Source organism: Schistocerca nitens, chromosome 3 (assembly GCF_023898315.1).
Source record: "Schistocerca nitens isolate TAMUIC-IGC-003100 chromosome 3, iqSchNite1.1, whole genome shotgun sequence".
NCBI classification, from domain to species: Eukaryota; Metazoa; Arthropoda; class Insecta; order Orthoptera; family Acrididae; genus Schistocerca; species Schistocerca nitens.
The window spans coordinates 570,894,579-571,016,474 of NC_064616.1; the positions used below are offsets into that span (position 1 = coordinate 570,894,579).

Genomic DNA, 121,896 nt, shown 5'->3' on the forward strand with positions numbered 1-121,896 from the left:
ATAGAGATAGTGGTTTCAACCTTGATAAATCATGGAATCCGGCACTTGCTGTAATAAACTCACAAAGACGCCGTCACAGTGCAGCTCACAATGATATATCGACATGCCAACACAGATCGACTGCGGAGTCATAGATGTAGTCACCCATTGTGCACGTCTCTGCCGCCGACCAACGTCTCTGGCGCATTTGCATCTGTGGCCGCATGCGCAGCTGCGCGGTACACGAGTATAAAGGGACGCAGCGAGCACTGGGGCGGCAATCTTGCGGCTCACTCTGCAGATGGGTAAACGTTATACGGCCGAAATATTAGAAGAAGAAGGAGAATTCTTGCGGCTGCACACCCGAAACTTAATAGAACGTTATTAACATTCTACATCATTATTCTTCATGTCTACGTATTGATTTCGCGACGTAGTCACACTGTCAACAAACATTTCTCCCAACGAGAGACCAGTTTGTCGGTACCGTCACTGTAGAATATTTGACATTGTTTGCGGAGCCACAACTTCACTTTTGGTTGCACCACTTCATCACTATCAAAGTGAAGTCCTCGAAGATATTCTTTAAGTTTTGGAAACGGATGAAAATCGGATGGGGCCAAGTTGGGACTGTATAGGGGATGATCGATGACAGTGAACACGAGGCGTTGGATTGTTCCACATGACGTAGCGCTCGTGTGTAATCTTGCATACTCACGCTGAAGAAGAGGGTGGTGCTCCATGCGTTTAAAAGCTCTTCGGTTAGAAACTCGATTACACCGTGTTGTTTCTCATGCACCCACATACGGGGTGGCAATTATTGGACTACATGAAATAAAATCGTCATAACTTGTGAACGGTTTGCGTTATGACGTTCAAACTGCACGGTAGGCCGCGGGGCATGAAGGGAATTAGTATGCGCATGCGCACGCGGCTTATTGTTGTCGGACACTTGCACGTGAAAATGTCACGGTACTTGAGCGCACAGCGTTTGTGAAGACGTACTATGCTAGCAATAACAGCCCACCTGCGGCTCAAAGGAAGTTTGCGACCGAGTTCAAGCTGAAGACAACTGGTCCAAGTGTGCTAACAATCAATGATTTGATTCGCAAGTTTGAGAGAACGGGTAGAGCTCGTGATGACAGTGTTGGCAAAGTTGGTCGTACAAAATGGTGAAAACGCCTGAAAACATCGAGAAGACACGCGCTGTGTTTTAAACCAGCCAAAGGAGATCGATCAGACGAGCTGCACAACAGGTGGGAATCAACCGGGAGACGCTGTGACAAATTGTTGTTGAAGACCTGCATCTCTTCCTATACATGTTCAAACCCATCAGCCGCTAAGCCCCAGGGTCATGGAACAGTGGTCGTGTTTCGCCACCTCTGTTGTACTCAGAATTGACGAACAGGACGTTGTGAATATGGTTTGGTTTAGCGACGAAGCCCAATTTCATTGTATGGGTTCGTCAATAAGTAGAATTGGCGAATTTTGGGGACCGAGAATCCACATTTCGCGATCGAGAAGTCCATTCACCCTCAACGGTTGACTGTGTGGCGTGCAATGTCCAGCAACTCCTTGTTGTGGGGCTATATTAAAGACGATGTGTGCAACAATAACTCCAAAACCATTGTTGATCTGAAAACAGCCATGCAGGAGGTCATCGACAGCATCGGTGTTCCAAAACTTAAGTGGGTCATGCAGAATTTCGCTATTCATCTGCGCCACATCATCGCCAATGATGACAGGCATATCGAACATGTCGTAACATAAACAATTACCATCCTAAACATGGGACCGAAGAGCCCCCTTCTCCTGAGTTTGAAATGGCAGGATATTCAATAAATCCACCTGTCCTAAGTTTAAAATAGTGCTAAAATAAAAAAACTGACTTGTCCTAAGTTTAAAATGATGAGAACCTCAAAACTCTACTTACCCTAACTTTATTTAACCTTTGACTGCTACAGATGTGCGCTCTGCATTTCGTGCCGAGCGCAGCTTTGTTGTTGCTATACTGCTTACGGAATGTTGCTGCCTGTGCTGAGAGAGAGTTTTCCAGCCACTATGGAATATTATCATCCGATTTTTTTTAACTTTTAGGTAAAAAAACTGACTTTTGCACATCTTACCATCTGATATCTTTACTTTATGAGGAACTGAATTTCTTTTTGTCATTTGTCATAGTTACTGTGTTGCATCAAATTAAGTAAAGTACTTCACGAAATTTTATCTTGAGAGGTAAAATCACATTGTGTAGCCTTTGCGTGTGGTTCATGTTACCTCACACACTGCTGTGTATGAAATGTCATTTCAGAATAGAAGGTAATCTTATTTTGTTCAGAAAAAAAGGCACATATTTTGCATGATAAATACTCGAAACCTTCTCATTCACCAAGATATAGAAGTAACTCATCCGCAGCAATGAGAGGGTCGTCAGAACGGGATGTGTAAACACGTCAATAGCACTTAAGGAACACCCAGAGGCAGGGTTTAAATACGTCCTAAGCACCCGAGGAGCAGTGGAGCATGATGCGTTAACTCATTCACAGCTGTCAAATGGTTAAAATGGTGGGAAGCCCACTGGTGCAGTCTACATGGTTGTCAGAACTAGACCACTTGTCATAAGTTTAAAACAGCGTGCTTTTTAAATGTTTACAGGGGACAAATGCGTCTTTATTTACACATTTTTATCGCCAGAGAAAACTTCTGCTGTCCCCATGACGTGACACTCTGTGGCGCCACTGTGCTGGAGAGAGTTGCGCCAACGAGCCCAAGTGCACCAGGCCAACAGCCACCGTGGATCATTGCCATTCACGCCAAGAAAGGACCCTGCGCTTCACCAGGCAGGTGACTGGATTCTCCAGGCACCACTTTCGCTGGTTCAGAGGCCCACCCTAGTGTGGCTCTTACGGCATGACAGCAAACAGTGCTCCACATGGCATCACATAGTCACACCAATAGATTGCTTTCACCAGTAAGAGGGGTGCTGAGACTTCCAGAAGAGGAATGCCACGCCATACAGTTTGGAATCCACCCATTTGACTCGTCTGTTGTAAGCTATGGGCAGCACACCTCCACCGTAGCCAACATTATTAGATCTGAGACATAGTTTTCAGACTCATTCCTAAGGTGGTATGATTTTACACTTGATCTGCCCTAGTTTTAGAATTAGACAGCGTCCTACTGTGCTGCATGAACTGACACAACGTCATGACCATTGCAGACAGCACTCTGATAAGCAGCTGGCCACTGCATGCATGCACCAGTGTGTGTCGCCGTCTATGATAATGTAAACATCCCCCTAAAATGTCCAGACAGCTACCACTGGTTTGATGACGTTACCAAGCACATGTGATAGCGTTTATCAAACGAATTTGAAGACTAGCTACAAGAATTATAACAGATCAATACACACATATGGAAGCATAAAAGAGATGTTACAACTCAGGATTGTACATATTAGGAAAGTGCGCCAGCTCAAACGTTTCCTCAGGATTTCTAAATCATTTCGGGCACATACTGACGTGATTCCAACAATGTCACTGTGGAGCTATGCACTCCTCAGCATGAAATGGAGTTTTGTAGCTCTAGATGTAGACAGCACGTTGAACACCATTCATCGTTCCTATAACCAGATACCAGTATGGTGTTCGGTTTAGAATTGCATTTTTAAGTGTTTTTTTTTAGAAATCCTCCACATAAATTGCATTGAATGACTCGATCATCAGATAGTTCTACTGCATTTCTATATCATTTCTGACGAATACTGGTATAATTCCTTCAACCAGGACACTATCAAGAGGTCTGTATTTCATGGAAACACCAGAGTGACCTGCAACATGTGATGTCAAAAGGCAAAGTCTCTTTCAGTGCAGGCGAAACTGGTTGATGGAGACGTCATCTGCCTCTGTAAGGACAAAGCCTGTCGTCAGCATCTAACTAAACTCATATGCTACCATTATAGACATGAGAACACATGTCATACAGGTCTGTAGAATGGAATGTTGAGTAGTTAAACATCACACATGGCTCATATAATGTGGCGTGAAACAACCAGATGCAATTGTCCTTTGGCATGCAGTGTACTGCTTAGCAAGATGTGTTTTTAGCAGGCATACTTAATTCCATAGGATTTCTACCCCATTTTTTACATATTCCATAAATTGCAGACATCCAATGGCTATTTTGATATGCCTCCTTCAAGGAGGTCACTACAGATTTATACTGTTGTCACTGTGAGATAGCATTGTGTCTCTAATAATATCGATGTAGACAATACGTTAAACCCCAGTCAACCCTCCTATAAATAGCGAGATCTAGTGTTCAGGCCAACATTGCATTTTTACGTGATTCATAATAGAAATACTAAGTGTTTCATGTTGTACATAGAACACATTTCAACAAATTTCTATATGGAGACAGTTGAGGTCTCTAAAAGTGTGAATGGTATATAAAATGTTTTCATTGTCATAATCAATTGGTGGGATAGTGGGATGTCTATTGGCTAGCAACTTATTGTTTTGATGAGCTTACACATTTCCACAGGATTTCTAAATAATTTCTAACAAATTCTGGTATGATTCTTTCAGCAAGGGCAATTGTGCGGTAAGTCTTTTGCCAGTCACATTTCTGAGTATCAGGAGATAAGTGGTGAAACAACCACACATGTGGACTTTGGGAAATTCTGCAAGTCTGCTAGTTTATGGAACACTGAAATATGTTCAAATGCAACTACACTTTGAAATATTTCTGACAATCACCAAACTTAAGAATTACTCAATGTTGTGGGGACTTTGATTTTGTGAAGTCTGGTCTCAAATATTTCAAACAAACGTCAGACTTTAAATATAATTCTGTGAAGTGGGAATATGGTGGCTTACTGAACAATTCGTGTGTTGCTCAGTAGTCATTTAAGTTACATAAAATTGGCTTTGTGTGATTGTGTTGAGGAACTAATAAATGCAATGCATTAATAATGCTAACTTATCTTGTTGCACCATGGAGACTACATGAAAATTTACCCCATACATATACGTTTTACATCAAAATTTTAACTAATTGACCCATGTTACAACAAAATTGTAGCAAATTACCCCATGTAACAGCGAAATCATACCAAAATGCCCACATTACTGTGAAACTGTAACATATTACCCCACAATACAGTTCAGTTGTAACAAAATGCTCCATACTACATTAAAAAAATCCCAACAAGATCCCCCTTGTTGCAGTAAAAAATTGCAACAAAATGCATCTGTTACCGTGAAATTATACCAAGCTGCCCCATGTTACGGCAAAAATCGTGATATAATGCCCTACGTTACAGCAAAGTTCTGACAAAATGCTCTTGTTGTAGCAAAAATTGTAACAAATTACCTATACACCACTATGTTACACAAAAATTCGCTGAATGCACACAAGCTGTAGAGTTACGTGAGAGCTGTAAGGTAAACCACAGACTTAACACAACTGGTACAAGTTCTGCATCACTCACATATTCATCATGCTGACATGGAGCTATTATTAACTGCAATGTCAAAGTTTTCCTGAGTGTTCAGTGCTGTAACCAAAGACCTCTTCGCTCCAGCATAGTCGTATCCTATTGGGCTCTTCCCTGTGTCATGCAATGTAACAGTTGTGAGATGTATTTATAGCTCACAAACATTCCACAGCTGGTGCGGTCTGCATGGTTGCCAAATTTCAGTTGCCCTACTGGGTTTTCTCAAGACACCGCAGTGAAAGTAAATCATGTGTGCTAACTATAGGACTCAAGTGCACCCTTGCAAAAATCCAAGTTGACCACTAAGTTTAAAATCAAAGATTTCAACCCAAGATGGTCGACCTTATGAATGCCATACATCATCACAAGCCAAAATGGTGATTCAAGACATCATCACTGATGTCAGAATCCATGATGGTGATCCATGGTGGCTCATCTGGGGATACAGGCATAGCCTTTTGCTTTACCAGTCCAAAATACACTCTATGACCAAAAAAGTGATGCTCCATGAAGGAATTATGCGAATGGAACAAAAATTGGTAGAAGTGATGTACAGTCTTAGACATAAAAACTGGCCGCCGGCCGGCCGTCACAGAGACTAAGTCCGAGTCCTTCACTTAAGGTGGCCAATAAAACTGACCGCCCCTGACAACTTTAAGTCCGGCTATCTGCACAATCTGGCAACACTGTAATATGCGGAAGTGTTAGGAAGAAGTGTTGTCTACTTCCGAGTTGTTCTCGGACGGGGTGAGTCCGTGGTCTAGTGGGCAGTCGGCTTTCAGCCGTGTTACCGTGCGGACGGGCTCGGCGCGCCGGGCAGTGCTCCGCAGGTGTTGTTGTTTACCCGCTAGCGCGCGGTCGCGTCGTTGTATTGCCGTATAGTACCTGTACCGACCCGACATGGCGTTCTCATATCGAAAAGCTACAATCAAACTAACGTTCAACGCATCGTACACGAGACCGAAGGCCCATGAAATTGAACGGTTTCTACGAGACATCATGCACATCGAACCACAAGAACTGATAGGAATTCATCTGTCTATTGTAACCAGCACAGTGTACCACAAACTGATTGACGAAGCGGCCTGCGACAGATTACTCCAACGATCTGCAAACGGCTTTCGCTTCTGTCACGCAGACGGTAACGTGAGCGTGGTAGGAGTTGACCATGCTGGTCTGGGGGTGCGTACCGTGCGCATCTTTGAACTACCGTTCGAAGTTCCTGCCAACCTAGTCGTTGATGCGCTGCGGCCATACGGCACAGTTCTGAGCCACACAGAGGAGAAATGGAACACATTCGAAACGTACCCTGTCCTTAACGGGGTACGACAAGTGCGCATAGAACTTAAGAAGCACGTTCCATCATATGTTTTCGTTGGTGGCTGCCGCGCAACTGTTATATATGATGGACAATCGAGGACCTGCTCGGGCTGCGGCCAGGAGGGCCACGTTAGAACTGAGTGTCTGCAGCGCCGCCTCGTTCAGGAGCCCCGCAATGAACTTCCCCAACGATCCACTATGACCTCTCTCCCACTAACATATGTGGAGGCGGCACGACATGATGTGATGGATGATCAAAACCTGCTACATCCTCAAGCCGCTGCCAGCTCCGTTGGAGAGTCAGCGCCGTCGACGACGCCGCAGCCCAACGGTGCAGAGGTTCCTACAGCCTCTGCCCACCGCAGCGTCGTGGGCACCCAGCCACCGTCACTGTCGGGATCAGACACAGGGGTTCCTAGCGACCGAGAATGCGTCGAGCCCCGCCCTCCAGTGGATGCCGAATCTCGGACCCGAAAGCAAAAATCACCCAAGCGACACAAGAAGAGGCGATTGTCAGCTGAAGAACAGGACAGGGATGTGAAGCCGGCGGAAGACATCGACTTCGTTGACTCGCCCACAATTGCAACGGACTCCAGTGGCATCATTCACCAGAAGGTGCCTGAAGACAAGGAACACTCTCCTAAATCTGGTGGCCCTGAAAACGAGGCGCACTGCGTCGACTCCCAAAATGTGGGCTCCTGTGAAAGCGACCAGCCCCCAATGACATCACAATCGTCTCTTGGTGACTGGGCAGACGATATGGAGGCAGATGATGCACAGCAAACATCGATATCTCCACCAGAGCCCATGGCTGACATTGAGCCCGGAGGGATCTGCCAGTCAGGGACTCCTACGGCACAGTAATGCACAGCATGCAGATGGATGGCTGTGTGGTGTGTGGTGTGTGAGATCACTGTGGGATTGCACCGGCACACTGCCTCCGCCACTTGATATGTCTCAGTCATACCGTGTGGGAACAGTCAATGTAAATGGTGTCCACTCCACTGTCAAGGCCCGCATGTTACACGGCATGATCAGAGCGGCAGACTTGGACATTGCCCTTCTCCAGGAGGTCCGTCCCGAGCTGTGTTTAGACCTATATGGCTACACCACGTACAGTCTACCCGTAGATGATGGCGCAGGAGGAACGGCCATCCTTCTCCGAGATGGCATAGACGCGACGGACGCGACGTACTTGCCAAACGGGCGACGCATCGCACTCACACTTGGCGCAGTCCGCCTCATTAACGTCTACGCTCCCTCCGGTAATTCGCACCGTAATGACAGGCATGTCTTCTATTCGGAGGAGGTAGCCCCACTTTTGCAAGGAAATATGGACCATTACATAGTGGGCGGCGATTTTAACAGTGTTCTGCGGCCCGAGGACCAGATACCGCATTACGTCCCATGCCCGGCTCTACAAGCATTGATACGTGACCTCGCGCTCCACGACACATAGCTCTTACATCATAGGACCCAGAGTGGATATACGCATTTTACCAGCCATTCTGCCAGTCGTCTGGACCGGATATACGTCTCGCGTGCCCTCCGCACAGCAACCCGTGATGCAGAACTCTGGCCGACGGCCTTCACGGACCATCTCGCGTACATCTGCACTGTCACCTTGCCCCGACAACTCACAAGACGCAGCAGGGGCCCGTGGACGCTGAACGTCTCCCTCCTTCGCGAGGAAGCGTGTCGGTGAGCAGTCACTGACACGTGGAGTCGATGTATCAGGCGCCTGCCTATGTATGCTTCCACGTTGCTGTGGTGGCTGGGATGTGTCAAACCTGCACTCCGAAAGACCTTGATGGCCTACGGGCGTGACAGATCGAACTGGCAAAGGGCAACATCGGAATTTTACTATACAGCGTTACGTGAGCTGGCGACGCAACCGCCGTCTCCCGAACGTCAGATGTCCGTACAACGCATCAAAGCTCGTCTACTTCGCATCAGGACAGAGCAGCTAGACGGTGTCCGCATCCGTGCGCGAGTGCAAGACTGTATCCCCAACGAAGCAGCGTCAGTGTATCACATTGTGCGCGAGAGGCGCCACCGTAAACGTCAGCTCATTACGGCGGTAAACACGGAGGACGGCGGGCGCGAAGTGACACAAAAGGAAATCGCGCACACGTTCGCCAGACACTATGGGACCTTGTACATGGAAGATCCGCGAAATGTACGTGATTATGACGAGCTATTGCACGATTCTCCCGCCCCTCGGGACGTGGCACCCGATGATAGTCTGCTGTTGCCCATTACACCCGACGGGCTGACATCGGCCTTGGCACGTGGAGCACCGAACAAGTCGCCTGGACCGGACGGTTTACCCCTGGAATTCTACCGCACTTTTTACCGCCTTATGGGTGACAAGTGGCTCCAAATGTTTCAAGACCTGATCCGTCCTGATTTCACTGTCCCCACAGAATTCACAGAAGGCATCTCGATCCCAGTTCCGAAATCGAATGGTGGTTGTAGGTGGCAGGATTTTCGCCCACTCACACTCCTCAACAACAACTACAAGATCTTCGCCCGTATCCTCCGCGCGCGTCTCCACACCGCTATCGGGAAAGCCATCCACACCGATCAGACATGTTTAGGTGGTGTCAGCAACATTCATACGGCGTTGGGAGAATACCGCGACGTAATTGCTTTGACGGCGGCCTGCAAAATACGAGGCGCCCTTGTAGCCGTAGATTTTGACCACGCATTCGACCGCGTCGACCACGGCTTCTTACGCGCACTTTTGCAACACATGGGCCTCTCTCCGGAGTCTGCACAGGTGGTCCTTCGACTGGTCCACGGAGCGCGCTCCCGCATGATGGTCAACGGTTATCAGTCTGGTCACATTGTTGTTGGATGGTCAGTGCGACAAGGGTGCACCCTGTCGGGCATATTATTTGCTGCAGCGCTTGAACCAGCTTTGCATGGCCTACGGCAGCGATTAATTGGTATCTCCTTGCGGGACGTGACCTTTTGTTGTGGTGCATTCGCCGATGACGTGGTGTTCCTGGCCAGATCAGAGGATGAAATGCATATGGCGCTACAGTGGCTACGCCAGTACGGGGCAGTCGCTGGGAGCGTCATCAACGTGAAGAATACAACAAAATACATGGATGTCGGAGGGGGGCTTTCCCACACAACGGCGGTGCCCTTTGACAAGGTGCCCGTACTCAAGTGTTTAGGAGTGCAATTCTACAGCAATGTCCGCCGCACGGCGGCGGCTACGTACCGCCGGCTCCTACACCAGACACGTGCTCTGCTGCAGGACAACAAACTGCGTCGCTTGGATATGCTCCTCAGAACACATTATGTCAACACATATCTTGTCTCAAAACTGAACTATTTTGCGCATATCCTTCCCTTGACAGCTACGATGGCCGACAGATTTCAAGCAGCATATGGACATTTCGTAAGCACCGGTCTGGTTTTTAAAGTCCGATACGCCACCCTGACACTGCCGCAGCGGGCGGGCGGTATCGGTTTAATTCACGTATATAACCGTGCGCGATCGCTTTATCTCAACACTATGCGTCGCACGTGGACCTCTGCTCACGCCACTCTGACGGGCACCCTGATAGCGGAAGTGGCACCACACTCTCTGCATCCCCCGGTTTCTGTAGGACACATTTCACCGGCACTCACCCACATCAGAGAGTTCTTTATTGACTTCAGCTACTTACGGTCAGAACTTCCGACGACACGGAAGCCCAGTACAAAAGACTATTATCGCCTCTATCAACAGCGGCAACCTGTAAATACGGTCACCCACAGACATCCTGAAGTTGCCTGGAACACGGTGTGGCGAGCGGTACACACGCCTTTTCTACCTACGACGGTGCGTTCATTGTGGTACGTGGTTGTGAATGGGAAGTTCGCTATTCGTCAGAGGTTACATTCCATACATCTGACGGACGACCCCTTGTGTCCGACATGCTCAGTCGCTGACTCGGATGCACACCGTCTGACGTGTGCCGCGACCAGCGAGTGCTGGCTACTGTCGCAGCGCATGCTGGCATTACTCTTGCGGCGATTGCCGGAGTCCATCTCCCCCGATGACGTATTGCGCCCCGACGACGTATACTTTCCATCAACCAGAACGAACGCCGTTAACTGGCTAAAAGGCATGGCCGTTTACTACATATTTTGCGATGCTCCCAAAGGCACACTCGACTTTTGGTCCCTATTGATGACGACACATGCAGCTTTCAGCCGCCACCCGAAGTACAGAACTCGTTTCGCAAATTATTTAGGTTCATTATTTGCGGATCCTCCCGCTCACTGGGGCGTTCCGGGTATGAGACGCTGAAAATGAAGAAGAATCCTGGAGCATATTGATCCTCTACGGACGGAATAGGGGGGAACCCCTCCCAGCAGACGAGAAGACGACTCGGACGCTCGGCTACGGCAGTTGTAGGATCTTTCTTTGTAATGAAACAAAAATAAATCTATAATACAAAAAAATGTTATAAAAATTAAAGAAATAAATAAATAAAACAACATGTACAAACCCACTACATCCTCTTCCTGATCCTTCGATCCTCGAACTCGAACACGTTGCTTGGACGTGGCGGCGGGATGGCCAGGCTTCGGGTGTCGACCCCTGCCCTACCCGTCGTCCTTCTCCTGCAGCGGTTCATTAGATTTAAAAAAAAAAGTGGTAATCGTCGTGCATTCTAACCTTGTAGTCGCATGTTCGCGTCCAGTGGTTTTTTTTTTTTTTCCACATGTCGGTCTAAAGTTAGGAGCCTGATTGAACATGGAAGATAATTCGCTTCACATTCTACCAACCAGCAATAACAAGTATTGCAGAAACAATTCCGCAGGACAGCTCGTGGCTGCGTCGCGATCATAACAGCTTACGCTCGAGCGTTTCCTCGCGCTGCAGCGGCTACCGGCCACCGGCCAGACGCCACCCGCCGCCTGAAATCCGGCGCCACCTGGGTGAATGCGGCGCGACGCTGTCAATGTATGTATCAACTGTCATTTTCGAATTTGAAGTTCTAATTATCATCTTGCAGTTAAGCATTGGATTTTGCATATTTCAAAATCATGAACTACAGTTAACCATTGTAAAATTGAGTCGCAAGTGGAAAAAGGTGTAACATCTGCAACACAACGTTTACTTTTGGTATAACAGAGAGGTGAACGCAGAGGAGGCAGCTAGAAAGATTTGAACTGTGTTTGGAGCGAGTGCTTTTGGGAAAAATACGCCAAAGACCGTTCTGGCATGAATGATTTTCCCCATTAAGGAAGTCTCGACTACTGACATAAGTGATAGATTACCATTTTACCATCATGCGACATTTGCATTCAACAGGCAAAGTTCAGAAGTCTGATGTAGGAGTACTGCATGCTCTAATTCGAAACAACAAAAATCAACGGAGTGAGTATTATTGAACGTCATCAGATCGCTCATTGAGCATTCCTATGCAGTACTGTTACTGGTGGCGTGTTATGATGCCTTTATCGTTAATTTCCTAAGAAGAAATGAAAGGCTGAGCCCCACCAAAAGACGTAAACTCGAGCAAAGAGTAGTGTGAACATAATATTTTACATCTGATAGCTCCAAACGTGTGTTTTGGGGTACGAATTCTGCCCCAAGGGGTGTGTGCAACACAGCTGGAATTTGTTGCCAACAACATCCAGGGTATTGATAGGAAAGTCGTCTCTCAGGCACTTGAGTAAATAGGGAAGTCCTCTCTCAAGCACTTGTCCCTCTCGTCATATATTTGTAAAATTTTACCTTTACCGCTCTTGATCGATCAACCGTCGAGGCCATTCATTTCTAGACGAAAATACTCTTAAAACTAGACTGGTTTAATAACATTGTTAGAACCAGTGGATTTCTACAGGCGTAGAATTTGTAAACAACTTTAGCATTGTCGGATTGGTTTAGATATCGTGAAAGAAAATTCTGCTACCGACTTATTTCTCTTTGATGATTACTGTTGCGTTTAGTAAACTAATGTAAAATGCAATTAAAATATTCACTGTACTAATACAAATTAAAATCAGCTTACTACAGAAACATCACGACAGCAGTCTATCTTGATAAAACGTTAAGTGTCTGTAAGATGGTTGAGCCTATTTTAACAGGAATTAGTAGGATATCACCGACTTCTGACTTCGTAAAGATTTGTATTTACTTAATTTCCTGTATCATTCACAAGTATTATGAAAATGTGGCGTTTCATAGATAAATTACGTATTCACAACAACAAAAAATATGTCGGCAGAAAACAAAAGTGACATTATGAGCAGGCCGAAGTGGCCGAGCGGTTCTAGGCGCTACAGTCTGGAACCGCGTGACCACTACGGTCGCAGGCTCGAATCCTGCCTCGGGCTTGGATGCGTGTGATGTCCTTAGGTTAGTTAGCTTTAAGTAGTTCTAAGTTCCAGGGGACTGATGACCTCAGAAGTTAAGTCCCATAGTTCTCAGTGCCATTTGAACCATTTTTTTTGACATTATGAATTTGGCAGTAGCGTACGGTTTTCGCTCTGACACTAAGGATTACTGAAAGTAGCAAGACGAATTTTGCTCGAGCGTTTTCTTATAATTCCCTTGCTGAGTTTGTATCTGCCTGCTTGTAGCTCTGCTACAAAAGAATTAAAAATCTGGCCTTCAACGAGTCTCGAAAGGCGAACGAAAGCAGCTTGCACCTGGCAGCCAAGTATGTTAGCTGGGAACTGGTTTTTTCTAAAGTGGGAAGATATCCTTTTGTGGTTGAATTGTTGGCAGATGTCAGTCAGACGTGTGCCGTTGGTCTAAGCGTTTCGGCGTGTTGAATTTGTACCAATGATTTTACTATAGGCTTTTCCTGTCCCAAATAGAGAGTTGAAGTCTCCCATTAGTATTATCACGTCATCTTGGTGAATTTTGCTCATAGTATTTTCGAGTGTGTTCCAGAATTTTTCGACATTTTCGGTGTTTTTCTTATTTTCGATGTTGGTGGGGGCATGTGTATTGATGAGTGTATATTTTTTACTCTGGCTCTGAATGAGCATAATCATAAGTCGATTGTTAACGGGTGTGATTTCTTTGACAGAGTTGATGATAGATCTGTTTTCGAGAAATGCAATCCCGAAGATTGGTCCACTTTTCGCTAGCTTTTGTTGTATTTTGCTCTTGAAGATACAATGATTTCCGTAATGCAAGGTTTCATTGCCAGTTAGTCGTGGTTCTTGAAGAGCAAGGATGAGAATTTTTTGTCGGTCGATATCTTTTGTGAGATTATTTAGTTTTCGTGTTTGGGTCAATGTATCGATGTTTAGTTTTCAAATGCATGTTTTCTGCTTGTAGGGAAATTTACCAGAGATCTTCGATATTCTCTGCCGTGCTGCCCTGGACTCCCCAGAATCCGAAAATCCAACTGCCGCCTGTCGACAGCCGGGTTGTGTACCACCTAGGGTAAAGCTGACTTTGCTTGCATAGTTGATGTTTGCTTGTGTTTCATTGGTTTGGCTTAGGTGATACCAGGACCGCACAGGACCAGAGGGTGTTAAAGTCTTTGGAAGCAAATATTTTCAGCCGAGATTATTGAGCTAACAGACGGTGACCAGAGTACCGGTATTTTCACTCTGACGTGTCTGGATTTTGGGTTCAACGGATTGAGTAGCCGTTCAGGACTGTGTTAGTATTTGGTTCAGCCCAAGTATTTGATTTCAAAATGGTTCAAATGGCTCTGAGTAGTATGGGACTTTACTTCTGAGGTCATCAGTCCCCTAGAACTTAGAACTACTTAAACCTAACTAAACTAAGGGCATCACACACATCCATGCATGAGGCAGGATTCTAACCTGCGACCGAAATGGTTGCGCGGTTCCAGTCTGTAGCGCCTAGAACCGCTCGGCCACCTCGGCCGGCAGTACTTGATTTCCTCGGTACCACCCATGTGGAGTAGGGTTTCCCCTATCCACCACACGGGATTATTATTATTATTATTATTATTATTATTATTATTATTATTGTCATTATGTCATCAGCAAATTCGATATGGTGCATCTTCCCACCACTGAAATAATTGTGTATTGTTCGATTCAATATTTCCATCACATACATATGGGTTATAATTACGTTCATTGCCGCTAGTAGACATATTTCTCACTTTTTCTTAGACAGTTGCTACCTGTTACTCCATCATAGGAATTTATGTGCGCAGCATTGTTGCAATACAGCCGTTTAAATTATCCGATTTCTGTAATTTCATTTTGATACCAGATCGTTCTAATCGGATTCAGTCAGTCAGTCTTAATGTGGATATCCGGCTACGACTCTCATCATACCATAGGCTGGGTAATTCACATTGTTAATCGGACTGTTGAATCTAGATCACTTATCTGTGACAGGGCCTGAATTCTTAAACACTGTGGAAAATAATAATCGCCGGCCAGTGTGGCCGAGCGGTTCTGGGCGCGTCAGTCTGGAACCGCGCGACCGCTACGGTCGCAGGTTCGAATCCTGCCTCGGGCATGGATGTGTGTGATGTCCTTAGGTTAGTTAGGTTTAAGTAGTTCTAAGTTCTAGGGGACTGATGACCTGAGCTGTTAAGTCCCATAGTGCTCAGAGCCATTTGAACCATTTTTGAAAATAATAATCCAATATGCTTATTACAAAAACGTTATTTAAATATAAATATATGAACTAACGAGATAACAGTTTATTTACAGGAGCAGAGCCCCATCCATCATAGCAGAGCAGTGCGAGATTGGTTTCAGGGCCAAGAGAGGATAAAGCTGTTGCCGTTTGTTCCACGATCACCGAACATCAACCAGATAGAGATCATTTGGGCAGAGGTAACAAGGTCATTGCCATGTGGACCTACAAATGCAAGCGACCTTTCTTTGGACGAATATAGAAAATGTACTGTGGGAAGTAAACCATCACGCTACACTGTCGACGACTTAATGAAATCAATGGCCCTACGCCTTCGAGAAATCTTACGTAATGATCGTGGGTGGGTTGGTTACTAAAAGTATACTCGTCCACAAAATCCCTGTGGACGATTATCTGACAATCGGTCAAGCTTTGCTTTGTCGCTGCTCTTTAGCATACAAGTCCATTTCCTTTCAGTCTCCTCCTTACAATTCTTGCAATGCAAGATAATTGAAAAATCTCATCAACTCAACGCCAGCTGAGGAATTGACTGCTGCATGTGTTGTTCAACACACAGTAGTTATCACCCTCACTGGAATCAATGACTGTTGGCGCGTGTGTGTGTGTGTGTGTGTGTGTGTGTGTGTGTGTGTGTGTGTGTGTGTGTTTTCGTGTTCACGCACAGTCTGAATCAATACTATTAACATTAGAGTGACAACCAACAATAAATATTGCATCAAATATGACTGTAAAGTATTTTAATGCGATGGGAAGTTAAAAACTAAATTTTTACCCTACCCACGTCCTGCATATTACGTTAAGTAAGATGTATTAACACCACAGTATCGTTAGCAGAGACAGTGCGCTCTTGTTATTTAAGGACTTGTGGGCATCAAGTTCTTTAGCAGAATAAGCCTTGTGTTATTGTGCTAATTACGGTATGGAAAAAATGCAAAAAAGACGCGTTCCCCTAGAGCATCGAGGATATTTGCACATGTTTGTATTCAGCAATGACTGCCAGCTGCCACAACACTTCACAGAATCCATGCGGCAGGCAACACAACCGTGCGTGCACTTCAGACTTCATTCAGTAAGACGCCAGGTGATGGATGGAAACGTCAAATTAACGTCGATTCCCGAGTCGTATTCAATCCCGAATGAGGCGTTCTTAAGGTAGTTGAGCGTTCTAGCAATTACACTTTTATAATTCCCATATGAGTATTTCGATAGCCAAAAGAATCTGTTAGTGTGAAACCATCGGGAACTGCATTAATATCAAACTGCAAGAACTTGAGACAATACGTGGACTCTTCTCTTCGCTGGGTGACCTATTACTGTTATTTATGATTCTCTCCGTCCTAGTCGTAATGCAAATGGAACTTCAGAGGCGCTTCCCGCTATTCTTGACAAACGTCAGCAACTTGTAATCGCTGCGAGTCACAACTGCGTGATGATAATGGTTCAGGTTGTCAGTATTTGTGGTGGTGTTATGCTGTCAAACTGCGTTTCATACACTTTTTTTTTAACTTAAACCTTAGGACATCAGACACATTCATGCCAGAGACAGGATTCGAGCTTCCGACCGTAGCGGTCGCGCGGTTCCAGACCGTAGATCCTACAACCGCTCGGCCACTCTGGCCGGCATACTTGCATACTGACCATTCGTTATTTGACTAAATGTGAACTACAATCTGATTCGCATATATATGACACGGGCTAGCGTTGGCACAAAGCAATGACTAAGGGTTGGATGCCGTTGAAGTCCTGTTACATTGATGGCAAGACAAATGTTCGCAAATCACTTCTATTGCCTCAAAAAACAATTGCATCTTAAATATCGAAGGACCGACGTCCACACTGACACAGCGCATTGAAATACAGCAACGACGGCGGATGAAAATTTGTGACCGACTGGGCTTCGAACCTGGACCTCCTGCTTACTAGACACAAGTGCTGATCACTGCACTATTATTATTATTTCTTTTAATTTGAGAAGTCTTTCAGCACCAGGTAGGCGGAGGCAAAGAGGGGACGGGTCGAAGATCCGAGGCCTAGCCACAATGCCTCCCCCATACCTATCACTGAGCAGCTGCATTATTCCCATGCATTCCATGTTTGCACCCATATATTACTTTAAATTGTATAACAAAATTGCTGTAGTTATTAAGGTAAAATAAATTACAGATTGCGGCCTCCAATGGCGTGTGTTCCTTGTAGAACATAACTTATAACAGTGAAAAGGGTGACGGAAAAATACATAACAAACATTCATTCAGAAATATATTCACAGTTTAAGTTATTATGCACTGGATGCATATGCGGTCTGTAACGAAGCCGTTTATTTTTCAACAAATGAAAGAAATTTCGGAGCCGGAGGTGTTTTGCCAAATTAGAACAGTTCTGATTTTAGAATCAACGTAAAAGAATATTCCAGGGATAAAAAAATGGAAGAATAGTATTTTGCTTAAGAATATTACAGGAATAAAAAAAGTGAAAGAATAGTATTCTGCTTCTAATAAAAAAACTGTCCACCTCTTTGTAGCCCACATATAGATAAAAAGAATTTGAAACCATTCCATATATTTGTTATTATTCTTCAGCTTAAAATGTTCTTTTGTAATATAAAACATGTACTCTTCTAAGTTCTAAGTTTTGTTTGTTACGACGTAAAACAGAAACTGTCCCAGAAGCCACGAATAACTGTTATTCTTAGCGGACGGGTAACATTTACAGTCTGGTTGTAAAGCTTCAGTTATCGATATATGACTTTCTGCGGTTCTGTTGATAGTGCTAACTTCTTTCTAGTCCAGTTCCAAATTCTGATTCTATTTTCACATAAGAAGATGTGCGCTACAGTTTCTACAAGCCGACATTTGTCGCAGTATGGAGATGGTCTCAATTTGATGTTCCATAATCGTTCCGCTGTGGGTATGATTTCGTTGACAACGTCGCACCATACGGCACTGACTCTAGTTGGTAGAATTTTACTGTTGATATTTTTCCAGACGTTCCTCCAGTTTTTTTGTGGGTTAATTTACCAGATTTGGTTTGTGAAAACGATGTCTGGTAATACAATCATGGACGGTTACAGTGTTGGTTTGTGCTAGTGTAAGTCTTATACAGCTCCAATCGCCATAGTAATTTCGGACGTAATCTAGGCTGGCATGCTACATTAACTGGAGCGTTCCTATCCCCAGGATCTAACGAGAGGAACAGAAGTTTCGTGATGCCTGTCTTAGCGGCATGTATTAGTTTAAAAGCACGTCTTTAATTCCAAGTCCTCCGTTTTGCCTCTGCAAAGTCGCCTGTGGTATCGGTAAGACTGCTACGACATGATATATTTTGCTAATTATGTATGTATTTATAAACTGAACTTTCTGCAGTCGGTCTAACGATCGCATGCCATGCTCCTTCAACAATGTTCCGATGACATTAAGTTTCCGCTCCCAATTGTCCGAGGCAGTGCGCTTGGGATTCGCCCTTAACCACAATCCGTGTTGGAGTCTCTCATCAGTTACATCTGGTTCAGATGTCCAGGCTGTCATGGGAATTAAAATAGAACAACGGCGTCAGATGACAATTTGTGCCTGACCAAGTTCTAACCCGGATTCGTAATGTCTTTTCTTTCGGACATTTCCGAAAGAACAGACACACACACAAATTTTTATCTTAAGTGCCATTCGGAAAATGTTTGGCAACTCAGTGATAGTGCCGGACTGCAGCTGTATCAACCTACTCATTTCACTAGATATAGTTGTAATTTTCTAAACAATTCCTGCTTAATAAGTGACAGCGACAGTGTCTCTCACCGTTTACTTTGTCGGAAACCTGCTTCTTTCTGCCCTAGCCTATACTATAGCAATGAGTGATTGCTCACATTCTTGATACCTCACTGGACGTGCTACTGCAACTGTAGCCAAAGATTCAAATCCCGCTGGAAAAGTATGTTTCAAGTCAGATGGTTTTGGTCCTCCCCTACTGTCATTGAAAACGATCACAACGAAATTAAGTATAGGTATCCTATGAAACCCTTGAGTTCATACTGCGGTGCTGTGAAGATGAAAAAAGTAGTTTTTCACAATTATCAGATGACAGATGGAATTTGTCAGATTCCACTAATTATGAGCACTATTAACTGCTGGTTCACAGGCGCTTTTCTGCCGCTTATTGTAACTGTTATTTGAATGTTAGAGATGGAAAAATAGAAACATCAAATTTTCGCCAAATGGAATGTTCGAATTCACCTTAAGTCTTCACGTTTCGAGCAAAGGCAGAGTATCCGTCAGGAAAGCTGACAACAATAAGCCAGGCCAAGCCTGTCTTCTGGCGGATGTGCCAATGACAGTGATCTCAATAACAATATTGTACAGCAAAGATACATTGCCAACTCAACCACTGTAGAAGCTCTAAAATTGTGAATCGCGCCTGGTGAATACGCTTTCAAGGTTTCGGTCCGATTAAGACAGTAAAACACAAATAATTGTCGCGGTTATTAATTTATGACATTTAGTTTGCATTCAGTGCATCGATGTTTTACAAGTAATTGCACTCTAACCCCTGTTACAGAAATGCGAATAAGGTTCATTGACGTATAATGAGGATCTTGCGGCCCTTTCCACCCGCAACTTTGAGACGAAGCTATAGTCACTTCCGAGGTCACTCACAGAACACATCAGCTGGTATGCTTCCTGGTAGTATAACTGAAACTTGGCAACAGCGCAGAATGTTTGGAAACTCTGTGACCGACGAGTTACTTCCTTGATGGTACCGAACTACCCTGCTAAATTCACTTGATATTATCGTGTCATTTCAATTGAATACTGTGAGTGATTTTCTCTTGAGATGTGACATCAGAATATCAGTTAATGCTTTTGAGCCAATAAGTACGTCAAAGACCTGCACCTGTTCCCTAGCGCCTAGGTAAATGCCGGCACAGTAGCTCAGCGCGTTCGGTCATAGGGTTTAGCTATCTTCTGTAATAAAAAAACTGAGTGAACGGATCAACGAACAACCAGAACGAGTGTCATCGGACGTCCGCAACGAACAAAGTCAACGAACAAACTGAGATGAGATTTAAAAAAAAAAAAAGGTAACGTGCTTGCCTGTCAAATGCACGCTGCCTTTGTTCGCCTTTCGAGACTCGCTGAAATCCAGATTTTTAATTCTTTTGTAGCAGAACTACAAGCAGGCAGATACAAATTCAATGAGCGAATCGTAAGACAACGCTCTAGCAAAATTCGTCATGCTCCTTTTAGCAACCCTTAGTATCAAAGCGAAAACCTTACGGTACTGCCAAATTCATAATGCCACTTTTGTTTTCTGTCGACATATTTTTGTTGTTGTGAATGCGCAATTTTATCTATGAACTGCCACATTTTCATAATACTTGCGAAGCAAATCATGTGAAGTAACACTGTGGAAAAAGCAATACCCTTTCTGGACGCTCTCTGTATCTTTTTGGATGTCAAGGGGGTTCTAGTAATACGACCTTCGAGTAAATGGTTAGAGATGAAGAACCTAGTGGTGAATGAACTCATAGATGAGCTGAATGCGAGAGACTACTCTTGAAAAGAATAAGGAGACGATTTATTCACAGTAAGACTTAGAAAATTTGCTAGTACTGTTAAACCTATGCGCACTGAACATTGTGAAAAAGTATTTAAAGACGAGCCCCACGAAAATTGGTGTAGTATTACTTACGGGGAAGCATATCCAGCAAACATACTGAAAAATTATGTTTCTCGATGAAACTTTAGAGAGGGCTGTAGTGTATCTAGAGGTAGCCCTGAATGGAAAACTATTATGAACACCTCACATAAAGAATATGTTCCACTGCGAAAGATAATCTTATAAGCACTAGAAGCTGCTGTACGGTAAATTGGGGTCTAAACCCAGTACGTAATGGATATACACATCTGCAAAAAGGCCAATGATAATTTATTGGGCTATAATATGAACAAAGTCGAACAGAAGATGGCTGCTGGGGAGTCTGGCAAAGTGCGGAGACTGGCCTGCTTTCACAAACAGAGGGAATTAGCAGGACATCCACTCTCGGAATGGATATTATGCTAGACATGCCCGCCTTACACCTGTGGCTTAAAATGGAGGCAGCGGCAGGGACATAACGGCTAAAAATTGGAAATAACTGGATATAGTTAGAATATGCGGAATCCCACATCAGTAAGGCGATGGCTGGGGAAATGCCGACTAACTATACAATAACTTCTAGCTGTTTCAATAAACCTTGCCATGTAACAGTTGGAAGCAGGGAGCAGTGGAAGAATGAACCACTAAACCGTGCAGGAGACATAATATAATGGTTTACTGACAAGTCGAAAACAAATGAAAGTACTGGGTCTGGTGTACTGCCTAGAATCTCTTTAGGGAAGATGGCTACAGTATTACACGGTATCTTCTATCAGCATGTGCACGGAGGAGAATTAGAGTAGACCCTACAAAAATCGTAGCATCTACTTTTATTCAGACAGCCAAGCAGCTCTGAAATCTCTATCAGGCCCTGCAACTAGATCGAAGGTCGTTGCAGACTGCCATGAAGCATTTTCTTTCCGACATATCCGAAAAAACAGACACCACACATATATCCATATACAGGGTGTTTCAGGAGAAATAGTATATATTTTAGCAGTAGGTAGTACAGTCGAATTGCATAAAAAAAATTCCATATAAATGCGTCTACTTTTTATTGAGTACAGAGATACAGCTGTTAGTACGTAACCCTAACAAACTCAAAGAAAGGCAAATGAGGACATTCAAAGTTGATTTTCAAAAATTCCACCACCAACTTCAATGCACATTTGACTTCTCTTGATAACACCACGTGTAGCTCTTCTGAGGTCGTCTTTGCCATCTTTTATGAGGACTGCACTATTCATAATCCGAACGATCAAATAGGCTCTTGGGTTTACTTTTTCTTTGTAGACTTCGCTTTTAACCATCCCCGCAGGCAAAAATCCAAAGAGATAATGTCCGGGGACCTTGAAGGCCAAGAAAAGTGCCCACATCTAATGATCCATCTTCCGGGAAATGTTAGGTTTGGATAATGTGTCACCTGATGACTAGAATGCGAAGGAGCACTGTCATGCTGGAGGAACATACGCATTCTTGTAGCCAAATGAACCTGCATCTCGGTTCTTACAATAGTGCAATAGGTACGCACTGGTTAGATGTAACTGATGAGAGACTCCAACACGGATTGTGGTTAAGGGCGAATCCCAAGCGCATGGCCACGAACAATTGGGAGCGGAAACTTAATGTCATCGGAACCTTATTGAAGGACCATGACATGCGATCGACATACTTAGCAAAATATATTATGCCGCATCAGTCTTACCGATACCGCAGGCCACTCCACATAAAATATTAGCTGTAGCCTCTTGGTATGTGTGGAAACAAAATATCTTCAAATTATCCTCCCACACGGCGACTTTGCGGAGGCAAAACGGAGGACCTGGAATTAAAGACGTACTTTTAAACTAATACATGCCACTAAGACAGGCATTACGAAACTTCTGTTCCACTCGTTAAATCCTGGGGATAGGAACGCTCCTGTTAATGTAGCATGCCAGCCTAGATTACGTCCGTAATTACAATGGCGATTCGAGCTGTATAAGACTTCCACCAGCACAAACCAACACTAGAAACGACTATAATTATATTACCAGAAATCGTCTTCACAAACCAATTCCGGTAAATTAACCTAAAAAAAATGGAGGAACGTCTGGATAAATATCAACAATAAAATCCTACCAACTAGAGTCAGTGCCGTATGGTGCGACGTTGTAAACGAAATCATACCCACAGCGGAACGATTATGGAACATTAAATTGAGACCATCTCCATACTGCGACAAATGTCGGCTTGTAGAAACTGTAGCGCACATCTTCTTATGTGAAAATAGAATCAGAATTTGGAACTGGACTAGGAAGAAATTAGCACTATCAACAGAACCGCAGAAAGTCATATATCGATAACTGAAGCTTTACAACCAGACTGGAAATGTTACCCGTCCGCTAAGAATAACAGTTATTCGTGGTTTCCTGGATAGTTTCTGTTTTACGCCGTAACAAACAAAACTTAGAACTTAGAAGAGTATATGTTTTATATTACAGAAGAACATTTTAAGCTGAAGAATAATAACAAATATAAGGAATGGTTTCAAATTTTTTATCTATTGCCTTATGTGGGCTACAAAGAGGTGAAAAGTTTTATTAATTAAAAGCAGAGTACTATTCATTCACTTTGTTTTATTCCTGGAATATTCTTTTACGTTGGTTCTAAAATCAGAACTGTTCTAATTTGGCAAAACCCCTCCGGCTCCGAAATTTCTTTCATTTGTTGAAAAATAAACGGCTTCGTTACAGATCTCATATGCATCCAGTGCATAATAACTTAAACTGTGAATATATTTCTGAATGAATGTTTATTATGTATTTTTCCGTCACCCTTTTCACTGTTATAAGTTATGTTCTACAAGGAACGCACGCCATTGGAGGCCTCAATCTGTGATTTATTTTACCTTAATAACTACATCAATTTTGTTCTAAAATTTAAAGTAGTATATGGGTGCAAACATGGAATGCATGCGAATAATGCAGCTGCTCAGTGATAGGTATGGGGGAGGCATTGTGGCCAGGCCTCGATTTTCAACCCCTCCCCTCTTTGCCTACGCCTTACTGGTGCTGAAAGGGGGAAACCCTATCCCATATGGGTGGTACCGCGGAAATCAAATACTGCCGGCAAGGGTGGCCGAGCGGTTCTAGGCGCTACAGTCTGGAACCGCGCGACCGCTACGGTCGCAGGTTCGAATCCTGTCTTGGGCAAGGATGTGCCTGATGTCCTTAGGTTATTTATGTTGAAGTAGTTCTAAGTTCTAGCGGACTGATGACTTCAGAAGTTAAGTCCCGTAGTGCTCATAACCATTTAAACCATTTTTGAAGTATACATGTATTTACGAACAGTAGAAGCAGCATTGCAGCGAACTAATCACTTAACCAAATGCAACATAGAGTACCTGTGTAATGAATCATTTCAGCTGTATAGCTGAGGGTAATATTTGTTAAGCATTCATTGCAGAATTAATGTATTACCCGCCCGATAGTATCTGTCGTCATACTGTATCACTAGCAGCCCTCGAATGGAGTACTATGTTCGTTAAATCGGATTACTCAAGCTGAGGCCAAATAAAGAGAGGCGACGACGCCACAGCACTATCTTAAGTAGGCAGCCACTGCTATATTATGTGCGCCACCATTAACGTTACTGTAAGCAGTTTGACAGCATAACACAACTACTGACAACCTTAATATTAATGCAGTTCCCGATGGTTTCACACTAACAGGTTCTTTTGCCTATCGAAATACTCATATGGGAATTATAAAAGTGTAATTGCTAGAACGCTCAACTACCTTAATAACACCTCATTCTGGATTGAATACGACTCGGGAAACGACGTTAATTTGACGTTTCCATCCATCACCTGGCGTCTTACTGAATGAAGTCTGAAGTGCACGCACGGTTGTGTTGCCTGCCGCATGGATTCTGTGAAGTGTTGTGGCAGCTGGCAGTCATTGCTGAATACAGACATGTGCAAATATCCTCGATGCTCTAGGCGAACTAGTCTTTGTTGCATTTTTTCCATGCCGTAATTAGCACAATAACACAAGGCTTATTCTGCTGAAGAACTTGATGCCCACAAGTCCTTAAATAAGAATCTCGTAGCGGCAGAAATGCATGAAAGGAAACAGATTGTTGGACAAAAGAATTGACAGCTCCCTGCTTATGCGTTTCCGATAGCGCCTACAATAAGAACCTGGTGTCACATTACGCTTCACAACCCATTCATTTGTGAGAAGGTTCCTATTTTCTTGGAATTTATCCCTGTTAATATTCTGATGACTAATGTCATGATACCCGTTGCAATTGCTCCAAGCACCTGTGAGTAGAGTCTCACGTTGGTTACTATAAGAACACGCAGGCAGTGGTATCCGCTCACTGCAGTCCGAGCCAAGGTGATTTCTTTCTGTTTATGGCGAAGCGTCTACTGCGGTGTCCACGCTCAGCCAACATAAACAAATCGCGGTGGCATTGGGCACTGCTAATCGATACACTTGTCGCGAGCCTCGACAACAAGAGCGCACTGTCTCTGCTAACGATACTGTGGAGTTAATACATCTTACTTAACGTAATATGCAGGACGTGGGTTGGGTAAAAATTCAGTTTTTAACTTCCCATCGCATTAAAATACTTTACAGTCATATTTGATGCAATATTTATTGTTGGTTGTCACTCTAATGTTAATAGTATTGATTCAAACTGTGCGTGAACACGAAAACACACACATACACACACACACATACACACACACACACACACACACGCCAACAGTCATTGATTCCAGTGAGGGTGATAACTACTGTGTGTTGAACAACACATGCACCAGTCAATTCCTCAGCTGACGTTGAGTGGATGAGATTTTTCAATTATCTTGCATTGCAAGAATTGTAAGGAGGAGACTGAAAGGAAATGGACTTGTATGCTAAAGAGCTGCGACAAAGCAAAGCTTGACCGATTGTCAGATAATCGTCCACAGGGATTTTGTGGACGAGTATACTTTTAGTAACCAACCCACCCACGATCATTACGTAAGATTTCTCGAAGGCGTAGGGCCATTGATTTCATTAAGTCGTCGACAGTGTAGCGTGATGGTTTATTTCCCACAGTACATTTTCTATATTCGTCCAAAGAAAGGTCGCTTGCATTTGTAGGTCCACATGGCAATGACCTTGTTACCTCTGCCCAAATGATCTCTATCTGGTTGATGTTCGGTGATCGTGGAACAAACGGCAACAGCTTTATCCTCTCTTGGCCCTGAAACCAATCTCGCACTGCTCTGCTATGATGGATGGGGCTCTGCTCCTGTAAATAAACTGTTATCTCGTTAGTTCATATATTTATATTTAAATAACGTTTTTGTAATAAGCATATTGGATTATTATTTTCAAAAATGGTTCAAATGGCTCTGAGCACTATGGGACTTAACAGCTCAGATCATCAGTCCCCTAGAACTTAGAACTACTTAAACCTAACTAACCTAAGGACATCACACACATCCATGCCCGAGGCAGGATTCGAACCTGCGACCGTAGCGGTCGCGCGGTTCCAGACTGACGCGCCCAGAACCGCTCGGCCACACTGGCCGGCGATTATTATTTTCCACAGTGTTTAAGAATTCAGGCCCTGTCACAGATAAGTGATCTATATTCAACAGTCCGATTAAGAATGTGAATTACCCAGCCTATGATATGATGAGAGTCATAGCCGGACTGACTGACTGACTGACTGACTGAATCCGATTAGAACGCTCTGGTATCAAAATGAAATTACAGAAATCGGATAATTTAAACGGCTGTATTGCAACAATGCTGCGCACATAAATTCCTATGATGGAGTAACAGGTAGCAACTGTCTAAGAAAAAGTGAGAAATATGTCTACTAGCGGCAATGAACGTAATTATAACCCATATGTATGTGATGGAAATATTGAATCGAACAATACACAATTATTTCAGTGGTGGGAAGATACACCATATCGGATTTGCTGATGACATAATGACAACAACAATAATAATAATAATAATAATCCCGTGTGGCGGATAGGGGAAACCCTACTCCATATGGGTGGTACCGAGGAAATCAAGTACTGCCGGCCGAGGTGGCCGAGCGGTTCTAGGCGCTACAGTCTGGAATCGCGCAACCATTTCGGTCGCAGGTTAGAATCCTGCCTCATGCATGGATGTGTGTGATGTCCTTAGTTTAGTTAGGTTTAAGTAGTTCTAAGCTCTAGGGGACTGATGACCTCAGAAGTAAAGTCCCATACTACTCAGAGCCATTTGAACCATTTTGAAATCAAATACTTGGGGTGAACCAAATACCAGCACAGTCCTGAACGGCTACTCAATCCGTTGAACCCAAAATCGAGATACGTCAGAGTGAAAATACCGGTACTCTGGTCACCGTCTGTTAGCTCAATCATCTCGGCTGAAAATATTTGCTTCCAAAGGGTTTAACACCCTCTGGTCCTGTGCGGTCCTGGTATCACCTAAGCCAAACCAATGAAACACAAGCAAACATCAACTATGCAAGCATTACCCTAGGTGGTACACAACCCGGCTGTCGACAGGCGGCAGTTGGATTTTCGGATTCTGGGGAGTCCAGGTCAGCACGGCAGAGAATATCGAAGATCTCTGGTAAATTTCCCTACAAGCAGAAAACATGCATTTGGAAACTAAACATCGATACATTGACCCAAACACGAAAACTAAATAATCTTATAAAAGAAATCGACCGACAAAAAATTCTCATCCTTGCTCTTCAAGAACCACGACTAACTGACAATGAAACCTTGCATTACGGAAATCATTGTTCTTCAAGAGCAAAATACAACAAAAGCTAGCGAAAAGTGGACCCATCTTCGGGATTGCATTTCTCGAAAACAGATCTATCATCATCTCTGTCAAAGAAATCACACCCGTCAACAATCGACGTATGACTATACTCATTCAGAGCCAGAGTAAAAAATATACACTCATCAATACACATGCCCCCACCAACATCGAAAATAAGAAAAACACCGAAAATGTCGAAAAATTCTGGAACACACTCGAAAATACTATGAGCAACATTCACCAAGACTACGTGATAATACTAATGGGAGACTTCAACTCTCTGTTTGGGACAGGAAAAGCCTATAGTAAAATCATTGGTACAAATTCAACACGCCGAAACGCTTAGACCAACGGAACACGTCTGACTGACATCTGCCAACAATTCAAACACAAAAGGATATCTTCCCACTTTAGGAAAAAACCAGTTCCCAGCTAACATACTTGGCTGCCAGGTGCAAGCTGCTTTCGTTCGCCTTTCGAGACTCGTTGAAGGCCAGATTTTTAATTCTTTTGTAGCAGAGCTACAAGCAGGCAGATACAAACTCAGTAAGGGAATCATAAGAAAACGCTCGAGCAAAATTCGTCTTGCTACTTTCAGTAATCCTTAGTGTCAGAGCGAAAACCGTACGCTACTGCCAAATTCATAATGTCAAAAAAATGATTAAAATGGCACTGAGAACTATGGGACTGAACTTCTGAGGTCATCAGTCCCCTGGAACTTAGAACTACTTAAAGCTAACTAACCTAAGGACATCACACGCATCCAAGCCCGAGGCAGGATTCGAGCCTGCGACCGTAGTGGTCACGCGGTTCCAGACTGTAGCGCCTAGAACCGCTCGGCCACTTCGGCCGGCTCGTAATGTCACTTTTGTTTTCTGCCGACATATTTTTTGTTGTTGTGAATACGTAGAGCATGCAGTACTCCTACATCAGACTTCTGAACTTTGCCTGTTGAATGCAAATGTCGCATGATGGTAAAATGGTAATCTATCACATATGTCAGTAGTCGAGACTTCCTTAATGGGGAAAATCATTCATGCCAGAACGGTCTTTGGCGTATTTTTCCCAAAAGCACTCGCTCCAAACACAGTTCAAATCTTTCTAGCTGCCTCCTCTGCGTTCACCTCTCTGTTATACCAAAAGTAAACGTTGTGTTGCAGATGTTACACCTTTTTCCACTTGCGACTCAATTTTACAATGGTTAACTGTAGTTCATGATTTTGAAATATGCAAAATCCAATGCTTAACTGCAAGATGATAATTAGAACTTCAAATTCGAAAATGACAGTTGATACATACATTGACAGCGTCGCGCCGCATTCACCCAGGTGGCGCCGGATTTCAGGCGGCGGGTGGCGTCTGGCCGGTGGCCGGTAGCCGCTGCAGCGCGAGGAAACGCTCGAGCGTAAGCTGTTATGATCGCGACGCAGCCACGAGCTGTCCTGCGGAATTGTTTCTGCAATACTTGTTATTGCTGGTTGGTAGAATGTTAAGCGAATTATCTTCCATGTTCAATCAGACTCCTAACTTTAGACCGACATGTGGTTAAAACAAAAAAAAAAAAAAAAAAACACTGGACGCCAACATGCGACTACAAGTTTAGAATGCACGACGATTACCACTAAACCACGTGATTTGTGTCGTTACCGGCATCGAGAATTACCCTACGCCTTGTTTTTCAAAAATTATGTCTAACATGTTAGCAAACATCTTCCTGAAATTTGGGTAACGCTTCATCTTCCAGCGTGCCGTTCTCATGTAAGCCTCGAAACTAATGAGATTATCTTCACTATTGTGGATGATGATATATGTTACAAACTGTCCTAACATCCACATCACGATGTTGTTCTTGGTAGCGGGAAAATATTTCGCGTCCGGCCAGAGCAGGATGTCGGTGCAGTGGCTGGCTGGTCTGCTGCGGGTAATCAGGCCCAGCCTCTGCTGCATCCATTTCCAGTTAATGAGATGGCCGCCACAAGTGAAGCGATGGCGTAAGGTGTCGACCAGACCACAGCGGACGCATTTATCACTGTCACTTAAACCGATTCTATGCAACCTTTCATTAGTGGGTATAACATCGTTTACCACTTTATACCATGTGGACGCCACTTCAGCAGTGTGGACGGTTAAACTTATGTTGTCCCAATCTGCCTTCCAATGAACACTCGGGTATTTAAGTTCAATGGGATTCCGGACTATTGGAGATGTCCATCTTTTTAATAACAGGTGCGCCGTCGGTAAATCCTGCGTGAAATAATGTCCATCAATATAGCTTACTGCTTGACATGTCGTACTTTGTAATGTATTTTACCTACATCAATGGGTGGATGCGTATCGGTGGGTTGTAAGGTTCGGAAGAGCCAACTGACTACGCTGAGAGGTTCCTTGTCCAACAAATGGGTGATTCGTTTAATATATAACGCAGTACACTGTCGGTTAATGTCAGGCATGTTTAGTCCGCCGGCCTGTCTGGAAGACGTCAGCGTGGTGTATTTCACTTTGAACAGATGCCCTTGCCAGATAAATCTATTAGAGAGTTTCAACACGTGTTTGGCCTGCATCTTGGGGACCGGAAATAGTTAGGCCATATAGTACGCTTTACTGAATATATAACTGCTGAGGAGTCGTATGCGTTGGAGAATGTTAACGGACCGCCAATTGTTTTCATAGATGGCACCTTGCATTTTATTGGTGACCTGCTTCCAATTTTTTGCATTCATTTTTAGCGGGCATTTGTCGATAATCATCCCCAGAGTGGTGTGGGCTTCGACACGCTTCGCCCAAGGTATAATAGCTGCGTCTAATCCTCGAATGTTGACAAAGGTGCATTTACCAGCGTTGATTTTAGCACCGGAAGCACGACAGTACTCGTCTACCGCGGTCTTGAGGGTTGATACGTCTCCGTCGTTGCGCAATAACACTCCGACGTCGGCGTAAGCACGAACCACGAAGGACGTCCCGGCGATCGAAAGGTCTGCAAGTTTGTCATGAACAGAGCGTAAGAGCGGCTCGAGCGATAAAACAAATAACATCATGGAGAGAGGGCTCCCCTGCGGCACTCCTCTTTGGACTTCTATGGGTTGAGTAAGCTGTCCATTTACGCTGATTCTGGTTGTAATGCCCGTGACGAAATGTTTCACGACATTTATAACCCGTTGCTCAAAACCACAACGCTGCAGTAGCTGTAGGAGGTACTCGTGGCGGACGCGATCAAAAGCCTTGCAAAAGTCGATAAACAGCAATGCGAGATTCACGTTAGTGACTGACGCTAAGGCTGTTACATCTCTATATTCCGAAAGGGGCGTCATAATAGTGCGACCAGGGATGCATGATTGATGGTTGTGATCACTTGCTTGATTAACGGAGACAATCTGCTGTTGAGTGCTCTGGCGAAGGTTTTGTAATCAAAATTGAGTAAAGTAATAGGTCGGAAGTTATCCAAGGTTTTTCGGTGTTTGCTTTTTGGTATCAATACAATGCGGCCTTCCTTCATTTCGGCCGGCACGTCACTCCCTCGCATCACTTCATTGAGAACATCTGTAAATGCGTGTCCGATTATGGGCCAGAAGCGCACATAAAATTCCCGTGGCAAACCATCAGGGCCAGGGTATTTATTTGGTGGCGAGCCAGAAATCAGTTCAAGGACTTCGTCTGGAGCAAAATCGTGTACGACCGCCGAGTTGTCCGCAGACGTGACTACGGTGGGCAGAGCACTCACGATATCGCCGCCGTCATCACCATATGTATCGCATTGCGAGTACAGATCCGTGAAGTACCGGTAAACGGCAGTAAGAATATCACTCTGTCAGGTCAAACGGAGTCCATCATCTGTGTCCAGCTCACCGATAAAAGCTCGCTTGCGATGGGCACGATGTTTTATGAGGTGATACAGCGATGCAAGTTCGTCCTCTTGAAGCGATTTTGCTTTAGATTTGATCTTCAGTCCTTCAAGCTGCTTTCGCTTTATGCCTATAAGCTTCGCTTTTATTTGTTTGATGGTCGTCAGCTGTGTGTTGGTTGGTGTCGTAGTCGCATACAACTCTCGCAGAACTGTTTGGTAAAAATCAATCGTGCGTTTGACATCTTGCGCCCGTTGCCAACTGTAGTTTCTTAAAGATAATCGCATTTTCCGTTTGACCGCAGCATTCCACCAGGCTATCTTGCTCGGATATCTGCAGCATTGCTTGAGGCAATCCGCCCATGTCGTGGAGATGACATCTTGTAGCAAGGCATCGGCGAGAATAGAAACATCTAGGCTCCACGGAATCCTATGCCATTTAGTATGCTGTTTCGCCAGATTTATCGTGACACAGAGGGCGCAGTGGTCGGAGAAGCTAGCCGGAATGACATCGGCGTCCAGAACATGTTGGCAAATGTTCTCAGAGATGTACAAACGGTCTAGACGGCTACATGCGGTAGTGGTCAGGTACGTGTACTTTACCAGGGTAGGAAATTTTAGTTCCCACGCATCCTTCAGCTGCAGGTGACGCACCAGATCATGTAGTTCCCTACAGTAATTAAAGTTTGGCGATTGGTCTTTCCTGTGGATCACACAGTTGAAATCACCACTAATTATCAACTGAGTTGGGTTGCGGCGTAGCAAGTATATGATGTTTTGCTTAAAGAAGTTAGCTGTTTCTGATTTTAAGGTCGTTCCAGATGGAGCATAGATATTGACGACGGTGACGTCAAAAATTTGGCAAGCTATGCCTCTACCGTGAGTTATTACCTTGATATAAAAGCAGTGACAGCTCATAGCTAAAATTTGTGGAGGTACTGCTTCAGAAAATTTTTAGCATTATTTTAAAATCATGTAAAAGGAAACAAAAATTTAGAAAATGGAATTTTTTCTGGAATTTGACAACAATAAAGAACAAAATCAAATATTTTTAATTACTTTAACGTAAATTGTTACAGTTCAAGCTTGATCTACTCATTTAAAAATGAAATCCTATCTTCTTTTGTTAATTCACACAAAAAGTCAATAAATTTCTCTTTGAACTCTGGATGACAACTGAGGAAATTTGTCTCCACTGAAATAACTACAAGTGTATTTGATCTTTCCAAATCCTTAGTGCCTCTTAAATTTTTTTTTTAATTCTTTTCAATCTAAAAGCAGTGGTATGCATGTGATATGGTCATAGGAAATGTCATGAGGATTTTTATTAGTTTTGTAATTTTGCTGAGAGCATCATCTGGATTTCTATTTTTTTCAATACAAATTTCTGCAGCTAAATTAATTTGCAATATTCACGAACATCACTCCTGTGACAGAATGTTTTTAGTTCCGTTTCAAGCTTTTCTTTGTCAGTCATGGAATATGCTTCACTGGTCAGTGCTATCTCTTCTGGAGGATGTTCATCCTTATACCTAGTGAAGTATTTCTTGTTGAACAATTTAGCAAGTACAAAGTGTTTAGTAGAAGAATATCTGTCCATTACATCAACATCTATAAAGTCACATACTTCCTTAGCTTCCTTTAAAGGACTCTTAGAGTACTTTGAGCTTCTTAATTTTAAAATAGCAATTTGAAATTTGTTAAATGTTCATGAATTTTAAACATACTTTTTCCTGAAATTGCATTTAGTTGTAAACTACTTTTAACATGAAACATAATCTGAGGAAAAAGCTCTAACCAAAACTTAAAATAATCAGCGACCAGAAATTTTAAAGTTTCTGTTGCTTCTGCAATGGTTTGATTTGCATTTGATGTTGAATGAATTTCAGTAAGTTAGTTTTTTGAAAGGTTACAAATTTTCTTGAACTTTTTTATGGGTCATATGTCAAAGTACCACCTAGTACGGGATAGATGTGGAATGCTGGCATCAAAATGCTTCTTTAGAATGGACACATATTGTGATCTCAAGCAGGGTATTGGAATACAGTCAGATTATTATAGAAAAATATTCTTACATTCCATATAATACTTGTTGTATTTCTCATTACTAAATTAAGTAGAGGTGCATAACAATGAATAATACGTCCAGTAATATAAATGCTTTTAGTTTTGCTTGAACTTCTGTTTTTCTCCCTTTCATGATATTTGCACCACTAAATGTCTGAGGTGCCAGTTTAGTCCATTTACTTGATGGATTATGTCCTATTGTTCAAAATATGTTTTGACATGCCATCTTCAGCTTGATATTCTCGGTAAAACATCCCCAACACAGTCAGATATTTCTCCATTCAATACATAGCAAAAGAAAGAGGATCATTTCAATGTGTTCTGAAAGATCTGTTGTGTCATCAGCCATGACAGCTACAAAGGATGCTTTTTTAATTTCCATTATTACCTCCTCATGGTATATTTGTTGCAGGCGATCAAGTATCTCATTCCAAATGGTCTTAGAAACATCTTTGAAGACTTCTAAGTGAGTCTTCAAATCTGAACATAACTAGATGTAAAATTCATTAATCCCCTAAATGTCTCTTAGATTTACTGAATCGCCTTTTTCCATCACATCCACATAACAGAGTTTCAAAGTTTCCACTCAAGAAAATGCAATCTATTGTTTTGGACAGAATTTAATGGTTCTATTAACCTTCATATTACGCTCAATAACTGAAAATCTCAGTTTCTCCTTAATACTTACGCATTTTTAGAGGCAACTTTTTTGAGTTAATTGTGTTGCACTGCTTTAGGATATTGATGTCTGGGGACAGACTTTCAAATCCTACAAATATATATACATAAAATCAGACATGGCCCATTCATATCTAATGACTTTCATAATATTAATAATAATGACCATAATAGTATTATTATTAACATTACTGTTATAGGTACAAATAACATTAAAGCTCATATACAGGGTGTTTCTGTAAGTGTGCAAAAATTTAACAGGACACAGAATATTCCACTGAACAATTTGAGGTAAGGAAGCTGGGTTGGCAAAATCAGCTTACGAAGATAATAAGAATAAAATTAGATTAAGGTGTACTTTTTTATTTACATTATTTACAGTTAACTGCAAATACCATCACTGACACACTGAAGGTACCATTTCTACTGTATCTTACAAAATGTGCTGAAACTGATGGCCATCAACCTCAATGCAAGCATGACAGCAGCGAACAAGATTCTGAAGCACATTTACAAATATCCCTGGGTGTATTTCAAATCACACCATGGGCAGCTACAATTCTGGCAACTAATTCCATCCGTATCCACTGGTGTCTCATACACAAGTGACTTTAGAGATCCCCTTAAGAAATAATCAAGGGGACTCAGGTCAGGTGACCTCGCAGGCCCTGGAAAAGGATCTCCCCTTCCAATCCATTGACCAGGAAATACAGCATTGAGATGGTTGAGGGTACTCACACTGAAGTGCGGCCGTGCACTGTCACATTGTATCCACATCATCCCACAAACAACTAAGGGTATATTCTCCAACAACTCAGGTAGAACTCTTTGCACGAACCTGAAGTACAGGTGGCCATTCAGATGGCCAGGTAAAAGATATGGCCCACTGAGACTGTTGCCTACAATACCAGCCAAGATATTCACAGGAAAACATACTTGGTGATGTGACTACTACAGCATTAAGAGTTTTTCTCATCCCACACATGGCTATTCCTGCTGTTTGAAATATCATCACCATCGAGTGAGGCCTAGTCAGTAAACAGTACGATTTGGAGGAAATCTGGTCGATCAGTCCATTGTTGGAACAACTACTGACACAGTATGACCCTTGATGCAAAGTCAGTCATAAGCATTGCATGGACTTTGAAATATGCTCACTATTTTTTATTTACTTAAATTTGGCGTATTTCGTGACAGTACCTTTTCCGTTAGATGTTTACAGGGCGATATTGGTCTTGGCTTCAGTTGTCTAGTGGAAGTATGATTCCACAATGCATCTTTGTCGGCTGCAGAAATGACCTCATTCAATGTGTTTGCCTCATTTTTGGTGCTTCAAATACCATTTCTTCGAATGTAGTTTCTTCTTAAAGTTTATATAAAAAAATAGTAACATAATTCATTTTTTTTCTGTTCACTAGCAAATTATTTATGACGGCGACCCCCACATTGTTCTACCGTCAACACACACCAAGAGTTAACTGCCGACTGACTACAGTCAAAGACGACTCCAGCGTCAAAGACATTTTACACAACACACAAGCTTCCACTTGTAATCAGTCTCTTTGATATTCTTCATCACATTTACTAATAGTAATCAATATGCTGTCACTCTCAAAAATGTAAGTAAATTAACATAAGATAAGGCAAATTACAATAAAAAAATTCTGACAAAAATATAAGAAAACATTTACAATTTGGTATCGGCAAATCCGGTAGAAAATAACACATCTCCCAGATCCATTACAACTTCTTGTGCATGATATGGGCGTAGTTATTGTTCGTGGAGTACTCACCACACCCTAGTACGTGCAGTGCTCATTTAAAGTGCAATATCATGAGTATTTGTAAGGGGGCCTGTTACAATTCATTCCAGCATCACCTCCACAAAATCGGGTGTGCTAGTGGTCCTTGCGTTTTCAGGGACCTTTCCAAAGAACCAGTCTCTTGCATTCATTGATTGAGAGAAATAAACACTCACTATGATGGATGATGCCTGTTAGGGTATCGTTCCCTGTATAGCCTTTCAGCAGCGAGAGCATTGCAATGTACTTCCCCATACATAAGGTGCATGTCAGTGAGTCCTGCAAAACTGTACTGATACTGCTCCACTGTATTGTACTGTATATCTCTGAATAGCACTGAGTAATGAATGGGTCTGTCATTGATTCATAGTATGTTCTGTCATGGGGCAATGTAAATACAACAGAGCCACGTTATGCGTAAGTAAAGTAAACAAAGCCTGTATCATGACTTCCTAGTAATCAGGCTCATCCTCCTTGTTTCCTTGCAGGAAATAAAGAATGTACATGCGAATAAACAGTACAGTATGTGTAAACCTGTACGCATATTAATTGTACATAATCTGGAAAAGAGTAATGCTAGACAAGGTAGTAGACAAGTTTACTTCGGTTTCTCCATAAGCTGGCTTCTCTGACCCCAGATTCCCTACCTCAAATTGTTCACTGGAGCATTCTCTATGTTCTGTTACATTTTTTGCAGCTCTCGTAGAAACACCCTGTACATGCTCACAGGCATAAAAATCTATGGAACCTGCTGTCCGGCCCAAGTCCAAACATACAAGAGTGCATAACAAATACATTGCAGTCATTTTTACAAGTTTCGGAAAGAATGACTTAGTGTCAGTTACTTCATGGTCTGGCATCACAAGCTGCAGCCCCAGCAAGCTCAGGATTTAACATCAAGTCTTACTCTTGGCTGAGCTGTTAAGACTATTAAGTGTTGAATGACCTCTTTTCATAACCATAACTTTCTCATGGAGAGACAGCTGTGAAAACATATGCTGCTGACATCCACTTATAGTCACAGAACTTATTAAATGGAGATGCAAAACAATGGTGAAAACTTCCTGTAAAATAAAACAACAAAAAAAAAAACACCAAATAGAATAGTTGGAAGCAGAATAATAATCATATTCAAGAATATGGTACAAGGCTTTTAAAAAAACACTCTAAGAGTAAAACAAAAACTACATACCATATGCAGTCAGGACACTAGTGTTGTCACCACAGAATACCAAATTGTAGGAAGTGCAACATCCATGTTGCAATACAGAAATGGAGAATGAAAATAGCACTCCTAATAGCCTGGCAGTAAACTCAGAATTCGAAAAATATAGCACAAAAATGCAAAATATGACTATAAGATATCAACATTTTTCATTTATACTTTATGGGTGGGACTGGATCACAACCATGTGGAATTTTATAAATGACATCGTGGTCTCTTTTTGAGCCAAATTCTTCAAAGAGAAAAGGAGTGTAACGGCATGGGACTTGGCAAGAATGCCTGACACTGTAAAAAGGGTCACTTTTCGCATTATGCTGACATAGCATTGCATCACAGCACCCACCATGCCAGTCAGTGCCCAGATAGTTACCAAAACCTGGAACACTTTGGCATGCAGTGTACATGACATCTGCAGTACTGACATCACAAAAAACTAGCTTCGGCATGTGTAGATACAGGTCGCTGCCAGGCAGATCATCAAATCAGCGAGTCATGGAGTTGGTGTCCATCACAATATCAGTCTTCGATATGAGGTCACTCAGCCATAGGGTCCAGCTGTCACCAGACATGCTGAGGGTCAAGCTGAGATGCTCCTAGCCACTGAGCTATTGGGTCATCTACCAGTGTCCGTAACCACCAGCCAGTCCCTTGACCCGTTTACTCTCCAAATGTGTAGACACATCACCTGCCTCAGCTGGGCAGATCTCGGCCACCTAGCAACGTAACAACTCCAGACCACCTATCACAACATTGCTGAGAAACACCAACCACGCACGGTCATAGCACTGCTGGGTTACGCTGAGCATACCAATTATTCATGTCTTCAAGACAACACTTCCTGCTGAAGTCCACAAGATCAATGACTGACAATGATCATGGTACAATGAATGCTATATACTGATACTTGGCTGTGCCACATGACAATTGCGCACACCTGTAGCTACTGTAAGCTTGTTGGAGCAATAAAACATTTTCATGAATGTCGTGTATCTTGCTGAGCCACCTTACTCCTCCAATGGACTCCTACAGCCCTCACCAACCCTTTGAACCCTCACTGCCCAAGTGTGAGAGCTGAATGCCATCCTGCTACATCTCAAACAAGCTTGATAGGCTTGGGCAAAAAATTTGTCATCCTCAGGAGACATCATGCTAATACCATGTAAAACTCTTTAAGTCACTGAGAACGATGGAATAAACATACTGGTTCATAGTTGCAGTAACATGAATGAGTGGTCCTAAGTCATGGTACAAAACCACCACCAAATGATCACAGAATCACCTCCAGCCTGATCTGCACCCTCTCCACACTGTAGGTCAAATGCCCATTGGGTGGTCAGTGCCTTGAAAAATTGACTTCAAATGTCTATTGCATGTACAGCGCTCCCTCAAAAACCGGTAAGTTTGAAACCAGTTGTCATTGAGGAGGCACAACACTAGCCTCCACTTCTTTGAACCAAGTCACATGGCTACAAGTGTTCCTATTAAACATACTGAGCAGTGCATACTGAGATATTAATAAATCAGGCAACCCCATTCACAGCGTGATCATGGGCACATCGAAACACGATATCTTATTTCTACCATTCTGTCATGCCTCCATGTTAACCCACAGTATTGTACGACTCCAAACAACCGATAGGCACAAAGACAGTTCACTGCCATGAATTTTTGGCCAATGGTGCAAAATCACAGGTTAGCCTGATACCAGTTATTCACCATCTACAGCACTCCAAAGCAACAAAAATGCTCTTCTAAAGGAGGTGATTAATATCTTCCTTTAACCTTAATATATTATTTACTGGTTTTAAGTATGATAAAATAACGATTTATGGAAATTTGTGACAATAGGTTCACCTACCTGTTTCCTCTACACTTGCCACTGATTTTGTTAATTCTGTGTGTTAGCAGTTCTTTATTCGACAGGTAAAGTCTCAGTTTTCCGTGTAACATTCACCAATTTATGGATTGCTTTCTGAAAGGATGATTAGCTTTCCTTTATTATCTGCCACTTTATTTAACATGTTGATTGCTAGCAGAGACAGCAGAGGTTCACACCTAACAATGTACCCACTGATGGTCACAGACTCCACTTCATCTAGTACAGTATACATACATACATTAATCCTTGTTCCATAGATCATGGATACGGCATTTTGTAATGATGTGGAATGTGTCACTTTAACATAAGTTTTCTTTACACAAAATTAATTAATTAATTCTTTTTTTACAGTTACTACTTCATATCTAAGAATTCATCTATTGAGTAGAAGGAGTTGTCATTCAGAAATTCTTTGAATTTGCTTCTAAATGTTGGTTGGCTATCTGTCAGACTTAATACTATTTGGCAAATGACCAAAGATTTTTGTGGCAGCATAATTCACTCCTTTCTGTGCCAAAGTGAGATTTAATCCAGAATAGTGAATATCATCCTTTGTTCTAGTGTTGTAGCTATCCACTTTGCTGTTATTTTTGAACTGGGATGGGTTATTAATGACAAATTTCATAAGTGAATATATGTATTGCGAAGGTACTGTGAATATCCCGAGTTCCTTAAATAAATATCTTCAAGGTGAGCTTGGGTGGGCTCCAGCTATTATTCTGATTACACGCTTTTGTGCAATGAATACTTTCTCTCTTAATGACGAATTGCCCCAAAATATGATGCCATGTGAAAGCAGTGAATGAAAATAGGCATAGTAGGCTAATTTACTTGTATGTTTATCACAAAAAAATTGCAATAACCCTAGTAGAATAAGTAGCTGAACCTAACCATTTCAGCAGATCATTGATGTGTTTCTTCCAATTCAATTTCTCATCCATGCACACACCCAGGAATTTTGAGTATTCTACATTAGCAACAGACTTCCGTTCATAGTCTATATTTATCAATGGTGTTATGCCATTTACTGTACAGAATTGTATAAACTGTGTTTTCTCAAAATTTAGTGAGAGTCCATTTGCAGAGAACCACTTAATAATTTTCTGAAAGACATTATTTGCAATTTCCTCAGCTGATTCTTTCTTCTTGTGTGTAATTACTATACTTGTATCATCAGCAAAAAGAACTAACTTTGTATCTTCATGAATATAGAGTGGCAAGTCATTAATATACACTCCTGGAAATTGAAATAAGAACACCGTGAATTCATTGTCCCAGGAAGGGGAAACTTTATTGACACATTCCTGGGGTCAGATACATCACATGATCACACTGACAGAACCACAGGCACATAGACACAGGCAACAGAGCATGCACAATGTCGGCACTAGTACAGTGTATATCCACCTTTCGCAGCAATGCAGGCTGCTATTCTCCCATGGAGACGATCGTAGAGATGCTGGATGTAGTCCTGTGGAACGGCTTGCCATGCCATTTCCACCTGGCGCCTCAGTTGGACCAGCGTTCGTGCCGGACGTGCAGACCGCGTGAGACGACGCTTCATCCAGTCCCAAACATGCTCAATGGGGGACAGATCCGGAGATCTTGCTGGCCAGGGTAGTTGACTTACACCTTCTAGAGCACGTTGGGTGGCACGGGATACATGCGGACGTGCATTGTCCTGTTGGAACAGCAAGTTCCCTTGCCGGTCTAGGAATGGTAGAACGATGGGTTCGATGACGGTTTGGATGTACCGTGCACTATTCAGTGTCCCCTCGACATCACCAGTGGTGTACGGCCAGTGTAGGAGATCGCTCCCCACACCATGATGCCGGGTGTTGGCCCTGTGTGCCTCGGTCGTATGCAGTCCTGATTGTGGCGCTCACCTGCACGGCGCCAAACACGCGTACGACCATCATTGGCACCAAGGCAGAAGTGACTCTCATCGCTGAAGACGACACGTCTCCATTCGTCCCTCCATTCACGCCTGTCACGACACCACTGGAGGCGGGCTGCACGATGTTGGGGCGTGAGCGGAAGACGGCCTAACGGTGTGCGGGACCATAGCCCAGCTTCATGGAGACGGTTGTGAATGGTCCTCGCCGATACCCCAGGAGCAACAGTGTCCCTAATTTGCTGGGAAGTGGCGGTGCGGTCCCCTACGGCACTGCGTAGGATCCTACGGTCTTGGCGTGCATCCGTGCGTCGCTGCGGTCCGGTCCCAGGTCGACGGGCACGTGCACCTTCCGGCGATCACTGGCGACAACATCGATGTACTGTGGAGACCTCACGCCCCACGTGTTGAGCACTTCGGCGGTACGTCCACCCGGCCTCCCGCATGCCCACTATACGCCCTCGCTCAAAGTCCGTCAACTGCACATACGGTTCACGTCCACGCTGTCGCGGCATGCTACCAGTGTTAAAGACTGCGATGGGGCTCCGTATGCCACGGCAAACTGGCCGACACTGACGGCGGCGGTGCACAAATGCTGCGCAGCTAGCGCCATTCGACGGCCAACACCGCGGTTCCTGGTGTGTCCGCTGTGCTGTGCGTGTGATCATTGCTTGTACAGCCCTCTCGCAGTGTCCGGAGCAAGTATGGTGGGTCTGACACACCGGTGTCAATGTGTTCTTTTTTCCATTTCCAGGAGTGTATATTAAGAACAATAAGGGACCCAAGACTGAACCCTGTGGGACACCATTCTTGATACCTCTCAGTTAGAGGACTCTGCTATTTTTTGTAGGCTATCTGTACTGTTAGTTTCAACCTTCTGCATTCTTCCAGTTAAGTATGAATTAAACCATTTGTGCACTGCCCCGCTCATACCACAATACTTAAGCTTATCTGGAAGAATTTCATGATTCACACAATCGGAAGCCTTTGAGACATCACAAAATATCCCAATGGGTGATGTTCGGTTATTCATTGCATTTAATATTTGATCAGTGGAAGCATATATACTGCAGTACTCTGCATTCATCTGTATTTCTTGAGTTGATGCCAGTGTACAGGACATCAGGTACAGTATCTTGATCACCGTTTTGAACTTTGTTTTTTGCAACTTTATACAACAAACAAAGGTATACTGTACTAAACAGAGTGACGTGTGTGTCCACCAGTGGGCACACAGCATCCCCTGCTGTGTCCGCTGGGAGCCTCGCAGCAGTCAATGTGTTAAACTATACCTAGTGCCTTCATCATCTTCTTCTTCTTCTTCTCCTCCTCCTCAACATTTTCACATCATCACTTACCTCCTGTTCTGTTAAGTCTTAGTTGTGATCCTCAGTCTTTGCCATTGTCTCTTGCAAAAGTAGGAAATTCAGTAGTACAGAAAAAGTTTTGTTCACTGGACAAGAAAGTAAACAAATTTTAATTTTTGTATGTGGTGCAAAGGTTTTCATTGTGGCACCTTACGGAGCACCTAACAGCTTTCTTGTGACCTTACGTTTATTTCCACCTTCTAGTCACAAGGCTTTTGCAAGGCTATTACTTCCTCTTCTCTCTTCTAAGAATTCAAATGGTTAATCTGATACATTATCGGAGGTAACTCTTGCCTCCATTTTCAGTCTTCAAACCACAATACTTTAGACCATATTCTCCACTTCCTTTTTGACAAACTTCATCACATCATTTTCTTTTATTTGATCTTTTTTCTCTACCTGTCCTTTCTATCAATTCCATTACCACCAATGACTGACTTAGCTCCTAATTAGAATGTAAGTTTATCTTGTCACTGGATCATTGAACATGTGTGTGTAAATATTAGGCTTGTGAATTTTGTCTTAAGTTAATTCTTGAATTCAATTTAGGAATCAATAGAAAATGGCATGAGCTATATTCTGGTCTCCTGTATATTTTGATACCAATTTGAAACACTCATGCTATAAGTCAACCATAATATAATTACTCTGGTTCATACTTTTTCTGTCTGGGGGGAAGGGGGGCAATTCTTTACTTACTTATAATTTTAGAATATTATAAATACTTTATAAAATTCCATCAAGAAACATAAAAATTCATGAGCCTTCTTTGAGGCAATGTAATTTAAGACAAACATGAAAGACCACCACAGTGAGAGATAGAATTTTCATGTTAAATAAGTTAAGGTATCTGGCACATTTCTGGAAGACATGGTTGGAAAAAGTAGCAGTCATGCTTCCTTTGTCAAATCCCCTAAGCTGATGAGCCCCATTTAACTTTGACATCAGTTGTTCTTTTTTCATCATTGGGATAGTTAATAACAGTACCACAGGAGAAAGTGGTTCACCATTAGTGAAGGGTACATCCAATGGGAATACCTCTGATGGAGGCAGAAGATAGTGACATTATGACTGCATAATCAATTAGCTAACAGGTTAATCTGGTATCTACATCTACATACGTACTCTGAAAGCCACTGTATGGTGCATGGCAGGAGGTACCTTGTACCACTACTAGTCATTACCCTTTCTGTTCCACTCATATAAAGAGCGGGAGAAAAAATGACTATCTACATGCATCCATACGAGCCCTGATTTCTCTTACCTTATCCTCGTAATCTATATGCGAAATGAACGTTGGCGACAGTAGAATTTCTCTGCAGTCAACTTCAAATGCCAGTTCTCTAAATTTTCTCAATAGCGTATTGCAAAAAGAATGTCATTGTCTTCCCTCCGTGGATTCCCATTTGAATTCATGAAGCATCTCCACAATACTCGGGTGTTGATCGAAGTTACTGGAAACAAATCTGGCAGTCTATCTGTGAATTGCTTTGTTGGCTTCCTTTATTCCAAAGTGGTGGGAATACTAAACACTCTAGCAGTCCTCAATAATGTGTCCCACTTTTTTCAGATGAACCACACTTTCCTAAAATTCTCCCAATAAACTGAAGTCAATCATTTGTCTTCCTTGCTACAGTCCTTACATGCTCATTCCATTTCATATCACTTTGCACTATTATGGCTAGTTATTTAAAAATGTGATTGTGTCAAGCAGCACACTACTAATGCTACACTCAAACATTACGGGATTGGTTTTCCTACTCATTCTTGTGTCTGGCTCCACGGAAGGTGGATGCTTGCCACAGGTAATGAGCCTAGATGATCATTAGAGGGCACAGTCTCATCGCAGCACTGCACTTACAGCATGAACGTGCCCCACTCATCTCCCCACCTGATTACGCTGGCCCATACTGTTCCTCGTAGCTGATATAAACATGGCTGCCCAGCGAACAGTCAGTCAGTCAGTCCTATGGTCATGTCTGATATGCTAGTATCCACAGAAAAGAAGATATAGTAATTAACTGAATTACTGTTCTATCAATGGCTATTTATACATAAAATGTATTATTCAAACAGGAAAGAAACTTCAGCATTGGAATCCACTTCAAAATAACATGGCTAAATAATGGGATTTCCCTTTCATACTGGAGTATATAAACAGATTTAACAAGCGACTGCTTCATTTGAATCAGCAAACATAATATGCAAATCATATACATAAGTGACATGAAAGAACATGTAACTTTCATTGAAACATGAAAACGAGGAAACCAAACACAAGCATTACTTTTAGAATTTTTTTCTGTACACTTTCCATCGAAAAGATTCAAAAGGAGTAATGATTCTTTATCACTTTAGTCATGTAACAATATGTAATTGATTGCAGTATAAAAATGAAGACAAAGTACAGTTATACTGATGCTTCCCGTGTTACACAGTCTTCGAATGAACCAACATTAACAGTGTTTTACAGTATCAAGTAACTTATTTAGTGAAAAGTGTCCTCGAAACTTTATTTATGACAAATCTAATCCAGTTTCATGCAATACTTAGGACACCATATCAAAGTGAAAGCAGGAAGATCTGAACAGTTTCATCATACCAATAATTGGGAAGCAGTAAAATTTTCCTACCAGAATTATAACTGTGACACTAAATGAAATAATAAGAAGTATTTTGTGGCCTATATTGTACTGCCAGTTTTCAACTCACATAGTATTTCTTTTTTAAGTTGGCAAAAAAGATGTGACATTTAATTCCATGAGATCCTGACATTCACGACCAGTAGTAACATTAAATTTGAGCCATGGTGATGCAGCAGACCTCCTGCCATTTCCACTGCACCATCAGAAAGCACAATATACATTGCATATGATTCTCATCTCAATTAGCAGTGTATTTCAAGTAGAAATTTTAATTTATTTGTCAAAAATAGGAAAACAATTTCTAAGTGAAACTATCACAGCACTGTTGAATATGTTTTCCTCCATATCTATAGACTAAGACATTCTAATTCTGCAATAAGATCCATGTGTCTGAAGTCATCTGGTCTTGAATTAAATCTCTCCAATAGATTCAGCCGTTTCTCATTGTCCTGGCCGTAATACATTTGTAGCTGATTTGCCAGACATTGGGATTCCTTTCCATTCTGGAAACAAAATTATCATTATGGTCTTTATAAATTGCACAAAAAATTTTATTATTCTCACATTCAATACATTAAACACAGCACCCCAGTAAGAATGTACAAAAAAAAACAAATGTTCAAATCACAACCGAACAACAGGCATACATACAAAAAGAGCAAAACAATGGATTAAGTAAAGACAACACTCCAACATGTTGAGCAGTAAGACTCAATGACTAGCAAACACGCTGAACAGCAGCGTCCATAGGAAGGTGACTGCAGCTTGTTCAACACCACTTACGAAATTTATAAGAGGTAATGCACTTGGTGTAGGTGTAAAATTAAGACGAAATTTTTCACGGAGAAGATTTTAGGTGATGTGACACTGTCAGTTTTGGGCAAAGGTCTTAAGTTTGCACCTACACTAAGTGCAGTCAGGACCTCTTATAAGTTTTGTAAGTGGTGTTGAACAAGCTGTACATCGCCTTCCTATGGATGCTGATGAAGAAATAAGAAGGGAAACTGGTAGGGTTCTCCTGAAAGCTCCTCCCCAACGCAGTAATATAATCGCTGAAGAAAGGGCTTCACTACAGAACCTTCGAGAAGATCCAGAAATAGTGGTGCTGAAGGCAGATAAATGTAATTCTACCGTTTTGTTACCTTGTGGGTTGTATTTGGAGAAGATGTATAGTCTACTTAGTGATATTACATAGAGGAAGACTGATCAAGACCCAACAGCATGTGTGCAATGGAAGACGTGGGCACTTTTGAACTCTTCCTCGTTAGCTCCAGAGACCACACGGCAGCATATCACCGAGACTGTATGGTATTCCTAAAGTACATAAAGAAGGTCTTCCTTTACAGCCCATAGTGAGTAATATTGACGCATCCACACATGATTTAGCCAAACATCTAGCTTCTTTGCTGAGACCACTGGTTGGCAAATGTTCACACCATATATGGAACTCTGCTGATTTTATCAACAGACTGGGGGCTCTGCACTTAAGTAGTTCGCATCTTCTAGTGAGTTTTGATGTAGTTTCCCTTTTCACAAAAGTACCTCTTGCGGATTCCTTGATGCTAATTGGTCAACAGTTTGAATTGGACATCACTGCTTTGTTTCGACATGCTCTTTCCTGCCTAAGGAACCTATTTTATGTTTAACCAGGAATATTTTGAACAGTCTGACAGTGTCGCCACGGGCAGCCTCTGTCTCCTCTGGTGACTAACTTTTTTATGGAGGATTTTGAGGAAAGAGCACTTGAATCAGCAGTTTGTAAACCAACTGTTTTTTGGAGATACGTCAATGATACTTTCATAGTGTGGCCCACGGAGAAGAAAAGTTAATGGAGTTTTTTCATAATCTTAACTCCATCCATGAGAATATTCGATTTACTATGGAACTAGAGACAGATGGTTGACTTCTTTTCCTGGATGTTTTGGTTAAACAGAAGAGTGACGGCTCGGTGGGACATTCTGTTTATCCTAAGCCCACTCACAGTGATTTGTACTTGCATTCTTCAAGCTGCCATCACCCATCCCAAACCCTTGTGCACAGGGCACATACAGTGTCGGATGCAGAGAATTTGCCTAAGGAACTTGCACATTTAAGGACGGTGTTCAGAGACAATGGATACTCAATCTGGCAAATTAACAGGGCTTTCTCAACTAAAGCCAGGAACAGGGAAGTGGATAAAGAGGAGAAGCACCAACCAAGTCCCTAGCTTTTCTTCCCTTCATTGGAAATATCTCCTTCAAAATTGCGAGTATTCTTAATCATTTTCATGTGAAAGTGGTTTTTCGTCCACCTTCTAAGATTTTGGATCTGCTGGGATCGGTGAAGGATGATTTGTTACTGTGGAAGGCGGGAATTTATAAAATACCATGTCAATGTGGTATGGGCTATATAGGACAGACAACGCATACAGTGGAAGAGCATTGTACGGAACATCAACGTTGCACTCACCTACTTTAACCCATTAAGTCTGCAGTTGCGGAACATTGTATTTCCAATGGACATTCAATGGAGTATGACAAAACTTCAATTTTGGCCACATCAACAACATTTTGGTACTCCATTATCAAGGAATCCGTTGAAATACGCATTGCGGAAAATCTAATGAACCGTGACAGTGGTTACCAACTGAATAACGCGTGGATTCCCATTATCTCTGAAATTTGCTCAAGACGAAGATGTCAGAAGACTTCGATAGCTGCGGCCAGCGACAATACTGATGGCAGTTGAGTTTTGCAGTTCCAAGAGTGAGGGTGCTGCTGCCCAACAGTGTGGTCCTTCTGTCTCCGCGACTTCAACACATGTGCAGCAGTACCATCAGCGCACCATATAAGACGGAGCGGAGAACGTCTTTGTCAGTCCTCATTCGGCTCACCTGAAGATGGCTGGCAGTTGTCCAGCCGAAATATCGTGGAATTAAGTTTACGACAACTGGCTCCAATCCCAAAATCTCTTTGAACAGTTGATTTGCCGGGAAATTTTTAAATTTTACGTGTGACATATTAATCTTAATACAGATGGACAAAATGTTATTAAATACAGTGTATACTGCTCATCATTTACTTCTCATGTGGTTGTTTATAAGAATATGAACACAAATTACCAAATACAAGACACAAATGCACACACACATCTGGCTGGCACCTGTACATAACAGCAGAGGCAACCATATCCCCAAAGTCCTACATGAGATTCAATTGCTTCCTAAATTGCTGAGCTCATCCCAAAACACCTATGTTTCCTATCTCTCCCACTTTCCAATATTTGTAAGTGCAACCAACCAAGCCATTCCATCATGGCCGATTTCTATGCCCCCAATGAAAGGATCTCTTCCCATATGGGCCAACAGCAAGTCATTGCCTGCAGCCTATCCTCTTACATGATCATCATCTTCAACTGTTGTTACACAGTCACTGTGCCTTTATCACCATGTCTGAAGAGAGTTGGAAGCTTGTACTAGCTCACCTCATTGGCATCAAATGGCATAAATTAGCATGTCAATGAGTTCAAATGAGGTACTGGGTAATGAGTTTGACAGAGTGTGATATGGCAGTGATACATGTGCGGAACCATTGGATAGAAAAGGGTCACACAAACTGACAAGGGAATGACATGAAGGTTATGGGCTGTGTACCAAAGTGATTATTCCTTCCACTCCAAGCAAGTGTACACTCCAAAGCAAATGGATGAAGCATCTAACACAATCATTACTAAGCCACTCTAACATCTATCACCATTTTAGGAACACTGTCATCAATGACTAAATGTATTTTGTTTTGGTCAGTATCCCAGAAATCTGTGATAGTATTAATCTCCAAAGCTAAATTTTCTCCTGTGTGAGAACCTACAAAAGGCTTCATAGTAATGACTTAGTGCTCCAGCTGGAATTCAGTAGGCAACCAATGAGCTGTAAATCTCAGGACACTGGCACTATTTTGAAAACAGATGCATGCATCAGAAGTTACAGAAATCAAGATTGGTAAAGTTTATTCAAAGAGTGTCATAAATCCAGTCCTTTCTACAATAGATAATGACTCACTGTCTAGTGCAATAATTGCTGCTGTTAAACAATGATATTTTTGGCTTTTGTGTCATTTATATCCCAAAACAATTTTCTTTCAAACAATTCTGACAGTCTATTGCTTTTCTGGTGATACTGAAGATGAGTATGTACTGGAGGTGGCTAAAGATGGTGTAGGAGCAGCAGCACCTGTGCCTGTATTAATTGCTCAGAATTTATCTGGATGTTTCATTTTCAAATGATTTTTCATTGCTGATGTACCTGTAGACAACAAATATTCCACTGTGTCTCAGGTATGTTAGATATTTTCTATCAGTTTCAATGGTTTTTTATAACTAAGTTTCACAAAAACATTCATGTAACCCAAACAAGCATAATTAAAATGAGTATTCGATAAATAAGCACCTACTTGAGGAAGTAGGTGCTTGTCATCTTGTTGATCGATTTAATAAAACAATTTAAAATGAAAGACTTAAAGACAAGTCAAAACAGTTATTTTTCCTTCCGCACCATGAGACATTTGAACTCGGCACAACAAACAAACATCAAACTTATCACTGTCACACTTTACATACAAATATTCCCAGACAGGCGATATTATGTTTACTGTTGACAGTTTTCATAATTTGTCATACAACTAACAAATTATTTTCAGTAGTAACCTCAAATAACAAGTGAAAGTGATCACAATTTGCAACAAATTAAACAGTCAACTCAACCAATCAGTTAGTCAATCTACATGTCATTTGCTCATTTCACTCATAACAACAACGCCCGAACTTAAGTGAATCTGAAACATCCTGGCAGATTAAAACTGTGTGCCCGACCGAGACTCAAACTCGGGACCTTTGCCTTTCGCGGGCAAGTGCTCTACCATCTGCCTGCTCATCCACACCTGCCCTCAGTAAGTTTGTTCAGACCTACAAATTAAGACTGCTCGATGGCAATGTTCAGCTGAATACCTGGGTTATAGGATGGAGACATCCAATATGTGGCTAAACAACAATCAGTTTCATCTCCAGTATATTTATTGTTTAGGTTGAGGATAATATTTTCACATGTATAGCGTTTTGTGGCAGTTACGGACGCCAAAAATTGTAAATCTTAATCAATAATATTAATAAAAGAAGGGAGATGATATGAGTCTAGGGGCACCAGCCAAAAGAGAGGAGAATTCGATTGAGTTGATCCTCCTATGTTTATGAACGACTGACAACTTGAGAGTTTTTTTGTTGGAGTTATTTGACAACAACAAGACTATTTAAACAATTCTTTATGCAATAAATAAATGCGTAACGTGTTTGGTGCTGTTGGAATCAACACTCATATGCAAATTTTAATAGGTTTAGTTTCTCTATACACCTAAGTAGTTGTAGGAGTTGTGACACAGTGGGCAGCAAGCTGGCCCTGCATGGACTTAGAATTTTGTCAAGTCAGTCCATGAACTCACAAACAGAACACAGATAATTGTTGTTAAACTTTATTTCTTTGTGAGATAGTGCCTGGAACTTAAGCAAATGAGCTTTGACATTATTTCTTAAGCTCTATGCTTCCATGGGAATGAACTTAGTGAAATATAATTTGCTCCACTACTGAAGAACTATAGATGCACATATAGACTTAGGTGTTAAATAAACTGAGCATTGATTGAACTTCAATAAAGCAAATGTCACATACTGTTATTTAATGACAACTTATATACATTTATTTCAGCTTGAAAACTGATTAGTTACTAAAACATATTAATTCGGTGTTGTTGACTCTGTACCAACCACAAACAATACCCCAGGATGGAGTGTCATGCCCAACCCTCTTTTGATCATTCTTTATAGACCATCAATTTAAAGAACCCATAAAGAATTTAAATTTGGATGGCCACATAGAGAGGTGAACCTTGTTGCTCCTGAATGTGAACATCTTAACCACTGCACCAACTCAGTCTGTGACAAAGAATGGGGGATGGCAGCATACAGTTCCTGATTATCACAATTTCTCCATCGTTGCTGGACTAAATTCCAAATCCCATAACAGTTTCTTAAGGGTATAACATGAAGTTAGTATCACTCTGTCTGTCAGATGGGGATTTCAGGCTTGGAAGTCACTTTGGAATTATTTGAGAAGAGCAGGTTATGTGATAGCATCACAAGTCACTCTCTCCTTGTCAACTCAATCACAATACTTTATTTTCAGTCATCTAAACTTAAAATACATACTTCTTAAAGAAAAGGCACATTTGAACACAGAAAAATGTTTAAGTCTTTCCACTAGGTGGGTCAGGTAGCCTTCAATGTCTCCAAGCCTATAACTAACAATTACTCATTAATCATGTAAGTGGTCACATGCTAATGTTTAAACCTGAACATGGTCACTTCATGATACATACCAAAACATCTTTATTGTAATCTCCGCGCATTAGTATAATCCCCTTGGATTGCAGTTCTGCATAATGAACAAGTGTAAGACATTCTGGTGCATTTTCTTTATAGGCCTGCAAAGAAAGAGAATATGTATGAAGCACACAAATAGCAAAATGATCATGCTTGGCTGCTGAGAAAAAGAAAACAATAATATGAACTGACACCTAACACTGTAATACTTAGTTTCCAGGATTTTCGTACAATTTTATTATTGTTGTTATTTTGGTGGTTGTTTGAAAACTGATCTCAATGACATACTAGATGCAGCTATATTCTATATCTAATATTACAGATGCTGTTGTTCTAGTACAACACCACTAAGATGTGCATTCCAAACCCCATGCTTAAGTTGTTTATTATTATTATTATTATTATTATTCACATATATAATTAAAAGGATTTCATAAAACACAAAGAAGTTACAGACATTGGCTGCAAGTTGGCACTGATAAGCAGAAGATCTGGGTTCGAATCCTGGTGCAGCACAAATTTCCAACTTTTCCCCTTGATTTAAATCAATGCCAAAAGAACACACACCACATATATATTTATTAAGACTGAACATTTAATTTGCTTTGCGCAATAATTACAGGATAATATAATAATAGGTGATGCACCTTCACTCATGAAGTGTGCGATTTTAGAGATCACACATCCATACAGTTCACAGGCCTGCTTATAGAGGCCACCTGGATCGGCCAGAAGGCATGCTCTGGTGAGCCACCAAAGAACCAGTATTAGTTAAGCAATTGCAAACAAGTGCTCGTCCTATTCTGTAACCTGCATTATTGTTGTCCAGTCAATGTGTTCAGTGCTACGCACAACCTGTACTTCATTGTATCTTGCATATTGCTCTATAAAGTACTGTGTTCCAGAAATAGTGTTGGTTCTTGCTATAACAAACTTGGCGATGAGTGAGGGTTATAATTTCTCCACGTGTTAGTGGCAGTGCTAAGTCACCCAACAAACATCTAGATGGAAGAAATAGTCAAACCTATCATTATCCAGCAGTAAGATTTCGCAGAACAACAGCAGGCTCTCACCACTGCTCTCAGTCAAGTGGCATCTGCATGTTTGTGGTAGGTTACTCTTCCATCAGAGCAACTGTCACCCTTCCCAGCATATGATGAATTGGGTTAAGATTGGGACTCCTATGAGATGCGGTTACACAAACATTTCCAGATTTCTTGCATGGGTGATGCAACCCTGTGTAGGGCTTTCTTTCTTTCCTGGATTTCACCTTGCATGTATCAGTTGTGAGCCAACTTGCACTGATGCAAGAACCAGCCAGCTTATCATTTGATGAAATGTGCAAGCTTTTCTCAACCTATTACTGTGACAGAACATATGTCATTGTGATGTGCGTAGAATTTTACCATTGTCAGAAACAACCAAACCACTCTTACAATGCCTGGACTGAAGAATTACATGGGTTGAGCTGTTCTTGTAAGCCCATCACAATTCATACATTGATCACAAGATGCCTGATATTATTTGTCTGGCCACGGATAGGGAAGTCCACGAAAAAGCACTTCAATGTGAAAATCCAATGCTTACAGGTGTGCTCAATACAGCACAGTCCTTTGAAGCATCATGAGCCACAGACGATCAGATTGCTGCATGGAGGGAGGTATCTGAAGTTGCTCAGTCAACCTATGTTTGGTACGTTGCAAGTGTTCAGGATGACGGGGAAGCCATTGCAGCAGTACAACCTTCAACTCAGCATCGCATGAGGCAGCGCTGGTTATGGTCACAGACTGCCTCACAGCAACAGCCGTGTGCCCTAAGCATTGCGCTGTTTGCAACAAGCGCCAAAAGAAAGCCCACATTACACCAATTACCTTGACAATGTCATCGTTTTGGGGTCTTCAACCAAAGACCACCTTAGCAGTCTTTGATCATTGTTTTCTGTTTAACTGTCAGCAGGTCTAAAGTGCAATCTTTCCAGATCTCAATGTTTTTAGCCGTCAACTGAGTACCTAGATTTTGAGGTTTCTCACACAGGGGTCAAGTCGTTGCGTCACCACACTGACACAATCATGGCTTTGCTGCAGCGACCTCCATTAAGGAACTGCAGGCCATTTCTAGGTAAATTTATGCTCTACTGTAAGTTTTTACTGGATGCATCTACTTTTGCTCAGTCCCTGCACATGCTTCTGCATAAAAATGTGCCTTTTTTCTGGACCCTAGCTTGTGACCATTCAGCCAGGTCAGCATCTCATGTTGGCTACAGATGCTTTTCAGCATGGTCTTGGCATGGTGTTGGCCCACAAATATGCGGAGGGGTCTGAACAACCCACTGCTTACACTTCTAAGACTTTAACTCCCATACAGCAGTGGTATTCTCAGATTGAAAAGGAGACTTTAGCAATTCTGTTCACTCTCTAAGAAATTTCACGTCGTCTTTTATGGTTGTAAGTTCCATTTCATCACTAATCATAAGCCACTGGTTGCACTTTTTAACCCTTCAGCTTCCGTGCCACACAGAACAGCAGATCGTTTGCAGCAGTGAGCTCTCTTCATCTCCCGTTATCTTTACCAGATCCATTACCAGCTGATGGCATAACACGCCAATCCCGGTGCCTTATCTTCCGATCGGGCTGGACCTGACATTTGATCAGGACCAGTTGCTTTGTTTCTATTTAGATATTGAGAACCAGAATGCGGTCACTGGTTTTCCCATCACTAGTGCCACAATAGCATTGGTCTTCATCGCAGATCCTGTACTTAGTCAGGTTCTGTCTTTTGTGCAGTACAGGTGGCTGGAAAAATCCTCGGGCCGTGCCTTGGATCCCTTGTTATTACTTCTCCTTCCAGCACCACCTCTCTCTTTTTGATGTGGTTCTTTCGTTAGCTTCAGAGGACACTCACATCTGGGTTGTGATTCCCACTTCATTATGCCATAATGTATTGTAGCAGCTGCATGTTGTTATGTATATTAGCCAGGCATAGATGGGGGACATTACGTGGCTTATCGCCGCTTGCACTCACTGTATTTAACAACAGCCAGCCCCACGGGCGTCATTTTATCCCCTGGCCAACTTTGTAGTGCCCATGGGAGCATCTACATGTCGATGTTGCAGGGCCCTTACTAAATCAGTATTGGCTCATTGCAGTGGACACCTATTCCAAGATTGCCTATATGGCACACTGTCTGTGGTGGCTACTGTTTCAGCCTAGTCTAAGATTTTTGCAACTGAGTGACTTCCGTATACCATGGTTACCAATAATGGCCCTCAGTTTGTTTCTCAAGAATGTGCATCTTTTTGTCAGGCTATTGGCATTCACCATCCATAGCCCCCCCCCCCCCCCCTTTCATCTTCAATCTAATTGTGAGGCCAAACGCATGGTTTGGTCATTTAAAACTTGGATGCAGAATTATGTATGCTGCAGGTCCCCTGAAGCTGTTTCAGACAGGGGAGGGGGGGGGGGGGGGCAAGAGCTTGGCAGAGCTGTTACATGGATGCCAGACACCCTCCTTCACCTGCTGCATCCATCACTGCATCATCAGCTCTACGACGGTTCCGGCCGGGTGCACTTGTCTGGGCTTGTGATTTTGGCTGCAAGCCAAACTGAGTTCCTGCCATCATCGAGCACTGCCAGAACCAGTGCCTGCGCATCGTCTGCACTCCCAACAGGCCGATGTCTCGTCACTTCGACCAGCTGCGGCCACGCATAACAGGGTCTGTTCCGAAAGGCCCTCTGGCTTCCCCACCCCGCCGATGCCTGTTCCTGTGTCGCAGACAGCCCAGTTCACACCATCATGGGGATTGCTGTCTGGCAGATCACTGTCTGAGGTCCCTGCCTGCACTCCCACTCCCCGACTCCTGACAACAGTGCAGTCAGTGCTGCCCCTGCTGCTATAGCTGTCGCCGCCACCTCCACCTCTGTTCTTGGGTCCTGTGTGGCTGTCATCTCCGATGCATCAGCTGAAGCCCCTAGCACACCTGCTCACTTCAATGGGGACATCACTATTGAGACACTATCCCCTGTCCTGCCCTAAGGCCTCTCACAAGAGGGGGGGATGCCATGCCAAAATGCCCTTTCATTACTTCCACCCCTACTCACTGATTCCTTCCTGACACGTGCTGCAGCAGCCACTGTCGTCAGGCATTGAAATGGACTTCAGCGCCATCATTGGTGTTTTCCATGACCAGTAGTCTCAGTGCTGTTTTTTCCATACTAGTGCTTTTCTTCAACACCTAGTGTTTTTATGTATGTATGTATGCAGGTATGTATGTGGTTTTCACACCCCATAGAAGAGAGGAGTGATTTACCTTCACTCATTAAGCACGCGATTTCAGAGATCACGTCCACACAGTTCACAGGCCCACTTATAGAGGCCACCTGGGTTGGCCCCCTTGTATGCTCTGGTGAGCCACCAAATAAACAGTATTATTTAAGCGATTACAAATGAGTGCTCAGACTATTCTGTAAAATGCATTACTGTTGTCCAGTCAATGTGTTCAGTGCTACGCACAACCTGTACTTCATTGTATCTTACATATTGCTCTATAAAGTACTGTGTGCCATAAATCATGTTTGTTCTTTCTATAACAATAGGTATGAATAATAAAATATATTGTTATAGATGATTGTAACACACATTGTTCAGTATTGCCATTCAGGCACCTGTTACCACTAACTAATTACACATGGATGTGTTTCATGAATATAATCAAAGCTTTTTTCTTTGAGTAACTGTGCCTTTTATTCAACATGCACGGCGTAGAACAGGGCCGGCCACAGCGAGCCAAACTTTACGTGAGACTGGTGTGCGGCCATGTGTGGGCCACACTTCAGCCTGTCTCAGCTTTGTTCGTAACTTCCTGTATGTGCTCGTTACAATGCAACATTTCATTCAGTGTTGCACTGTGGCATATTTCAGTCGGCACAACTCTCTACAGTTCAGCAGACTCATCTCAGCGCTGCTTTCCCTTTGCTATTTGTTCGTGGAATGAAAACATGTATTATGCAGCCACAGAAGTGATGGGTACCATAAATTTGCTATAAAACAATATTACAATACCATGCAGAAAGAATTTAAAGATTTAGTTGGCAATGAAAGAGCAAAATATTACAATGTTTGACCGACAGGATTCACTGTTCAGTACATCAAGAAGCACTTTGTGCTAAATTTGCAGGTGTGCAGCACGATACGAAATTGGTGGTATGAATATTCATATCTATGAAATCGCATGCATTATTCTACTGTTGACTGCAATGGTTTTCGATGGAAATGAATGAGAATGGAGGCTTTATATATTACTGCAAAGTAATTTTATTGACCCATGGGGCATGCCAGGAATGATTTTTCGATTTAAAACTTAGTATTGTTGAACTTGTGAAAGAAAAAGTAGTGCAAAAACAAAATTTAGAACATCCGGAATGGATTGAGAACCTCACACTTGAAGTGGACTTGACTGCATACTGCCCACAGTAAGACAATGCGAGGTGAGAAACAAATTCTTTCCAGTTTGATGGGGAGGCATTAAAAAAGAAAATTGGGTTATGGAAGGGACACAGTCTGACAAAAGTGCCCAATTCCCTAACCACACTGCCTTTAAAGAAATACGAATTGTGGCCTTGAAAGAATTACAAGCATAGTTTCCTAAACGTTTTGAGGACACTGCCACTCTTACATCTGTTTTCAGGCCCATTTGCCATTTCAGCTGAAAGCGTCCCTGTGCATGTACATGTGCAGATGTAGCTGACTGACCTGCAAGGTAATTCCCGCTTTAATGACAAATCCTTTTACATTAAAACTACACAGGACATCTACATTGATATTCTCAGGTAGAGTATCCATGTCTCCATAATGAGATTGCAAAAGAGTAACAATATTTTGATTGACATATCTGTGTGAAAGATATTTTTTTGACTATGAAATTAAGTTAGTCCCAGTTGTGGCAACTTGAAGGCAAAAATCTGTGAAACTGTAGGTGTCTGTTTGCTGACAATTTGTACCAGATACAAATTATATTGTGTCTTCAGCATAGCAAAAGTAACTGAATAATACTGAAAATGTGTTTTGTTTGTGATATATGTTGTTGAGAAATGCGAAATACAAAACCAAGTCCTATTCAGTGTGACTGCATAACCATATAAATGCAATGCATTCACAGTTTTCCCATCTTCCCCCTCCTTACACTCACAGAGCATCACTTGGCAGTAGGGAAAATGTGCAGCAAGGCTGAGCACTATGGCACTGGTGCCCAGGCATGGCCCACAAGCCAAAATCTTGGCCACCACTGATGGTTTATGCATTTTGATTTGTTTCGTGAAATTAATCACTGACACACTGTCAAGGTGAAGTTCAAGAAGAGACCACTCTTTTGTAATATTTCAAATAATAATCAATATCCCACGTATTCTCAATGTACAGAGTGGTTACAACTAAATTTCCACTATTTGAGCCAGTGTATACAGAAAACTATTTACGGTACAGATACCCAACTTTATAGGAATGGTGCTCACACTATGCGCAGCAGAATTTGCATGTAGTGTCATGACTTGCCGTTAGGCACCTGTTCTGGTATGGCGACATATGGTTGAAACGTAACCATGAAGTGGGCATTACAGTAGCAGACGGTCAACGTGAGTCTGGAAAAGGTGAGGAGGGCTTCACTCAAAGTTGTTTTACCAAAACAACATCAATAGTACTGCTGCTCTTCTTAAGTATTGATACATTAAAGGGATATGGAGAGGTCCTCTTTCTGTACCGGAGTTGAAGAACATGATTAAGAAGTTTGAATTACTTGGTGATTTGGAAATTGTTCCTGGGAGAGGCTGATGGTCAACTGGACCACAAATTGTTGAAGAAATTACTCTTGCCATGGATGAGTATGCTTCGTGCAATATGTGATCTTCAAGCAACACTCGAGTTGTATCACAACAGCTGAACATTTCATGGCCCACCATTCGAAAAGTTTTGTGAACAATCGTGAAATGGTATCTCTAGTGCAGTTCCAAGTTGTCATGGTTGCAGATGGTTGTCACATTAAGCAACTTCGCAGTTGGAATGTAAGCATTCTATGAAATTAAAAACAGTTTCTTTCAATGGTTTATTCATTATTTATCTTCTTACAAATGGCTCCACAAAGTGTCATTGTCCTAAGAGCACTTGTTTCTCATACAGGCTCTCTTTAGTAGTGAAAGTTTAATTATAACTACCTTGTAACCCAATAAAATGACATGCATTTCATTTTTGTCCGTGCTGTACCGGATTGATTTCCTGTCTACACTTTTTGTGCAGTCAAGTCTACCTAGTCACCACATAATGCCCATGTATACGGAAGGATATGCATACCAATAAGAAAACAACAGAAAAGATGTCTCATATCAAGAATAGTGTCTCCATACTGCTAATAAGTGCAAAGAAAACAACAGATGCAATGTCTCACATCAAGACTAGTGTCTTTCTGTACCATTAATAAGTGCAGATTAACAAACATGCATTAAGCTCACTATCCACTGATAAGCCAAAAGATTACAACCACTGCCCACCGTAATGCTGGATGCTGCCTGGTGGCATTCCGACCACATGACACATTAACAAAAGTACGTAAGTGGAGCAGACGTGGACGGGGACTACCCTAGTGAGATATGGGCTCCAGATGGGGACATACATTAAAGTAAATGACTTTGAAAAAGGTTAGATTATTATAGTGCAGAGCCTATGAACAAGTATCTCGAAAACAGCGATGCTGTCTAATGTTCATGTGCTACTGTTGTGAGCATTAACAGAAAGAGGTAGAAGAGCAGTGAAATGGTTGGATGTACACAGCTCTTCAGAGAATGAGGCGTTAGGAGGCTTGTCTGCTCTGTAAAGTAGGACAGATGGTTATCTGTGACATCTCTGCTGAAAGAGCACAATGTTGGCACATGCAAAAGTGTTCTGGAGCACATTGTTCATCATACATTGTTGAACATGGAGCCAGCAGCAGACCACCCCTATGTGTTCATATGATCAATGGACACATGTCGGCTCTTTGGGTGAATCACATTTTTACTACACTAGGTCGATGGTTGCCTCCATAAACATCGTCATTGAGGTGAATGGAAGCTCGAAACTTGCAGGACACCACAGACACAGGCGGGTGGAAGTAGTATTATACTATGGGAGACATTCTCCCATGATTGCAGGGGACGTCTGGTAGTAATCGAAGACACACTGACACCTGTGAACCACATGCATTCCTTCATGCTTAATGCCTGCCCCGGTGCTGATGTCATCTTTCAGTAGTGGAACTGTCTGTGCCTGAAGAGGCAGAACCGTGCTACAGTTGTTTAAGGAGCATTATAGTGAACTCACATTGCTGTCTCAGTGACCAAATTTGGCTGATGTAAATCCTATGGGACCCATTTCGGTCACTACCGGATGCCATCACCACATACACAAATCTGCGGCCTGTTATTTATGCGAATTACATGACCTGTGCACAGACCTCTAATGCCACATCCCTCCACAAACCTACCAACATACTGTTGGATCCCTGATACACAGAATCAGTGATTTATTTCGTTCCAAAGATGGACAAACATGCTATTAAGCAGGTGGTCATACTGTTTTGGCCCATCTGGGTAAGTAAAATAGAACAGGTCACCACCAGACAGTGCCAAAGAAAACGGGGATAAGCGATACTGCATGACTGTTCTAGACATATTTTCTAGTGGAAATTGTTTGCTGTTACCTTACTCCCACCAGTTATGAAGTGGTAAGTATCTGTGTCATGTAGATGACTGATAAGTGCTCATAAAGTGTAGCATTGGGCATGTCTTGTCTACATCTACATCTACATTTATACTCCACAAGCCATCCAACGGTGTGTGGCGGAGGGCACTTTACGTGCCACTGTCATTACCTCCCTTTTCTGTTCCAGTCGCGTATGGTTCGTGGGAAGAACGATTGTCTGAAAGCCTCTGTGCGCACTCGAATCTCTCTAATTTTACATTCGTGATCTCCTCGGGAGGTATAAGTAGAGGGAAGCAATATATTCAATACCTCATCCAGAAACGCACCCTCTTGAAACCTGGCGAGCAAGCTACACCGCGATGCAGAGCGCCTCTCTTGCAGAGTCTGCAACTTGAGTTTGCTAAACATCTCCGTAACGCTATCACGGTTACCAAATAACCCCGTGACGAAACGCACCGCTCTTCTTTGGATCTTCTCTATCTCCTCCGTCAACCCGATCTGGTACTGATCCCACACTGATGAGCGATACTCAAGTATAGGTCGAACAAGTGTTTTGTAAGCCACCTCCTTTGTTGATGGGCTACATTTTCTAAGGACTCTCCCAATGAATTTCAACCTGGTACCCGCCTTACCAACAATTAATTTTATATGATCATTCCACTTCAAATCGTTCCGCACGCATAGTCCCAGATATTTTACAGAAGTAACTGCTACCAGTGTTTGCTCCGCTATCATATAATCATACAATAAAGGCTCCTTCTTTCTATGTATTCGCAAAACATTACATTTGCCTATGTTAAGGATCAGTTGCCACTCCCTGCACCAAGTGCCTATCCGCTGCAGATCTTCCTGCATTTCGCTACAATTTTCTAATGCTGCAACTTCTCTGTATACTACAGCATCATCCGCGAAAAGCTGCATGGAATTTCCGACACTATCTACTAGGTATTTTTTATATATTGTGAAAAGCAATGGTCCCATAACACTCCCCTGTGGCATGCCAGAGGTTACTTTAACGTCTGTAGACGTCTCTCCATTGATAACAACATGCTGTGTTCTGTTTGCTAAAAACTCTTCAATCCAGTCACACAGCTGGTCTGATATTCCGTAGGCTCCTACTTTGTTTATCAGGCGACAGTGCGGAACTGTATCGAACGCCTTCCCGAAGTCAAGGAAAATAGCATCTACCTGGGAGCCTGTATCTAATATTTTCTGGGTCTCATGGACAAATAAAGCGAGTTGGGTCTCACACGATCGCTGTTTCCGGAATCCATGTTGATTCCTACAGAGTAGATTCTGGGTTTCCAAAAACGACATGATACTTGAGCAAAAAACATGTTCTAAAATTCTACAACAGATCGACGTCAGACATATAGGTCTATAGTTTTGCGCAGCTGCTCGACGACCCTTCTTGAAGACTGGGGCTACCTGTGCTCTTTTCCAATCATTTCAAACCTTCTGTTCCTCTAGAGACTTGCGGTACACGGCTGTTAGAAGAGGGGAAAGTTCTTTCGCGTACTCTGTGTAGAATCGAATTGGTATCCAGTCAGGACCAGTGGACTTTCCTCTGTTGAGTGATTCCAGTTGCTTTTCTATTCCTTGGACACTTATTTCGATGTTAGCCATTTTTTCGTTTGTGCGAGGATTTAGAGAAGGAACTGCAGTGCGGTCTTCCTCTGTCAAACGGCTTTGGAAAAAGGTGTTTAGTATTTCAGCTTTATGCGTGTCATCCTCTGTTTCAATGTCATCATCATCCCAGAGTGTCTGGATATGCTGTTTCGAGCCACTTACTGATTTAACGTAAGACCAGAACTTCCTAGGATTTTCTGTCAAGTCGGTACATATAATTTTACTTTCGAATTCACTGAACCCTTCACGCATAGCCCTCCTTACGCTAACTTTGACATCGTTTAGGTTCTGTTTGTCTGAGAGGTTTTGGCTGCGTTTAAACTTGGAGTGAAGCTCTCTTTGCTTTCGCAGCAGTTTCCTAACTTTGTTGTTGTACCACGGTGGGTTCCTCCCGTCCCTCTCAGTTTTACTCGGCATGTACCTGTCTAAAACACATTTTACGATTGCCTTGAACTTTTTCCATAAACACTCAACATTGTCAGTGTCGGAACAGAAATTTTCGTTTTGATCTGTTAGGTAGTCTGAAATCTGCCTTCTATTACTCTCGCTAAACAGATAAACCTTCCTCCCTTTTTTTTATATTCCTATTAACTTCCATATTCAGAGATGCTGCAACGGCCTTATGATCACTGATTCCCTGTTCTGCGCTTACAGAGTCGAAAAGTTCGGGTCTGTTTGTTATCAGTAGGTCCAAGATGTTATCTCCACGAGTCGGTTCTCTGTTTAATTGCTCGAGGTAATTTTCAGATAGTGCTCTCAGTATAACGTCACTCGATGCTCTGTCCCTACCACCCGTCCTAAACATCTGAGTGTCCCAGTCTATATCTGGTAAATTGGAATCTCCACCTAAGACTATAACATGCTGAGAAAATTTATGTGAAATGTATTCCAAATTTTCTCTCAGTTGTTCTGCCACTAATGCTGCTGAGTCGGGAGGTCGGTAAAAGGAGCCAATTATTAACCTAGCTCGGTTGTTGAGTGTAACCTCCACCCATAATAATTCACAGGAACTATCCACTTCTACTTCACTACAGGATAAACTACTACTAACAGCGACAAACACGCCACCACCGGTTGCATGCAATCTATCCTTTCTAAACACCGTCTGTGCCTTTGTAAAAATTTGGGCAGAATTTATCTCTGGCTTCAGCCAGCTTTCTGTACCTTTAACGATTTCAGCTTCGGTGCTTTCTATCACTGCTTGAAGTTCCGATACTTTACCAATGCAGCTTCGACAGTTTACAATTACAATACTGATTGCTGCTTGGTCCCCGCATGTCCTGACTTTGCCCCGCACCCTTTGAGGCTGTTGCCCTTTCTGTACTTGCCTGAGGCCATCTAACCTAAAAAACCGCCCAGTCCACGCCACACAACCTCTGCTACCCGTGTAGCCGCTTGCTGCGTGTAGTGGACTCCTGATCTCTCCAGCGGAACCCGAAACCCCACCACCCTATGGTGCAAGTCGAGGAATCTGCAGCCCACACGGTCGCAGAACCGTCTCAACCTCTGATTCAGACCCTCCATTCGGCTCTGTACCAAAGGTCCGCAGTCAGTCCTTTCGACGATGCTGCAGATGGTGAGCTCTGCTTTCATCCCGCTAGCGAGACTGGCAGTCTTCACCAAATCAGATAGCCGATGGAAGCCAGAGAGGATTTCCTCCGATCCACAGCGACACACATCATTGGTGCCAACATGAGCGACCACCTGCAGATGGGTGCACCCTATACCCTTCATGGCATCCGGAAGGACCCTTTCCACATCTGGAATGACTCCCCCCGGTATGCACAAAGAGTGCACATTGGTTTTCTTCCCCTCTCTTGCTGCCATATCCCTAAGGGGCCCCATTACGCACCTGACAAGGACAAGCAGCCATGTCCGGCTGAAGATCAGTATCAGTCCGAGACAGAGCGGTTCGTCAGACAAACTGGAGAAGCCTTCCGTTCAGCCCTCCGGAATGTCTTTCGCCCCCTGCCACACCTCGAGACGACCTCCCACTCTACCACAGGTGAGCCTCAATGTGGGCAGTATCCCAGGCAGCCACAGTCGTAGTCCAATCAGGGGATGCGTGGGACGAGCTGGCCGTCCCCGACAAACCCCCATCCGGACCCCCACAGTGATGCCCATTGGCAACAGCCTCAAGCTGTGTGACCAAAGCCAACACTGCCTGAAGCTGGGAGCAAAGGGATGCCAACTCAGCCTGCATCCGAACACAGCAGTTGCAGTCCCTATCGATGCTAAAAACTGTTGTGCAAAGAACATCTGAACTAATCTACAGAGAGCACAAACAAATCAACACAAAATTTAAATGGTTATTAAAATACAAGATTGCCTAGTAAATGCAGTAATGCTGCTACTTGCGCACTGCTGACACACTGCTCGGCGGCGGAAGGAGACTATGCGATTTTACACTATTCAGGTACTAAAACGCGATGCTACAACTTTCAAATACTATAATACACCCAAAATTTATGAATTAAACAATGCAAGTACCAAAAACACGCAAAGAAATTAAGAATTAAACTATGTAACAAATAAGTGAGCTAGGAGTACATGACTTTCTGCTGGCAGCTGCTTATCCAACGGCGGCAGGGGTGATGGGAAGCGAGAGGATGAAATGCAGGGCTGGCACATAGACCACTCCTCTCGAATAACACCTAGAGAACTACCGAATTTCACATCCCCAACCAACAGACAGATCACCATAAACAGTGTCACATGACCTCACTTCATGAGAAACTGCAGGGACGTTTGGAAATTAATCTAGGATTGGCTCTAAGACCAGTGATCACCACCTCTCCTCCCCTTTCCAGCTAAGTACTGACAGTGAAAATGTTCCACCACCAGGATTCAAACTGGTTTATCTTTAAGACGAGTGCCACCCACCACACAGGTGTGTGTGAGCAACCTCAGCTACAGATTTGGTTGACACATAATATAAAAGTCAAAGTGATACAAAGGAAATATACCCACAGCAAATTAGGAAGAATTTTCAATTAAGTATATCAGCAAATGAAAAACTTGAATCACAAGGAGATAATACTGCAAGTCACAGTGTGTTAATGCAAAACTCACATACATGTATGTAAGTTCATTGCAAACATGGTTCTGGTTTACATACATAACAAAAATAAACCATATAAGGCCGTATAAAAAATAAAAGTTTTCACAATAAATTTCAGGATGTGGTACTACCCTCACCTAGAAACATTCTGAAGATTTACCAATATATACCAACAGTATATCACAGACATCAAGAAACTGCATGTTACATTGCTGACATGCTTTGAAATGTAAAAAGAGTTATATACTCTTTAAAAGTTATGCCCCACATTTGCTTTGCAAGCCCTTGATGGAATATAAATGGCACCAGGAAAAGCAATAATTCATGTGAGAGCTGACAAGCAATGCCAGTTCTATAGCTGAACTACAATAATCAACTATTTGCTTATGTACCTGTCTGCAGCTCAAGGTCTGTGCCATATTGCAGATGTCCATCATACTACGAGTTATAGTAAATAAATACATATTTAAGTAATTTCACATAATCACATCCCATAAAGAACAAATGTAAGTTATTTAAGGACTGACCTGATAGGAAATCAATGGAGTGAAATGTACTTCATGCTCAGAAATTTCTGATACAATGAACTCATACCCCTGCCCACGTGGCAATGGAAACAGAAACTGCAAAAAGAAAGTAATATAGTTCTCAGCATTAAATTAATTTCATACATAAAAATAACAAAAAATGACAATTTTATTTGGTATTACTAGATAAACATTCCCTATCGCTTATGCCATCTCTAAAATAAAAATACATGTACCAAAATTAATGAGCACTCTTGCTGTCACTCTGTATTTGGCCTGTACTTCTAGAAGCTTTCCATACACATTAATTCAGTTACACAGATAACATTAAACTGTTAAACTGGGGGGGGGGGGGGAGAGGGGGGGGCGGTGAAGAGGGGTGAGATGGGGGAAAGGGGCCAGAGGGGAGAGGGATGGAGAGGGGATAGGATAGGATGGGGGAAGGGGAGGGGAGCGGAGGGGAAATGGGATGGGGAAGAAAGAGAGGGATGGCGGGAGTGGGGGTGCTACACTAACACATGTAGTGTGGTATCACAGTTTGAAATTCAGAAAAGTGAATATTCCCCCTTCTACATGTCATCCCATGTGAACACCCTGGCTGGCGGTTTGAGCAGTCTAAAAGCAGATAATAAGAAGCTTTTAACAACACGCCTACTTACAACTGGGTACTGCTTGCCTCTGGAATATATTTTTGTATATAGCTCAACCGGAATAACAGCTGCAATCACTTCCTTTGTTTTGTGGTAATCCTCCCAAATCTGAAACAATTGAAAGTATGTTACTGACTGGATAAATCATTTCAAATGAAAGTATTAATTATCTCCAAAAATTTTGGTGTGTTGACAAAACATAGTAACTACACTGATGTGCCAAAGAAACTGGTATAGGCATGCATATTCAAATACAGATATATGTAAACAGGCAGAATATGGTGCTGCAGACTGCAATGCCTATATAAGACGACAAGTGTCTGGCGCAGTTGTTAGATTGGTTACTGCTGCTATAATGGCAGGTTATCAAGATTTAAGTAAGCTTGAACGTGGTGTCATAGTTGGTGCAAGAACAATGGGGCACAGCATCTCCGAGATAACGATGAAGCAGGCATTTTCCAGTACGGCCATTTCACAAGCGTATCGTGAATATCAGGAGTCTGATAGAACATCAAATCCCGCCATCGTTGCAACTGGAAAAAGCTCCTGCAAGAACGGGACCGACAGCAACCAAAGAGAATCGTTCAGTGTGACAGAAGAGCAACTCTTCTGTAAATTGCTGTGGATTTCAGTGTTGGGGCATCAACAAGTGTCAGCCTGCGAACCATTCAACGAAACGATATGGGCTTTTGGAGCTGCAGGCCCATTCATGTACCCTTGACGACTCCACAACACAAAGCCTTACACCTTGCCTGAGCCCGCAACATGTACATTAGACTGTTGATGACTGGAAACATGTTGCCTGGTCAGACGAGTCTCGTTTCAAATTGTATTGAGGGGATGGACAAGTATTGGTATGGAGACAACCTCTTGAATACATGGACCCTGCATGTCAGCAGTGCACTGTTTGAGCTGGTGGAGGTTCAGTAATGGTGTGGGGCATGTGCAGCTGGAGGGATATGGGACTCCTGATACATCTAGATATGACTCTGACAAGTGACACGTAAGTAAGCATCCTATCTGATCACCTGCACCCATTCTTGTCCTTTGTGCATTCCAATGGACTTGGGCAATTCCAGCAGGACAGTGCAACACCCCACACTTCCAGAATTGCTCCAGGAATACTCTTCTGCATTTAAACACTTCCACTGGCCACCAAACTCCCCAGACATGAACATTATTGAACATATCTGGGATGTCTTGCAATGTGCTTTTCAGAGGAGATCTTCAGTCCCTCTTAATCTTATGAATGTATGCACAGCCCTGCAGGATTTGTGGTGTTAGTTCCCTCCAGCACTACTTCAGGCATTAGTCGAGTCCATTATCATGTCATGTTGCGGCATTTCTGGGTGCTCGCGGGGGCCCTACATGATATTAAGTAGCTGTACCAGTTTCTTTGGAACTTCAGTGTATCACAATAATAAAATATAATTTTCTTAGCGTTCTGCAACACTATTATTTTAACATGAAACAGTTTGCAGCTTCCCATATCGCTGTCAGCATTGCAGAATGTCAAGGAAAGTGTGAGTGGTTTCAATGAGGTAATAACAGCAGTACCTGAGTCATCATGAAATCTATAGTGTCTAATTAGCTACATTAATTAACATTTTGCATCAGTTTCCTTTCACTCAAAATGGTTCAAATGGCTCTGAGCACAATGGGACTTAACATCTGAGGTCATCAGTCCCCCGCCTAGAACTTAGAACTACTTAAATCTAACTAACCTAAGGACATCACACACATCCATGCCCGAGGCAGGATTCGAACCTGCGACCGAAGCAGTCACGCGGTCCCGGACTGAAGCGCCTACAACCGCTCAGCCACAGCGGCCTGCTACCTTTCACTGACACATTATAAAGTTACTAGAAGTTTACTTTTAACAGTGTCACTCCATTTGCTGGAAATTTTGCCTCAACTGTGCAAGGAGGTCTAAGAAGTGGAGTCACTGAACCAACTGCTCAAATCAATTATAACATTATGTTAACACTTCTGTTATGAAACTGATTTTACTGGGCTTTGTTCTTCCATCCTTTACTTACAAACATCACTCTCATTCACACCTCCAAATTAAAATGCAGGTGATCAACAGAATATTTTATTGCAGTTAAGCTGAAATACAACAACAACCCAGTCACAAAGATACTAAGGGTGCTTTTTTGTTTGTTTATGTTTTAACGTGAAGCTGCCAGCACAATCATTAGAACTCAGACAGAAGCTCAATTTTTAAGCAATGGAAATACAAAACTGTAATGCTTCATATATAAAACAATCTCAAGCTACACTTCTTTGAAATGTTGTTTCAAGCATTTTATTTCTGTTACCCCCCCCCCCTTTTTTTTTTAAAGAAAGAAGATGTAATAACTCTTACAACAGATGGAATGATGTTGAAGATATATACTTATTAGCAGGCAAAACTTCTTCACACACACTACAAAGGAAGGTTCAAATGGCTCTGAGCACTATGGGACTTAACATCTGAGGTCATCAGTCCCCTAGACTTAGAACTACTTAAACCTAACTAACCTAAGGACACCACGCTCATCCATGCCCGAGGCAGGATTCGAACCTGCGACCGTAGTAGCAGCGCAGTTACGGACTGACGTGCCTAGAACCGCTCGGCCACCGTGGCCAGCCAAAGGAAGGAAAAGAAAGATTAGGGTTCAACATCCCACTAAAGAGGTCATTAGCGGCAGCATGCACACTCACTTGGAAGTTTTTGTAATATTGTGTTAAAGCATGGGATACCTAGATGGTTGGAACAGAGATGAATTCTCCTCCAACTGAAAGCAAGTATTAAACTTTAACCATTGCACCATTTCATTCTGCCTGATACACAGCCGTCTTGTAGCAGATACTATTATGAGACACAAGGAATGAGGTTGGGAATTTAAACTAAACTTAGCACCTTCATGCATTCCTTTACTTCTTGACTCTCCAATCCTATATCAGTAGAAATAGGAATATCATCATCATCATCATCATCATCATCATCATCATTATTATTATTATCATCAACAATAATGTGCTCACTTGACTTCAACATCATTTCATTATGACGTAAATGAACCCATAGGGTCATTGTTGACGGTTGTATTTCATTTGTTGTGCTGTGTTTAAATTACCATAATCACTGCACATAAAGGGTCAAGAAGCAATTCTTGGTCTTTACACAACTCCTCCATAGAGGAATTTCATTTGTTAAAGTATTTATCTGTGCACTGCCTCAGTATCTCACTTTTAATGCAGTTAAGTGGAAGCACAAAACAGTCAAACTTGGTTTGTTGCCAATATTACAAAGAGGTAGTGAAGTGCACACTCACCTCTTAGCACACACTTATTGACTTATTGTGCAAGTTGAAGATTACTTATTTTTTCTCCCTATTACACCCTTCTGAAAATGGCTCAGAAGCAGTGGGGCAAACAGTACTTGTTTGCCATCAGCATTTGGTTAATTCACTGGATATGAAGTCAAAGTGAAAAATTAATGCCCTGGTACAAAGGAAACATCAATATAATAGGCATTCCATCTTTTGTGTGTCTGTAATAATGTAAATAAAATGTCAACGTGATCTGGGGAATAGCTTTGTTTCCAAGGTTTTTAATGTAGCCGTGTGTGTGTGTCGGGGGGGGGGGGGGGGGGGGGGGGCGTACGTGCACACACATGTGATGGTGGTGGTGTTATTAAGGTTTAGCTTGCACAACACTGAGGTCATCAGCATATGTACAAAATTGTTTTTGGATGAATGAGTCCAGAACTTGTAAAAACTTTGAGTTAGTATCTCAAATCAGCATTAATACTCTGCACATGAAGTGTCTCGTAGATGTATGCAGCTCCCAAAAATAAATAAATAACCAAACAGGTAAGAGCCAGTCACTATATTACATAAAATGTCTGGGTGCAAACACACTCACTCACTCACTCACTCACTCACTCTCTCTCTCTCTCTCTCTCTCTCTCTCTCTCTCTCTCTCTCACTCACACACACACACACACACACACACACACACACACACACACACACCTAAAATCTTAGAGAATTTGTGTAAAATTAAACGTGCAGATGTATGTAGCTTGTTGGTTATGCAACACGTAAGATGAAACCTCAACGCAGTGGCACTTTCAATCTCCTAATGTTTTTAGAGTTCTGACAATTCACAACAGTTTAAAATACAAACTACATTCCTCCTGTCATTATCTCAAATTGCAGGCAAGACCTCAATTAAACTAAGGGTATCCATTCTGACAGTGTCTAAAATACTATCAGTAAAATGTGTTTCACTGAAGGGAGTATGTTTACAAGCATTGGTTCCATACATTAAAGCAGAACAACCAAAATGCAAGCACATAAAAAGAAATTTCAGCTGCTCTTCATGGCTGGATGGAGGTTGATTGTGGTCTTGTGGGCTTCATATGTTGCAGCTTTATCTCACTCACAGCCAGTCAAGCACTTACACATGAGTATCACTATAAAGACGATCAGCACAGCAGTAGTGTGCAGGGGGCACTGCCCTATTGTCAGTTCCGCATAGGGCTTCTTCGCTACTGTATTCACTATTTCATTTCCCTGGTTCCCCACACAGCAAGTTACCCAGCAGACTTCCACTACCTTTGCTAGCTGCTGTAACTGGTACATGGCGATCTGGATTCTACAGACAGTTTCGGTTGCTAAGTACAAGTACTGGTGGAACTATACACCATTTATGAAATCAGACTAAATAAAAAATTTCGTGTCTCTATTACATCTTAACTGCTCCAGTGTCTACAGGATTTTACAGTGTTTAGTGTTTAAGGCAGTAAATTCCTTCAGGAAATAAGTCCAGAACATATTATCACAGAAAGTGACTGGACAGTTTAGGTTATCACCTTTCTTCGGCCCATCTGTGTACATAATGTTAAAATCATTGTTCTCATTTAAATTTTCATTTTTTAAATATAAAGCACAGGACTTATCAAACTTCATTAAGTTTAAAAATATCCTGGGTCTTTTAAACAACCAGAAATGAAACCCACTCCAGTACTAAGCTAGAACCCTTGTGTCTGTGACATCTAAGTCTGTCAGAATCTGCAGTGTTCAAGTCATAAATGTGCACACATAATTTGGATGTCACACATACAAGTGCTGCATACACAGATGGGCAACAGACTGACCTTCAGGTGACCAGCAGCTCAATGAAATGGAATGGAATTTGTAGCCACTTCACATGAGGAAGAAGCTGCTGCAGCCTCAATGCAGAGGTTGCAAATGAAGTTTATTCTCTAAATCGAGAAGCTAACCTAATGCCCTCATGACAGACTGCATCTAACATCTCTAGATGTGACAATAGTGCAGATCAATATATGCTGTAACAGATGTGGGTATGAACAAAGTTTCTATAATTGGAACAGAGGTTTTCTGCCTGCCTCCCAGTTTTGGCATTCAGGCATTTTAATATGTCAGTTATTCTCACTGATCTAGCTGTAAAGCCTTTCAATTATGGTGGCCAAGCAAGTCTCACTAAAATGAAAAGTGCATTAAGGGGGGGGGGGGGGGGTAGGACGAAAAACGGGCCGACTTGGAGCAGGAGAGGCACCACAGGACATTACAATTTCCACTTTTACAAACAAATTTATAAAACTTTGCCAGCATGGCTAGGAAGGATTCAGAATTCACACTCTTAGCAGTGGAAGTTCGAAAACATAACGAAATAATTTTTTTTACATGCGAAATTTTATAATTTTTTTCACTTGCTAATGGCAGCATTTGTTGCTAAAGGTACACTTTTCTTCATAAGTAAGAGAGATTCTTCGATGAATTTTGCACAGCATAATAACCATACTTAAAGGTGTATGAAACTCTAGAATTTTCCAAATCTATTAAAAACTGTGGTAAAAATTGAGGTAATTAACAATAAAAATTGTGTTTTTTTCTAAACATGAAGTTTAAAATACAACAGCTCATTCATTTTTTTCATAAATTAAATAAATTCTAGAGTTTCATACACCTGTAAGTATGGTATGTATGCTGTGCAAAATTCATCGAAGAATCTCTCTAACTTATGAAGAAAATTGTACCTATAGCAACAAATACAGCCATTAGTAAGTGAAAAAAATGATGAAATTTTGCACGTAAAAAAATTTATTTTGTTATGTTTTCTAATTTCCACTGCAATGGGTGTGAATCCTGAATCCTTCCTGGTGATGCTGACAAAGTTTTATGAATTTATTTGTAAAAGTATAGACACTGGAAATTAAAATGTTCTGTGATGTTCTCCTGCTCCAAGTCGGCCTGTTTGACATCCTACCCCCCTTAACATTGCATTCTTAAAGGCAAGAGGGATACTAAAAACACAATGTGAGCAATTGAAATTGATGCATACATTTTTGTCTGCAGAAAACTTGAAATCAGTATTCTCTGCACATTTCTTTGGCCTCTTGAGTGTCGGCTGAAGTTAATGACAAGTAGTTGCAAGACAGAGTATGGGCAGAAAATAGAAAAACCTTCCCCATACAGAAATAACTAAACAAGACTTTTGTTATGGATGAAATACTATTGCATGAAACAGCAAAAAGGGTAACAAGTAAAATAATGCCTTGCAGACAACATTATTCTGCAAAAAAAATGCTCTCAGTAGGTACACCCTATTCTGTATGTAAAATACCTATCATTTAGGAAGGATCACATGAAAAATCGGAGGTGCCAGTGGAATCAACATTTGTGCAGCAACAATCCTGCCCTCACTTTAGGAGATGCTCAAGACAGCTTCACTCCTGGAACTGGGATATTGACCTAAGCAGGTTAAGAAGTTCTAGGAGGATTTCTCTTGAATTGGGGCTCAGCAGCAGCAGTGGTATTTCATACATAATCTGTCTGGGTCAGTCTCTCAGTTCTTTGCTACAAACAAGGCAGATTCTAACTCCCTCATGGAAAATGAGTGATTATAAATCTGTGTAGTGGACTTTCTAAATCTGCTCTCCCATTCTTCACAGCTACACAATGATATTTGCAGGTAGAATCTTATCTTGTGGTAGACATTACAGTATAAAAATAATCCATCACTATCTGCACAATAATGCTTGGCAATGCTGTAAGTACACAATTTTGCTGCACAACTGCTACTGTAATGCTACCATTCCTTCCATAAATCTTTATGACCGAAACTCATACTCAAGTATCCAGAATGAATGATTTATCAAATTCAGAAACTCTTGTCATGACTCCTTTCTACATTCTTTAATTTTTCACTGAGCCTTTGCCCTTTCTATGACAAAGACTGGCAGGCTATAACATAGCAAGCTGGAACTACACCACCTGCTATGATTGCACTCCTGCTATAGTTCAATTCTTTTATCTCGGCGGCTCGCGCATGCCTGCCTAGATGCGGGAGATAGCTGCGTTGCCAGTTGCAAACGACGCACGTGCTAAGAGAAGCAGCGCCATAGTATAGTATAGTTCGCAAACTTAGTTTAGGTGGCAGCGCGCAGTTTATGAAGTAAAGCTACCACGGCCGCATTAACCCTTTCGCTGCTAAAGAGACGTGCTCCCTGCATTCCGCACTGTGTGCGATTTTGTCATCATTGCACTGCTCGCCTGTGCAGACATATGGTGTTCCTACTGCTTTGACACAGTTTATTTTTCGATTTCACAAAAACTATTTGGCCCAAAAATTTGATTTTTACACATCTTGACTGATACCTTCCCCCCATAAATGACTTAATTTTGTTTCGATGTTCAACGGAGTTATTGTGCAGCATTAAATGTAGTAAACCATTGCACGAAATTTTGAAGAGTTTGCAGAGGTAAAAGTCCATTGCGTATACTTTACGTATGGTCGATTTTAGTTGCCACAATGTTGAAAATGAAATGTGGACAAGATACCTAAATTTCATATAAAATTTACTGTATAACAATATCTCATTTAATTTAAGTACCAGATAGGTGTTGTATGTAATATTGAGAAATATTCCGTCTTTCACGAGTGTAACAAAAGTTTTATTTACACCGGGCACGTTTGGCTTTATTTTAAAGCATTTCAATCAATCAAAAGGAAGTAGACAAAATACATTAAACAAAACTGTGGACTTACAAAAACATTAGGACTTGAATATACTGTGTATCAGTGGAGTGCTCTGAGCTATGTCAAATATAATTTTTGTGTATGGCACACACAAACAGCATTTATTTGCTAAAACACTGATCAGCCGACACAAACGTTGAATATTGTGTTACCGCAGCACAAAACTACGAAAGGTGACTTGGCAATGGAGAAGACAAAATACTGTCCACTGAAGATGCTTCAAAAGAGGAAAACGCGTCTTGTCTAAATAAGACGCTTATTACATTTGCAGAAGAGAAATATATTTCAATACCATTGGTAAAACTGCGACTGTGGAACAAAAACAAAAAAGAGAACATGAGTATTATTGTGTACCGTATGTGCCTCACCTTTCATTGTTGTCAATCGCTGCGATTGTCATCTGCATTGCTGTAGTAAGTGTTGCAGTCCGAATCATCAGGTCTTAGAGTGATGACGATGGGTTCAAGCCGATTGTCAATTACAATTTCCCTGTCCATGTCCTCCTCCTGTAGCCTTTGTGCATGCTGAACACATTCAGCCCATGCTGAAGGAGTAATTCTGTCAAGTGCTTCATGCAAAAGCCTTTCTGTATCAGCAATTTTAAATGTCACGTTTCGTTCTGCAACATACCGTTTCACTTGTGCCCAAATTCAAATTAACTCTATCGGATTGTATTGACAGTGATACGGTGGCAAACGCAAAATGATGTGTCCATGTTCCTGTGCAATACAATCGATTTCATAAACTTGTGCGAGGCTTATGGAGCGCTACAAGATTCAACATTTCAGCTTGAGTTTGGTTGGCAGTATGTGGTATATTTTTACTTGCAAGCCCCAACATGATATCAGCTTTTCTTGTACTTGTTGTGGGTGTCTTGTCAACAACAACAGAGTGAAAACTCGCATTGTCCATTACAATGACCGAGTTTGCAGGCAAGTAAGGGAGAAACTGATTCCTAAACTACAATTTAAATGTCTCTGAGTTCATTTTGGAATGATAATCCCCTGAATTGCTCTTTTTTGCTCGGAACACTAATTTGCTTTCTGGAATGAATCCAGAAGCAGAACCAGCATGAAGCGCAATTATTCGTCCACCTTTACCAACTGGTAGTTTAAACCCACCCGAACCATCACTCATTTTCCAACAAGCTTTCCTTGTGTGATTTTGGTTTATCCATGTTTCGTCCAAGAAAAAAATGTTCTTATTTCCGGATTTTCTTACTTCAATAATACGTCTTAAAAACTGTGTCCTTGAAGCAGCGATATCACTACGTTCCATTAAAAACTTTCTTCCGTCATTTGTATCTACATATTTGAATCCAATGTTTTTAAGTATTCTATTCACTGAAGTCATGCTACCTTTAAAATTTATGGTTTCACGCATTTTCACAGTGATTTTTTTTTACAGCAGGAAATTCGCCTGTGTTGTACATGTTGAGCACTTCTCATCTTAGAACATCTTTGTCGAAATTATCTAAATTGGTTACAGTCCTCGAACGGTTATCAAGCTAACGCCTGTCGCTTCTGCAGTGCGTTCCTGAGATCTGGCGACGTCTGTGATAGGTCCACCGTTTTCTGCTTCGCGCTTGAAAAAAGCGTGTATCCTGTAAATTATGTCCATCGCCTGTTTATGGAGAGTTTGTCGCTTACCACCATTATCAGCCATGACAACTTGCAACAAATGAGATAAAAATTCACCAAATAATAACTACAACCACATTTAACACTCACACTCGCCAAGATATTCACAGCAGACCGCTCAGAAAACTTCATTCGCTGTCAGTGGATGTGTGACGTCAGGTGCATAGAACGAGCCTTAAATCGACCGCAGTCGTTCATGGTTCCAACTATACAGAGTTTTCATTTTAAATGGAGACTTTGAAATATCCGAAAAACTACACATCGGATCGAACAAATTTATAACTAAAATTTGTTTGTCTCCGAGGTGGGTGCGGGGGGGGGGGGTCATCAAATGATACCAAATCTGCCGAATTTGTGGTCAAATTTGTTATAATTGGATGTCCCCTTCCCAGAGGAACTAATATTCATTAGGATTTCTTTTGGCTCTGTGCGTCATTTTCATGACATTTCAATGTCCCCAGTTAAAATGAACACCCTTTATAACATAAACAGTGTTTATAAATTGGGGAATATTCCATCTTTAACGACAGCAATAAAACTTTTATTTATACCAGTCATTTCGCTTTTTTCTAAAACATTCTGATTAAAACAAAGTTGGCGAAGTACACAAAACTGAATTGTGGATGTAATAAAACACAGAAACTAAAATATATTGTCAGTGAGGCGCAGTGCGCAAACAATGTGTGTTTGTCACAACGGACAGCAAATACTTGCCAAAACATTGATCAGTCGACGAAAACATTGAATATGATGTTGCCAAAGCAGCGAAGCAAAGAATTGCGTCAGACAATCAAGTAGCTCGGCAATGTACGAGCTGAAATTCTGCTCTAAATAATACTTTTAATACTGTCTCAAAAGAAATATCTCAAAATAAATAGTAAAACAGCGATTGCGGAAGAGAAGATATACAAACAAAACAGATAACATGAATATTGTATGTGTGCCTTTTTATTGTTTTTAATTGCTGTGAAAAGAAATACTGGAGGACAAAATTAGAAAAACCGAAAACTTATTATGAAGAGACAACGCACGAGAATTTCAAAAAATTACATTCAAACGAATAAAATTTATGAAGACACTTCGATATTGTTTTTAAATAAAGAAAATATTAAGCACCGAACACAGTCTGAACTCGGAACCTTTCGCTTAGCAGCCATTCACCTTAACCATTACACTAACGCAACTCGTCATTCAACAGAGCACCTGGAAGACTCAAATATCACACCAAATACCGACAAACACTGTTGGCATGACTATGGATTATTCACGTTTCGTCGAAGTACAATAGGAAATAAACAATTACCGCTGTTCTTTATTACGAAAAAGCGGTTCGTGAGAATGATACGAACACCTTTCCTTGCTATAGCCTGAATTAGGAGGCTTATTGCTTATTTGGTTTAATTAATTAATAGAATATGAAGCATTTGGTATAAAGAATGCTTTCTCCAAAATTTCTATAAAAGAAAGTCTGCTATCAAGACATTGCTTTTGTTCAATTACTTTATTTATCACTGAACGTTTCTAAAACTGAAGACACTCGCCCGTGCTCTGCACTGCAATCGGTCTCTGTTCATTGGCTGACTGTGTTTTGTGACGTTAGATGCGCAGAATGAACCTAAACTCGGCCGCCATCGTAAATGACGTGCACTTTAACAATTAATATTTTTCTTTACTCATTTTTCATTTATTTATGCAGTCAATACGAAATATGTACCTGAATCTACCAAAACATAAATCAGACTTTGGCTCATCTGGATTTATCATTCAGGCTATTATTTTCAATGCTTTGATCCCATTAGTGTATCTAGTTTCACTAGAAGCCAGGTTAATAAATGATATTATGCACTGAACTTGTGGGAAATGCCAATTTCAGACAGTGATTGAGAACACACACATTATTTTTTGGTCGATTGGCCATAGTTGCATCGTTATTTTTACTTTTAGTTCTAGTTCGACAGTTCTCTGCTTCTGATCAATCTACATCTACATCTACATCCATACTCCGCAGGCCACCTGACGGTGTGTGGCAGAGGGTACCTTGACTACCTCTATTGGTTCTCCCTTCTATTGCAGTCTTGTATTGTTTGTGGAAAGAAAGATTGTCGGTATGCCTCTGTGTGGGCTCGAATCTCTCTGATTTTCTCTTCATGGTCTCTTCACGAGATATACGTAGGAGGGAGCAATATACTGCTTGACTCCTCGGTGAAGGTATGTTCTCGAAACTTCAACAAAAGCTCGTACCAAGCTACTGAGCATCTCTCTTGCAGAGTCTTCCACTGGAGTTTATCTATCATCTCTGTTATGCTTTCGCGATTACTAAATGATCCTGTAACAAAGCGCGTTGCTCTCTGTTGGATCTTCTCTACCTCTTCTATCAACCCTATCTGGTACGCATCCCACCCTGGTGAGCAACATTCAAGTGGGCGAACAAGTGTACTGTAGCCTACTTCCTTTGTTTTCGGACTGCATTTTCTTATGATTCTTCCAATGAATCTCAGTCTGGCATCTGCTTTACCAACGATTAATTTTATATGGTCATTCCATTTTAAATCACTCCTAATGCCTACTTCCAGGTAATTTATGGAATTAACTGCTTCCAGTTGCTGACCTGCTATATTGTAGCTAAACGATAAAGGATCTTTCTTTCTATGTATTCGCAGCACATTACACTTGTCTACATTGAGATTCAATTGCCATTCCCTGCACCATGCGTCAATTCATTGCAGATCCTCTTGCATTTCAGTCCAATTTTCCATTGTTACAGCCTCTCGATATACTACAGCATCATCCGCAAAAAGCTTCAGTGAACTTCCGATGTTATCCACAAGGTCATTTATATATATTGTGAATAGCAACAGTCCTACAACACTCCCCTGCGGCACACCTGAAATCACTCTTACTTTGGAAGACTTCTCTCCACTGAGAATGACATGCTGCGTTCTGTTATCTAGGAACTCTTCAATCCAATCACACAATTGGTCTGATAGTCCATATGCTCTTACTTTGTTCATTAAACGACTGTTGGGAACTGTATCAAACGCCTTGTGGAAGTCAAGAAACACGGAATCTACCTGGGAACCCGTGTCTATGGCCTTCTGAGTCTTGTAGACATATAGCGCGAGCTGAGTTTCACACGATTGTCTTTTTCGAAACCCATGCTCATTCCTACAGAGTAGACTTCTAGTCTCCAGAAAAGTCATTATAGTCGAACATAATACATGTTCCAAAATTCTACAATCAAGTAATTAAATCTTTTTAACTCAAATTTGTGTGTGTTTCTCCATATTTATGACTGAAATGATGGACGCTGTCTATAAATTGGTGACCCCAAAATTACAAAAGACAGGAGACACCTGAAGCAACGTATAGAGTGAAACAGTGACTTCGCATTGTCATGTTGCGTGAAGTCAGATAGAAGGGCAGCCCTTATGCCTAGAAGAGGACCTGCAGAAACAGATTAGGGATCTGCAAAATCGAGATGAGATGAATTTATACGAACAGGTGTTGAGTATGACAGACAGTTTGCCCGCTGAGTCTAATGTGGTTTCCACTACGAAGATAAAAACACAAACACCAGCATTCCTGTCGGAGAAACTTGAGCTGTGGTTCACAATGCTGGATTTGGTTTTTATACAAAATAGCATTACTAGCAATTATTCCATGTTTCCTGTAGAGGTTAACAGCTTTGATGCCCAAGCTGTCAACATGGTGTTTGATATTATGTTGAAAACATCCTCACTTGAAGGAGACACTAGTCAGACGGATTTGTTGAACCAACAAATGCAACAAGTAATTCAGATCAAGTGTATCAGCAATAGAACACCATCTGAACTCTGGCAACATCTGAGGATCACTGTGGAAGAGGAAGCAATGTGCGATGAAACACTACAGCACATACGGCTAATACAACTATCACTTTCAGTGAAAATGGCAGTGGTGACGCGTGGGAAGTGTGATATCAATTCTGTTCTTGCAGTAGCAGACAAGGTGCACACTATAGTGGAGCAAACAAGTACCTCAGCAGCGAAACAGGTGGTAGCGACATCAACACTTGGGATACTGCAGCTATACGACATGAGCAACAGATGATCATGAATAACCAGTTCAGAAGTCTGAAATGAATAAGTGGACCCGCACAAGAAAAGGTAAAGAAGGGGGGTATCCATCCAGTCATCAGAATCAAACAGACGGCCATGGTGATCAGGCCACGAGATGCACATCTCGCTTTGAATTTCCAGGCCCCAGCAGCCTACAGTAGGCACAACAGGTCATAAAGTTCCACAAAGGTGCCAAAGCGTTAATGAGGGAGTTGTCACTACTCCCGCAAATACCAACAGCGATGTTATCAGAAATAGCCAAGACCCAGCACTCACAATCAGCCACGTTATTTGCATCAGATCAACCACATCCACCCATACAGCAAAGCAAGTGTGCTTGCTGACATTATCATGCCATTTGTATGTAAAAGACAGGAACACAGATCAGTGCTACCTTACTAATTCGGGCTCAGATACAAAGATGGACTGCAGTGGTGAGTGTACCCTCAACCTACAGCAGTTAACAACTCACCCATCACAACTTATGGTCAGTGTGAATCGACAGTGGACCTGGGCTTTGTTAAAAAGATCAAATAAAGGTTCGCACTGGCAGGTGGTAGTGAACTGATATTAGGTGCAGACTTCATACCCCACCAAGGACTGGAAAAGTTAAGTATGGTATGAATTAAGGTGTACAGTGAAGTGGTAATAGGTACTACAGGCAGAAGTGCTAAAAATTCCATGGCCTCACTGAGTAGTTTGGTTGGTACATAAGCTAGACAAGAGGTTGTCAGCCACTTCACAGAAAGTATTGTATACCATGGTGCATCACATTAAGACAACACCCAGCTAACCAGTTTCCAGACGGCCAGACTTCACGCAACGTGACAATGCGAAGTCACTGTTTCACTCTGTATTAGCACCCAACCATTTCTCAATAGCAAAAGCAGAATTTGAAGAGATCATATGAAGATCCCACAGCCCACAGGCATCACTGTTACACCTAGCTAAAAAGAAAGACGGCATCTGGAGGCCCTGTAGAGATTACCGCACTCTAAATCCACAAACAATCCCCATCTGCTATCCCATTTCTACCCTAAGGGGTTTCATGAAAGTTTTAGCCAGAGCTACAATATTCAGTGTGGTGGATTGTAAGGAGGCTTATAACCAGGCTCAAGTTGCAGAAGAAAATATTCCTTTCGTAATAATGCCTTTTAGTCTTTTCGGATACCTATCATGCCATTTGGTTTAAAGAATGCAGCTCAGTCACGGCAGAGGTTCGTAGAGAAATACTAAGGGGCTCAGATTTCTGCTTCAACTACCATGATATTTTGATATTTTCAAAGGCAGCTGAATAACACAACAAACAGCTTAAGGCAATGTTCGACAGTATATATAAATATGGCCTGGTGACAAATGAGGAAAAAAAGTGTTCTGCGTCAAAAACAAATTGACATTTCTCGGTCGTACTGTCTCAGCTGCCAGTATTTGTCCTCTCTAAGAAAATACAGAGGTCATTAAGACCATTCCTCTGCTGATGTATTACCAGAAATTAAAAAGATTCCTGGGGATTGTCAACTTTTACCAGTGTCATATATCCAGTGCACCAAAATGCTGCAACTTTATACAGCCCTTAAATCAGAAATTGGAGCATCTACTGCAAAGATGGTTTATGGAGAGATGTTGCACTTGTTCTCAGAGATTTTTTTTTTTTCCGGGAAAATCAATGCAGATTATGGTATGTGCTATTCATACCATGCTGTGCCAGTCCACATATAGAAGTTTGTGGTAGCCCGTGTGATTTCACTGCCAATCTGCGGCTGGCTCCATGACACACCCTCCTCATTCCATGTGGCCAGTGTTGCCACAGAGCAAACATAAAGGATGCTGCACACAAGTCTAGACTGGCAGTCAGTTCAGTTCTGCCTATGTAGGCCATGCATTGTCATTTAGTATATGTTGTTATTGTAGATATCGAACTGGCCTATCTCAAGGACTTACTTTGGGCTGTGCTCTGGACTTGCTGTTATTCAAGTTAAGTAAAAGAAGTTTCTTAAACACTACGTGTGCACCTTATTATTTTGTGTGCTGTCTCTGTACCCACTAACTCCTTAGGATCCACCATTGGGGCAAACAAACACAAATGGAACCAGGGCTATATGCTGCAACATGTCAAGCTCTAAATGGCTAAGCTGCATCTTTCAGCAGCAGAGAACAGTGTGTGTTCATTCACAAGGACCTTAAAACAAGCTCAAATGTGATGCTTCGAACAGACGTGGTATGCTCGCCAATGCAACCACCACACTCTGGACCTTTCCAGGAGCTAAAATGTGAGGTACATATAGTGCAAATAATGTGCAATGACATGTCAATGGCAGTGTCATGGGAACAGGTAAAACAGGCATATTTTCTAACGCCAGACGTATCCGCACAACATGAAGATACCTCTAATACTACATCAGCGACTTCGAGTCATCTGGATTGTGGTACTGGTCAGCCAACAGCAGCAGCATCCTTGACTCAGCAAACAAGCCTGCAGGAAGCAGCAAAGATGCCAGCAACCTATACAAGGGAGGGTTGACAGGTACAAAATAAATACTCGCACATCACTGGAGCTCTGCTATACTAAGGGGGGAATGCCAAATTCGAAAAGTGATTGAGAGTGCATATTCTTTGGCCAACTGGCTCAGTTTGCATTGTTATGTTTAGTCTTAGTTCTAGATTGACATTTCTCTGTTTACTTTGGTTGTCAAGCTCCATTCTGATTAAGCAAGTGAATAAATCTTGATAACTCAAGTTCGTGTGTCTCTCCGTATATTTATGAGTGAAATGATAGAAGCTGCCTATAAACTTATTACTACACTACGCAATATCAGCTTCTGAGTGAACTAATACATTGTTTTGGACATATTGACACCACTCATTAAAAGACTGGCATCCAGACTTGATTTTCCTGAAACTAATAAACGTACCAGATAATTAATGTAAAATTTCGGATACACTTAGATTTTCCACTTCAGATTTAGCCACTGTACATGTTAACATTCCAGCTTTTACCACTGCACTTTTGTCGCCTAATTTTTATGAATTAAATGACGCCCTTTGCTAAGTAATTAAGCCATTAATTAAGAAATTGTATAGTTCATCATAAATTTTAAGATGGGTTATTCCCAATGCAGACATATAAATGGGTTCCACAAACTTTTACATTTTGTTAAGTCACCACGTATTTTGTAAACCAAATTACTACCTTAACCTACATCTAAATTATCAAAAGCCTACCTAGCAGTTTTTCAAACTGTTAATTAGTTTGTGTAATCATGTTATGTTCATATGCCAATCTTTACATAGCACAGCCCACCCCAAAATCTTCGTCCCCAGGTAGCTATCACCACGCCCAGACCTCAGTGAGAGTCAGTGCCAGATTAGCATACAGACGTATGTGAAATTTCAGGACACCGCGATTATTCACTATAATATAAAAAATGGTTCCAAATCTATTCCCTACTGGTACAAGCATAATCCCATGCAGAAAAGTCTCTTTCCATCTCTCATACTCTCAGTCTATCTGTGTGACTCATTTAACATGTAAACTTTCACCAGTGACTTACATTGTCTTTCCTGAACTTCTGTTCTGAGTATTACTGCCACTTTGGGCATTTACTGTGTCTGCACATTGAACATCTGTTATCTTTGTTGGTACATCATGGACTATAATGTGTGCCATGCTTTTCATAAAGTAAAGCCACTGTTGTGACATCATAAGGTCAAAGTTGGCAGTGAGAATGTTCTGTAGTTTTGTTGTATATGCCATATTTGTGTTGGGATGATGGAAGAACCTACTTGTAAAGGATATTTCTTGAGAGAACTGGAACTGGTCATTGAGGGGGGTGGGGGTTGATAGAGACAATAAATGCAGAAAAAGTCAATGTTAACAAAAAAAAAGTATGTAGCACACAGTATTAGATCAACACCTGTAAATCAGTTTATAACAATTTGACAAACTTTCTTCATGGAGACACAGAGTAATATGAACATTGCACGTAGGTACCCTTCCAGGTTCTCTTCTCATGGTCAGAACTTTTACCTTTGCAATGCCACATACCTGTTGTAACGGAACATATTAAAGGCTTTACTTTCCCGAAGTATGCGATACCCTCCAAATTCAACCAGTTTAATGAGTAGTTATGATTATAGAAAAGTTATTGTGTATGTTAACAATGATTGCACAACATGTCTCCATAAACAGTCAACCCATTAAATTATACTGAATAACTGACCCACACAAAAGTTTATATCACTTGATCACTGATACAGCAAATGTCATCATGTAAAAACACTAAGTTCATCTTAAATAATTAATATGAAGTACGAAAAATAGTGGCCAACTTAGGTATTTTGGATCTCCTTAAATAAAAATCACCCAGTGAAACCTATTTGTTCACTAGGAGCGTTTTCACTCAGTATTCACGTAATCAATCCTATTTTAGACGAAAACCAATGTAATTCTTCATAATTCATGTTACTTACTTATTTATGCAAATTAGAGAAGTCAATTGACAAACTTCTAAAAAACAGCCTTTTTGTAACAAAGAATTATTCTGTCAAGTCAACAAATCTGTCTTTCATTTTAATAACATGTTAAATTATGTCACTCGATGCAAATTAATAACTTTTCTGCACAAATTATGATAACAGATGTACATGTGACTTATAAACTATATCTCTTTTTAGTAGTTCTTTGACAATGTTATAAATACAAGCAGCGAGAAGGGTCGAGAGGCAGTCGGAGGCAGTCGGGGCAGTCGGAATGTCACTTTGGTGAAGTGTGTTTCTGTGTTATTGTTTGGGATGGAAAAACAATGCAAAGAACTTGTAAAGGAAGTACTACTTTGTGTTGTGTTATGGTCTTTGGTGGACAGTGGAATTAATATGGCCACCAAAGTAATAAATGTTTGATGTTTACATACGTGTTGGTTTCGCTCGTCCTTTATCATCAAAAGCACATGAAAAACACGGGACCTCATGTGTTTACCCTAGACAACCAGATTTAGAGCCAGCATCAGCATCGAGACACAGCAGCGATCCAGCAAGCAGCAGCGATTACTACAATACAATACATTGTAATGGCGCCAACCTAACATCAAGTGCTAACAAGCTCCATAAATTGGAGTGAAACAGTGCGATTACAGCAACTAGAGATATCAACGACTTAGGCGGACCATTTACACTGTCTAGGTTGCAGAGCGACACTCTTTATTCCACTATGGTACAGTCTGCCTCTTTTACTATCCTGAAGAGTATGGGATGGATACTTCAGCAGAAAAGTGATCCACACTTGTGATGTTGTCCTGGTCACTGTCTCAGTGTTCAAATCTTACTATCTGAACAATAATCAGTTTGTTGCACTGAAGAACAATTTTGGTAGTTTCCTTTTTAGAACAAGCCTTTCTGAGAGGTAAACTGGAATGTGGTTGCTCAACTGGAGTTCTGAACAACTTCCCACTGAACCTCGTCTGCAAGGGTAGGTGAACAAAAGCACTTGCTGTCAAACAGAAGTGCATCACTTGGCTTCTATTCAAGATACATATCCCTCAGGAGATGGGTCAAATGGAGAACTTCCTGAATTAACCGTATGAGAGCTTCTTGGCGAAAGGAACTATTAATATAGTATTAGTTAACTGCAGGAGCATCTATGGAAAGGTTCTGGAACTAGTCTCAGTTATAAACGATAACAACACCCACAGAGTACAAGGGACAGAAAGCTGGTTGAAACCACTGTCAATAGTATAAAATTACAAACTCTGACTGCACTGTATATCGCAAAGATAGGCTTAACGCTGGTGGTGGTGATGTGTTTATAGCAACAAAAATTATGATAACATCTAGTGAGATTAGTACAGATTCAGAATATGAAATAATTTGAGTGAAGGTAAGTGTTAAAGGTGGATCAAAATGGGTCATCACATGCTTTTATAGACCTCCTGCCCCGATAGCGGTAGTGGCAGAACAATTTATGGGAAACCTGCAGAATATTTTGTGTGAAGTCCCTGGTCATGTTATGGTTTTAGGTGGAAATTTTAACTTATCAGCTATAGACTGAGACACTCATGTGATTAGGAAGGCTAGTAGGGACAGAGAAACATTTGAAATTGTTCCAAATGCTTTATCCAAAAATTATTTTGAGCAGTTAACCAGAAAACTGACTCATGAAAATAACAAGTTAGACCTGCTGGCGAGCAACAGACCCAAGCTTTCCAACTCAGGATAGAACAGGGAATCAGCGATCATCAGGCAATTACAGCAGTACTGAGTACACTGTAATTAGGAATACAAAGAAAGGCAGGAAGATCTTTCTGCTTAGCAAGAGCAACAAGAGACAAATATCAGATTATCTGAGCAGTCAGCACAAAAATTTCATCTTCAGCACAAAAATTTCATCTCCAACACTAACAATCTGAGTATCAATGGACAAAGTTCAAGAGCATTATACAATATGTTTAAACAGGTACATACTGAGCAAAATTGTAGGGATGGAAAAGACCTGCCGTGATTCGACACCCATGTCAGAAAACTGCTATGAAAGCAAAGAAAGCATCACTTCACAGATAAACAAAAATTAAACAAAGCCAAAATTACTGTAGGGAGAACCATGGGTGTAGTTTCAACGAATTTGAAAGTAAAATTCTGTCTAACAACTTGACAGAAAATCCTAAGAAGCTTTGGTCTTATGCTAAATCAATATATGGATTGAAGCCAGCCACCAGTGCAGACACTGTGACGAAATGGGATTGAAACAGAGGATGGCACAGAAGAGACTGAAATACTAAATGTCTTTTTCCAAAACTGTTTCACAGATTAAGATCACACTGTAGTTCCTTCTTTAAATCGTTGTATAAAGACAAATATCAAAATACATAACCAAGGGATACAAAAACGACTGAGATCGCTCAACAGAAGAAAGGCCACTGGACCTAACAGGATACCAGTTCGATTCTACACAGAATATATAAAAGAATTTCCTCCTCTTCAAGAAGCAGTGTACCATAGGCCTCTAGAGGAGAGGTGTTTCCCTAAAGATTGAAAAAAGCGAGACTCATTCCCACTTTCAAGAATGGTCATCCAACCGAAGCACCAAACTACAGGCCTATATGTCTGATGTCAGTAGAGCTTTGGAACATGTTTTATGTTTTCATATTATGACATTTCTGGAGACCAAAAATCTCCTCTTTAGGAATCAACATGGGTTCCAATAACAACAATCCTATGAAACCCCTCGCTCTGTTCATCCACAAACCCAAGAAAACAGTAGATACAGATGCCCAGATAGTTACTGTGTCCTTGACTTCCAGGAGGCATTTGATACAGTTCTGCACTGTCACCTAATGAACAATACATGAGCGTATAGGACATCAGACCAACTGTGTGACCATACTGAAGCATCTCTAGCAAACAGAGGGAAGTCTTCAGACTTGAAAGTAACTTTGGGCGTGTCCCAAGGGAGTGTTACAGGACCATTACTTTTCACAATAAATAAAAATGACCTAGTACATAATGTCAGAAGTTCCATGAGACTTTTCTTGGATGATGCTGTTGTATCCAGAGAAGTCACAATGCTAGAAAATTGTAGCAAAATGCAGCAAGACCTGCAGAGGATCGATGCTTGGTGCACGGAGTGGCAATTGACCCTCAACATATATGTAATATACTGTGAACATATAGAGAGAAAGATCCTACACTGTTTGATTGCACGACTGCACATAATCACTGTAAGCAGCTACTTCCATAAAATATCTAAAAGTATGCATACAGAGTGATTTAAAGGGGAACAACCACACAAAATTAGTCGCAGCTAAGGCAGATGCCAGACAGATTCATTGGAAGAATTCTCAGGAAATGTAGTCCATCACCAAAGGAAATAGCTAACAAAACACTCATTTGACCAATACTTGAACATTGCTAGTCAGTCTATTTTCTGTACCAGACAGCATTAATAAAGGAAATAGAGAAGCTCCAAAGAAAAGCAGCCTGTTTCATTACAGGTTCATTTCATAAGCATGAAAGCATCATGGACACACTCAGTCAACTCCAGTGGCAGATGCTGCAAGAGCGGTTTTCTGCATGACGGTTTGGTCTACTGTTAAACTTTTGAGAGCGTACACTGATAGAAGAGTCAACCAATATACTGCTTTCTCCTATGGATAAATTGGGAAAAGACCATGAAGATAAAATCAGCGAGATCTGAGCCCACATGCAGTATTACAAGCACTAGTCCATCCCGCAAACAATATGTGAATAGAACAGGAAAAGAGGCAAATGACACTGGTACACAAGGTCCTTCTGACAAACACAGTAAGGTGTTTTGCAGGGTATAGATGTAGGTACATACAGCATACTGTGATGATATGCATTATGTGCATAGCCACAGTACGAACTCTTTAAAGTGAGTGGTGAAGATAACGTGGCTGGAGTGGAACGTCTCACTGATGAACACAGCAACATTGTCTTTCATTCTCTCTCCTGTAGTGGGCAAAGCCTCTTAGCACAGGAGTGGTAGATTCTTTAAGGAGTAGGCACATGCCGATGGTCTTTCCACTGCTACGAGTTTTAGCTCCTCTGTGTAATTTCTGAATCCACTGATGTTCCTCTGTGGGATAGGATCCTTTTATTAATAAGGATTTTTTCCTTCTTTTCTCTCTGATTTGGTGAAGTGAATCTGCCACTATCGGGAACAGTGGGGGGATTTCATGGTTCATACATATACTGAGAACGGCTTTTCTTTTCCTTTCGTTTTTCCTGTAAGTTTCTCCAACTGTCTGTACAATTGTTAAAGAAAAACTTCCATAATTAACAGTTCAATGAAGTGACTTGATACAGCCTTAGGAATTTTTATGAACTGTAAATTTGCCATCACCTGTAAAATTTATTCTTTATTTCGTACAGGTTTCAGTTGTGGTGACCATCTTCTCAGATACGAAAAAAGCTGTACATTACATGCTTACACAATTCAGATTCCCATTTGACAAGTTGAAAACTATCAGAATCATAAAATGTTTCGAGAACCCCATGTAACAGGACACAATTTCACTGCCATCACAAAACTGACTTCACTATGATTCACAGTTTACAGCATCAAATGCCTATGTCTCATAATACCAGTAGACTGTAAGCTGCAACAAAATGTTGGAAAAAGTGGGAAAGTTTATCAATTCATCCCACCTCCCCTCCCACCCAATCCCCTATCAAATTTCAGATGTAATGTCTAGTCACTTTGCATTCTTGATTTTGTTTTCCTACTGAAAAATTGGAGTTCCATTAGTACACACTGCAAGATTTCTTAAAACAATTCCTCATAAAATGCCACATGAAATTTTCTAAGAGTCACGAAGTCTTTTCATGTCAGTGTGCTTTTTTTTTATACTGAGGCTAAAATAATACACAGAGATGGAAATTTAAAAAATTCTGTTTAATATAGATGAATCTGACCTATAAAAAGGGTGTAAAAACTGTGTGTACAAAATTTTTGAGTTTTTAGAGAAAATACAAAGAAACACTTTTTATATCCAAAAATATCATAGGCACGCCATTTCCTTGCTAGGGTTCACTGAAGGTTTTGACACTAGTGACATTTAGGGATGGTGTTTAAACTGCCATATGATGAATACTGTTTTTGAGATGCTGCTAAAAATGTAATTCGTTAACATTAATGCATAACTGGCATCTACATTCTAATGATTGTCGAACATGCTCAAAACAGCCAGGTGTTTCATGGATAATGGCTGTAGTTTCAGCCAAACATGCAACACGCTCTTCTGGAGTGTGTATTGATGTCTCATACACCAAACGCTTCATCTCTCCCCACAAAAAGAAATCCACTGGAGGTCAGCAACATCTCTAAAACAATATTTATCACACAGCAGTTTGAATATCGCTAATGTCAAAACCTTCATGGAACCCTAGAGGGTAAATAGGGAACCTATGGCATTTTTGTCACATAACAAACTGTTTCTTTTTATATCCTCTAAACACTAAGATATTGTGCACATAGTATTCTAACCTACCTGGATAGCCAAGTTCATTAAAGTGCTGGCTTCCAGGACACTGGGAGGCACACCATCGTTGTATTAACTCCGCCTTGTGGATTAATGATGGGGGCTGGTGTGTTGGCCAGCCTGAATGTGGTTTTTGGATGGTTTTCAACATCCGTCTAGGCAAATACCAGGCTGGTCCCTACATCCCACATCAGACGCACAATGTACAAACATTTTGAAACATAATGTCACACTAGATCATGCAATTACACTAGATCAAGACAGAATAGGTACTATGATTCCTCCATCCCCGCCCCACCTCCCCCCACCTTCACCCAGCAAACGTGTCACTGCTGAAGTTTTCCTGGCAGATTAAAACTGTGTGCCAGACCGAGACTCAAAAGCGGGGCCTTTGTCTTTCGCGGGCAAGTGCTCTACCATCTGAGCTACCAAGCACTACTCACAGCCCGTCCTCACAGTTCTACTTTCGCCAGTACCTTTGTCTCCTACCTTCCAAACTTCACAGAAGCTCTCCTGTGAACCTTGCAGAACTAGCACTCCTGGAAGAAAGGCTGTTGCAGAGACATGGCTTAGCCACAGCCTGGGGCATGTTTCCAGAATGAGATTTTCACTCTGCAGTGGAGTGTGCGTTGATATGTAACGTTCCAGGCAGATTAAAATTTACCCGCGAAAGGCAAAAGTCCTGAGTTCGAATCTCGGTCCGGCACACAGTTTTAATCTGCCAAGAAAGTTTTATATCAGCGCACACTTCACTGCAGAGTGAAAATCTCATTCTGGAAACATGCCCCAGGCTGTGGCTAAGCCATGTCTCTGCAATATCCTTTCTTCCAGGAGTGCTAGTTCTGCAAGGTTCGCAGGAGAGCTTCTGTGAAGTTTGGAAGGTAGGAGACAAAGGTACTGGTGGAAACAGAGCAGTGAAGATGGGCTGTGAGTCGTGCTTGGGTAGCTCAGATGGTAGAGCACTTGCCCGCGAAAGGCAAAGGTCCCGAGTTCAAGTCTCGCTCTGGCACATAGTTTTAATCTGCCAGGAAAGTTTCATATCAGCACACACTCCACTGCAGAGTGAAAATCTCATTTTGTGCCACTGCTGGTTTGAACATGTTTGTGTGAGCTGATGCTTCTACCACCCTGAGGTCTACGGGCATGGTTATGTGTCTCTCAGTCTCGCTGTAGCAATCATCCATTGAAGTCCTTCCACAGAAAATGCAAAGTGTTCTGACAGAGCAAAAAGTTAACCTCAATTTTCATAAGAAATTTGCATAAATTACTATAGAAGCTCATGGCAGTTATGTATGGAAGTGGATGATTATCGGAACACAAGTTTTTGAGTGGTTCAAAAGGTTTAAGGAAGGACATGAAATGATGGTGTATGATCTCCATACTGGACGAGCTCCAACATCAAAATCAGAAAACAACATTGACAAAATTGATGAACTGATCCCTTAAAATCATTCTCAAAGATCACAGTCAATCAACATTATTACATTGAGAATCTGACTGCCACTCGTTAATGAGTGAAGAGACATTCTGACGTGGAACACCAAATCCTGGATGCTTCACCAAGACAATTTAACCATTCCATCCTGCCTTGTCTGCAAAGGTGTTCTTTGTGAAATATGGCATCACCAGGTTGGACCACCCCACCCTATTCACTCCACCTGGCCCCCTATGACTTTTTTAGGTCAAACTTGCACTTAAAGAGACAAGATCTGACAGTGTGGAAGCTTTGTTAGCAAAAGCAAACTTCTAGCGCTGCTAGGAACAACGGAAAATTTGTATGAAGCATTGAATGGTTTGGTGAGGATAGCACACTGAAGGTGATAAATTACATAATGCCACACATTGTAAGGTTGGTTCTCCATTAAACTTGAAAAGAATCATACCAGTCCAAAACTGGTATTGGCTAGATAAAGGGCACCACAGAGAAAGGCAGTAAGACCTTTTTTACTGCACTGGAGTCTACATTACGTAGCAATGTCTTTTTCTAGAAACTTTCTGCAATGAATTTATAATCTTTATCTAGGGAATGTCATTCAAACAGTACTCATACACATGTTTTTTTAAAAGTATTTTTGAAGAAAGAATACTATTATTATTGCTATACTTACTTGCTTCACTTCATCTGCAGTTTTGTTCTCAATTAATTCCATTTTCATAATATCGGATAATTTCTGGAACAACAGATTTTTTACTGTTAAAAAAAGTAAACAAGCAGAGATCTCTGAAAGTGTTGAATACTTAACAATATTAGAGTACATACTGCAGAAAGATATAACTATGTAAATACTGGTTCCAATAGAGAGCGAAAACATTGTGTGATAAAATAGACTATTCAGGTGTGAAAGTCTTAACACGTTAATTGTTTGAACATAAATCAATACTAAACTAACCTCCTTCACATGTATAACTGGTCCCAAAAGTTGTAAGAGTTGAAATCAGTTATCACACACACAATTTGAGCCAGACATGGCTCCTTATTATGGTTTGACATGTATTAGACATGACCCACGATGGCTCTTTGTGAAACTTCTGCAATTTTATATCATCACTGACTGATACACTAATAGAAAGTTCTCCAAAGAGATGATAAAGGTCAAGAACATTTGTGTTACTACATCTACCTGCAGCCTGGAAGTTAGTCGCACAACTCACCGAAATATAAGTTTTCACGAATTATTACTTTATTACAGTTTAAATGTATGATAGTGCTTTTTAGTCTACTGTAAAAGTAGGTTGATGTTCCACTGGGATTATTGCAGTAGGAAATCCAGTAAAACTTAATATGAGGCTCTCACACAGAGTTGCAGGTTATGGAGTCAAGACAAGAGAATCACGGAACAGGGAAGAAAAATTAATGCGACTTGGGTGGAACTAGAAATGGCACGTTTTGATGGGAGAATGGGAGCTGGGAAAAGGTGACAAGTAATAATCAAAAGGAGTAAACCTCAGAAACCAAATTTCAAACTACGGTTAGCAATCTATTTGATTTGTTACCTGAAATAGCAGAAGAGCCTCGATAAGTTTTTGAGCAAAGCAAAGTGCAGCAGCCTCACAGTAACAACTAGTTCGTTAGGTCAGTAGAAAAGTAGAGCAGAAAGAAAAGAGTCCTACTGCACCGTAGCAGCAGGGTATGGCCAAATGCTACAGTAAAACCTAGGTGTAGAATACCAGGTAACAAGTATCATGAAACATAGTGCTAAGCTTAGCCAGGTGGGAGAGGCTTACTAAGGAGAACAGAATAAACTGTGTTTAAGAGTAACTTAAAGGAGGTATATGCATAGAATGAACCACAACTCCACTAACAAACTCTCAGAGGTTGTTCAAGGATACCTTCTGAGTATTATGGTATAAGGGACCATGATCTTCAGTAGCTCATTGCAAATTTATTGCATTGATTTGATTCCTTGAGCCAATTGGATTTGTATCTGTATGGCACTGAAAATAGTGCACAACAGTGGAAAAGTCAACATTATGTGCTGTGTGTCTTGTTTGGAAACAAACTTGCACTTACAGTACTTGCTATTGACAACAATTATGCTCCCTTTACTCTTCACTCTCAAGCTTGCATTCACTACTGCACTATTCTACCTCAGATTTGTTTTTCTGACAGTGTTAGTTGCACGTTATCAGTGATACACAGCAGTACGGACTGGTTTACTGACGAAGAGATGACTGATATGCGCTTCATGTTAGGTTCCGCAGAATGCAGTCAAACAGCAGCACAACAATGCCTATGTTGTGCTGTTCCCACTGTGATGACAACCACATCACAGTTCTTTTGCATCTATACATAGGCATCTATGAAAAACTGGATGTGTTGTACATTTTGGTAATTGCATATTACAGTCTTTTTCATTGTTGTGACAGCACCTGCAACAAGGTAAATGGGGCAACGATCATAATTATATTACTACTCTGCAATGACCCGTGTGAGGCCAAGGGTCCCTTACACCATAATACTCAAAAAGTAACCTTGAAAAACCTCTGAAAGCATGTTCGTAGAGTTCTGGTTCACCCTGTAGAAAGATGTGATGTTGAATTCAATTTATTCTGAAGCAGATTTGTGTCACTATTTGAAAGTTGCTTTTCTCAAAAGGTTATACACAAAATCCATTAAAAAAGTAAGCCTCTGAGAACTAAAGAAATTAAAATCTCATGTACGAGGAAGAGTGAAATTATATAATCACCATAATAAATCGAGATCCAAAATTACTTGCATACTATGAGGGATACGGTAATATTTTAAGGGAAGCCCCCAAAATGTCAAGAAGTATGTACATTCTGACAGAAATTAACAATGCAGGCAATAAGATTAAAACCATATGGGATATTGTCAAATGGGAGACAAAACAGTCAGTCAGAGTACAAGATATCATAACAATTAAACTAAATGACACTGCTGTGACTGATAATCACAAGTTGTGAGTACTTTTCACAATCACTTTCTACATGTAGCCGCAAAAACAGGATTAAGTAATTCACTTGAGAAGCCAGAGAATGTATTTAAAATGTCACGCCACAAAATTTTAAGCAGCTAGTAGTAGCACCTAACATCCATCATTAAAAGTAATAAAATTAAAAACATTCTAAAGAAACCAGAAGTTCATATGGTGTTGAAGGAATTTCAAAGAGAATTATGAAAGGTTGTTCTGACTTAAATAAATAATGTCCTTAGCGAGATATGTAATCCATCACTGGCACAGGTAATTTTTCCAGACAGATTAAAATAAACAAGTGTTAAACCTTTCCATAAGAAACGTGAAAAGACAGACTTGCATCATTATTGTCCAGTTTCCTTACTGATATCTTTTTCCAAAACACTCAAAAAAGTAATATACTGTACTCAAGATTAGTATCACATTTAAGCTGAAACAATTTACGTTATGAGGGTGGTTTGAAAAGTTCTCGGAACGGAATAGAAAAAAGTACTTACATCAATGATTTTTTATTTTTCAATTTAGTCTCCTCCTAGATTAATGCACTTGGTCCAGTGATGCTCCAGTGTCTTGATTCCATCTCGAAAATGAGTTTCCTCAGGCCTGCAAAATAGTTGTCAACTCCGGCTATCAGTTACATTGTTTGAAGTGAATCTTCGTCCACCAAGAAAAATTTTCAGCTTTGGGAAGAGATACAAGTCTGACGAAGCCATATCAGGTGAATGAGGTGGGTGTGGCAACAATTCATACCCTAGTTCGTGTAATTTTGCCATGGCAACGGCGTCAAGAGTCGTGGCGTCCATCTTGCAGATAATTTTTTCATTTCTAATTCTTCAGTTAAAATGTGATATACCCTTTCAGATTACATTGGGCAAGTGTGAGCAATTTCACGCACTTTCAATCGGCGATCCTTGAAAACCATTTTCTGCACTTTGCAATGATTTCCCGACCACTGCACAGATCATCATCTAAGCTCTCTCGACCAAATTTAACTTGACATCAATTAAATATGAAGGAGCAGAGTCTCCTAGTGTATTCTGGAAATCAGCATGAATGTCCTTTGCTTTCATACCTTTCTTTACGAAGTACTTAATCACTGCTCATATCTCGATTTTTTCCATCTTCGCAAATCACTACGTGGGAACAACAACAGAGCCACATCACTGCCACAGCTCTCTTACAAGAGCACTGACGTGGCACAAGTTTACAGGCAACAGTCCAATGAATATCACGTGAACAACTCGTTGCACTAGCACTGACCTCTCATGGCGATTCTGAGAACTTTCCAGGCCACCCTCATAGCATATCATTTTTTGGATTCCAGAAAGATTGCCTGACAGTGAATGCTATTTATACATCCACTCACCAAATAGTACAAGCCTTAACTAATGAAACGTTGTCAGTTGGCACTTTTTGTGATTTTTCCAAAGCATTTGACTGTGTAGGTTATGTTAACATAATTGAAAAACTCAAATTTTATGGAATTTATGGCTTTACACACAACTGGTTTTAATCATACTTGAGCAGAATGCAAGAAGTTGTGATGATTAAGTCCAGCAATGTTGGAAGGGTAAAAAATTTTAGTGGACAGGGAGAGGTCAAAAAAGAAGTCCCTTTGGGTTCAATATTGGGGTCTGTTCCAATTCTTTTTATATGTGAATGATCTTCTTCTTAACATTCAACAAGAATAATTGGTTCTTTTCACAGAAAATATTAGTGTTACAATGAATCCCATTGAGAGGAAGCAATGGAAGGGATTGTTAATGATCTTTGCACAGAATTGTTAAGTGGTTCTCTGAAAATTGATTCTCCCTCAATTTTGAGAAGATACACCATATTCAATTATGTACAACAAATAGAGTCATACCAAAAACTGAAGCATCATATGAACAGGAGTCAGTAAATAGGGTAGAATACTATAAACTTTTGAGTGAACATATTGATGACAACTTGAACTTGGAGAAGCATATTACCAAGCTTCTGAAACTATTAAGCTCAACTACTTTTGTTCTTCATATACCTGTTAGCCTCGGAGACAAATGACTCAACGTCCGAACATATTTTGGATACTTCCATCCAATAACATCTTATGCAATAATTTGCTGGTGTAACTCATCACTCAGAAAGAGAATACTGATTGCACAAAATCAAACAGTAAGACTAATAAGTGGTGGTCATCTGCAGTTGTCATGTCGGTACCTCTTCAGGGAGTTAGGCATTTTCACTGCGCTGTCACAATACATATAGAATTCATAATAAATGTTGTTGTTGTGGTCTTCAGTCCTGAGACTGGTTTGATGCAGCTCTCCATGCTACTCTATCCTATGCAAGCTTCTTTATCTCCCAGTACCTACTGCACCTACATCCTTCTGAATCTGCTTAGTGTATTCATCTCTTGGTCTCCCTCTACTATTTTTACCCTCCACGCTGCCATCCAATACTGAACTGGTGATCCCTTGCTGACTCAGAAATTGTCCTACCAACCGATCCCTTCTTCTTCTCAAGTTGTGCCACAAACTCCTCTTCTCCCCAATTCTATTCGATACCTCCTCATTAGTTATGTGATCTACTCATCTAATCTTCAGCATTCTTCTGTAGCACCACATTTCGAAAGCTTCTATTCTCTTCTTGTCCAAATTATTTATGGCCCATGTTTCACTTCCATACATGGCTACACTCCATACAAATAGTTTCAGAAACGACTTCCTGACACTTAAATATATATTCGATGTTAACAAATTTCTCTTCTTCAGAAAAGCTTTCCTTGCCATTGCCAGTCTACATTTTATATCCTCTCTACTTCAACCATTATCAGTTATTTTGCTCCCCAAATAGCAAAACTCCTTTACTACTTCAAGCATCTCATTTCCTAATCTAATTCCCTCAGCATCACCCGACTTAATTCGACTACATTCAACTATCCTCGTTTCGCTTTTGTTGATGTTCATCTTATATCCTCCTTTCGAGACACTGTCCATTTCGTTCAATTGCTCTTCCAAGTTCTATGCTGTCTCTGACAGAATTACAATGTCATCGGCGAACCTCAAAGTTTTAATTTCTTATCCATGGATTATAATACATACTCCGAATTTTTCTTTTGTTTCCTTTACTGATTGCTCAATATACAGATTGAATAACATCGGGGAGAGGCTACAACCCTGTCTCACTCCTTTCCCAACCACTGCTTCCCTTTCATGTCCCTCGACTCTTATAACTGCCATCTGGTTTCTGTACAAATTGTAAATAGCCTTTCACTCCCTGTATTTTACCCCTGCCACCTTTAGAATTGGAAAGTGAGTATTCCAGTTAATATTGTCAAAAGCTTTCTCTAAGTCTACAAATGCTGGAAACGTAGGTTTACCTTTCCTTAATCTTTCTTCTAAGATAAGTCGTACAGCCAATATTGCCTCACGTGTTCCAACATTTCTACGGAATCCAAACTGATCTTCCCCGAGGTCGGCTTCTACCAGTTTTTCCATTCAGTTTTTAATGAGGGAGCTCAAAACTGGCAGTGAGCAAACTGTGGTCGATTGGTGCCAATTTTCTAGAGATATGTGCCATGAATATTTCTTAATTGAGCCAATAGTTTTGGGCGGCCCTGGCCATACTGTCGAAATAGATGAGAGCTGCTTCGTCAGGAGAAAGTACCTTCGAGGTCATACGGTGAGTCTTTGGTGGTTATGACGTGGAGACAAAGCAAAACTTTATGGTTGCTGTGTCACGACGTTATGCTACCCATTTGCTGCCAATTTTGCAAAAGTATGTTTTGCCTGGACCCACAGTAGTTTCTGATTTGTGGCAAGCTTACAACACCATTAGTATCTTGGGCTACAGTCATCTGACTGTTAATCATTTGCTTTATTTTGTAGATCCCTTTACAAACGCAACCACAAATCACGTGGATTCAGTCTGGCACCAAGGTAAAGAAAAAAAAAAAATAATAAAAGGCGTTTCGGAACTCACCGCGCTATGCTGAATAACTACCTGGCGGAATTTCTCTGGCGTCAACGTTTTGGGGGAAATCCATCCCACAGTTTCATTGAGCATGTTCGAAAAATCTATCCTGTTGTCGTTGTGGTCTTCAGTCCTGAGACTGGTTTGATGCAGCTCTCCATGCTACTCTATTCTGTGCAAGCTTCTTCATCTCCCAGTACCTACTGCAACTTACATCCTTCTGAATCTGCTTAGTGAATTGATCTCTTGGTCTCCCTCTACGATTTTTACCCTCCACGCTGCCCTCCAATGCTAAATTTGTGATCCCTTGATGCCTCAAAACATGTCCTACCAACCGATCCCTTCTTCTAGTCAAGTTGTGCCACAAACTTCTCTTCTCCCCAATCCTATTCAATACCTCCTCATTAGTTACGTGATCTACCCACCTTATCTTCAGCATTCTTCTGTAGCACCACATTTCGAAAGCTTCTATTCTCTTCTTGTCCAAACTGGTTATCGTCCATGTTTCACTTCCATACATGGCTACACTCCATACAAATATTTTTAGAACCGACTTCCTGACACTTAAATCTATACTCGATGTTAACAAATTTCTCTTCTTCAGAAACGATTTCCTTGCCATTGCCAGTCTACATTTTATATCCTCTCTACTTCGACCATCATCAGTTATTTTACTCCCTAAATAGCAAAACTCCTTTACTACTTTAAGTGTCTCATTTCCTAATCTAATCCCCTCAGCATCACCCGATTTAATTTGACTACATTCCATTATCCTCGTTTTGCTTTTGTTGATGTTCATCTTATATCCTCCCTTCAAGACACCATCCATTCCGTTCAACTGCTCTTCCAAGTCCTTTGCTGTCTCTGACAGAATTACAATGTCATCGGCGAACCTCAAAGTTTTTACTTCTTCTCCATGAATATTAATACCTACTCCGAATTTTTCTTTTGTTTCCTTTACTGCTTGCTCAATATACAGATTGAATAACATCGGGGAGAGGCTACAACCCTGTCTCACTCCTTTCCCAACCACTGCTTCCATTTCATGCCCCTCGACTCTTATAACTGCCATCTGGTTTCTGTACAAATTGTAAATAGCCTTTCGCTCCCTGTATTTTACCCCTGCCACCTTCAGAATTTGAAAGAGAGTATTCCAGTTAACGTTGTCAAAAGCTTTCTCTAAGTCTACAAATGCTAGAAACGTAGGTTTGCCTTTTCTTAATCTTTCTTCTAAGATAAGTCGTAAGGTTAGTATTGCCTCACGTGTTCCAACATTTCTACGGAATCCAAACTGATCTTCCCCGAGGTCCGCTTCTACCAGTTTTTCCATTCGTCTGTAAAGAATTCGCGTTAGTATTTTGCAGCTGTGACTTATTAAACTGATAGTTCGGTAATTTTCACATCTGTCAACACCTGCTTTCTATAAATAATCCCTTAAAATTTGAGAAGAGCTGTGAGGTCCACACCTATGACAGTAAAAGAAAGGACAAAATGACCTGTATTATCCAGTCAGTGGTTCAGAAAGGGGTTGGCAGCAACAAAAACTTTTTGAACATTTACCCAGTAACACCAAATTTCTGATGGGTAGCAAAGCAAGTTTTAAACCTAACCTAAAATCATTTCCCCTGGGCAACTCCTATTCCACAAACGAATTTTTATTTGAAAACTGGTACCTTGGAAAAAAGAAGATGCCTTGCTTTCAAACTTGGTTGCATGATTTTTAAATAAGAACTGGAGCCCCTCGATGCCCGCATTAGCACAGAGACCATCACAAAAAGTTCTACTATCACCTCTGCAATATGGTTAGTATTTTAATCTTGGAGTCACAGGATCTGGGTCTGTGATGATGTCTGTAAATCTGGGTGCAATCACCCACTAATACGGTCCCATGGAGGAGATAGCTGATAGGAAAAACCTACTATGTGCAGTTCAGAACCTGTAAGAGATTTTCTTCCAGCATGTGTATAAAATGTGAAGACATGCAGAGCAAAGAAGTTGACAGTGTTAAATTTCTGGGATTACAACTTGATAATAAATTCAGTTGGGAAGGGCGTACCACCAAATTGCTGAAGCGTCTAATCAAGTCTGTTTTTGCAGTGAGAATGATGTACGGAGCATACCCTACCGACTGGCAATGCTAGAAAAAGGACCCCAGTACTCTGGTATCAGACTACTAAGAAGTCTGCCCAAAACCCTGCAAGATAGTGTACTTCACAATGACTTTGCAAAGAAACATAAAGACTATCTCATTGAAAAAGAGTTTTACAGTGTTGCAGAATACTTATGCCATTAAATTTGTATATATTGTTACTCAATATCAGTGATGTAAAAATGTAAGCTAAAGGTGTAGAAAAATAAGTGATAAAGAATTTTAATACTTTGACATGTCCTATATTACACGTACATTTACTGTACACAATGTAATCTTACAGGATCAAATAAAATTCAATTCAATTCAAATGTCAGATGTAACAGATATAAATATAAAAAACTTGCAGACTTTACTTACTTTCATTCTATTATGTCACAGAGGGTCGTATTCTGAGGCAACTCATCAAACCAAGCATGCAAAAGCGTGTAATACGACTCATTTGTGGTGTAAATTCAAGTACATCATGCAGAAGCATTTTCAAGGAACTTTGTATCCTAACCACTGTGTCTCAGTATATTTATTCCTTAATGAAATTTGTTGTAAGTAATATATTTCTATTTCCAACCAATAGCTCAATACATAGTATCAATACTAGGAATAAGAACAATCTATATAAACACCTAAAATCACTGACCTTGGTCCAAAATGGGGTCAAATATTCAGGAACACACATGTTTAGTAAATTGTGAGCAACCATAAAAAACTTGGTTTCAGATAAAGCACAGTTTAAACAGAGTTTGAAAGACTTTTTGATAGGCAACTCCTTTTACTTTACACATGAATATCTTAACAGGGACTGTTAGGTGAGCTTAACTAAAACTGTGTGTTAGATTTCAGTTTTGACAGCACTTGGTCACAACAGTCAAGATTAGGTATTTACTGTATGATAAATCTGTTAAAAGTGCATAACTATGTTTCTTTCTGACAGCGTATTAATTCTGTAAATATTAGCAGTTCCAGTTTACTGTAATGTATTCACCTATCTTGACAAGGTCCTAGGAAATTATCAGGGTAGTGAGTTTTACATTCAGACGTTTTATGTTTTTTATGTTATATTTTCTGACTTGTCCACACCCATGAGAATCATCTCATTTTTGGGTCTATGGAATGAAAATTAAATCTAATCTAAAGAAAGTGATTGAAGAGTAGTGGTTTTAAGATTAGAGGGGGAAAAAAGTGCCACGGCAGCTGCAGTGGAAAGAAACCTCAGATTGCAAGAGAAGGACTAAACAATAATGTTTTCATTAATTTTAACACTAATCACATATACACACACTAAAAACTGTCCCATTCCACATCATTTTGACAAAAGAGGCAGTAAAATTAAATATGGAACATGTAACTAGTAACTAGAGATGTGAACAATAACTAAAGACAAAGAAGTGAATAATACCTAACTAAAAGAATTTTGCAGAATGCTGAAAATCACTCCTGTGATCAAATTACGTGTCACATACGCACTGAGATGGTATATGTAAACTGGTTAAGATATCATGCTCACTTTTTTTGAAAACTCAAAAACTAAAGTGCTTTGTAGTAGCCATCTTTCCTGTCTAATTCTTGCAGGCAATATGTAGGACAAGATAAATAGTACTTAAACTATTTGCTGACTAGCTTACCAATGTTTATAAAACTGCTCACTTTCTGTTTATATGTGGTCACTGCACCAGTGCTATCCAATGTTTCTTTCGGCGATGAAATAGCTGAGAACTCTCTACCTTTAACAGCATCCTTCACCTTTTTAGGTTTACTTTTAAGAGCTTCCATTCGCTCAAGAAATTCATCGGGCGATGATCTACAACAATAAAACTTATTAGAAAAAAATGTGTAATCCATACTACTACACAAAGACAAAACATTGTTTTACGGTGTTAACAAAAATCTCTTCTTGTTTTACAGGATACTCTAATAAACATTCAACAGACATAAGCTACATGTATTTTACAGGTTTTCCATTAAAAATGACTGTGAGAAAATTAGTTCTGACTGTGATAGCAGGGACTTTAAACCACTAGACAAACTGCTTCTCCCACATATACAAACTGCTTCTCCCACATATATTTTTCCCCTTATGTATAATTGTAAACAAACATTTTATACACAATGAGTTGTTTTGTTTTCTTCCTAGCAGACAGTTTTAACAGAATACAGGAAAGTTATATTTATGGCTTATCAGCTTATTGTTAAAATACTACTATAGAATAGGGATTGTCAGAGACTTTGTAATACTACATGTACACAGATTTAAACTATGTGAAATACTGCCACTGAACCTACTACCCTCACTGAACCTACTACCCTCACAGATCCAGCAGCTGGAGAGGTCTCTCTCATAAACCCATACACCAATGATCCCAACCGATTTACCCATTCATTTTAAGTGACTCCAACTCCCAATCAAAGTTTCATTTGCAATAACAATAAACAAGGCTCGGCATCAGATAGACGGGGAGGAAGAGATGGACTGAGACAGGGAGGAGGGGAAGGGAGGTGGAGGAGATGAACAGAGAGAGAGGAGAGGAGGAGATTAATTTATCTTATTGTATTATGATGATCATTTCTTCCTATGGAGGTTGGCGACGGTAATATACTTTCACATTCCGAAGAGAAAGTTGACGATTGAAATTTCATAAAAAGATCTCACCGCAACAAAAAATCCCTTTGTTTCAACAATTGCCACCCGAACTCACATATCCTATCCAGGACACACTCTGCCCTACTTTGCAATAATAAAAAATGAGCTGCCCTTCTTTGGACATTTTTGATGCAGATCTCTCAGTGCGCCCAATACACTAGCAGAGGACAGACAAGTGTAACGTAGGCAGTCTCTTTAGTACATCCACAAGAATAACACAAACAAATCCAACTCCAGAGGACGTGAAGAGTGTACTAGCAATAACTGATTAACACAGCAAGAAGATGGCCAACAGATAGGCTCCATAGCACTACCTCTTGTGTAACAATAAAGTTCAGTGTTAAATCAAACTCAATCACTGAAGAGTTGTCAAACAATATATAAACATAAGAGAAAATACCTAAAAAAACTCAAAAGGTGCTACACCTGCATGTCAGAGAGTTTTAACAGAGCAGAATATCAGTCGGCATGTATTGGGCCTCTATATCACGTCATTCTGGCTATGCACACAACATGTCTACAATAATTATGAGTACGAGTGTGGAACAAGAGTACAAAAGAAAGCCATAAGCCGAGATGAGTAATGAAATATGATTGTACCAGAGAATGAGATGCATCTTTCCTGCATAACAATAAAGGACCATGAGACTTCATTCACAATGGTGGCTAAAAGATGGAGAAATGAGAGGCCTGTCTGTCATAATAATTTAATCCTTTCTGCTGCAGGATGGATTGGTGACATGAATCCCATTGCACCTGCTTTCACTGTCTAGGAACCATAGATGTCCAAGATGCAGTGGGCACACTAATGCTTCCATTGCTATGCTGAGTGACAAAATGTATAGTCCAAATGATAATTTTTATCACACTGGCTGTCACGGAATGGTATAGAACTTCTCTTCATTCCCTTTCAATTACTTTACAGCCTCAGCTGTTAATCCATATTCAAATGGTGCACAAATCCCACCAGTTAGAATGGCAATCCTTGGGGTCAGAGCTCAAGAACTCAACAATACAGACATATAATGGAGCAATCAAGCTTCACAGTCACAGGCATTACAAGTTTATCTACGGCACTAGTTATGTGGCATACAACGCACATTGCAGTACTTTTGCATCACTCTGTGTTCTCAGTTGTACGTTAGTTACTTACTTTCATGTACCATGGATCATTTTGCATGATAAATTGTCATGATGTGGAACGAGTCATTTTACACTCATACTGCACATTAATTTGTACATCTATTTGTACTCTAAACATCACCATATAATAATTATTTTTTTCCCTGAAATAAGAACAAGATATACACATTGAGTTAACAATTCCGACCCATCACTTTTTATCCATTACAAACATAGAAATTCTACGTAATAGGAGGAGTTGTCAAGGAGAAACTTTTTCAGTTTATTTTGAAATTTTACCTTGCTGTCTGTTAAACATTTTATATCACTGGGTAAGTGGTCAAAAATTTTTGTTGGAGCATTGTGCACCCCTTTCTGTGCCAAAGACAACCTTAATGTTGAGTAATGAATGCCGTTTTTTCTTCTAGTATTGTAATTATGTATCTCATTGTTGCTTTTGAACTGCAGTGGATTATTTATAACAAACTTCATGAGGGAATAAATATACTGTGAAGCAGTAGCCAGAATGCCCAACTCCTTAAACAGATGTCTACAAGATGATCGCAGGTGAGCACCACATATTATTCTTACAGCACAGTTTTGGGCAATGAAGACCACCTTTCTTAAAGATGTGTTACCCCAGAACATTATTCCATATGACATTACTGAATGAAAATAAGCAAAATATGTCAACTTACTGATTTCTCTTTCCCCAAAATTTGCTATGATTCTACATGCAAATGTGGCTGAACTAAGTTGTTTACAGAACTGAATATGATGTGTCTTTGTGAAATTCAGGGTGAGACCATTCACAGAAAACCAGTCAATGACACTTTGGAGAACTTTGTTCACCATTTCTTCCATTTCTGTATGCATACTGGAATTGATTACAATACTGGTGTCATCTGCAAAATGAACTAATTCTGCTTGTTGTATATTAGGCGGTAGATCATTTAGATATATGAGAAACAGTAGTGGACCTAAGACTGAGCCTTGGGGAACCCCAGACATGATTTCTCCCCAGTCAGAATTATGTCCCTGGATTCTATTAGTTGAATTACTACTAAGTAAAACTTTCTGCATTCTTTTGGTTAGATATGACTTGATCCATTGGTTGGCTATACCATCAATCCCATAAAACTTCAATTTATCTAGGAGTATACTATGATTCACACTATCAAATGCCTTGGACATGGCATAGAAAATACCTACCAGTGCTATTTTGTTATGTAATGCTTGTAATATCTGGTGTGTGAACACGTAAATGGCAATCTCAGTAGAGCAACCATTATTTGCTGAGGATATTATTGTTGGCAAGGTGAGATACTATTCTAGAATACATCATATACTATTCTAGAATACGTCAGCAGTGAAATAGGTTGGTAGTTACTGACGTCTCTCTTATCACCTTTCTTAAAGAGGGGCTTAACAATGGCACATTTTAGTCTCTCTGGAGAAATGCCTTGATTTAGTGATGCATTGTATATTTCGGACAGTACCAGACTTATTATATGGGAACAAATCTTTAGTACTCCAATGGAATCAGCATCAAAACCAGAAGAGCTTTTATTCTTGAGAGAATGTATGGCCCCCTTAATTTCAGAAGTAGAAGTTGGTAGTACATTCATTCATATGACGTAACTTTATGAGAGTTACTTCTTCAACATATTGTTGTGATCTTTCTCTTGAACTGTTGGTCCCTATGCTCTCTACTGTGTTTAAGAAATGATTATTAAATACATCTGCTACCTGTGACTTGTCATTTATAACCCTTCCATTCAATTCAATAGTAATGTTATCCTCTTCTGTGGTTGGTTGTCCTGTCTCTTGCTTCACTATACTCCATATTGCCTTAACTTTGGTAGTTGCATATGTCATGCTATTTCACTGTTGTTGATGTATTTTCACAGAAACAACGATGACAGGGTAACAAACTGAATAAAACACAACTACTTTAGTACTCCACAGCAAGCTACTGGATACCACACGTCCCTTATACCAAAACACTCATAAAATATCATAGATCAACACTCATAATTTTGTCAAAAAGAGTTCAAGTGCCCTATTCAGAAAAATAAATGTTACTGTTGTAAATTACATCTACCACATATGTTTTTTCTTAAATGAATTAACTTTACCCTTTCTTTAATACTCTTGGTTAAGAATGTTTCTTTTATTACTAGAACCACTTAAAATTTCATTTTTGTCACAAGTATATTGGTTAGGATCTTTTTTCTTCTTCTTCTTCTTCTTCTTCTTCTTTCTTTCTCCATTGTGAACAGTAGAAGGGTGCATTTGAACTTGTTAGACTGTTCTGACAGTTCTTTTTCTTCTCCTCTTCCCAAAACCTCTTCATGAATTTGCTGTGTTGCCTCTTGCATTCCTCTGACCACTGTTTTCCAGTGTGTTTTTAGCTTTCTCTGCAAATTTGTAGTTTGCAACTAGGTTTCTCCAAAAACTTTGCATTCTGTGGCGGTATCCTCTGTGGCATAATTTTTCATTAGTCCTGCTTAACTTCCCCTCACAAATATAACAAAACAAAAAGACATCAATTTTATTTTCCCAAGTTACAGCCAATGCTTTGAGAATTATTTTGCAAAAAAATTACGTGTTACCACTTTTCTCTTATGTGATCTTTGATGGAATGGTGAACTATGTTTTTTCTATAAAATAAAATACAAGAAGTGAGTTTACATTTTTCCATGTTTTCATGGTTTTAATTAAGTATTTTTACAGTCCTTATAATAAATAGCAGGCCCTATATATTTCATGCAGTTTGGATTGCAAATAAATAAATGGTCATTTATTTTCCAAATTTTCACAGGTTTCATTTTGTGGCACCACAACATCAAAAACAAAATTTCCACATTTTAAAGTGCCATAAAATGGAATCAGAGAGAGATAAAATGCTAAAATATGGAGAATAAATAAGCCAAGTTTCCTCAAAGTCTGAGTTTGTGGGTGAGATGGCCTGGTAGTGTTGCATAAAAAATACCACTATCCTTTGCACTGAGTCTTCTAATGACATTGGAAAGACACCATTTTATACAACTGTGGAGAATTCATAACCCTTATCTGAGTGTCTCTGCATTGATTCTAATACTCCAGTATAATGGAATTGAATTATTCACACAACTCAGATAATCCTTCCACAACCATATAATATTCTTTTTAATATATCATCTAACTTTTGGCCTAAAAATTAAAGGGGGAAAATTTATGACTGAGAGCCCCATTCAAGGTTTAGTAAACACAGCATGCCAGCAACTGCCTGTGTTTAAATTATTCACCCTGCAACAAAACTGATCGATTTCACGAGTAACCGAACAACTTAGGAATAGATGCCTCAAGTAGTAAAATGAGTGAAGAGGTAATGATAAGTTAACAATATTAGAAAACAGTTAAATATTGTTATTAGTCAACTTGGCTTTGCTGAGGATCAGTTTAAGTTTCTATCACTATTTGGCATTACTACAGGAAGTAGTAGTATTCACATACGAAGATGCACAATGAAGTGCAGTTCCACAGCCACCTCCCACAGAGCAGCACGTATGAGAGGAGAGGGCATGAAGTTACAAAAACCAATGCCTGCTAATAGGTCACTCTTTCAGCAACAAACGGGAGTTTTTACACCGACGTACTGCAAGCAGAACTTCTCTCAGTTGACCTGACAACATTCACAATGTTAGATGGTAATGTGAAATCACATTACAAAGAGCACTATGGGCTGTGGTACTACAGTAGTCAGTGTACAAACCCTCCTTCTCATCGTTAAGCTCAACAGCCTTCTGGGTGCTATTTGAGAGGTGCATACTAAGTAGTGGTGCTGGATATCACCCTTTCTCATAATCAACAATGCAAATACAATACTAAAGTTCTGTACACACTCGTGGTGGTTACCAACATTCAACAGGTGCCTCTACAACACAACACACACATCACCACTTATTCAAGGTGCCAACATGTGTAAAGAATGTAAAACTTCCAAATTAAGTAGATGAACTTATCTCTTGGGGTCTCCCAGCAGCTAACAATAGCGAACAATCAAATTTTTTGTTAGAGGACTGAATAGGTAGCAACAAAGCTTTTGACAGACATTTCTAGGACTAGAGCATCACATAGTATTGGCATTTTCAAATGTAAATTAACACTGTTTCTCCCTAAATTTTTGAACAGAAATTGTCAGTTCCACATAAATATATTTATTTTTTAGGAAATTTGTCTAACTTTCGTGCAATCAACATATTTCACATCAAAAAGTTTCTTCCTAATTGCGATGTATGGGTCATGTGACTAAGCATGTGTATTTTTAATTTTTCACTAAAATATTCTATTTATCAAAGAGACCCGTGTACCACAAAAATATGATGACTGGTTTGTGGGGAACTCAACAGTGCGGTCATCAGCGCCCGTGGTAGTACCACAGAAACTCACATATCACACGGCCAAAAATGTTAAGGAAGATTAGGCTTCAACATCCCACTGGCATCAAGGTTATTAGAGGATGGAGCACAAGCTCAGACTGTGTCAAGGCTGGCAAAGGAAAGCGGCTATGCCCTTTCACAGAAACCATCCCAGCATTTGCTTGGAGCAATTTACAGAAATTAAAGAGAACGTAAATCTGGATGGTCAGGCACATATTTGAGTCATTGTTTGCCCAAATGCAAGTCCAGTGTTATGTTACATAGCTGGTGTTTATTGTGAAACAATAAGTGTAACTTTCAGTTTTTCTCATTGGCACAATTGTGGCAAGGTAACACTAACACTGCATTCCCTAACAACAATATTGTTAATAATTTATGGGTGCCATTGAAACTAGTCTCATATGGAAATGCACAGATACTTGCTGTCCAAGCTGTCAGAATTTTGCAAAAATTGGGAAAAGTTTGACAACACAAGGGGATATAAATCTTGAAAATATGTTACAGGAAAATGAATTAAAAACTGCCAAAGGTTTTTTTTTTTTTTTTTCCCCCAGTTGTGATGAAAGTTGTGCTTTGGTAGTTCTTAAAGTGCTTTGCCTGCCACATCATCAGACAGGTTATTGTAACACTCTTTAATTGTATGCAACAGCATTTGCAGTTGATGCAATGTCAAGTTTCATGGTAGAATAATAAGGAAATGTTTCCACATTAAAAAACTGTTTATTTAATTTCAAAAAAAATGTAACCCAGGCTATGGAACAACTGACAGTTTTTGGAACCACTGCATATACTGTTCGCATGATAATACCTATCATACTATCACAAGTAATGAGTTTTGCTCCAAGTTCTTTTTGAGCAACTGGACAATTTCCTATATGACCGTCAACCTGCGAAATTACCGTCTACAACCTGGCTTGCTTGTGGTGACATTTCCAACTACATACTGTTATTGTTTTGGTACTTACGAATGCCTTGTTGTTGCACTAACACAGCTAACAATGCTTTCCAATGGTTATTCACAGCCTCTTTCTATTTTCAACAATATGAAGATGGTTGCAGATAGCGAAACTAGTTACCGAATTTTAATTGTGATAGGAAAATTGCAGTCTACCCATTACAAATTTTTACATTAAAAAAAAAATGATAAACCACACTAAGGACTGGCATCTCTGCCCCCATACATGTCAGGCTTCACTGGTTAAACATTATGTTTACTTAAAATGAAAGACTTATTTTATAGTAGTTTGACCACAAAGGACAACATTCTTGTGAAAAAATTACATATTCCAAGTTATGAGAAAGGTAGTCCGTATATAATTGCTCAAATGAACTTGTGCATAAGAAGAGTAATGTAATTTCCTTACGTAAAGAAGAATATTGGTGAGCTCACTTACTAAATTGCACCATCATCCTATGAAGCTCGCGTCTTCCCCAATTATTTAATACTTCAACTAAAAAAAAAAAAAAAAAAAAAAAAAATCTGAATTTTTGACAACATTCATGATAGAGGAAATTCTACTTTTTGTCTATTTTTGCAAATGGGTTCCTTCAACTGATCTAGTTCCACTACAGGTCTACATACCGACGCATCTTTCTGTATCCAGATGTCAATGTGCTTTCTCATACAATGTTTACAGCCATGCATGATGAGGCAGTTAGTGAACAACACGACCTAACAGTATACTCTCCAAACGGTGACATCAAATGTTGAGTAGATGGTATCTTTAATGCTTTTATTTGTATGTATATTCCAGCTGTAGATGTCAGTTCAGCTCTTTGCTTACAGTGTTGTTTTGTTCTTGTGGTTGGTGACTTAGATCATATTGTTCACTAGATCTACATGGGGCTGGAGTAGATGGAGAGAGTATTGAAGACATTTTCTTTAATTGAAAGTATCTATCTTCATGTACCACTCCTCCTGTGAATATATCAGGCACGTCTATAAACATAAAGAAAACCATTCTCTCACATAAAATGAATGCAAATGGACAAGTTGCAAATAATACTGGTACAGTAAGGTACCCCGAGTAACAATATATTGCCATGTGATAACTTGAAGAATGTGTGTTCATGTTAGATACAACACTATACAGAACAAATACAAATCTCACAGAGAAACTCATCTAACGTAAGTCCAGATATACAATTGTTTCCAATTTCTTTAAAAATGGTAGCTACACATAGATCAGCGTATTGACTGACACTGTTTGCACTGAATTGACACAAAGGTTAGGATACTGGGCTCTTGCTTAAGGACCTGGGTCCTAATTTATATGCAGCCATCTAGATTTAGGTTTTCCCTCTAAACTGCTTCATGTTAGTGTCACGAACATCTACACCCACACTTCATCAGCTGTTACAGAGAGCCTATGCCAAAAACTACATAATAGGTGTATTATTTCTCTTCATTTCATTTGGAGATGATGCATGGAACATGCAACTTTTATCTCCAGTTCTGCATATACTCCAATGTCCCAAATTATATTAAACAATAATTGCACTGTCTGTACAAGGGAGAACTAACATCCTCAGCGAATTCCTTTGTTGAGAAATGGCTTCAGAAATGTTGAAAGGACAAAAATACTGCAGCATGATTGACCTATAGTAACTATGAAGACGACTAACACTTTGCCACTGGAAATTAATTCTCATGCGACAGCCTTCTGACTGACTAATTATTCACTTCCCTCTTGTCTTAAAGCTATTATCACCATCTAGGCTTTAATATCAGAACTAACTACCGTTTCAATAACTAAACTTATGAGTTCGTTTTACAGTGACAGAATATTGACTAGAAATCAAGTTCTTAAGCTTTTATGGACGAACACGATTATACCAAAACAGTCCATCGCAGTGTGCTACTCTACAGCTGACTAAAACTATAAAAATATTTTAACCTACATTACTTGGCAAATGAGAGTGATCCTAGTAAGTTATTAACGCACAACAATAAAATTATTCCCTAGAATATATATATACGTGGTTAGTATCAATCAACAGCGAACACTTTAAACATCCGCATTATTTGCACTCCAATTACTGCGCATTTTACAAGGCGAAGAATTACTCAAATGTTACTTCTGAACAACATAGATAGTTGAACCAGTGAACAATTAACATAGCCTTTCCCGCAGTATTCTTCGTGTCTGTCGAACAAGTCTTAATAATAGTCAACAAAAGCCCGCCGAATACGTACTTTAAAAAAATGAGGAACATTAGTTACAAAAACTGCCGTTAACTTACTTTTGAAGTTGTTTTATTTTTTCTGCATATTTTTGATAGTGAGGATTGTATTTCAGGCTACCCAACGAATTTTCATCAGCCATAGTCCTCGCAAAAAAAGTTTTAAAAGCACCAAATCTTAAATTCTCCAGTCGCTTCAACACCAACATTGCAAGCCCTTAGCCCAGTGCATCAAGGGCGCCTCAGATTTAGTTTACAAACAACATCAAAGTTATTATATGCTAGCAGTTTGGTCCATAGATTCATAATATGCGTCGCTATTTATATATTCTAAGAGTGGCTCTCCTCTGGCCCTCTCGAAGGCAGCAATAGGCAGTGATGGGATGGCGAGGCGCGGCGACTTGAGCGCACCGAGAATTCCTCGAGCCTCTAGTTCTCAAGCAATTCTTGAGAAGCTCACGAGAAACGGCTCGGCGGCGTGTGCCACTGCGCGCCAGTTGGCTGCAACATACGCCACGCCGCTGTTGTTTTATGAACTGAATGCCGCAGCTAGACAAATACGCTCGCTGCTCGCTGTGCTCGTAACTAGTATGTCTCAGGTTTCATTCGAGTAAAGTTGATATTCAAATCATTATGGACACTCGAAAACGAACATCATGGTGCTGGCAATACTTTACGTTGCAACATTTGTCGTAAAAATCTCCGTAATGTATCAAAAAATACAACGCGCATAATTAGATGTCTTAAACTGCACAATTTATCGAGCAATAAAACAGCGACGTCCGTGGATACAGAGGCTCATTCTTCCAATAGTGCGAGGGAGACAAAATATCCAGGTACGTATGGTACAAAAGGTGAATTCTGTGCAAAAGTTCGGATAGTGTCCAAAGCAGTCCGCCACGCTTAAAAAACATTGATTTTTTAATCGTAATCCGATAACATACAACATACCCCAAAATCAAACCTATACTATCCTAGCCTTTGCACGATACGTTATGTAATTTTATTGGACTAGTTGTCGAGCATAACGTATCCCCTTGCAGGAGCACTGATCTAAATCTTACGTTTCTCTTCATAGAGAGCAACAACAGCTAGATGAAGCACTAGTGGCCATGATAACAGACGATTTTCAACCGGTTTCAATCGTCGAGGACATTGGTTTTCGACGTTTTGTTTCACTGTTGGATCCACAATACTCGATACCAAATCGAAAAAAGTTGCGCCTCATGATTGAGGTTTATTACCATAAACAGAAAGAGGCTGTAAACTTGACTGTGGAAGACTACTTGTGTTTCTTTAACGACCGATATTTGGACCTCATTCAATAGTGAGGCATAAATTGCTGTAACTGGTCATTTCATTAACACTAATTGGTGCCTGAAAGCTTTAGCTCTCGAGACATTCCGTTTCCCGGAAAAGCATACAGCGCAAAATATTTGTGAGGCGTTAAATAACGTGACTTCAAAATGGAACATTGAAAACAAAGTTGTAAGCATCACAACTGACAACGCCAGGAACATGATGGCAGCCTGAAATCTCAACTGAAAACTATACTTCTCTTTCGAAAGCTATTCCAATAATCAGACAGCTAATCCTAATCGTATGCAATGGGAAGTGGTCTACCACGACAGCGCAAGAGCTACAGCAACATCTGCACAACTCACTAATAGCCCGGCTAGGATTAGTAGAAACAAACAAAGTACATGCCGTTGCCACAGTTCTCGACTCAAGATTCAAAAACGTTACCATTTACGAAAATCATTCATTCAAAACATGCCGTTGCAAGCCTAACTGCAGAGTGCAAAAACATGGTAGAGACCGTACGATCTACTCATTCGGCTGCTAAAGACACTAGCCACGAGTACCATTTCGTAAAAAACGCCAGTAGTTCCTTATGGGCTTCTTTCGATGAAGAGGTTTCCAATAAAAACCTAATGAAAAGCGGTTGTGATAGCATAGACCTGGAGGTACAACGATATTTGGAAGAACTGTACCTACAACGCACGGATAATCCTTTACACTACTGGAAAAAAAAATGAAAACAGTTACCCAGGTCTAGCTGTCGTGGTAAAAAAATATCTTGCAATAACTGCAACTTCTGTTCCCAGTGAAAGAATATTTTCGATAACAGGGATACTTATAAACAAACAAAGAAGCAGACTAAAAGGCCAATCGCTTAATAAAATCACATTTCTAAACAAAAATCGACCGCAGTGCAGCAATGGGATGTAAAAATGCCTTCTGCTGAACAACTTTTGTTTCCTTTCTTTCTTCAGTAAGTAAACGCATGTACGCAGTTTCTGTATATAAAGGACTATAGCACTTCTCTTTTACGTTTAAGCATGCATGCATACGTACAGAATGTACAAGGTAATTTATTTTGTAAGAATAAAGCTTCTGTTTCATGCGAATTCTGTGCTTTGTTTTAAACAACAATTCTATGATTTTTGTCTTATGAGACATATACTAATACTTCAGTACACATTAATAACGGTAGTAGAGTTGATATCATAGAATTTCAAAGTTTTTCGTGCATGTACGTACGACGAGTACGACCGCTGCGGCTGAGTGCTTCGTGTACTGAAGGTTTGCGCAATTTCTCAGAGAGCGCAGCACTGTCAACTTCTCGAGCGTACCCGAGACATTCTCGAGAAATTGCCTTCGCGTCGCGCGTTTCTCAAGCGCGATCATAGCCCATCCCTAGCAATAGGTAGGTATCACCACAGACTATGGTATCATGATCTCAACCAACGAAAGAATTGCAGGTAATGACAGTTCCACCTCTTCTTTTATGCGAATGACCACAAATCTGGAATACATCTATGAGTACGTCTAGCAGTCGACTGAACATGCCTTTATTTGTGTATATACGTCACGAGAGGTACTGTGGCTGTCCTCCTCTCAGAGATATACTTTGGTTTTCTCGAAGGCTTGGATATACCTCTCCGTTGTCAAGGTATCGCCGTGAGTGCGGCAGCCAGTCTAGCAGACGATTTAAAGCAGAAGCTCTTTATATGTTCACTCATTGCAAATTTGGAAACTATTATTATCATTCTTTCTTCCAAAGTGACAACCTGCGCTCTTTATACTCCTTACTTGCATAGCGGTATATAGTACGAAAACATTTCCGTCTGGCTGAGGAAAGTGGATGGACGCGTGAAACGTGCGCGCCTTGGCAATTGTCGTGTTTGCTGTTTTCACAGCGAAAACCAAATCTGTCTTTGAGGTGCCGCGCTCAGCATGGGAAAAGGATGACGAGGTGGCCACAACGCTAACTAGAAGAGGACACAAGGAATCGCAGCGGACCTGAACACCTGACTCATCTGGACGAACGAATGACGCTACAACCGACTGACTAACGGACAACGCAAGTCAGAGTATAAGCTGAACAGATCCGCTACAAGGATGCAATACAGTGACGAAGAAGAGCAAGAAGTTCAACCAAGGGAGAGGTTTCTCGAGAATCCCTCCCCTGTGTACGTCCATTACACTGAGGACGACCTATGACGCCATCGCTGCTGAACTTCAATACCCCATTAAGGTCACAGCGACCGATAACGGCAACTCGCTGGAGCTGCGCGCATTCACCATAAATGACATAGAAACAGTGAAGAATATGCTGAAGGACTATCTGAGTGCAGAACAAATCAGAACAGAATTTCAGGAGAAGACATAGAAAGTTAGTGCATTACTGCGAGGCCTGCCTTAGATATTCGATACCCAAACAGTTCGCGAGATGCTGCTGCGCCGTGGATACGATGCAGTGGCAAGGCTCCACCAGCATACCAATAAGAAACGGCGCTGCTGTCCATTCTGGCGATGGACGTATCTGAAGACGCAGCTACCTGGAAGGACAGTCAAGACATCACCATAGACATCTTTAAGATGATCGGCCTAGCAGGATTCGACGTGAAAATCGAACTGTCCTAGCAAATTTTTCCAAGAAGTCGCAGTGCTTCAACTGTCAGAAAGAAGGGCACGTGGCGATACACTGCCACAACCAAGCGATCTGCGTCAAATGAGTTACAAATCACGACAAATACATCTGCAGTCAGAAGAAGGAAGAACAACCGGCATGCGCCCGCTGCGATGGGCCACAAATTGCGGGCAGGCGCGGCTGCGAAGCCTTCTCTGGTAATAGCGACGTCGGCGAGAAGCAACAACAACAGAAGAAAAAGAGAAGAATGCGCCCCAGGGGATCCAAACAATTGCTGGAGACGCCAAAAAGAAGAGAAGACGATGCAGGAAGAGGAATCGTCGCCAGAATGCGGCCACATCTTCCGAGAAGGATGGAGATGAAACGGACGTAACCGCCCCTCCAAGGCGATCGGTGTCCCCCACCAGAAACAGTGAGTGTGGTGGAGGGGGAAGCCAGGCACCCGACGCAGAGCGGCGGCAGTCGTCACCAGCAGGCCGACCAGGCCGAGTCGCAGCAGTGACAGGAGGCAAGGCGAGAGCAGGAGGACAGGACAAGAGAGCTCCTGCATCCAACTGGAAGACGACATGAAAACTCTGATAAACTCAGCAGTGGCCCGACAGCTTGTGCAGATGGAAAGCAGGCTGCTCGAGAGTTTAACTGCCGTAATTCAAATGGCCAAGAACTAAGGACAAACACAAACAAGGTGGCAACACTAGAGAAAGAAATGCAATGTGGCAACACCAGCAGGTCTGCCCAGGTTTTGCAGGTTTTCCTTAGGCTGTAAAGTGGATACCAGAGCTATCCCCCAGTTTCCTGCAAATAAATTCCCTATTGGGAGAAATACGTCCCCTTCCTAGAACCCCATCGCTGAAGAGGGTATATAGTACGCCTTAGGACAGCCTGTTCCTCTTCCTCAGAGAAGAGAATGATACGCCGAAAAAAAAGAAAAAAAAACGTACGAAAATCACTTAAGAAGCTCCCACAATGCTACATAAGTGTGCTAGAAATTACAACTATTGCTGTATTTTCTTTCTTAGAGAGTGAGAACCTGTCACCTACATACTCGTTATTTACATAGTGGTTTGCATTACAGAAGATATGTAAGAAGAAGCTCCACCACTGCTAAATAAATGTGCTGGAGGTGTGAATATCTTCTAATTTGCGCGAAGAATTACAATTCACTGCTAGGAGAGTAAACTTCATCCTCTGCTCTTGAAAGTAACTGAAACACCAGCAGAAATATGCCTTGACCAATACCCGAATATATTTCGTCTGCATATGTGCTTAATTTGTTGAAGTAATTGTTTGGAGAACGAGCCTTCTAAAAAACCAGCATGTAAATTATCCATTATACTTCATAGGTGGCTGACAGTGAGACTGAGTCACCTTCTAGTTCTTTCTTATATGAGGTAGTTTTTTTCATATTTTTGTTCTGACGATGAATGGAATGTTGTTTTTAACAGATAATTAATGTGTTTTTAATATTCACTCACATTTCTGTGTTTCATACTTAATTTGTAAAATATTTACAACGATAAGTCGCAGAACCTCTCAGACCATGAAGGTGAATAACAAAATTTTTGCAGATGAGAGAATTCGAACCAAAACTACAGAATATGCAATTCCTCCTCTCTTCCCAGTACACATCACAGTATCCATTACACTATTGTATTAATTCACATTTTATGGGTATGTCTTATGTCATCCGTGTCATGAAACCTTTAAACGCCGGTAATTCGTTGTCTGACATTTACTACCAATATATTGTACCTTTTCGAGAAATTCTCAATGTGCTAGTGTTTTGCAACAGTGTTTAGTTATAGGCCATCAATTAGAATGCGGCTATAATATAAAATAAACTAAATACGAGCTTGACGAAATCCAATATGGCCTCATAGAGGAGCTTCAGCCAAAGTATATCTTTGATACGAACGCAGAAACATTACCTCTCATATGTACATGCAAATCGGAAAGCAGTCACGTGACGCCCTTCTCTCGTGTAATGCTACCTCCGTCTTGGACGACAAATTTACGAAAGCGTTTCAAGGATTCTACATATTTGTGACAAGAAAACTATAAATATGACTGCTGCTCGTTTCATTCCCAGGAGTTTAAGTTGTGCCCTTGGTTTCCTACCTAACCACACGCTCTAAACTCGTGACAGATGCTGAATAAACTGTGAACTATTGGTGACAGGGAAGACTATAAACATTATTGCACTTTATTTTACCCTCAAAAATTTAAGCTGTACTCTTAGGTTCTTGCCTAACCACACTGTCGTAAATAACGACACCTTTGGAAAAAGGGTAAAACTGTGATGCCAAGAAGGAACATAAATGTCATTGTTGACTTTAGTTCAAAGCAATTTCATGTTCCGTTCTTTAATCAGACTGAAGCCATAAAATGGAAATTACTTATTACTCGAGAGCATGGTCTTGAATATAAATAACATCGACTATTGCAGAATGTGCTTGTGTTACATAAATAAAGAACTCCCAGAATGCATTACAAATTTGAAGAGGAAAAATAAAATATTAACAAGTACCTAGATTCGAATTGACAACCTTCATCTCAATGAGTGTGCAGCTGAAACCATAGAAACCATACCCAAGACAATAGATTAGAATTGTTCATTCTAAATTTTCTTAGGATGTTCATAGCCCATATACCACTCCCTGGTATTTAATTACAAGAAATCGCAACTAGAGCGACAAACCTTCATTGTGTATTAGTCTTAAAACGGTATTCTGTCATAACACCCAAGATTTAATACACAAAGAACCGAAATATGATGAGCACAATATGGAGTCTCATACATAGTGACCGAGGGACGTCATGTGACCACTTTCCGATTTCAGCTGAATTCCAGAAGCACTTCGATTTTTAATCAAACCTGTTCTATCAGGCAAATTAAAGCAGCATTTTGGCCAAGGATATTTATGTAACAAGGTTAGCATCACTCTGGGTATGCGAGTCACTGCCAAGGAGGTTAGGTAATACGTAAAAAAAATTTTAATCATTTGTTCCGCCCCAAAACATATTCACAGGGCAATTCAAAGAGTACAATACATAAGTAGACCTAATCATGAAGACAATGGACGAAAACAGCATGTGCACCGTGTCATGTTGGATGATTTTGAGGTTTTTGCGTATTCTGAGACACAGTTGCTTCCACTCAATGAAGACAAAATGGCCAAAGTAGCAATACTGGGTTTTAGAAATAAATAATCTTGCAGTCAAAAGGTAACCACCACATTATTTATAAAATTTTACATCTCTATGAACTCCAGCTACAAGAAGTTAATGTTAGTGTTTGTCTGAGATTTCTCGAATATTTTACGAGAACTGCCCAGACAGTAATGCACCACATTTCTTTCTTCAACAATTCTTTATTGAACATAATGAGAATCAGACACATGAAAGAATGGTGTTTCATCTACAAACCCTATTTTTCCAAGTAATTTCCATGTTCTATGGCCTTCCTCCAGCGCAAAACAAGGGCGTGTATGTCTTGTCGGTAGCAGTCCTTGTCCTGATGGCGGAGCTAGTGCTTCACTGTGTGAATCACCTCCTCATTGTCCTCAAAATGTCTTCCTTTAATGGCCCAAACAAATGGAAGACCGATGGGGCTAGGTTTTGCGATGTGTTCAGCATTCCTCAGACTTGTATGGGGCCAAGCATTTTCATGTTGCAGCAAAACATCTCCTGGGTTGCTGTGGCGCCGAAGTTGCTGGAAGCGCATTTTGAGTTTTGCTAATGTGTTGACGTATGCTTCTAAATTAATGGTATTGCCTTTTGGCATCACATCAATGAGAATCACACCTTCACAGTCCCAGAATACAGTGATCATGGCCTTACTGGCCGAAGCAGTTGCTTTGAATTTTTTCTTCTGTGGGGAGTGGGAATGGCGCCATTCCCTCGACTGTCGTTTTTTTTTTGGGCTCAAATTGGTGAACCCAGGTTTCCTCACCTGTCACAATCCAGGACAAGAAGGCCTCCCCCTAAGTGTCGAAATGTTGTAACAAATCAAGACAGATATTTTTTCTGTTCAATTTGTGATCCACCATTAGACACTGTGGTACCCACCTTGCACACACTTTTGAATATCCAAGAGTGCAGATAATTTCATTTACACTTCCTCTGCTGATTGACAGATGCAGCATCAACTGCCGAGTCGTAATGTGTCTGTCCTCGCGAGTGACAACATCAGCTCGCTGCAACATGTCAGGTATGACAACTGTGGACGGTCTGCCCAACCACTCCAAATCGTGGAGCTCCACTGAACCGCCTTCTGATGATCTCACCATCTGTGGCCAGGGACTAACTGCACTTCTGTCGACAGCCGATACTCTATAGACTTTGCACAAGCGTTTGTGAATATGTTCCACGGTTTCTTTCTCTGCAGTGACAAATTCAATAACGGTACGTTGCTGTAACGCACATCACCAAAAGACGCCATTTTGAAACTGACCTTCAGCTACGCTATCTGTCGGAAGTGACGAAAACATCGCGCACTAACTCAGGAGACTTCAAATACTACATTTGTAACGTTTCGCATTTGTAGCATTCTTTTCGGCTGAGGAAAAAAATGCGGTGCATTACTTTCTGGGCAACCCTCGTACTTTGCAAGGTCATAAAAACCTTTCAGTTTCCAGACATGCACGAAACTACTAGGTCCATCCTATAAAGCACAAATGAAAAATATTGTAATCTAAAACCTGTATTACGAATTGACCACTAGGAGTGTTCTTGTCATTCACTGCTTCCATATAGTAACATGGGTCTTGTCCAACTTACATTGTGCTATTCTGTGATATCATGGCTCCAAGCCATGACTGGTGGCTGCTGCAAGCCGATTTGAGGGCTTGAGGCACTGCGCATCAGCGGTGACGGAAGCCCCATGGTGTTTTATCGGGCAGAGTACATAGATATTTTTTGTTATATTACTGTTATTATTTTGTTATTTAGGTTATCTTATTTCGAAGCTTGATTGTTGTCTTTAAATATGTTTTGTTAGATTTTCTGGTTCTATGTGATTTATATCTTTCCTTTCAACTAAATTGTTAGATATTTACCATTAAAGGTTATAATTCATCAAAGTATTTTGAGTATGGCTGCAGACAGTTATTAGGTGGTCACTGTTTATATAGCTTATTTATTTACATAACTGGTTATAGTCAAGAGTAATATAGTTCAAATTTATAATTTATTTTATAAGTTCATATTTGTTGACTATTTTATTTAGTTAAATTATTTTTATTATATATAAATAAATTACAATTAAATTGTGAGACCAAAGGTTTTAAGAAATTAGTTTTATTTTAGTTACTATTTTTTAAATAAATACATTATTTTTACAGCGAAAATGCAATGCTTTATTTAAACTGAATAAATATCAGAAATGTTATCGGAACTATACTGCTAATATAAAGTGTAAGCAGCTTTAATATTACCCTTACGTTTTCATCATTGGAATTTAGTAGTTCAACATTTACCTACCTCATCAGTATATTTGCTTGAATTATTGCAAATTCTGATTCCTGAATTAACAATATTTGTACAGTAATAAACAGTGGAATTAAATTTACTGCTGTTGAGGGTCCTGTATTTCCTAATAGTGTTAATAGTAAGTGTCTAACAATTAAATTTGTGATTAGTCATACTCCTTATGTTCCTCAATAAATAACATTTTTTTAATTGCTTCATTTAGAGCCATGAATGGTGATAAGCAGGAGGTGTACCTTGAGGTATTAGCTGTGTGAATAGATGGTTGGTGCGGCTAATTCATACAAACAGTGTAAATCTTAATCATATAGGTAAAGCAATGGCAAATGTTAGAGCTAGATGTCTAGTTCTTGTAAATCATGTAGAAATAACCCTATAAAATTGTTAAATAGTATTCTAATAAACACTGAAACAAAGATAAATGTCGTTCCAATAAATGATTCTGGGCCCAACAGTGTGAGGCGTAGCGCCGTATAACGATCCTGCCTTGGAGGCGGTTAAGTGGGAGATGTGTCTCAGAGCTGGATAGTGACA

At 40.9% G+C, this 121,896-nt stretch overlaps 1 protein-coding gene and 1 pseudogene across 1 annotated transcript; both read right to left on the minus strand.

Moving 5' to 3' along the window:
• Positions 1-32,793: 32,793 nt before the first annotated feature.
• LOC126249343 (uncharacterized) lies at positions 32,794-33,584 on the minus strand (annotated as a pseudogene).
• An 11,920-nt stretch (positions 33,585-45,504) lies between these two features.
• Positions 45,505-112,386, minus strand: LOC126248477 (ATP synthase mitochondrial F1 complex assembly factor 1). The gene is made up of 7 exons (XM_049949493.1): positions 111,999-112,386; positions 102,216-102,369; positions 92,141-92,203; positions 66,258-66,356; positions 65,599-65,694; positions 51,653-51,757; positions 45,505-45,754 (listed from the first exon to the last, which is right to left on the minus strand). Exons 1-7 carry the CDS (start codon positions 112,145-112,147, stop codon positions 45,599-45,601), a joined length of 822 nt encoding a protein of 273 aa, XP_049805450.1. The 5' UTR covers positions 112,148-112,386; the 3' UTR covers positions 45,505-45,598.
• Positions 112,387-121,896: the final 9,510 nt, after the last annotated feature.

What these genes read in the sequence shown, in the direction of transcription:
- LOC126248477 (XM_049949493.1), bottom strand. Translation starts at nt 112,147, where the DNA reads ATGTTGGTGTTGAAGCGACTGGAGAATTTAAGATTTGGTGCTTTTAAA. An exon ending in TGACCACATATAAACAGAAA is followed by an intron (nt 92,204 to 102,215) that starts GTGAGCAGTTTT and finishes CTGTTGTTCCAG; the next exon opens with AAATTATCCGATATTATGAA. An exon ending in CTGCAGATGAAGTGAAGCAA is followed by an intron (nt 66,357 to 92,140) that starts GTAAGTATAGCA and finishes CAATTGTTTCAG; the next exon opens with ATTTGGGAGGATTACCACAA.